The 120,071-nt window shown below is 40.1% G+C and overlaps 1 protein-coding gene across 1 annotated transcript; it reads left to right on the top strand.

The window, feature by feature from the left end:
• Window positions 1-43,885: 43,885 nt before the first annotated feature.
• SNAP91 (synaptosome associated protein 91) lies at window positions 43,886-115,463 on the top strand. The gene is made up of 30 exons (XM_072333841.1): window positions 43,886-44,229; window positions 44,632-44,791; window positions 63,352-63,494; window positions 64,618-64,693; window positions 66,688-66,790; window positions 68,588-68,681; window positions 69,474-69,585; window positions 70,293-70,399; window positions 71,704-71,745; window positions 75,737-75,807; window positions 76,226-76,231; window positions 77,177-77,204; window positions 79,934-80,043; window positions 81,265-81,365; window positions 85,345-85,359; window positions 85,501-85,671; window positions 89,699-89,806; window positions 90,341-90,598; window positions 90,796-90,873; window positions 90,979-91,050; window positions 91,521-91,604; window positions 92,512-92,595; window positions 98,628-98,765; window positions 100,053-100,202; window positions 101,340-101,370; window positions 102,620-102,731; window positions 106,627-106,710; window positions 106,781-106,885; window positions 109,544-109,644; window positions 110,860-115,463. Exons 2-29 carry the CDS (start codon window positions 44,662-44,664, stop codon window positions 109,634-109,636), a joined length of 2,706 nt encoding a protein of 901 aa, XP_072189942.1. The 5' UTR covers window positions 43,886-44,229; window positions 44,632-44,661; the 3' UTR covers window positions 109,637-109,644; window positions 110,860-115,463.
• Window positions 115,464-120,071: the final 4,608 nt, after the last annotated feature.

Below are 120,071 nucleotides of genomic sequence, written 5' to 3'. Positions count from 1 at the left end.
ATAAAAGTGAGTATCAACGTGTACAGAAAGATAAACTAAGAGCAAATATCTTTGGCCAATGGCCCTTAATTGTCACAGAATTCTCTTGAGTTATCTGCCCCAAATGAGAAAATATCCCATGGAGAAAGTGTGATTTACCCATTAAAAACAAACTGACACGGAGGTGTTGAGAGGATAAGGAGAAAATAATGGCTAACAGCTGTTGCTCCCTGCATGTTTTCACACTACGTGACTCCTTGGCCTTACAGGTTAGTAATGCAGTCCTGTTTATTGACAGAAATACAAACATTTATATTTTCAATAATAACTTACTATTGCCAACACCATGAAAAAAGAGAACATAAAGTTTTGTCAAATTCCAATTGACCTTGAAATATGGGCCTTGACATATATATAATATATAATAGCATCAGAAGGCATGGCTGTGAATTCAACATTCAGTCTGCTACAGGCAGTTCTGCCATGCATTCTTCTTCCAATTAAAACAGTGTTCTCATTCCTGTGTCTTACTTCTTACTTTATTGTATTTCAACATTTAAAAGAAGTACAAGTGCTGAACTGAAGGTGCTTCTTGATTATACATGTATAACTAAATTGACTGTGGTAAAGCAAACCTGGCAGTCGAGAAATGATATGTTGTGCTGTAAATATTATAGTGAAATTAAACAGGGAAAAAAATGATGTTGTATGAATTTGTTTGCTCTCATATACAGTAATAAAAACAGCCAGGCACCTCATCAGTTCTCAGCTTCTTGAAAATACCCCTCAAGATCATAGATATCTTTTAATTAATGCTTTCCAAGTAGGACAACTCGCAGGGTTCAAATGTGCTTAGCTGCAGTTTAATTATTACAGCTATTATGGTATAATTACAGCTGAACAGTTTCAAATGTGGTATAAAGAAGTCCTGCATGGTAATTCTGGATTCACAGCAGAACTCAATATATAGTTTCGCTTTCTCAGAATGTGTATGTTGTAGTTGGAATACCAAGGAGTGCATATCCAGAGCAAAAGTAATTATCTTGGCTTGCTTTAAATTGATTAAAAGTGCTTTGGTGGTTATCTGCATTACGACATCTTGAAATGTGATTTGCTGTTAATAGGATAGACGGAAGAGCAAACACAGAGGCCTGTGCAGGTTTGAGCGTGCTACTACAAACAAAGGAGGTGTTCACAAATGGCTTAGAGCTACATTTGACAAGACAGTGCTAATCACACTTGGACATGGGAATATCTGGACAGAGAACACTCATCTGGCTTTGTGTTAGCCTCTCTGAAGGCAGAGAGGGCTCTCACTTATTAGTAAATTGTGGATATGCGTTGCTTAAACTCATATATAGAGAAAATGGGCTTGATCTGCTTAGAAACTTGCTTAGTGAGAAAGGAGAGATCAAACCCCTGCTTACTGAGACTGGGCCGAGGGAGCTGTGATGAGACAGTGTTTGATCCTGAGTGTTCGATAACCTGGCTTCTTGATATTTCCCATTCTGGAAGAACTTCAGAACTGGATTTTGAAAACAAAATGTATGCTAATTGTTTACACACAGATACATACCATACATGTATATACCTTTTATTTACATTTGGTCTATTAACTGATACATTTTTTTGACTCTAACTTGAAAATAAAACATTAGTTTATAAAGAACAGAAGGTTTTACCAGCCTTTCTGTTCTCACCATTATTAGTTGGAGGCAATCAACACGAACTCCTGTTTCAAGGAGACAGCATCACTCAAGGAGACATCCATCCCTCTTCTTCCTGTCTCTATGGGTTTGGACTGAGATGCAATAGAATTAAGAGCCTTTATTTCATTTCATGGAGAAAATGGTTCTTCCCCTTCCTCTGTGCAGCTGGACTGAAAGGTTTGCCTGTGGGAGTGTGCACATGTGAGAATGCTGGGGTGGTCATTGGAATCTGCTGGGGAAAAAGAAACATGTTTGTGTTTGTAGCACACGTGCACCTACTGGAGGCCCCCCACACACATGTGGCAAGGTGTGACCCACACAGCATGTTGGTTTCCTCCTTTCCCTCCCACACTGCACTCCACTCCCATGCCCATGCTAGCAAATGGTAAAGGATAATGTATCCGTATGGGAAAGTGACACACTAAGGGGCTAAGAATGCCTAACGAGTTCAGCTATTGAGTGCAGGAATCTTTTTTAAAGGATGAGTATCATTTGCTGTTGAGTTCTGAGCACTTCACATTCCAAGAAGATAAGAAATGAAGGTCTCAGTGCTGAGAACCAGTCTTGCCATTTCTTTTAATATAATGTGAGTTAATGAGACACTGATGTGTTGCTAATGCTGTGGCTCTGCAGAAGTGTCTGGCACACTCAGCACAATGCAGCACAGTGCCACAGTGCTTGCTGCAGTTGGAGCTCTCCGTGCTACAGTGTGGCAGCAGCAGGACTGTCCTCTCACCTCTAAAGTGAAATGAGAAGCAGCCAAATGAAATGCAGTCACTCTAGCCCAACAGCTATCGACAGAAAAGAAGAAGAAATCAGATAGTAATTACATGTCCTGGTTTGACTCCTTTGGCTGGTAATACAGTCCCTAGCAGTGTCATCTCTCTTCTCTCAATGCACTGTTCAATTCAGTGTTTCTTCATATTTGTTGCCTCCCTGGCTATGAAGATATGGATATGGATATGGAAACTGAGAGATTGTTTTTCAATTTCCTCTGTAACTCTAAGGCATCAGCACAACATCAGCCCTCAAACAGGATTCATGCCACTAAATTCTAGATGGAGATAAGTCAGAGTTTAACCTCTGGCAGGGAGGAATGAATGAAACAGCCATGCCTTGGAGAAACAAGCACCTGAGATGGGCAACATAAGTCCTAAAGACAGAAGTGCCAGCCCTGAGGAGTACATGCAATGTGCTGTGCTACTCTGTGGGTGACAGAGTCTTCATGCAGGTGCTTGGAGATGATCCCTGATATAGACCCATGGCTCTTGCCCACCAGGATGGGTGGCTTCTTGCAAGTGGTGTCATGTGGCTGCAAATCCCATCATGGCAGAATTCTGTATTTCTTAATTGCTTGCTCACAGTCATAACTGAACACAGAGAATATAGAGCTCTCTGTGTGGGCTGGCAGTAGCCTGCCCATTCCAGTTAAGATGCACACAAACAGCAAAAGAACTGAAGAATAAATATTGATATCACTTTTAAGAATGTCTGTCAGATCCCTTAAAAATCACATTTTCCATTCCTTACAGCTTTTCAAGTCCTATTTGGACTATGCTTTTACACACTAGGTTTATTCAGGCTTAGTCTGAGGGAAAACTGCAATCAAAATAAGAGCTCAAACCGAATGAGGGAGAAATGGTAGAAGCATCTTCCAACATTGAAAACAACTACTGCCTTTTTTGGAGGTGTTAGTTAAACAGTTATTACTTCAGATTATGAAGGTTGCCATTGCATTCTGAAATCTGTCTGAAAATCCATGGAAATCTGGCCAGTTCCCAAGTCTATAAAATGATAGTTCTAGTTGCCCACTGCGAATACTTCAAATAATTTATTTAATAAGTTTGTTGAGGAATTACATCTAGCTGGGGCTCATCCCACCCAGAACTGACCAGGACTCTCCTTGCAGCCTCAGCTTTGTGTTACTTGAGACTGGGTGTGTTTTGGGGTGAGTTATCCAGATTCAGAGCTTCTTTCTTTTCTTTTGCTCTTTTCCTTTACATAACCCAAACACAGGCTGCTGAAAGATGAGGGTGGCAGGAAGGTTATGAGAGGGGAGAAGTGGGTGAGTTCTTTGGTGACTGACAGTAACTGAGAGGTGAGGATAAGACTGGAGTTTGTTGGTTATGTAGAACCAGCACTAGAAATGATATAAAGGGAAACAGCAGAGAATTTTAATTAACTCAGTGAAAGACTAAGGATGGGAAAAAAGAGAAAGGGGAATTGAGACAGGGTGCCAGGACCATGACTACACCAACAGGGTCTGCAGGCTCTCCTTTATCCATTCCTGTTGGCAAGAAAAAAGTTGTCTGTCTCTACTGGAGAGAGAAGCCTGGAGGCCATCACAGAGACTGGTCCCCAGCCATCACAGCCCCAGCTAGGGAGAAGCATGGGAGAAGCTGGAGGACTGATCACTGAGACAGACTGGTGGCCCAGAATGTGGGCAGATGTAGCTGAATACATTTCAGCCTGTGAATTCTGTGCTAACACCAAAGGCTTCATGTGCTCATCCCCTCTACAACTGCTATGGCAACTCACACCTGTGAGTTTTATGGCAGACCTGGCCCGCACAGAAGAACACAGCCATTCTTGTGATGATGGCCCTACTGACTGTCTGACTCTTCCTACAGTGTTTCTCATGTCACAGCCTTCCTCACGGTAGCACTACTGAATAGGAGAGCCAGTTCAGAGACAGGTTTTGGAAAGAGCTTCTGGCTTCACTCTAAGGCCATCTCACTTCTTCCCCTCAGTCCCACCTGCAGATTGACAGTCACATCCTGGTGCAATAGACTTGATAGACTCGAGTTCATGAGGGATATTGCAGTTGGCTGACCAAGCAGCTCAAGTCCTGGAAGGGCATCTTGGAGGAATCAGCTCCAGTATATGTTGAAAAGAGTAGCTTGAGGATAGGTTATTTTTGAGTGGGGAGACTTAAGCCAAGTCCCAGATGGGAACAAAAGGGGGGAAAAAAAAGGAGGGAAGGGGTAGGAGTGGTCCCTACCCTGGCAAAGCCTGTGAACCCTGTGTTCACCTTCTAGGGTGGCTGCAGGTCGGTACCACTAACAGTTACTAACATAACTACCCCCTGCTTTTTGCACCCAGTGTGCTCCAACATAGGTGCTTGCATAGCATTATCCAATGCAAAGTCAATTATTCAAAAATCCTGAAACTTTCAGTGAGAAAAAGTTATTAGCGGTTCACTTGTTAATCATGTCTCATGTAAGTTCAGTGTTCAAGGGCTGGTCACCTGAGCCTAAGGTGATGATTTATTTAGGCTGCCTTCAGTGTTAAATGTATTTCATCCTGAGAGGAGATGTCTAGGGTGCTTAGAATGTACAGGGCAGGCAAGCTGATGAGCTGTCTGGCACAGTTTCTGTCTATGATTAGTTCAGATTGGAAGTGACTAGATGAGCTTGAAAATATCTTTTAGATGCCTCAGACTAGGTAATATAAATCCTAATGATATATTTCTGTGTCTGAGTTGAGAGTCTGCAATGCTATTTGTAGAAATGTTTCAGTGCAGATCCCCCAGGGTTTGTAAGTGCAAATTCCTTCTTGTAATTTTTGTGTCCTAAATAGCTTGGACACAATGGGTGTGAGGCTCAAGACTGCTGCTGAACTGAATAAGAATCATGCCTGAAATGCAGTGCTATGCAAAGATGTGTAAAAATGAGATCATAGCTATCTCAGACTGGCCAGAGAGACTTAAAAGAGCCTTTCTAACACCACTGTGTGTCCTTAGTTGCTTATGTATAAAACGGGAATGCTAGAGATACACTGCACAGTCTTTGAAAGCTCTGGGAGGCCTGTTCATTATTTCATACAGCCAAGACAGTTACTGGCACGCAGAAAACTCATAGGAAAATTCATCAGGGCAGCATTCTGAAATCCTGTCTGTAAGCTTTTCCTGTGCAAGAAAAATGTCTGAGTGTGCAGACTGCACAGAGAGCAAACAGTATATGGAACAGTAATTCAACAAATTGTCATCACCTCCTCTGGGCACTGAGAGGAAGGGGACTTGTGAGGAACAGAATATGTTGATGTCATTGAGATTGCCATGATGCAATCATGCAATACACTACATGCAATACACTACACACATGAACTGAAATAAAAGTTGTGCAGGCACCCATGATTCTGGCACTTTTCTAACTTTCTGGTGCTTTTTGTCACAGTCTTAAAAAATGCTTTTTTGGCACATAATTGCTAGAAAGTGTGAACACGTGTCTGTGTTTCATCCCATCTGGAGATTTTGTGTAAGATCTCCTTTTCCTCTTAAAAGCTTCCAAACATGTTTATGTGACCCTGACATAATATTCAAGATATTAACATATTCAAGATAAAATATATCACAATATTCAATATACTTGATATCCAGTGGTAAACTGTGAGGTGCAGTGCCTCATTTGGTGTTGATAGGAACACATACATTCCCATTGCTGCAACATAGGTGATAGCAAATTTCTCTGGTAGGCATAAACTTGTCATCTTTAAAGAACCTGAAGATCATTATGGAAGAACTTTTAAAGCTGCATGCTCCATGTTTTTATCAGCTTCCTCTTCTCTCTGAAATGTAGTCACGGTCTGTTATCACACATTGCATTCTTGTACATTCCAGCATTCATAATACAAAATACAGATTTGCAAATCAGAGTGATATCTCATTATTGCACATTTTCTTGTCTCACCTTTTACATTTTCTCCTGTCAGACGTCTTTCATGAGTACTCAGTAAGAATTCTGCAGATCCCTCTTGCCAAGTTCCTGGGGTGGCTTTGCTCTGTGGAGCAGAAGACTCCCAACAATTATCATTCTGTTAGTCAGCCAAGTGTCTCTCTGGCCTCCAACCCTCACTGCAGCATAAGTAAAAGATGTCTGATTTTTTTCCTTTACTTCTACCTGCTGTCTTCTCAGCCTAGTACTTTACCCCAAATAACAGCTTATATCTCTATTTTTTTCTTGTTGAAATACTTCACATCTGTACTAGACTTTGTAAGGTCTCGCCAGTTACTTCTACTTAATTCAAACAGTACATATACACACATACCCATATATACATATATCTACAATATATTTTAAGGGCACTTCTACCTGAATAAATATGACCTAGTTAGAAACTGACTCATTAAAAATACAAACTTTGTCAGATATATCTGAGTACCTAAGTTTCTGACTAGCATATATGTAGATATTTTAAGTGATGCTCTTATTCAGAAGAAACAAAATAAAATAAAATAAAATAAAATGCAAAAGATATTTGAATATTTTCCATTCATTTTCCAATGAATCTCTTCATTGAAATGATTACCTTGGGCATTCATTATCTCAGCGTGGCAAAAAAATCACTCATATTGTATATGACATTGGCATCAGGCAAATACTCTGAAATAAAATCTGGTTTGAAATGCCTACCGATTAAACAGCTGTTTATCTGACATAGTTTAAATACATGTAAGCAAGTATATTTGACATTTGTTTTATATATTCACTGATTTCCTCAGAGAGGATTTAGATGACATGAATAGGAAGTGCTGGGCTAATTTGCGCAAATATTAAGTGGACTGGGTTAAAGCAACTCTTACATAAATGTTGTCAAGCTCACAATTGAAACAGTTGTTTTCTTTGATGTTTTAACCTGTATTAGCCACAACTGTGGCTATGTAATGACTGCAGTGTAGGTGGAGGCTTCACTTCCTTTTGCTTTTTCTGCTATTATCAGAAATAAAATCTCATGCTGATTGACACCATGCTGGCGATTTATAAGGGATTTTATGGTCTCAAAAGGAAATGCAGTATTAAAGCCTGCCTTGGCTCCCTCTGAAACCCTGCAGTGATTTTACTTTTGAGCTCCACAGGAATCATGTCAGCTTCCAGCTGCCGCCCCACCACCAATAAACGCATTCCCATGAGCAGGAGGGATAGAGCTCATGTTGGCACTGCCCAATCTGTGCAGAGAAGGCATCAGCTTCTGAGGTCACATCCTCACCCTGAACGTCTTCAGAGTGCTAAGGAGCTGAGATGCATTTCACAACAATATTTGTATCCATGGGGAGAGAAACCGAGAGGAGTCATGCCTGTTTTTCCCCACATTGAGGCCAAGAAATAATTTCTTTGAAGAAAACTCACTGAGCATTTTCTGAAGTGTTGGTTGTTATTTCTTTTTGCTTTCCTGCTGCTGTCTCTGTTCTCACTCACTGCTCTCTTCCCATGGTAGGAGAGCAGGTGCAAGGCAGACACTTTGGCAGATAACGATGTTCTAGCAGTATAATCGTAATCAACATTTATATGTGGAATACCCAGGGAGTTCTGGATGCACGTATAGGGAGTTTCACACAGTCTTTGATTCCTTGCTCTCACTCATGGCGTCATGCTTACTAACAGAACACTAACAGCTTTAATCATCTGGAGAATTCCGAATGTAATCCTGGGGACTATTTGCTTGACCAGCCTTCATTCTCCCTCTCATTCAAGGTGCCTGTGGTGCAGTGCAATGAGAACTCCAAGAACATTCTGCCAAAACAGCTGCTCTGATTTACCTCAGCACTAGCATGGAGAAGAGAAGGCTCCAGGGACACCTCACTGAGTTCTTATTACTTGAAGGGAGCTTTTAAGTAAGGAGGATGAACTTTTTACACAGTTATTAGACTGTGATAGGATAGGAGGGAATGGTTTTAAACCAAAAAAAGTGAAATTTAGGTTAGGTGTGAGAAAGAAATTCTTTACTCAGAGGGCAATGAGATGCTGGCATAGCTGCTCAGAGAGCTGTGGATGCCTCATCCCTGGAGGCACTCGAGGCCAGGCTGGGTAGGATGAGTGTGCTAGCACTTGAGGTTAAAAAAAGAACATAAGAGAGGTTTTAAAGGAAAGACTGAGGAAAAGATGACAGGTTCTGGAGAGCACGCAAGCTGGGGTGACTCATCATCTACAGGATAACAGTAGAAACACTCTACATATGATGATATATGTGAGAGAAAACAACGAAATCCAGATAGGAGTCAACAAATATCAGTGTGTACATTCCAAATAAAACTGGGCATATGAGAATGGATTCGAATCATAGAATGGCTTAGGTTGGAAGGGACCTTAAAGCCTACCCAGTTCCACACCCTGCCACTGGCAGGGCTGCCCCCAACCAGCTCCAGGCTGCCTGGAGCATCATTCAATCCTGCCTTTAGCTTCTCCTGGGATCAGGCATCTGTAAATGACTATTTCTTGGCTCAACCAGTCAGATTTACAGCAAGAGGCCAAGCCACTCCAGATGTAGTCCTGAGCAGTTTGCAGGAGCTCTTTCCACATATGACTCTGGAGGAAAAACTGCAGTGGAGAGCCTATGGTATTCACATCCAGCATGTCTGCAAAGATGGAAAAGACACCAACACACAACCACACTCAAACACTTGCAGAAAATAACTACAGCACATCTGAGTTCAAAAAGGAAGCTGCTTACAGATGACGAAGCCAAACAAAATCAAATTGCAGGAATCATAGAAGAATGAAGTAAAGGCAAATGATTTAGATTTGAGGAAGTATGCATGGCTTATACAGGTAGAAGGGACACTTTGTCAAAGTACTGGGCTTGTTTAAGGTGTCAACCACTTATTAAAGCACATAAATCAAAATTAAACAAAAGCCATCAACCTTGTGAGCGTATGGTGAAACTGTGTTGAGCATTGTATGGAAGATTGTTCCATTGTCATGAAAGTGGATGCAGTGTAATTAGAAAAGGCACAGGAAGGCACTGTTTATGCTAAGAGTATGGAAACAGCGTCTAGGTTCTATAATTCTACTAGGTATCTGCAAATTGTTAGCGATACAAAGAGAATAAACAACTATTTCTCATAATCTGATCTCTAGGAACATCATATATAATTGCCATGAGGCAGGTTTGAAATTAACAGAAGATGTTTTTCCATACAAGACATAATTAAACTGAGAAATTCACTGCCACAGGGTGCCACAGAGACCAAAAGCATAGAGACGTTTGAAAGGATCAGACAGAGATAAGGCAGATATGTCAGAGAGTATTAAAAAGGATCACGTGGGGATCCATCTGACTGAGGAAATCAGAGAGAGGAGTGGTGCTTTCTCTGCTCCCAGGAGCCCTTCTCTGAGCCCACAGATGGCTGGTCCGGTGCCTTGGCCTGCTTGGCTCTGCCCTCGTGTTCTGACCAAAGGCACCAAGGTGCTGAAAGGAAAACCAGAGGGCGATTTTCTGTAGCACTGCCTATCAGTTACTGACCTTTGATTATCAAGCTGGATTCCAAGTGTTAATTTCAGGATGAACAGTTCCAGCTAAGTTATCATATCCTAGGGCCATTGATTTGTAAGTGGAAGACATGAATAACAAGTGATTCTTAATTGCATGAAGAACAGCAGTTCTCTGTCTTTAACTCAGATGCAATGTATGCCTTTCAGTGTACAAGTCAATTATTTCCATTTTCATGTTCTTCTGATACAGTGAGAATTTGGTAAGAAAAACATTAGCAGCAAAAGTTGTTCAACAAATGCTTTCTCTTTTCACAGTCATTACTCAGAAAGTGTGGCTCTGCCTTCTTCCGGTGGGTGGCTCGGTGCATTCTGTGCCTTGTCCTGAGGCACCATAAGCCAGGAATGATAAACTTAATTAAGCTCCTTAAGCAACAGCATTCTGGCTCAGTAAACATTAACACTTCCCCTCACGCTTGAGCAAACATGAAGATCTGGTCTCAGGCTGGGAACCGTTCAGAGCGCTAACACAAACAACACAACCTAAGCTATTTCTGCAAATGGTCCTGAAAGGTTTTCTAACAAGTGTTAATCACACTTCTCACTTGGGAAGATAATTTTCCTCTGCTGTTCTCCATCCTACCAGTGGAGTCTTTTGCATGGATAAGTGAAGTGATTTATTTGGTATGAGGAAGGGAAGGAAACGTGCTGGGAAGCCTCTAAATCATCATGTTAAAATTCTTCCCCCTCCTAAAAGTAACTAGAAATTAAATGTGAGTGTTCTCCAGTGACATGGAATAGATCAGATTATGGTTTTAACAGCATCACCCTACACAGTCTGGAGGGGCACCTATATTTTATGCAGATAGCTGAAAGGCACATGTGCAGAGGCTTTGGTTACACATGGGCTTGTATGTGGATCAATAAGAGCCAACAGTAGCATTCTGGTGTTTCCCAGAAGTTTCAGCTGGCTGTAAGGGCACATCTCTGTACCAGGCAAATCCCTTGGTTACTTTCTCCCTATAGACCTTTCTACCTACCCATGGGGCCACATAACACTCTACTCAGAATTCATTTTCTACTTCTTGTTGTCATTGGATTGTTTGTTTTGTTTGTTTTTTTGTTGCTGGTTGATGTTTGATGTTGGCAGGTGGGAGCACAGAAGAACTATCACGAAGTGTCCATGACAGTGTAGAAGTGCTATATGATTATCTGCTTTTGGGGCAAGCAGTAGTTCTGTCATTTTAATCTCATTTCACTTTTGAGTTAAACCACTGTTAAACTTGGCAGGGAAAGAACATAATGAAATAAAAAAATGTTTTTATATATATGTATGTTTGGTTTATGACTATATTTACTTATATTTTATGACTACATATACTTTTGTTATGGTATAGAAAGAGAAAGCTGAAGGGGTTTCTAAATTTTTGGTAAAAGGAAACAAAAACGTCTTTATTCATTTGCACTGAAAAACATGAAGCCTAAACCTGGTTACTTGCCCTGATACTCTTTACTATTTCTATTTCATTTTAACTGTATGCAACAGGAACAAAGATAGGTCCAGTCATTGAGTTTTTATGCTTGTTGGTAGCTGTCCGAATGTCAGAAGTCATTTTTTGTGTTGCAAAATCTGAAAAGAGGGAAATGCTTGCACCCACGACTATTTGCCCTTTGAAATATAGCAAAGGGATATTGTTTAAATAAATCTTTGAAGTTTTATGTGTGTTCAAATATTGGCTGGCCCGATTAATGTTTCTTTTAGTCAAGTTCATTTAGTCCTTACCCTTTCACTGATTGTAGACTGCACCCTGTTTACAAATATGCCTATGTACACCAACAAGCCTCCTTGATCTATATGAACAGTACGCCATGTAGGTACTTCAGGAAGGCACTGCATGCTTTATAGGCTTGCCATTACTTCATTTCTTTGTTTGCAGCTATGTTTTGTTTCCTCTTACGGGACCTACTCTCATCCATCACTTTTCTTTTGTTCCCTTCTGTCATCAGGCTGTTGTCTCAGGGAACATGAGCTAAACACCAAGCATGCCTTTGTTACTTGGTTGTCCTTATCACTATAATCAGGTTCAGTTCCTTTCCCATTTGCATGCCCTACCAGCCTTCTTAAAAGTCAAAACTATACTACAGTCTGAAATGCTTCAGATGTAATATGCACAGAAACTTCCTATTCATGTTTGTGGAGTCGTGTGCATTGAGCTGAGCAAAAAACAAAGCACTTTGTTTGGAGGGCTAACTTTAGGGATTTTGTACAGTGGACTACATACTGCCATGGGACCTGTCCCTTTTATCTGCATTTCTTTTTGTCAGCTAGAAGGGGTTGCATGGAAAGCAGTTGGGAGTTCTCAGCTGAACCCTGGCTTAGGAGGTTTCTATCTGGCTTTTCTCTTGGGCTAGAAGAATAGAAACTTATTCCATCAGTCTCCCCAGAATATAGACTAATTGGGAAGCATCAGGCCACCCTACTGGGGAGGAGGAGGAGGAGGAAGGTCTCTAACCAAGAACATACCTTCTGCTGTCCAGGAAAGCATTTCAAGACTCACCATAAGATAGAGAAAAGCATCTTCCAGATTTGCAGAGGTAGACAAGAAGGTGGTGGGACTGCAGACCCCCTGAACAGCGTCAGCTACACCAGATGGGGAAAAAGTTGTAAGGAAAAGGACACACAGAAAAACCTGGTGAGGTGTGGCCAGAGAGGGAGTAGAGGTGAAGGGCTGGCAGGAGTGGACAGTCACAAGGCATCGACTGCCTGTCCACGCAGGACCACTGCCTTCTGTCCTCGTCAGGAGGTTGTTGTCAAATGTGTGAGTGTTAGTTACATTGACTAGTGTGACTGTCCTCAGGGGAGGAAAGGCATGCTGTTCTCAAGGTCTTCATCCACAAATGTGCTTAAAATATACTTTGTAGCTCGTATATGTTCCTCTTTTCTCTTTGTCTCGAAGGCTCTCTTCTACAGAAGCATTTCCAATGCTTTCTTTTTTCTTCCTTGAGAACTTCCCTTGCCGGCCCTGCCATGAGGTGACTCTCAGCACTGATTCTATCTGATTTTCCTGCTCCCTCACCTTCCATATATTCTATTTCTTCCTGCCCAATTTGTGATCTCCAATTTCAAGCTCTGACTGATGGTATTTATCTAATAACAAGATGACCTGCCTTTTCTCCAGGGATCAGAATGGAAAAGAAGCTGAGAGAATGCTGCCTACATCTTTCCCCCAGATATCTCTTGCTAACATTAAAACTTTCATTTTCTGTTCCTCGTTATAAACCTCTCAAAGGTTTTAATAACCTCTGCAATTCTCTGAGCAGAGCTGGCTGTACCTTCACCTGCACAGAAGTAAGCAAATTTTCAGGTGGTATTACTTGCTGGTACAGTGATTGCCAGCCTTTTTATTAAGCAGCATCTATGGGGAGCCCTAAGGTGAGGGTCTTATAGAGGATGAGCTTTGTGCTCTCTCATAGCACATGGAGATTTTGTATAGCATTATTCTTAGTCTGTGTATTTCCATAATGTAAAATAAAAATAGATTGAAAGTAAATCCCTTGTTCCAGGTGCATAAAAACATAGCAGGAAATCTGCAGATCACTTTGTTGCACCTGATGGCACCCTGTACATTTTTTTTTCCCCTTAAAACCTCTTCTTTATGATAGAGATGTTCTGTATCTGTAAGAAAAATTCAGTAGCTATATTACGATGTGGAATAAAGGTGACAGACCACAAAACCATGACACTTTCTTTCCAAGTTTTAATGGATCGAGATTAGATGCAAACATTCAGGAGCCAAACTTCACTGCCTTTACTAATACTGATCAGACAAAAGAGAATTAGAAGGAAACAGTGGTTGGGACTGAATATGATCAAGCATTCTTCATGATGAAGGGATATCAACACTAGGGTTTCACCCTGACATGAGAGCAGATTATATGAAGGCTACTTCTGGGCACCCACTGAGTTCCCAGGTTCCCTTGCAGTGCCATGAGCAATGCTGGGATGAGCTGTGCCAGGACAGCTCGCACTCCACCTTGGGCCATGTCTTTCCATAGGACAATGTACACAGGTTTTATGCAGGAAGCATCCCTGGATCAAATTTTGATTTGCAATCTTTGACTTTCCCTAAGTCTGGAGAGTCTTGCAGAAAACATTCAGACACCCTGAGCCCAGTGAATAAAGGGTTTTACAGTAAGCGATGGATGCTGACACTCTCTGAAACTCTCTGATAGAAGCAGACTGATTTAAGATTATATTTCTTATGTCCGGAACAGTGTTTTCTTTCTTTTCTGTATTTGAGAACTTAGTGTTTTACTCTCTCCCATTTGATATCTTAGGGTCAACTCTATATCATATAAACTGAGGAAAGAGATTACACAATGTGGTTGCCTGTGTTCCTATGTCAAAAAGAGCTTGGCCATCAGTGAGAACAGCATCATATCATAATTCCCACACAGTTTGTGATGACAAACAGGATTACGATCTGTGGCTTAGCAGGGGAAAGAAATAGTGGAAGGAAACAAAGTCTTAAGAAACAAAGACTGTTTTCTTTCAGCTAGATCTAACAGGACAAAATAAAGCAATACCCTGAGAAATTCAGTTTGGGGAGTCCCTGACAAGCATTTATCCCAAGGTGTTCAATCACCTTATTTTTTGTCACAGGCACTAAAGTATCAGTGTTCTTTTTTGCTGGCTGTACAACTGGATATGTTATGTATCTATATTATGATATGAAGTAGGGGACATGAGGAATCTGAAAAATCAAAACTCTCTAACTGACACTATGGCAAAAGAAAAGAATGTAGGTCTTAGAGCTGTGGTGAAATCTCCCTCATTTAACATTGGTGGGCACCATAACTCTCAGTGTCCATCAAAACAAGAGCTGTGGCTCTGTAATATCTCAAGTCAGAGGCATCCTTTTAGCTCCTCAGTCATGCAGAAAACCACCGAAATGCTTCCACAGCATGTTCTAGTGTAGATGGCACTTGATTAAAAAACTTTTACAGGAATAATATTTCAGTTTAGCATGCCCTGTGTTTTAATGCTTCTCTTTTCCTGCTTTACTACCTTAATACCTTAGAGATTCACTTCTTATTTTTTTGTTTTTAGCTACTACCACCAAACCATTCATTCAGAACCAACCATCAGTGAAGATGTAACTTCTGAATTATAGTCTCGTATCCTTTAAGTAAAAGCCCTCTCCTTTTAAATTAGCTGTACCACATTGGAGCTATAATTTCTACACTGTTATCCCCTGGGAAAAAAAAAAAAAAAAAAAAAAAAAAAAAAAACATTAAAAATATATCAGTTGTGCCATGTTCCCATCAGTCCAAAAGGAGGAAAGTGGTGGTTTCAAAAGCTAATTGCATTTAGATTGAGAGGTAATGACCTTACATTGCACCAGGGGAGATTCAGGTTGGATATTAAGAAATATTTATTTCAGGAGTGGTGAGGCAGTGGCACAGGCTGCCCAGGGAGGTGGTGGAGTCACTGTTCCTGGAGGTGTTCAAGAACTGTGTGGATGTGGCACTGAGGGATGTGGTTAGTGGGCATGATGGGGATGGGCTGACGGAGTAGATGATCCTGGAGGTCTTTTCCAACCTTAATTATTCGATGATTCTTAACAGAAGCTGGGAAAATACCCCTTCACTTCTCAGATGGCAAGGTATTTCATTTGGTATTTTCATTGTCTCCTCTCTGTCTCACATGAGGAGTGGATGAATTCCCACACAAAGCAAATACCTTCCCAGATTTACATTGTGTTTGTGGAACCGCTACTTGCTTAAGGAACCTGTAATTACCACGTATGAAAAGCAGAGTGAAACTCAGTTGTGCCATTTGCTTGTTTTGATGTTTTTCATCTTTGATACTCTGATATCAAAGTGATTCACAGCTAGAGGAGAAGCAGCAGGGAGAAGCAGGAGCTGCTCTTAGTTCTGGCAGTTCCTTGAAGAGCCAAGATAGTGCCTTAGGAAAAAGAATTCACCTATATTATGTGCTCATGATTATACTGTTCTTCATCTGCTATTATAAAAGTGGGAGGGGTTCATGTTTAGTATTTCCTATTAGTATTATCTAACTTCCTTCAGAATGTGAGATCACTTAACAGGATGGAAATATTACAAGTGAATACTGTAACACAGTAAAATATGAAGTAAACTCACACAAAAGCACATTAAGTTAAAAAGTAATTTAAATCCAAAATAATATAATGTAGTATCTAAATATCTGCAAGTGTATCACTTTCTTTTGGCTGGGCACAATTTTATTTTCCTGCTTAGATTCTGGGGTCAAATTGGTTAAAGCATCAGATGTGTTTTACAAAACCAGCTGACAGCAGAAAGCTCTTAGAATTTAATATTTCAGCTAAAGCAGCTGTTGCTTAGGTTCCTGCACATGGTACCTAAGAATGGACAGCAGGCTGTGACATTGCCTTCACCAAAGGTAACATCAACAGTGAGCAGTGCAGGGCAACACCCTGGCTATGTGGGCATGGGAAATTTCTCCCCCAAATCCACTCCAGCACTGGACTGAAGCTAGCTGTAAGAGGTCTGCTACATGCTGAAGGCAAATCATTTAAATAATCCTTTCTCATTTATGCAATTTAAGATTCAATACATTTAAAAAATGATTATTAGTATTTGGTTCAGTCTGTGAGCAGAATACTTCACCACAACAAAGAGGTAGTTTCCAACCACAGCCATTAATATCACTGATACCAATTAGGCTCTCTGGGGGATGGCCTGATGTAGGTATCATAAGTAATAGCTGTGGGAGAAAGCAAAGCCAGTAATGCAATTACTGCTCAGACACACAGTAAATATTCTGCAATCTTCTAAATTTTGTAGGGTTTAAATACACCCTGATGACCAGAATGAAGCACTGGGGAGCAGAATGATGCAGAAAAGAGAAGGAAGAAAGGCACAGCATGTTGTTAAACAGTGGCTACAGCATTAAAATAGCAGAGCTGCTTCCTTCCCAGCTCTTGGTGCTTAGAAAACCACCTGCATCTATTCAGGAGGCAGGTGAATCACATTGCATCTGATCAGGATGCAAAGCAAAAAGCTTAGGAAATATAGAAGCACAAGTTCCACAAGGTAAAATGGAAGACATGTAAAAACAAATGACAACAAATTTTCAGATGGCATAAAGCTTCGTTTTTCTTTTCCTTTTCTTTTAGTAGTATCTAATTAGACTGTGTCAAATATATGAGTCTGGAGGTTTCACAGTAAAGGGTAGAAATGAAATATGCCAAATGATCTTGTAATTACTTACATTACTACTTCAGTACATTAAAATAATCCGAATTAATGTTAAGAGGGGAATACATGCATACATACATATCTATATATAGAGAGATAGATATAATGTACATAGATTCTTGTGTAACTGGTGACAGAACAACAGGAAATGGTCTCAAGTTGCACCAGGGGAAGTTCAGGTTGAACATTAGTAAACATTATTTCTCTGAAAGAGTGGTCAGGCACTGGGATGGGCTGCCCAGGGAGGTGGTGGAGTCACTGACCCTGGAGGAGTTCAAGAAATGTTTAGACTTTGTGTTGAGGCATATGGTTTTTTGGGAAACAGTGGTAGTAGGTGGATGGTAGGACTGGATGATCCTTGGTGACTTTCAATGATATACATGAAAGGTAGCCCAATAGGCAAAACATTGGAATGGTTTCTATAAGACCATAACAGCAAAGAGGTAGAGGTTAAAAAATAGTTGATAAATGTCACAGTTCATAGAATATCCCATGTGGGGACCCACAAGGATCGAGTCCAAGCCCTGGCTAAAATAATGACTACCCGAAAACCAGACCCTCTATCTAAGAGTGTTGTCCAGACACTTCTTGAACTCTGGCAGCTTGGGACCATGCCCATTGCCCTGCAGAGCCTGTTCCATGCCCACTGCCCTTTGGCGAAGATTTTCTCAATCCTCAACCTGACCCTCCTCTTGACATTTTTCTGCACCATCGGTTCCATGCAAGTAAGGTCTTACCAGGTCTCATTTCACTGCCTTTGCCTCAGTGATGATTTGGGTAATGGACAAAATGCATCAATGAAATGTACTTGGGTTTCCACAGTGAATGTGTATTGTGCTATTGATATCTGAAGCAATTTACCTGATGAAATTAAGAAGGTGAATGGGAAATGCGGGCACTGACCAACAACTCTTGGAGTAGATAAGGACAGAAGTCTGCAATGGGGTGCTCGATTGGGTAGGCTTTCCCAGTTGGGCTGCTTCCGCTTCAGCACACTTTTCTAGTCGCAGGCTATTCACTGTTTATGTGGATGATTCACAGAATGATTCACAGAGCCCTTGCCAGAAAAATTTTGAATCTCAGAAGACTGCATCAATAAAACATGTGAGGAATTGGTATGCTCTGGGTCAGTTATGCACATGGTCACAGTGTTGGAACAAAGGAATGGTTCTACCATCTACAAATGAAACATTAAGTTACTGAGGAGGGAAAAGGGTTATTTCTGCACATTTTCAGAGTGATCAAAAATGCTGGAAAGGAAGAAAAGGAAATGAGAAAGGGAAGCAAGAGGAAGAAGATGATCCTTTACTCAGGAAAGGAGTAAAGGCTGTTCATGTGAGTTATGTCTCCATCTCACTATGGGAACAGCAGGGAAATCTCAGTGTGCATGCATATGTGCATGTGAATGTTTGAAATCTGGGGCCCACCCTACACATACATTGGAACCTCCTATACAGAAAAGGAAACTCACTGCTGTGTTCTTAATGCTCATAAATTATGCAGCTCTGCAATGGGACAATGATTATAATCAAATCTCATGCTTGAAGGCTTTAAGGTCAGGAAAAATGTAACACCCTTCATGCCACCAACAGCACATGCTCCAAATCCCTCCAGTACTGAATGGGTTCATCTTCCATGAGGCCAGGCAGCTGGGGACCTTGGGAATTTTCTACTTGGTTATGTATGCAGTCATATGAGCCCACCCCCAGGGATGCTGTTTTGGAAAACTGGTACAATTAGTGTTATCTAGAAAGTGTCAGATTAATATTAGATGTACTGAGATCTGCAGGAAGGCAGATGAATTTGTCTGTTCTATGCTTTGGGCTTAATTTCTCTGAAGGAAAAGGTAGAAAATAAATTCCAAGTATAAGCTTGTTCTGATCACGTAGTTCCAATTCCCCTGCTATAGGCAGGGGCACCTCCCTTTAGACCAGGATGCTCAAAGCCCCATCCAGCCTGATCTTGTATGCTTCCACCCTCACAATAAAGAATTTCTTCCTAATATCAGGTGGCTATTAAAAGGCTACTTAATTCCAACAAATGTAGGTAAGAGTAGAGGCCAGCCTATTTCACAGAATCACACAGAATCACAGAATGACCCGGGTTGGAAGGGACCTCAAGGATCATGTAGTTCCAACCCCCATTTATCATGCATCTCCTCTCTGTTTTCCTGTGGTTAGTTGAAAATAACCAACGGTAATGAAGAAATGTACCCTTGGGAAGAAAATAGTAGTATATAACTGCTGGCATTTGGACATATTGCCATAACCATTTTTAAAAGTAGCAAATGCACTCAAAGAGTGATGCCCAGACTTTTTACTTTGTGCTAAGTGAAAGAAGAAAAGGTGATATCTAACCTTATGACAGTGTTAGTCAGAAGGCCTGGGACTACATTTGTGTTGCCACAACTGCATAGTCAAAAGGAAACTGATGTCAAGGATCTGAAATGGCTAAGCACAAGAAGATATCAACAGTGGCCTATTTAACAAGACACAACTTTTCAAAGTGCATTTTACTATGGTGTCAAGACAATCTAACTGAAACAGGACATGAAGCAGAATGTAAAGTAACCACTTATGTTTCCCCTGTCCCTCTACTTTTTCATATGATGAAGATCCTTTATGAATTATTGGATTGAGCTGAATGAGCTGTTCTTATATTCTAATTCTGCATTTTCTGTGTTCAGTCTCTACTAAGGCAAAAGTCAATATATAATTAGTACCAATTTCATGGTTAAAGTTTGCTACAGAATACACAAGATAACATTCGATTCTGGGAGCTTATAACCTATGTTTAATGAGATACCTGTGATGAAGAAGATCTTAAGGGTTTAAATTTGTGTTTCCCAAATTAATTTGTTTATCCTGTTTCTATATCTGTGTGGTACTTTTTCTTAGCAGAGAAACAGTCACTCACTCAGTATCACTCAATATTCACTGAGGGAAATGAAATGGAAATGTCTTAAAAGGAGTCCTCTCAGATAAAATGCTGCATCTGAGAGATGGAAATTATGAAATCAGAAATATGCCAACTTGCCAACCCCATTCTTAACCCAAATAAAAACCAGCTTTCACTTCAATGTGTGCATTTAAGTGTACAAGAAGTGTAATAAAGTTGGACTGAACTTTAGAAGTTCTGTCTGGGAACAAATTGCCCAGCTCTGAGTAAGAACTGCAAATGAACCTACAGTGTGACCACAACAGGTTGTTATTTCATCTTACTTGATCTCAGTATCTGTTCCAGATTATATGACCTCTTTCAGATGGGAGAGGGGTCTGACTGGGCTTTTGCAAAGCACTTAATAAGTACTCCAAAAGGAACAAGTGTTTGCTAGGCTCTGCAAGGAATGGTGGTGGGGAGCTGATGTCTCCATTTGCATCCAGGCAGTGATGTTTCAGACCTGAGGGCATCTGGGCATAGTGTGGGGAGCCAAAGGGGGAACAGCTCTGGACAGGCTGAAAGAGCACACACTGTTCCTCAAAAGTCACATGGCTTAATGGGCCTGTTGAGAAGGAAATAATAGGCAGAAAGAGTGTTGGTATGGGAATGTATGTCTACAGCTGAGCCTAGGCTGGAAATTAAAACCTTTCTAAGCTTCGGGGAGGCAAATAAATAAAACACCATCCCAACAGCTGCTGTGGGAATAAAAAACACTAGTTAGAATTTAAGATGGAGCTTCATCGGTTTGCGAATGGCATGGCTTTACTTAATGGCTTGCAAAAGCAAAAATTAGGCTTCATGACTCTAATAATCAAAATCAGCCCTGTGCAACAGCCTATTTAGAGCACTAGGTCTTCAGAGCAGCAGCGATCCCTTCCTGTGCTCTTTCAAGGTATCAGCATAGTACATTTGTGACCACAGCAGGGCTTTTCTTTGTTCTTCTGTATGATTCTTATTTTCATAACTATATTATTATTAGTATTGCTAGCATTATCATTATGTTAGAAATAAAAAGTAATTATTGATTGCAAGGAGTTAAAAAATAGTTGTGAAGCTCAGAAAGACTGATTTTTGGGGGATATGCAGAATCATGTCTTGGGAGGGTCTGTAACATTTCTAGCACTTGATGGCAGGTTTGTTGGAGCTGCAAGTCAGCATCCTCAGGCAAACAGCTCCAGTAGCAGGAAGCTCTGCTCGTGGTTGTTTGGTGCCATCTATGGCCAGACACTGAAACTCATTCACACATCCTAGGATCATTTGAGGAAGGCAAACATGCAGTGTGTTTTAGGGGAATCAGCAACTAGAGTGATATTCAATATATTTATAAATATACCTGTGGTAATCACTTATCTCTATGTCTATGTCTATCTACCTATCCATAATTTCTGTATCTGTGGTAATCACCTATAACTATTCCAGCAGTTGGACACCGATAGTGAGCTCTGAGGGGCTAAGAGTATTTTCTGAAATTACTGAATATTTTTCAAATTTGCATTCATAACCAAAGCACAGTAAATTAATTTGGGGTAGGGAATCAGGGAACTTTAACAGAGAAAAGGAAATGTGATGCTGACATGTTAAAATACATCATTTGCTTTCTACATGAATGATATAGATGCTCATCTGCAAAAGGTGGCATGGGCAAACACACAAACTCATCTCTGCCTGGAGGACCTCTGGTCCTGAGGTAGAGCTCTGTGAGGTGGATCTCTATGTCTCTTCTTCCCCACTTTCCAACTTAGTCCCACCGTCAGACCCCGTCTCTGTGAACAGGTCTCACAAAATATTGCTGAAGAAACTTAGGGCAGGTCAGGTCTAGGATCAATTTAGGGTAAGCATACTAAGCCTTTTGAGATGAGAGTCTCCTAGATGACATATTGGGAAAGATGCAAACACCTGCATGTAGGTGTCTGCATGTCTAGGTCTGCATTTGAGCATCCACTGAGAGACAGCAGAAGCAGGATGCAGAGCCCACCAGTAGGCACTCTGTACTGTTAAGAGACATCCTCCTGTATCCAACACACCTTCACATGCAGGATTTGCAGGAGACCCAAATCTTTTTGCAGCAGGAGCTGGAGGCTTGGCAGGACATACAAAAAGTCACTGAAAATCATAGGAGCTGTAAGGACCTCTGGGGATCAATTAGTCCAACCCCCTACAAAAACAGGTTTTCAACATCAAGTTACACAGGTAGGCATCCATGTGGGTTTCAAAGATTTTCAAAGGAGACTCCACCCCCTCTCTGAGCATCCTGTTCCAATGCTCCTTCACCCTCACAGTAAAGAAGGTTTTCCTTGTGTTCAGAGGGAGCATCTTGTGTTCCAGTTTGTGCCCACTGCCCCTTGTTCTGTCATTGGACCACACTGGAAAGAACCTGTCTCTGTCCTCTTGACAGCTGCGCTTTAGATATTTGGATGTTATAGATGTTCAAAAGGCTTTATATGCCATCACATGGCCAGTGGTAGACTCCTGCACTCCCATGTGCTGATCTGGAACTGAATCCCACCGACTGCATTGTTATCTTTTCAAAGCTACTGACAACATGAGGCCATCTGGCATGATCTCTGTGTAAAACAGACTTCAGAATCTCCTCCAAGTAGTCATAGTCCTCTGCCAATAATTTCTGCTGACATTATTATCAGTTTCAATGCCAGTTAGTCAGTTTAAGTTGTGTTTTTTTAAGTTTAAAGGAATATTTTAAAGATATTCTCAGTGGACATCTGAACAGTCAAGTGACAATAAAAATGCCTAGAGATCTTTAGTCCCAGACATTCGATGTTTACTCATGTGAGATTTCTTAGAATCATAGAATCACCAAGGTTGGAAAAGACCTAAAAAATCATCCAGTCCAATCGTTCACCTATTACTAATAGCTCCCACTAAACCATGTCCCTCAACACAACATCCAGTCATTCCTTGAACACCACCAGGGTCGGTGACTCCACCACCTCCCTGGGCAGTCCATTCCAGTGCCTCACCACCCTTTCTGAGAAGTAATGCTTCCTAATGTCCAGCTTGAATCTCCCCTGCCGTAGCTTGAAACCATTCCCTCTAGTCCTATCACTAATGACACGAGAGAAAAGGCTGACCCCCAGCTCCCTACAACCTCCCTTCAGGAAGTTATAGGGAGCAAATGCTAGTGTTGTAGAATCTTGTGCAATACTAGAGTGATGAAGCTGTGCATAAGTGCATTCCCATAATTTGACTAGGATAAGCTGTCTCACATTGACAATAGCACTGCCACAGACTATACAAGAGTCAGAATTTTAATGATAGGAATTTGAAAACTCAGAATTAGGAACCATTTTATTATTTGTGATATTTACTTAAGTAGTTGGCCATAAATTACTTTGTTGAAGTCTAGAAAATAACAGTAACATCTAGAAAGATATACTGCTACCAAGAATTCCAGCATCTGTAGGAATCAAATGTAAGAGATCAATGCCAACTGTCTAAGCTATTTAGGGCACATAAATAATAGAAAGCAATGTATGAAGATGAGGAGTAACAAATAAAAAAAAAAAAAAGAAAAAGAAAAAGAAAAAGAAAAAGAAAAAGAAAAAGAAAAAGAAAAAGAAAAAGAAAAAGAAAAAGAAAAAGAAAAAGAAAAAGAAAAAGAAAAAGAAAAAGAAAAAGAAAAAGAAAAAGAAAAAGAAAAAGAAAAAGAAAAAGGAAAAAAAAAAGATGAGATTTGTATCCTTGGCATATAAATTTTGAAGGAATATTAAACAGGACATAAAGCTGACTGTGAATATATTAAAAACGAGAGCAAGATCACCAAAAAAGAGAGTTTAATGTGACTGAGGTGTCAAATGGCAAAAATATTGTGCTACTGGGACCTTTTCTTCTTGCGGTGAGTAGATGAAATGTTACAATCATTCGGAATTTTGGTATAGTTTGTAATACAGAAAGTACAGGGAACAAGGCTGAATATGACACTGTCAGGTCTGTCAGACTTTTGTCAGTGGAAGTGAAACTATCCCTATTACCTCAATAATAACAGCAATTTCTGAAGAGAGATTTTACTGAAGTATCCTCTTATTTTTCAGTCTAAGCTAGAGGCAGATGTAAAGGTAGGCTAGACAGACATTAGACATATCTCTCTATTATGCTCTTATTTTCCTCCTACCTGACAGAAAAGAAAAATAATAATAATTAAAAAAAAAAAAAAAAAAGAGGGAAGAGGGAAAAAAAAGAGCAAAAGACATCAGAAGTGCATGTATGTTTTTCCTAAAGAGTTTGTGTTGGTACGGTGTAACTGGCATGGTCTTTGGTTTTCTTATGATCTATAAAAAAAGTTAAATAGTGCCCCGGCTTTAGAAAATCAAGCTAATCAGTGATACTCAAAGAAGTAATGTTTGAAGCTTCACAACCACAATTACTTGAAAGGTAGTAAACATCACAGTCAACCTCATAAACTTGGATCCTGAAACGATGGGTTTTGTCTTCTCCAAATGGCAGGACTCTAATTGCATGCACTGAAAGGTACAGTTCTTTCAATGGGATGGAAAACTGTTTTCGTCCTAAATTAGGTTTTGAAGAGACATTGAGACTAAGTAAGTGAATCCTTTAGATCAGAATTCATGACAGAAACAGTCTAAAAGAGTTAAAAATGTGTCTATTTTGAATGAAGATGTCCAATTGGGATTTGTACCCCCAGTACAGACTCAGTAAGCTGTACAGTGGTATAACTTCAGCACTTTCATGGTATTGCTTTTAATTAAGCCTACACTTATTTTGACCTTTTTTCACATAAGAGAGTTACAATAGGAGGAAAGAAGGCTTTTCAAATGTCTGTCTTGTCTCCTTAAGCTCTCACTCTGCTCAGCTGCATTAGACAGACCCCTGAACAGAAGCCAAACTTAGATGATGTGGACCATCTCTTAAAGGCTTCTGTCTCCCTAAAAGACCATTGGAACAAATCTCTGTGTTAAGATAGAGGGGCATTCCTATTTGTTTTGGGATCCGGGTGTTAAAAACTCACTTTGGGGATGGAAGGGATTTAGATAAAAGGGATATAAGGGATCTAAGAATAGCATATGCCGCACAGAGCTGAGTAATCTGGACCCCATTCATGCATATATATGTTTTTATCTCCATGCTTATAGGAGGACTTGGTGTTTTCATACAATCAAAACATAAAATTGCTGTTATTATTCTAATGGCGTTATTGCACCTATTTGCTATCAAAAATATTTGATGTTGAAATACCACTGGAGAATGTTTTACTTCATGGATTTTCTGATCAGTTGTACATTTGTGGTTTTGCCTGTGGGTGCACACTGATTTCAGTTTGTTTTTTTGCACCACCTTTATGCCTTGGCTGGTCTGCTCACATTTCATGATCAGGTGCCTCATAACACAAATGTAAATGAAAACAGGAAAATTAGAAGTATTCTTTCTGTAACTGTAGTTTAATCAGAGGATTTACTGCACTTGACTTTTAAACCCAGAATATTCACTATCACAGCAAATGTTTTAGCTTTTTTTTACCATGGATGAGATAAATAACTGATCAGTCTTTTGTGTGCAGAGCATACCGTAGGAAAGGAACATTCGCAGATTTGTACATTTGAATATGTCTTTATTAAAAGAAACTAGCACACAGCCAGCAGCTTCACTTCTGGCAAGGCATCTAAATGCAGCTTTACAAACAAGCCAGTTTCTGAAGTTGAAGCAATAGACAACCCCGCTGAAGCAGAAGAATCTATCTTTTCACTTGGCTCATTGACAGAGATGCAGTCATCTCTGTAGCCCAGAATTATCCACTGCTGCTAATCGTGCTTCCCTACACTGGGAACACAGATGACCTTCAATTTGCCCCATCTCTGACAACTTCACCCACCTTCGGTTACCGCAGTTGCATCATTTATTTCAGCAAAACGTGGATCATCAGGATCTCCCCTCTCATCTGCTGCTTTCCAAAGCCTGTGGTGCATCCCTGGTTCATGCTGTACCCGGGGTTACATCCCAGAAGTGCTCTATTATTAGAACTGACCACGCAGATGTGCTTCAAGAGACTGTGCAGCTGAAATGCAGAGAGCACTCATATTAAAAAGAGAAATGTTTTCAATTTACTTCAGTGCTGCTTTCTGTTGGCAGCTTTACCTCATGGATTGCATATCACTCAGCCTCCATTCCTTCGAGCATAGGTAATTAATACCTTTTCCATTATTAAAGCCTTGGGAACAGAAAATAAAATCCTGCCTTCATTGAAATCAATGGCAGAACACCCCCGAACTTCAGTTCCTTGAGTATCAAGCCCACAGGGATCATTAGATCGTCCTGTGTATCGCTGACATTGATGTTATGTTAGACTACTGCCTCTCCTCCAGATGGCTGTGAATACAAAGGGACACAAAATCCACCAATATCCTTGGCAGCAATGTGTTCCCATGATCAGTTACCATCCCACTAAAAATAATTCCTATCTTTTGTCCTATTAATCTTGCCCAGTTTGAAATTCCAGGCTCTGATTTTAGTTACAATTCTTCCTTCCCGATACAATTCTTCCCTTCTCCCATACTAAAGAGACTTATCCCACCTACCATATTTCTCCAGGAAGACACTGATTCACTCCAATTAAATTTCTTTTAAAAAATCCAGTATCTTTAACTATCCCAAGAAACTACTACAATTTTTGTCCCTTTTCCATAAATTATCATTTCTGTCTTTAAAATGCTGCTTTATTTTTATTTTTTTCCCTTCTCCTATGTCATCTAGAACTCTTTACAAGGGTCTATGAGTGGTATTTCAATATCCATCTCATCAGGTTCGCCTTCAGCCTTCCCTCCCCACATTTGTTACAGCCCCATCCAAGCATACCACGCGTGGTTATGTTTCTCATGTTTATTTTCTGCAGTCCTTTTCTCCTCCTCCTGAACATACCTCCCTTGTTTAGACAGAGGACTGCATAATACTTCACACTTCCATACCACATTCTACCTGAGGTTCTGACGCCCTACCAAGTTCAATGAGTCAAGCTCTGCAAAGATGCCCTGAAGCAGATGTTGTACTAGTCCCAAACTCAAGATGATGAAAAGGAATGACAGAAAGGGTAGAGAGCGCCTGAGGTCACTAAGAAGGTCTATGGCAGAACCAATTCTAGAAAAGAAAAATATTCCTATTTCTTTGCCTTGGGCTCTCACCAGAACACTGTTCTTTTCTAGAACGCAACTTTGGAAAAAAAATTAAGATCACAGACTTCATTAAGAAATATTCAATATTGTGCATGGAGTTGTCCCCAGGGTCATAGTGCATCAATGCACTAGAGGGGGCTCAGGCAGCATGCAGTAGAAGACAGATTGAAGAAGATAGAAGGAAACGCTAGAATGAATGTTTCCATGTAATATGATATTTTTATGAAGACAACTCTTTTTGCACACCGAACAGGTGGAAATAACTAACTGTGGAAAAAATCATATGTGGTCATGTAATTGGAGTGTTTCAGTGTCATGCAGCCAGTGGAGCTATTGTCAGTGTGACTCCAGCTTCACTACAGAATTTACAGAATGTGCAGAGAATGAGGCATGGGACTGCAGGCAATTGAATGCTGCCCTGGAGAGGTTGAGTCTGTCCCTGCCTCTGTCATTTTTCATTTTCTTGTGGCCCAACGGGAGACATATGGGTCTAAATTAGAACAGGGTTGAGCATTCACAGCTGCTCTTAAAATTGCTAGCTGCCATTTGAACATATAAGAAAAAGATCAGTCTCTAAGCATCTAAAATTGGGCACCCTATTCAGGCAATACTTAATAATTCTCAGTTTAACATCTCTTCTTCAGTTCTGTCTATCTCAGGTCCCTGTGTATAAAATTGATGGAATACTAACCTCAAAAAAGAGCTGTAGGGATACATTAATTGATGTTGGTAAGCAGTGACAATATAGCAAAGAGATCATCACGGTAAATCTCACGAGGAGATTAATAATTCAAAAGAGGATTTGAATAACTGCACTAATAATGTGTAAGTAAGGCTTGAGAGTACTGAACGTGGAATATGTGATGAGCTTGCTGCAGGATGAGGCCTGCCCGTCCTCCAGGCAAAATGGGTAGGAGTGATGTAAAGATGTGGCTGTGCCATTGGGCATGGCATTACCAACTGCACTCCCAGCTGAGCTGCTTGCACATTACTCTGCTAATTCTGTCACTCCCTAACCTCTAAGACATTGAACTCCTTTCTAAAAGCATTAGCATTCTTTTGCTACTGACTTCTGCCTACTAAATCCTGAATTCTACTGTTTAGCTGACTGGAGGGCTCTCCCCATCACCAGGAGCAATTTCCCAGAAGTATAGGGATACAGAAACCCCATCCCACTCCCAGAGATGACAGCAGCTGGCAATGCCAATGTGGGAAGTGTATTACTAACATCTCCTTCACGCTGCTGCTGGGAAAGGAAGCAGAGCAGAGCTGAGGCTGTGACAGACCACAGGGCCACGTTTCAAAGCAATGGTGTGTCTTGATGGAGTGTTGTCTTTCCATTTGACCTTCTCTCTGGATGGTAAAGCAATGCGAGCTGCAGTCGATCCTTCTGACGCCGTCAGTTGGCTCTCTGTGATTGCTTCCACGTTCCCACAGCCTCGCTTCTCGCTTGGGGCCAGACTTTGCAGACTGGCTTCCACGTCACCAGGAATAGCTCCAGTACTTCTGCTGATTTAGCTGACAAGAACAGGATTTTTTGCTTTAAAAAATCAGCCTCTTATCCCTATGAGAAATTATACAATGATGAAAACTGGAACACTACAATCTATTCCAACTCCAAAGCAGGCACACACTATAGCTTAACTGTGATGTTGGCTTGGAGTGGAATAACGTGTTTTATAACATTTCTGATCTAACTTCATACAACAGATTTTAATATTTGTTGTTGTTGTTTTAAGTACGTGTTTTAATTTTGAGAGGAAGAACTTTTTTTCCCAGCTTGAGAGAACTTTGGAGGCAGGCATCCAATACAGAAGGTGTATTTGGAAACTTTCCCTTTGTTCAATTAAGACAGCTGGGAGCCATCCAGATTCAATGCAGTGCTTTCTTTTACCAGCTCTTCTCAAATTTATTGTTCTTTTATCTTTTTTTTTTTTAGCCTCACTTCAAGTAAAACCGATGAGAATATTAAGCTCTGAAAAAAACATTCCATCTGTCTCCATCTCTCTAACAGCAAGAGAGGCAAGGTCAAAACTGTCACTATTAGGAAACCTCTGTAATGTTAAAAAGGCATGAGAGCAAGCTAAAAATGTTATTTCAGTATTAACTCAATTTTCTGTGTGTGCGTGTTTGCAGATTTGTTACAGAACCAACTCCTACTGATGTTAGGTGACTAATCTCACTGCAATGTAATGGCTTGCATAAGTAAGGCAAATAGGACTTAGCCTTTACTGACTGCTAGCCCACTGAATTAAATTATGGTTATATACCCTTTTCTCGAAAACTGCACTGATTTATTAATATTTTCAGTCTTTGGTCCTACCAATGGCAGAATGGGTTGGATTTTAGAGGAACAAACCAGGAAGGACAACCATGTAAAACATACCAAGCAGCAGTGCTTGGTAAGCTCCGAGCATCACCATCACAACTGAGCCAGAAAAAAAACACACAAAATCAAAATCATGTGTAGTAAAAAAGGTGTATCAGAAGTTAGAATAATCATCGAACTTTACTTTACAGAAGTGAAAGCATTACTTTCATAAGTTAAAAATGTATCAGTCAACAATCAAATGCATCTTGAAGTCATAGAAGACACCAAGTCGTAGAGAGAAACATTGAATGAAATTAAGTCTGTCTTCAGTTCTGAAAGATTACTTATCAATTATCTGTTGCAAGATATTTGAGCAACAGGTGTTGCAATGATCTTTGTCTTCCACCTTTATGCAAGTTCAGAGACTGGGAAAAGGGATTCTAAGGACATTCAGAGGACTTGTGGTTCAAATCCTAAATCTTTACGTAAAAGAGCAGCTTGCTCCTTTGCTCCCATAGGCAGTGGGTCTCCTTCCACAATGAGGGACAGGACTTCACTGCAGACACAACAACACCTGCATCTTCCCTGGTGATTACATACAGGCAAATTAAATTTTATCATTCTTCAGAGAAGGGTTTTGTTGGTTTTGGATTCTTTTTGCAAATTTGTAGAAGCTTAACAAAAGCACTGAGGGCTACAGTGCAGGCACACCTTCATATAAATCCCATACTCCCACAATGTACCTCTCGTGTGGTGTTTGGACTGGTGAAAACCAGGGGGGCAGCCCTAGGTGGAGGGCTGTTTCACACACACACACACACACACACACACACACACACACACACACACACACACACACACACACACACACATACAGTCTGTCACTAGATTCTCTTCTGACATACTCAGAAGCTAAAAGGCACCAGAGCTGCCACTGGGGCTAAGCATCACTGAGCTGGGACACCAGCACAAAACTTCTTTAAATGTTACTGGCAGCTTTTTCTCCTTGGACAAAATAAACCTTCATAGTGTCATGGTGACTTACATTGGATGTAGAACTTAGTAGTATTGCAGACTCCTTCCTTAGAGAACACGATGGTTTTACAAACATGAAATCATTTCACTAGTCCTGTGCAGTCGTATGGGATGGGATTCTTGAGCAGAGAGAGGGGGCCTCCAAACATGTATGCAGACAGCTAAGTAAATCACTCTCCCTCTGCTCTGCTATTACTGGGTCATGCAAGTAACTGGAGATAAAAGGACATGGCACAAATAGGTCAGAAACCTATTCCTGATGATCTATTCCAGGGAAGTGGCCTCTACTGCAGCCCGCTGCAGGAGCAGATGTCCTGATCCTCATCCATCTGCCTCTGCAAAATGGAAAGTGCCCTTTCACTTCTCCTTCCCCTCTTCCCTACTCACTTTCAAGGGTGAATATTAAAGCCCATTTACTCAGGATTTGTGGAGAACTTTAATTCCTCTGTCACCCCTAAAATCTCTTTTCCTTTTAACAGAGGACTGTGAAGAGGATGGTCTGAAGTATTTTCAGCAGCTGAGCCATTGCCTTGCTCTGTGACTTCTGCCACAACCCGAGGCCTTTGTTATTGCTGAAGACCAGGTGTCCATCCTGCACTTCAGCAGCCTCTGAAACCATGAGCTATTAGGAACTGTTTACACTCCTGAAATCCCTCGTGAAGTGCACAGAGTTTTCCCATATGTTACGATCTTTTTAGAGCTGATAACACTAAAGTACCCCAAAAGCTCTTGTACAGGGCTGCACAGACCCTATCTCACCACCTCTGTGGGCATCACTCATTCCAAGCTAAAAGTGGTGTCAGTGGAGAGGTAAAAGACACAGAGTTTTAATTATGTTGGTGAATTATACCAAGACCAAGAGTCATCTTAGGTCACTTTAGACGTCCTCACCACAGATACCTGTGCAAGAGCTCAGTAACTGGCTTTCCTCCATTACCAAGAAAGAGGAATAAGTGGGATCACCTGATCTTTATGAAGATTTGTTTTACAGTAAGATGAACTGTACCTCAGAAGTGCCACTTCTTGGCTAATAAGCAGATAAGCAGCTCAAATAGATCTCTGAATTTCATTTATAGAGCTGTAAACTTTGAAGAAATTTATAGAACATAGAAACAGCCCAAGGCAAGGACATCACCCTTTTGATGATGGAATCTGCAGTGATCATATGTTTCCCTAGTTACAGGTCAAAACGTAACTACTTTTAATCTTTTACCCATATTCCCCCAATGATTATTCTTCTGAGAATATGTCACATTCTTTTCTAAAGAGATATTTACAAGTTAGACGCTGTTAAAAACAATACGAGAGTTTCCTTGTTGACGTAACCTCCTCTCAGGAAACTCTCTAAAGTATCCTTAACTAATTTCAAGCTGGGTATGAATCACTGTACCTTTTTGAGATCACTACATAATAAGTAGCTTTTTTATTTGTCCCTTGAGTGAGTGCTTGAAGCAGGTTTGGTGCAAGTCTTTATTGCTGTTTTATGAACACTGTTTGATTTTCTCTTTTTGTAATTTAGTACTGTCCTTCAGGGAGAAGAGCAATATAATGACCTAAGCCACTCAAAAATATTGTCTAATTATATTACCTGTTTTTTTACTTGCTGTAGGTGTTACATGGAGAAGAAATGCTCAGCTATATTTGCTTAAGAAAATAAAAGAAAATAAAAGAAGAGAAAATAAAAGAAGAGAAAATAAAAGAAGAGAAAAGGAAAGGAAAGAAAAGGAAAGGAAAGGAAAGGAAAGGAAAGGAAAGGAAAGGAAAGGAAAGGAAAGGAAAGGAAAGGAAAGGAAAGGAAAGGAAAGGAAAGGAAAGGAAAGAAAAGAAAAGAAAAGAAAAGAAAAGAAAAGAAAAGAAAAGAAAAGAAAAGAAAAGAAAAGAAAAGAAAAGAAAAGAAAAGAAAAGAAAAGAAAAGAAAAGAAAAGAAAAAAAGTCATGATTTGTATGCACTTGAATTGTTATCTCAGCTGTTCACCTTAAGATGCCAAAAGAAGTTCCTTGACGCCATGGACTGAACATGACCGAAGTATGTAAACAAGTGGTCATCAATGCTAAGGAATCCACCTCATGCAATTGCTCTAAATCAGCAAACTTCAGTGCAAAACTTAAGGGTAGTTCAGAGAATGCCAGAGAGAATTTTTATTTTGTCATAGTTTTAAGTTTGATAGCAAAAGGCTGCAATTAGTCCTGACTTCCAGACTTGTGAAGAAAGAAATTTCTCAGTGTTCAGAGAAACCTCAGCAGCAACATGAATGACATAACAAGAATAAAAACATCTTTGTATCTGGGTTCTTCGGATTCCTGCATTTTTATGGCATTTGGCATCATAAAGAGAATACGCTTGATTCTCATGAAGATTTCTGTCTTCCTTAACTCCACCCGGTCTCAGAAGGATCAAGGCATTTTTATGGCCTTTGTACTGGGTTTTAGACTTCCTGTCATTCAGACCCCTGATTATAAAGGAAGTTTGCATGATCAAGAGTCTTTTTTTAAACCTGCATCAAATACACACAGAAAATCTGCCAAATATTTTGTTTATTTTCCATGCTTTTATATATCCTTTCTTTCCACACTCTCTATGGAAACTTTGAGGGAATACTGGACCAAACATGGCTAAACCATAAGAAAAGGTGCTCAGACATTATCCCAGGTAACTACTGTAGAGAACTGTAAGTATGCAAATAGTACACAGATAAAGCCCCCTATGTCTGATTTATTTACATAAGTAGCCACTACCCCATAGTCTTGTGTTGCCAGTGCACAGTAGAAAGCTGTGCTTGAAGAGTTACAGTTTATATGCTATGCTAGTCTCCAACAGTTCGAATTAACTCTGCAGACTGCTTTGGCATTTTAAATAAAGGCTTACCACTTAATTTAGGCCTAGCTTCAGCAATATGGTTGAGCTGTGGGCTATATGATGCATTGCAATGACCACTGAATTATCTTTCATGCCTAATATAGATTAGAAAAACCATGATGAGGCACTGCAGTGTCCCCATTAGTGCTGTTCATGGTTGACATCAGCCATCATTCCTACCCAAAGGCCATCAAGAGGCAGTGTGTCAACCCTGTATTGCTTTTTGTGCCAATAGAAATAGCTGTGGGTTGATCTTGGTATGTTTCCAGATACTTTATATGACAGGAGTGGCATGAGAGGGTGCCAGCAGACAGGAAATCCAGCCCCACTGTTCTGCTTAGTTCTTTGTTTGCCAATGCAGATCATGAACAGCTACTTTTAATCTTCAAAAATGGGTGTTCTAAATTAATAATGATGTTGACAAGATGAAATCTAAATGAGTTATTCCACTTCATTACATCTATTCCAAAGTCATTATCAGAGATCAGAATAACTACCAAATATTCTGGATATCAAACTTTCATGATGGATTCAGTGATCTCCCCAATGTCAGTCCTGAGATATAAAGAGCACTTCACCCCTATAAAAAATTTAATTTATTTAATGATGATAACACTAGTAATATATTAAAAAATATATTAAAAAATGCATACAGTCCAGGTTTAAGAAAATGGTGTGTTATTGTTTACTGACAAGTGCATTTTTTTTCTTAGTAGAAAAGCTCAAAAGACTAAATTAATCAGGGTGGGTTTCTTTATCATTAGTGACACCATTAAGACCAACATTAATCAAGAATATTAAAGTATGTTTCTATTGCACAGGTAGAGTTGATCTCCCTTTGTAATGATAACAATCTCAGTGCACTTATTCCTGATACATATTCCTTTAGTTCACAGCAAGCAAGCAGCTAGTATTAACTTGCTCTGTTTTCTTTCCTTTTGTGTGCTGCATTCAACAAACCCAAGAAAGTCAGAGATGCCCTTTACAGAACATGCTGAGGCAAAGAATGGTCACTGGGAAGTAGTACGTGCACCTACTACCTTTTGTCCTTTTGATGAATATTAGGTAGGCTTAGAATCCCAGTGAAAAGCAGTGTAACCAAAAAGCAAAGTCTGCAGGTCTGCATGTTATATGGAAAGGGCTGTTTATTCCTATGAATACTTATTAAAGAGACATAAATGCATATCATTAATTATTTAAAGGACATATAAATATGAATTTGTTAGTATAATGCAGTGAGTTGCATTCCCTCTACAGCAGTCCCAGTGAAATTCAGCCAGATGAAACACCCACAAATACTGTGTGTTCTGCCCTGATCTGCCAAGTCTGACACTGTAAAGAGAAAAAAGATGCAAAAGGAGAAAATTCCACATTCTCTATTGTTATTTACAGCAGTAAGACTTATTAACTGCTATTTACACAACTCAAAACCACACTCAGGTGTTCTTATGCTTATTAACTGTGTTTGCACACCTCCCACAAAGCAAGCAAATGAACAAACAAACAAATAAAGGGGAGTATAATATTACGCACATTTTCTCTATGACATCCTTTCTATGTTTTTCACTTTAAATAAATAAATAAATATAAATAAAGATCTGCATTTTCCTTCCTGTTTTTAAGCTGGCAGAATTGTTTCATACTAAAAAAAGATAACTTTTTATTGCTTTTGCTCCTTGGATCTGCAGCTTTACAAACATCTTATTATGTGAGGTCTCTAATAGTGCCAGCAATGTGGTAAGCACTTCCTCAGCATAAAGAGAAGGCAGTCCCTGGGGCTAATAATGCTTACCTTCCATGCAGTGCAGTTGGGAGGCTAAATTAGCATTTGTAAAATACTCATAGTTCTTTGAATGGAGGACACCATGGAAATTAAGGAGAAAGCAAAGTACATTGTGAAGCAAAAGTAACAACAGTCAATTCTATTACATAATGGCCATAATTTTCCTATTAGCAACACATGAAAATGAGACTCAGGCTAGATCTGGATCAGTTATTATTTTAGACAGAAGTCTTCCACATAGGCACTTAATTAAGTATCTTCCCAGGGATACAAATAATTGGCCAGTAAGCATGGTCATTCAGGCAGTATGTGATCACACTTATGTCTTGATCCATCTTGATCCATCTCTAGAAGCTGCTGCTCTTCTCCAAGAAAATATTTCTAACAATTTTTACCCTCTTCCTCCTACAGGCCTACTATGACATCTTTCACAAGGCCTCACTCTGTGAGTATCTTATCCAAGACTTGTCCCTTACCACAGTTCCTCATGGAGATCATTTTTGCCATTCTACCAATTGGAAGCAGAATTCATAGATGAAACCACACATACTATTTCTAAATATACACATTTAAGAGCATCACATTTTCTTGTTCTTGTCTCAAATTTGTTGCTTCACTCCAAACTTTGCTCAAAGGCAATCTCTTGCATATATCATTTTCAACACTAGGCAACATCAGTAACTTGCTCCTGTCAACCTTTGGACCTTAAAAGTAAAAAAACAAAACAAAACCACACTTCTCAAGGATGCAAAATACTCAAGTACCATCACTTTCAAGAAGACAGTTGGCACTCAGTACTTCTAAAACACTGTCCATCTCATCAGACAGCTAAACAGAGATTGAAAAGTCTCAGTAAAGTTCGTTTCTTTCTTCTCATAGGTAGAACTCAACATGGCATCAGAAAGTGCTTGGCTCTTTTTTTCTGAACTTAAAGTAATTAACAGTTAATTGTTTTTATAGAATGACAGAATCATCATAGAACTTTTTGAGTTGGAAGGGACCCTTAAAGGAACACTTAAGGGCCACCTAAGTCCAACTGCCCTGCAAAAAAAACAGGGACACCTACATCTAGATCAGGGTGCTCAGGGCCCCGTCCAGCCTGAACTTGAATGTCTCCAGGGAAGGGATTTCCACAGCCACTCTGGATTATCTGTTTCAGTGTCTCATCATCCTTATTGTAAAAAGCTTCTTTATACTCAATCTAAATCTCCTGTGTTTTAGTTTGAAACCATTTCCCCTTGTCCTACCACAACAGACCATGCTAGAGAGTCTGTTCCCTTCTTTCTTACATCCCCCCTTTAGATACTGCTAGGCCACTCTCAGGTCACTCTGGAGCGTTCTGTTCTCCAGGCTGAACAACCCCATCTCTCTCAGCCAGTCATCTTAGAGGTGGTGTTCCATTCCTTGGATCATTTTTTAATGGCATTTTTGTAAGTGCTTCTAGAATACTCTACAGTAGCGGGACAAACACCTCTTTTCTTAGTTAAGGATGTAATTTAAGCACTCACTGATACATCATGTACATTTTTGTATATTTTGAGCTGTCAAAATTGTGCTTGCCCATCTAAGCTAAACTCAAGGAAAAATTAATTTTGATGTATTTTCTTTAAATAATATTTTTATTTTACTAACTATAACCAGAACTTGCATGTACTGTGGCAATTATGGTTTCTTGTGATAGCCTGACAGTATGGCCTATGAGGAAATACTCCTAGCATTAAGAATAAAAGGAATTCACCTGTCTATTCAGCATCAGATCCATAACTGTTTTTATAGTCCTGATTTTCAAGAGGTTAAGGACAGGTTTTCTGGATTTCTATTCAAGGACAAGCAGTTTTGATGAAACAAGAAAATCACTCCACAATCAGAAAAGAAATGGGGAATACCTTGAAAGCAAGCAAGTATAGCTCCATGGTGTGAGCTGCTGGAGGAAAAACATCAGAGCTACACTGGGCAACACTCATGCCCAGCAATTACCAGCACGATGTGTGTGCAGACAAGAGTGGTCTTTTCTCATTCTGCACAGGAATATAAAGTTTTTCCAAGTAAGATGTAGGGCTGGAGACTACAAAACCCTGAGGTAGGATACACAGTTGTTAGGAGTACACACATCTACAGTGGGGCAGAAAAGAATACCAGTAAATAACCCCTACCTTTAACAAATGCTCCTGACACACACACACACACACAAAAATAAAAAAAATTGGTTTGTTCTTTTCTACTTCCTCTTTTAACAAATGGCTTATATAATTTCAGTTTATGGAGAAGCTTGTAGCCCTGGTCCACATGACTATCATGAGGAGCCAGGTGAAAAGGACAGCAAGAGCCTCCTAACACTATTCTGTTTTATGAAACATAATTTCAAAGAACATGGAAATAAGAATTTAAGCAGTCTTGTATTACTGGTGTCATCCATGTCATACAAAGAGATGAAAATCAAACCCTGCTGCTGTTGGTGGATCTGATTATAAAGTCATACATCTCGCCAGGCCTATCCACATGGCATCATACTGGAAGTTCAAATATGTTACTTGCCTGCTATGACCTCTAATCCCCTTCAGAGTAAAAGCTTTCCAACAAGTAATCTTACAGGATTTGCTTCTAGATATATGCACTTGACTGTATTAAAGTGGTGGTAAAAATCCCAGTTTACTGTGCAATCCAAAATCAGAAGGGCTTAGTCTTTTATATGATTGTGATGCAGTCAATGCTGCACAAGATCATTAGATATACACTGCATGAAGTCCTGGAGAAGGAGCTGACTGATAGAATCCCACCACCAAAATGGCTCTTGGGTTGCCACCAGAGGCGAATGCAATCAAAAGTGCCCTCCTATGGTGGCTCCTATGGTGATAAGGCTAAAGAGCATCCTCAGGCTTGAAAGACCAGATGTGCTACCATATCAGAAGAGTAGATGAAGAGTTTGGTCTTACATTATCAGACTGAGCTTTAAATTATGTGTGCTGAAAACCATACATTAAAAGATTAAGTATTGTTAAAAAGGCACGAAAAATTGACTATAATGTATCTATTGTACATATGCATTTTATCATGCATTAAAGTGTCTATTTGCCTACCTCGCCTTTACTTTTTATTTTTATTTTCTGAGTGAACAGAGGTAGAGTTTGGTCAAAAAGTATTACAAATTTAATCTGTGTATGGTTTGTTTTTTTTTTCCTTAAAAATTTATTCTACCCTCTGGGTTGAAAATCTTACTTTTATTTGACAAGTCTGACATCTATTGAACCTCTGCTGAATTAATGTGTCACTGAAATTAAAACTTGAGAAATTTATCAGCAGGGTGACAATACTTCACTATTGTTGCACTTACAGCTGTGTGTATACAGAGCAGCAGCAGATGGGGTACACAGCATGTGGTCTAAAGCTTAGTCTTGAGGTTCAGATGTTACTACATGCCTAACATGTAACAAAAATGCATTTTGCTGAACCTCAGCAAACTCTTCTTGTGGTTCTTTGTACAGTACATCAGGTTCTTATTGGTTAAGGCTTGCTCCTATGGTGCATAAAAGCTCCCAAAGACACTGCACATTACCCAACAGACCTTGCTGTTACCTCTTCAGTAGTGGCATGTTGTCCTTGACTAAAGGACCACTTTCTGTCCATCAGCTGCTACATATACTAGACAACAAGTAAAATAAAAACATGCCATAAGTACACACAGCTTACAGAAAAGCATTTGGATACTACAGTTACTGTTGAACAGCATTGTCCCTTTTGTAGCTATGGACAGTTTGCCACTTTCATTTTCTGTCAGGAGCCAGGCAGTTGGTGAGAGATCAGACCCGGCTTCTAGGACCACAGCTATGCTTTACTGATATAGCACAGCAAAGAAATGAAATTACACTCTCTTGACAGCATATAGAAAAGATTTCTCCTTGCAAGTCTTTGCTAATTTGATCAAGAGGAATCATACACTGCAGCTTTGCTCATGTAAATCCGTTGGGGATTTATCTTATTATTTGGGGCAATACTGGCTTTGATGGTGTCTGTGAGAAAGGGTGCAAACAGGAAGAAGAGATGGAGAGAAATAAAAGGGTAGGAGACAAAAAAGGCATCATGTGTCTGAATGCCATCTCAGCTGCTTCTCAGCCAAACTTTCAGCCACTTGTGCCACTTCTGCTCCATGTAAGGTATAGTGGCTTAGAGCTGGCACTGGATGGGCAGATGGAAGCCAGGCAAGTGATAGTGAAGTGTATCCACAATGTGGGTGTGTTTCCCTAACAATGGCCATAGCTATAATACAACAATTCCACCAATACACAAGTATTACAGTTATAAATAAAATGGCAGAAAAATGGTGACATTTTGTTAGTCTGAATAACAAAATAATGCTCCTTTACCCAAAGAGCAGAGGTATTTTTTGCTTGAATATGAAAACTTACTGCTCCCATAGCCAAGGTAGTTCAAAAGTCTGTTCTCTGTCCCATGGATCACCACTTCTTGTTAAACATGGAATACACAGAAATGAAACTTGAACTTTATTTCAGGCAACATCCTCCCGTCCTTGAGGAAATGATGCAGCTTTGATCAATTTCTTCTGAGTTATTTTGCGTTCAGAGACAGGATTGTCAATTAGTCAATGAGTAATAAATTTTACAAGTCAATTAGTAGGAAATTATCTGTTTCCGTATACTGCTGCAAATCTGTCTCAAACTAATATCTGTGAAGCCTCGCATGATTTACCTAAATTATCTGACAGATGTTCCCCTTCCCGCTATCGACAGCTTCAATGGAATATTAAATATTTGTATTTAAGCTGACCTGCAGACTTCCTTATTCCTTAAACTATTTCTCACAGCTGTCTGATATAAATACAAAGCTATCATCTCTAATGAATATATTAAAATACGTGCTGCAAACTGAAGCAGAAACCTTCAGAGAATGTAAAATTATATGGGGGAAATAATAGTGAGGAGTTTTATGAACACTGACTTTCACGATTACTAGACTTTTCTGTCCCATTTCTGGTATATCTGTGTGTTTCTTCTACTTCTGATTCATTGAAGTGTGTGCTTTTACTAGGTCTGACCCAAAAGCCACTCCAACAGAAGAAACAGTCCTTGCAGTGTGGATGATGATGCCCATTAACTCGTCAGACCAGTAGAGACCTTTAAGATTAAACAAATTTTAAGGTTATCCTAGTGGAAACCAGCATACTGAATAAAACTGATATTCATGCACAGGAGAAATAATTCACATTTAATGAACTGTCTACTTTGGCTGCATGAACACAACCAGGCTGTCTCCTTCTTGGGCTGCTGTACTGACTGTAAAACTGGCAACTTGCTTTAATTTGTCTTTGGCATTTATTGCCATAGTTATAAAAAATATTACTGGGATAGCTGCCATGATGAGGGGAGATACAAAAGCTGAGTGAATTTTCACGGACAAATACTGCACAAGACCAGAAGATAAGCTTACACTGAGAAGCAAAGCATAGGAACTCCTGAATATTTCATGACTTTGGCATTTATTGGTCCCGGTGTTTTGCAACTTCTGCTGCAAGTAGCAGGACAAAAGGATGCACTTCCTTGGTAAAGTCCTTTTCTTCCAACCTAAAGCTCCTCTGGCACAACTTGAGGATGTTTCCTCCTGTTCTATCACTTGTCACGTGAGAAAAGAGACTGACATCTCCTTATTGCAACCTCCTTTCAAGTAGCTGTAAAGATCAATGAGATCTCCCCTCAGCCTCCTCTTCTCCAGACCAAGCAGCCTCAGTCCTCATCATCAGTCCTCATAACTTGTTTCACAGTCCTTTCACTAGCATAGTTGTTCTTCCCAGCAAACACTCAAACAGCTCAATATTCTTGTAGTGAGGGGACAAAACTGAACATAATATTTGAAGATATGTGTTAAGAAAACCATAACTTAAAATGTACTAGATACTGAGAGCCCAACATGCTTTGCATCACTTGAGACAAGGGCATCTCTGTTTTATAATCCAGTTTTCAAGTGAGATGCATCAGCCTCTAGACATGCATCCTTCTCTTCCTGTAGGAGCCTGAAGGTAAGATTAACACAGACCAACAATTTCTTTCTTATTTAAAGATCTATGAAGAATTGGTTTTGAGCATTTATCTCAGCTTTGTAGTCATTGATATATCTTCTCTGTCAGGGTCTTCAGTATGAGACTGAAAGTTCAGCTACAAGGAGTCACGAAATAGAACCATTCTGGGTTATTGTCAACAGCAAGAACACTTCCCCACTGCGTCCATGGCCCTCAGCCAGAACTCCCAGTGCACCCCATCAGCTACAGAACCAGCTCAACTTGGGACTTCAGAACTGTGCCTAGAACAGCCTCATCAAATGGTAGCTCCAATCCCAAACCTGTTCAGGCCTGGACAGCTCCATCCATTGTCTTTCCTTTTTCAGGGTGGTTCTTATTTCCTAAATGGTTTGCATCACAAACTAGAACTCTTTTTCCTCATTATTGGTGTGTTTTTATTGTTGTTGTTGCTGTTTTGAGGAGTGAGGGGCTGACTGACTGATTTGGTTTCCTTTTGTTAGAGGGCAGGTGCTTTAAAATCCAAAGGCAATGCAGCTCCAGTAGGTCACATCATTTTACTCTGAATTTTAGCAATACTGATTATCTCTTCGTGCCTCACTCTCTGGTTTGTATTCATGATACTGATTACTTGTTGCTGAATATGCACGTAATGGGAGATAAATTAATTTAACACTTACAAATAATGCTTCCGTACTGCTGCATTTAACAAGCCTTGCAAATTGCTCTTTTTGCATACTCCAATTATTGACCCAGAAAATTGTCAGCTTATCACACAAATTTTGGATGACCTCACCATTCCTTTCTTTTAAACTCAGTTTGCAAAACATACATTTAAGTCGGTTGTATAAAGTTACAGTATCTTTCACTTAAACATTTTAACAATGTGAAACTAAAAAAAGGGGTGAGTATAAACAGCCATGGTTTTGGTGACATTGCCAAGATTTCTCTGTGTCTGAAACTGCTGACGGTGATATGGATTGGTTCAGAAAGAGTCGTGGCTGTCACATTAAGCTTGGTTCAGGATTAGAAATTATAGAATCACAAGGTTGGGAAGGACCCACAAGATCATCTAGTCCAACCGTCCTCCCTTTACTATACCTACAGAAAACCCCTAAACCATATTTTCTAGCTCCCTATCCAGACACCTCTTGAACACTGCTAGGGGTGGTGAATCCATCACCTCCCTGGGCAGCCATTCCAGTGCTTGATCACTATCTGAGAGAAAAAGTTCCATCTTATGTCCAGTCTAAACCTCATCTGATACAACTTGTGGCCATTTGCTCAGGTCCTGTTTGTTGCCTGGCAGAACAGGACAAGCCCCCTCCTCATCACAGCCTCCCTTCAGAAAGCTGTAAAGTGCAATATACACACTGGTCACAAGTTACACCACTAATGAAATAACTTCCCAACTGCGAAGTTGGACACTATCTACAGACACCCACTATATGACTGTGACATTCTCACGTATGAGGGTCAAGTTCTCAAATATGAAAGCATTCGAAGTTTGCAGGTTCCTAATGCTGCTTTTTGGTGGTTAGTAACATACGTGACAGATCTTTTCAAATTAGATTTGAATACTGTGCACGAGGAAACATTTCAGTCTTGCAATTTGAAAGAATCTTTGCACCCTGCAAAAGGAAGGATGTGTGGCTCATACTGAGAGCTAGAGGGGTGGAGCAACTTTCTTCAGGGCGCACAAGCACCACCTGAAGTGGTTTGGGTTTTTTTTTATTCAGAAGACATTTCCCATAGAAACAGGAACTGGAACTTTGGAGCCCTGCTACAAGAAGCTTTCAGGCTACCTGCAACTTGAAAACCTCTGGGTAGTTATATTTAAAATGAGAGAGAGGAAGAGAAAAAGCAGTAGTGAAGAAGCTGCTGTTTCATACTGTCATGGAACACAGTTCCTACACAGCACTGTGCGCCTGGTGCAATGAATGGAAATGGTGCAGTGTGTCTGCATGCAACACGACCCAGCCATCGCCTCCTATGCATGGATCTTCAGTGCCGGCTGCACGCACTGCTGTGTTTGGGTAATTAGCAGCACACATCGTCTTCTTGAATTTGCTCTTACAGTAACTCAATGCAATTGCTACCAGCACCATTCCGCTTAGACCCCACCCACCGAAATCACTTTACTCCAGAACTAAGTTCAGACAATTTATGCTAATCCATGTGCGCCACATTTCCGAAAGCTCCGCACATCGCTCGGTTGGGTTCCAACCATACAACCCCCCCCCGCCCCTCCTCCCCGGAGCTGCTGCTGCTGTTGGCAATGCGCTCTGCCCAGCACAACAACCGCGGTCCTTAGGATATCTTCAATAACCAACAGAGAATTTTTCCGGGGCCATCGACGGCCTTAGGCAGTAATAAAAGCTCAGTTTGCACGCAGTTTGGGGATGTCTCAGTGAATCATTTCGAAGCTTAACCACGGGACCGTACCGCAGACAGAGGAAGAAGCATCGGCGGCTCCTGCCGCCTTCCCCATTTGCGCAAGGTGCTGCGCGTTCTTTATTCTTTCGGCTCTATTCTATTTAGTTACGATTTTATTATCATTATTATTTTCGCTGGAAACCCGCAGCCCCTCGGCGTCGCCTTTAAGGGGCGCGGCGGGGCGGGGGGCTCCCCGGGCGGCACCGAGCGGCCCGGCTCAGCTCAGCACGGCTCAGCACGGCCCGCCTCAGCGCCGTGTCACCTGACCGCGCCGGGCCACCGACCTGCGGCGGCGTGCGGGCCGGCTGCGTTCCGCCCTCTGCACCGGGCTGGGGGCGGCGCTGCTGCGGCAGTCGCGCGGGGATTAGGCTGCGGGAGGATTAGGCTGGAAATAGCAGCGGCGGCTCCCGGCCGTGCACGCCCAGCGCATCCCGGCGGCGGCGGCGGGAGGAGGGGGCAGCCCGCCCCGCACCTGGGGCTATCGGGGTCGGGGGGGGGGCCTGGGCGGCGGCGGCGGCCGGAGGACGGAGGGAAGGACGCTCTGACAGGTCGGTGCTGGCGCTGCCTGACAACCCCCCCCGGGCGCTGATGGCGTCCGTTTCTCGGGGCGGGGGGAGCGGGCGGGCCGGTGAGGCGGTGGTGGCGGGGCAGGTGATATGGGGGTAGCTTTCCTCCCCAGTTCTCCCCCCTCCCCCCCCAGGCCCTCATTCGCCGTTTGTGCCGTCTTCCTCTGTTCTCCTTATTTTTTTCCTATTCCCGCAGTGCCTGAAATCGCCCTTTTTTTTTGCCCCAGGCAGCCGCTCTGGAATTGTCTGGCGAGGCAAACGCTCGCGCAGAAGGGCGGGGGGGGCGAGTGGGGGGGGGCAGAGGAGCTCTGCGCGGTGGCCCCCGCTTCCCCACGGCCCGCAGCCCGCGAGCCCCTTCCCCTCGCGTGTTTTCTGCCTCTGCAGAGCAGGCAGCAGCACGAACGGCAGCCGAAGATGTCGGGTCAGACGCTGACAGATCGCATCGCAGCTGCTCAGTACAGCGTTACGGGATCGGCCGTAGCCAGAGCCGTCTGCAAAGCCACCACGCATGAAGTGATGGGGCCCAAGAAGAAGCACCTAGACTGTAAGCATCCCTTTTGTATCTGCAGTGAAGACCCGGGGCTGAGCTTGCGGCCCTCTGGGATGCGGCTTTGCGTGTTCTTGCTACTGTAATCCATCTCGTGAGTAGAATGGGCTGTGAGAAATCTCCAGGAGACGATGAGTTATTATTGCATTTCTTCTCGTATTGCATAATACCACTCTTTCAGCCATTTTTTTTCCTCTTGACCTCTTGCCTTTCATCTAGGAAGGCAGTGCAAATTGCGCCTTGTAGAGCAGAGCCCCAACCTGGGAAGGGGGTCGTGCACATGGCAGAATGGCATGTGCCTGCTGCTACCTCCCCCTGCCCCTGGATAAATGCTGTGACAGGAGCGTGGCCTTTCCATAGCAGTCTTCTGAAGAGCTTAGGTGATGGTGTGGTGGTCAGCATTATGCTGTGGATTGGAACGGCCTTTGGAGAGGAAAAGGGCAGGTGCTGAGGCCTTAGGCATCTAATGGCAGCTTTGTGGTCTGTCTGGTGCTTTCTGTCATGTTTTATTGAGGATCTCTATAGGCTTTGTTTCAGAGATATATTGTCTGTTCTGGACTTGCTGTAGCTGGTTAATGCATGAAACAATGTTGAAGTCAAAATGTTTCTTAAAAGGCAATGAGCTTGTAATGCTTTGTCTTGACAATTCCTTCTTTTCAACCCACTCAACTGTCAGGCCCTTCTTGGAGGCACCAAGGAGTTAGGATGGTGAAGGTACTTAATTGTATGATGATAATTGGCTTTGTTCACCATAGAAACTGTCCAGCTTTGGTTGCAAGATATCAACAGTGGATTTTAATGATGCCTAAAGTAAATGCTTTCCCCCCTCCCCCACCCCTCTTTTTTCTTCTTTGGAAATGCTGGGAACACATGGTGAAAAACACTCAGAAATAAAGATGAGTATTGTATCAAGAAGTCTCTTAGCTATTGTCCATTCTCAAGTAATGTTGGTGCAAGTGCATGTAAACACAGTTCTGATGGCACTGTATTTCTTCAAAGAAGGTAGTATTACTTCTGGAAAGTAATTACAGATTTTGGTGCTAATGATTTCATGGCCAGCCCTTCAAGTGGAACACAGCATGTCAGCCTTCAGCCATGTCCAGCACTCCTGTTTATATGGTAAAGAGATACTGAGTGTACTCAGCAAGTTTGTTAATGACACCAAGCTGAATGGTATAGTTGACCCAATAGAAGGAAGGGATGCCATACAGAGGGACCTGGACATGCTCAAAAAGTGGGCACATGGGAATCTAAAGAGGTTCTACAAGGCCAAGTACAAAGTGTTGCACTTAAGTTGAGGCAATCCCAGATATGCATATAGGTTGGGAGAATAATTCATTGAGAGCAGCCCTGGACTTGGAGATTCTGGCGGATGAGAAGCTGAACATGAGCTAGCAGTGTGCTCCTGCAGCCCAGAAGGCCAACTATATGCTGGGCTGTGTCAAAAGAGGGATGACCAGCAGGGAGAGGGATTGGGCCCTCATGAGGCCCCATCTCGAGTACTGAGTCCAGGCCTGGGGCCCCCAGTCCAAGAAGGACATGGAGCTGTTGAAGCTGGTCCAGAGGAGGGACACAAAGACGATCAGAGGGCTGGAGTACCCTTCCAATAAAGAAAGGTTGAGGGAGTTGGGCTTGTTCAGCTTGTGGAAGACGTTGGGGAAACCTCATTGTGGACTTCTATACTTGAAGACAGCTTATAAGCAGGATGGAAACTGACTATTTGCATGGTCTTGATAGTGATGGGACGAAAGGGAATGGCTTTAAAATGTATGAGGGGAGACTGAGATTAGATGTTAGGAATAAATTCTTTACTCAGAGGGTGGTGAGGTGCTGGCATAGCTGCCCAGATAAGCTGTGGGTGCCCCAACCCTGGAGGCATTCAAGGACAGATTGGGTGGGGCCTTGGGCTGCCTGATCTGATGGGGAGAAGCCCTGTACATGACAGGGACTTGGAACTAGATGAACTTTAAGGTCCCCTTCAACCTAAGCCATTTTGTGATTCTGGTTTAGCACCATTGACTGAATACTGACTTGAGTATAAACTGTTGTTAACATAGATCTGCTGTCTTAATGTCATGTAATCTCTCTGGTTTACTTGTATGTTAGTAAAAAAAAATCTTTTGATGAATGTAGATAATCCACCGACTTGAAATTTCTTGGTTATTGGTATTGCCTGTGTTGATGTTTGGTAGCTGTCGACACCTCTCAGTCTGTAGGCTGTGTATGGCCAGTCCTACTGTGTCTATTACTAGAAGCGTTAGCTTTAAAAGGGAAAGAAAACAAACAAACAAACAAAAAGCTTGGCTCTTGTAATTAAAACCATGATGTGTCTATGCAATATTAATGTGCATATATTCTATACACACATGTGCATGCACACAATTATAGAGAAGCAAAAGCGCTATCTGGAATAGGTAGGACTGAAGTGAGGAGTGAGGTAAAAATAATTTGCCAGTGTTGTAATGAGGTCTGGAAAAGAGCTGTGCTTGGATATTGATGCTAGTATTATTACTTCAGAAATAAGACTGGGGCAGACTGAATCCTGTAGTGTTCCTGTCCATTTCATGCCCACCTACATGTGGGATAGCCATGAGTAAGGGGAGGAATCACTTCCTGGGAAGATGTCCGTGTTCATTTTATCTTCTGTTTTCCAGACTGTGTGAATTAGTTGAGCATTCAACTATCTGGGATCATTAAAGACTGAGTCTTGTTGGTGGGAGATGCATACATTCAAAATTTTGGGCTATCAATGAAAATCAGGTTCATGTTTTAGAAGATAATGTATTCTCAGGTTCTTAAACCTGAGGCATCTCCTCAGCACTGTGAATTGTGAAACAGCTCCTTGAACTCTGGTGTCTATCTTGCGAGCAAGTGTTAGGATGGGCCTGGTGTTGTAATGAGAAGCAGATGCCCATCCCCTGTCTGCATGCAGGAAGCGCTGCAGGTGGGGGCTGTGCTCTGAGTTGCATGGCTGGCTGCATTGCTGATGGACAAGTAGCAGAGGTGAGCCAGGGGAAGGGAACAGAAGGTAAAACTTACCTTAAGTTCTGAGTTGAGGCATGAAGGATTTTGACAACGAAGGCTTTAGTTACTAGAGATAACATGTGAGGTGATAGGAACAATGTGTTATTAAAAGCTGTAATTCTGCTATCAGAGCAGCGGTTCTGCATCCTTATGGATCACTGTAATTGTGTTTAGTGTCTTGGGTTGTGTGACATGACACCTGGCTGCTACCTGCCAGCGTCCCGCTTAGCATCTGGGCTTTGTAAATGAAGTGGAAAGGTCAAGCATTGAACATGAGTCCTGTGAGGATGGGGCACGATGCCTGTCCTCATGTTTGCTACAGAAGGCATTAACTCTGGAGGTTACAGAAAGACAACGGGTGGGAAGGTGTGTGGGGAAGTTGTTTGGTTTTCTTTATAGTTTCTTGTAAATAGTGCTTAAGTAGTGGAAAGTTGCTCTCAGGGCTGAAAAAGCATGATTTGAGTGTGAGTCCATGTGCATGAGGAAGGGAGGAAAAAAGGATAATGAAGTGTTTTCTGTGGACAAAAGCTGAGCTGCTTCATGCTTACCTTGGCGTGGCTTTCTGTACTTGCACAGCTTACAAGTGCAGGCTTTGCTGTGGATGCTGCATTGTGGCTGTCCTTTGGCATGGACTCTGGGTGCTGCACAGACTTGTTATGTAAGGAAGAAGTACCAAGCGTGAATAGGCTGCTTATATACATTGGTGACATTTACCACTTTTTTGAATTATTCCAGCTCTGATAGCAGTGCAAACTACCACTGGAAGTTGTACATTGAACAAATCCCAATTGTCTGTGAGGGGAAAAGAAGCATAAATGTAGGATGCAGAGATGGTTTGGAGCCAGGCACTGCAGCTAGCACATTGGAACTCTGATCCTTTTGGACTTAAAAATTGGTATCACCCTTGCTGTAGTGCCTTCATTCCAACAGAGGCCTTAAAGTCTGCACAGTGATATGGATTCATCTCCCTCTGCTAATTGTGTTGTGTTAAATAAATTGCAGTTAGATACAGCAAGTGAGGAAAGCATTCGCATGGTGAGATGAGGATTAGCAGCGTGGTTTTATTTATGTATTTACTTTTGAAGTGGTGAAAAAGGCTATTGAGGAATTTGCGGATGTGATATATATGGGCTATGTTAAGGATACATGAGCTATGGTCATTCAGCTGTGAGGACAATACTTGTGCACAGCACAGAAGCTTCATTCTCAGCGTTGTTATGAAAGCTGTGCTAATGCTTTGCTGGGGGTTTGATAGTGGGGAGGCAAAGCAAGCATCCAGCCTTAAATGAGGGTGGCTCTGAGGGCATCAATAGGGATAAGTTTTCAGAGAAAGGACATGTCGTGACTTTCAAATGTTAAAACATGATAGATGCGAAAAAAAAAAAATAAAAAAAAATAAAAAAAAATCAATGGAGCTCTGCTCAGACCTACTTATAAGGATTTAGCTGAGAAACAGACCAGTGATCTGTCAGTTAGGGAAGTGAAGTGGAAAGCAACGAGGCTGTTACATCTGTGGTTGTTTGTAACAAGTTCCTGTTTCTGAAAAGGATCAGAATGGTTGGGATTTTCCTTATGTTGTCAGTGAATTATTTTGCAGCAGGAGGAAGCTCTGGAGTGTTCAATACTGTGTCTTACATGGCTTAGAAAGACCATGTAATGTCTTCTAACTTCCTCAAACCAGTTTTTGTAAGATCGAAGCCCTTCCAGGGGGCTGATCAAAAGCTGGGAGGTTTTCATGATATGCAGAAGCAAAGATGAGGATTGAGATGGAATTTTCTGTGACTCTGGAGATGACTTGTGTGCATATTGTAGAAATAGAAAGCATTTGCAACTCAAGTCTAATTTTGCCTCTTTGTATGTGGCTGAAAAAGGCTCTGAAAAGAGATACGGTTTAAATCATGTTGGTAACTGAAATGTGGGGCTGGTGTCGGTGTTTTGCTGATACGGATACTTGTCTCTGAAGGGTTTTTGCCTATATCCTGCAAACTGAATGGATGACCTAATGAGTTTGAATTACTGTGGTCTCTAATGCTGAAACAGAAATGGTGACTGACCAAAAGTAATGGGCTAAGCTTTCTTCCCAGGCTCAGTAAAGAAAAAGGTACAAGATATTATTGTGTATAATTACATAATTATATATCTCTAGCTGGATGGCTTTTGTGAAAAGTGGAGGCCAGCAGAGCTATCTTCAGTTACTTGCATCAGTGCCTGCTAGCATTAAATGAAGTGTGTATTTCAGAAGCTGTTTGCTGTTGAGGTGCTTTGTGCTACTGAAGGGAGCAGCACAGACATATGAGTGCTGCATTGCTCTGCAGTCCAGGTGATGCTTTGTCTGGTTGGCTGTGGAATTACTCTCAAAAAATTGCCAAGAATCTCTGCAAAAGCCAGGCTTTATCCTTCACACTCTACTAATGAAGCCACTACAGTATAAGATAGTGAGGTATAAAAAAATAATTTGTCATAGCTTCTATATATGAGAGAAGTGGTTTTCAATGAAGATCAGTTTTAGTACAGTGTCTTGTTTTTGCTGTCACAGCTAGGATTTATTCTGAATTGTGAATTTATTCTTGTCAACCCAATGAGTCTCTCTTTCTCATTGGAAAATAAACATTCCAAGCAAGCGATTCTTTACTTTAGTAGGCCATTCAGTAGTGGATAACAGATTAGCACCTTTTTCCCCTGAAAGCTGTCATCATCACTCTGTGGTGATTAGCACTCTGGTTTTGTGGACTTAGCTCGTGTCCTGTCTGCAAATGGTTTTGAAGACTTGCTTTACTTGGAGTTATGTAGATCTCTAAGTAGGACTACAAACAGCTGTAATGGGTAAGGGGAGCTAATAAGAAGTCTTAGCTAGTCTTGAGCATCCCTATGACATTACCTCTGTTCCCATGTTTGCCTCATTGAAATGCTGTTCTTGAGGCACGTGTACCAAGAGAAGGTTCCCCTCTTAATTAAGGTAAGGTTTGGCCAAGTAATAATTTGAAGGAATATGTTTGAACCTGGATAGAAGTTTGAGTTGGGATTCAGAGGCAGAAACTTGAACAAGATCACTTGATCTTGTGCATCAAAACTATTCTGTCTTCTTATGGTGCAGTGCCTAAGGAGAGGGAGGACAGGAAACAGAAGAGTGGGTAAATAGTGTAATATTAAACATCCTTTTATCCTAACAGTGTAACTTGATAAAGTCAGATTCATTAGTCCTACCCTTCCTCCCCTTGGCTTTTCAGCCACTGAAGACATATTCTCAGTCTGTTTTCAACAGTCAAAATCCTTCTGTTAGAGATGCTTTGCCAAGGTCACGAATGACCAATTTTGGGACAGGTTGGGTCTTTCTGCTGTAATGATTTCTGTCAGCAGACCTTTATAATGCAGCAGTCATGCCTTTTCTGCTTTCTTTGTGGTCCCTTGCTTGTGAAATGGTCAGTATGATATGGCTACTTTTCCATTATATAAATGAAGTCTAGCATTTTCTGATTCTGCACAGATGAAAAAAGTGTGTGATTTTTTTTTTTCTTTTCTTCTGGAAGAGCAGAGCAATAATACAGTGACCCATCCATAGTTTTCATCACTTCTATTTCATGGTTGACTATCTCATCACATTCTTGTAGTGTAGAAACGCTACATCCCTGGGCTGCAGTGACTGACAAAAACAATAATTAAAAAAAATATTTTTCTCTTTTATTTCCTGTTGTTTGACTTGATCTGTGTGTCTAATTTCCTGACCTGGCTCTTAAGTCAATCTCTATGCGCTCACCTGAGCCTGTCCCACTAGTGAAGACTTCTGTGTAGTTTCCTAGAAAGTACCCTGTTGGAGGGGTCCTGTGTCTGTGTTTCTTGAAAGATCCTCTGAAGTGCTTAAAAGTAGACTGCAGTCAGGATAACTCTGAAGGGCACACAGAATTTTGGATGCTATTCAGTGCTTATTGCTCGATGGAGAAAATGGCAGTGGTGAGTGATACTTCCCCACTTGGTGTTCTCTCTCTTGAAGTCAACTGACAGACTGAAGAGTTGCTAGTCTTGGAATTGAGAGGAGACTGTAACTGAAGAGAATGATTTGTTGTACTGTTAGTCTCTGCTTCTGAAGAAGTGATAATATAGCAGAGGTACACCTGCATCTGGTGTTTTTTTTGCTTGTTTTCAAGATACTTGAGACAACTGACACTCTTTGCACTTTACCTTTTCTCCAGTATTGAGTGTCCATGGCAAGGTGTTGGCAGCAGAGTGTCTGCACGGTGAGAAGAGCCTGTCCTGGGCCAGATACAGCCACCACAGACCCGTTGTAGGACATTGCTGAGCCCAGGGGCTGAGCTGGACACACCTCTGGGAAAACATATTTAAGAAGGAACAGGAAATGTTGGACAGGCAGTGAAAAAGTGAGAATCAGCAGAGGAAGCACCAAGTTCAGAGGTGGAGCATGAGGCTCATGGTGCTGCTGGAGCAGATGTTCCCTGCAGCCCATGAAAGAGACCACCCTTCTCACACAGGCCACCCCTGCAAGCTTCTCCATTACTAAAACTGTGCCACATATACCCCCTTGTCCTCAAGGAAAAAAAAAAAAAAACAAATGAAAGGTCTCCCACAGTCAGTTGCAGACATATGGTACTGCTGAAGGCATCCCTTAGTCTTTCTATAGTCTAAAGATGAGTCAATTGTACCAAACAGTATCATTAACTTAACATGTGCTGTTCCTTTTTGGAGCTTATTTTCCAGGCACAGATCAGAATGTTGATAAGGGTGGAAAAGGACAAGTTCTGGTGAGTGCATAGGGAAAATACCACAGACACAGAAGTAGTCACACCAGTGAGTGCCTGATGAAATCACCAAACTTAAATACGCAACATGCAGATTAGGAAGGATATTCTGCCCAGGTTTCAAATACCATGAAAACTGAACAGCAAGGACTAAAAGCAAACTGGGGAATCAGGGTCAGAGTCTCAGCACAAGGCTTCCAATGTACAGAAAAAAATGTGTTATATAGCACTAGTCTGAACCCTAAACTCATATGATATGAGAAGACTTCCTAGGAGCTTTGCAGGCACTGATTCTTAGCAAAGGGTTTGCAACAGTATTTTTGTTCCCTTTTGGTCAGCAGTATCAGCAAGATTGCAGTATAAAGCTGGTAAGTGGATGCTAGAGCATCCCACTCCATCAGACTCAGCATAGTTGCTTAGCTTCCCTACTGGTCAAAATTTTGCTTGGATTAGGGCTTGGTGGCTTAAATAAAACCTGAATAAAAGAGATGTTGTCAATTGCTAGAAGGCAATATTTGGCACAGGCTAGCTTGTCACTTTGTGGAGTATGGTTATGTCTGTTTTTTCTGGAGTCTCACAAACCACATGGTAGACTGTTAAAACTGTTTTTAATACTTCTAATCTTACTATTTTGATTGTATTTAATTCACTCACAAGACATTCTGAAAAACAGTATGAAGTATGTTTTGAAAAGGTAGGTTCATAGAATCACAAAAGTATGAGTTAGAAGGGATTGCTGGAGATCATCTAATCCAGCCTCTTGATAAAGCAGGTTCCCTGCAGGAGGTTGCAGGGGAAAGTGGATGGGTCTTGAATGTCTCTAGAGAAGGGGATTCCACGTGCTGTCTGGGCAGCCTGTTCCAACGTCCATCCTCTCAATAATGGTTTTCCTCATGCTTGTATGGGACTTCCTTTGTTGCAGTTTCTGCACATTGCCCCTTGTGCCATTGCTTGCTGAGCAGTGCTGAAAAGAGCCCGGCCCCACCCACTTGACTCCCACCCTTTAGATATTTACAAACATTGATAAGATCCGCTCTGTCTTTAATTCTCCAGGCCAAACAGTCCCAGGTCTCTTTCTCAGCCTTTTCCTTTGAGAGAGATGCTCTAGGCCCTCAGTCATCTTTGCAGCCCTCCTCTGGTCTCTCTCTAGAAACACTATCTTTCTTGAACTGGGAAGCTCAGAACTGGTCCCAGCATTCCAAATGTGGTCTCACCAGGGCAGAACAGAGGGTGAGGATCACCTCCCTAGCTCTGCTGGGCATGCCCTTTTTAATGCACCCTGAGGTACCATTGGCCTTCTTGGCCACAGGGCTACTACTGGCTCATGGCCAACATGTTGTCCACTGGAGCACCCAGGTCCTTCTCTACTCATTCTCAGTGGATCAGTTCCTAACCTGTACTGGTGCATATGGTTATTTGCCCTCAGCTGTAGAACTCTGCACTTGCTCTTGTTGAACCTCATAAGGTTGTTCTCCAGGTGACGCTGAGTGGTAGCACAGCCTTCCGGTGTGTCAGTTGCTCCTCCTGGCTTTGTAACTAGCAGTCAGTTCATGACTATAGTAGTCAGTGGGCTGCTTGCAATCATAAAAATTATCCTCTTCAGAATGTGAAACTTATTTTTGCTGCAGTACTTGGCAGTTTTAGTCTACCAGAGAAGCAATATACCATCAGCCTAACTAGTTCCACAGATGGTGTTGGATGTCAGCCTTCAAGACTTGACCATATCACTGTAAATATACATGGAATATGGTGTTTTCTGTGCTGCTGGCAAATGGTAAAATCCACAGGTCATCTGAGGCTTACAGCTTATTAATAGGCACAGTATAGCAAGAGGCAGCATACTTTATTACTACTGACGTCCAGGCTAACCAAGTTTAAATACCCTCCCGTTTCTCCTCCCTGACCAGGGTAATGTGATTTCATGCATTATTTCTTTTTTTTCTTTTTTTTTAGATTGTATCTATACCTCATTCTAGTCCAATGAAAGGAATTGTATGCTGAGAAGTCCTGATGTCATGCTAATGTTGTGTATTTTTGTAACATGTAATTTGGCCATTTGAGCTGACACATTGTGTCAGTTGATTGCCCTTGCTAGAGACTATTTTCTAGCTATTGATAAAAATCAAACGTGTGTGTGATATTTCTTGTGTCAGGGGGGGTGGGGTGGGGAGATCAGGAGGGAGGAGGATGGTGTGAGTACACAGGCACGGTCATGCTTGAAGGCCACCTTTTGGTGTTCTGTGCTTCTAATATATACTGAGAACTGCAAGTTGCTGCCAGGATGCATCTGTAGCTTGAGGCTAACTGGTTACAATCAACCCTTTTTTTCTGGTTGTAAGCCAATATGCAAAATTACCACAGGTAGACATCAGGTTGGCAGGAGCTCCCAATGCTGTATTTGGGCCACAGAGCTCTAGCAAAATGATTCAGCTGTGTTTTGCCAAGGTGGTTTTATATATGGGAATGAAAAAGAAGGCATGGGTTTGTTTGTTTGTTTTCTCTTCCTTAGCAATTTAGGAGATGAGGTTATAGCTGAAATGTGAAACACTAATAAGGGCAGATTCAGGAGGCTGGTGTCTGCTTGAGCTAGGATTGTTCTACTATTTCTTTAAAGGACCAGAGAAACATGTCCTTTCAAGAAAGTGTCTTAAACTTTGTGCTCTGTTAAAGAGGTGGGACAAACTGTGGCATGACTGCTGACAGTATACTTGATTGCTTCAAACTGGGTCTTGGCTTGGCGCGGCACGGGCATGGATGACACAATGGCAGTGGATGCTTCCATAGCAGATGGTCAGCTGTTAGCCTGCAGAGACTGGCAGGCTTTTAGTGCCTGTGGCATAATTTCTGTGTATCTCTTAAGTCTGGTAGTTTACAGAATGTTCTAAAATGGTACTCCGTAGAAATGAGAAGAAGACATGATTGTTCAAAACATGAATAAAACATAGTGACTTGTTGCCCACGCTCTTAAAATTTATTCAAGTCAACAAGTTTGTGGGGAGGTCCTCAACATAAGACAGTGATCTTGCCATGATGCAAGACTTCACTAGCTAGAGAATGCATCTTTACATGTAATTAGAAGTAACCATATAGATGCACTTAAGTGGGAGCTCGAACTGTTTTTAAAGGAACTCTTCCTTTCACTTCTCATTTTAGAGAGTGTAGGACTCGTATGAAAGGGGGAAGCCAGCTGGCCTGTTTCCTGGCTCTGAAAGCTGCTGTTTCTCATTATGTAGAGGTTGAATATAGACACTAACTTTAAGAAATCATTGCATCAGTTCTTTAGCAACCCTGGATTTTTAAAACCCAACCTTTTCAAATGGAGACTTGGGTTTGGATCTTACTGCATGGCTCTGGAATCCAAAATGCAGTCATAGTGCCTATAGCTCTTAATCCAAGTTTTATAGCTTCATTTAAATGCATTTACAGGGGAATGTACATTCTGCTAAGGGGCAGAAAGCCAGAGGAAGTCAGCGTATCTCATGTACCAGTATTTGAAAACAAGTACAATTTATCATGACTCAATGGTTCATTTCTAGCTTCTAAAACAGCACTGTTTTCATATGTGAACCCTGCCTGTGACTTCCTGATGTGTTTCTTCATTCTAAGCCTTGGCGAGTCTTTCTGGTTATGCTAAGCTTTATGCAAATATTCTTCCGTTATTGTGAATGGCAGCAATATTAGCAGGCAGAAGTTACAATATTTACCATAGGTGAGGGTAAAGAACTTCCTGTTGTTCACTCAGAAGCTGGAAAATGCTTAGGCAGTATTATGAAAAGTTACCTTCCAAAAACTTAACTCTACAGCGTGCTTAGGAGTTTAATTGACACTTCTTGGTATTTCAGTCTAGAGATCTGCCTCTGCATGAAGCTTTGTTGTCTGGATTTAAGCCTGCATGACAGATTCCAACTTCCCCACTGCTCAGTACTTGATAGGAGACTTTCACTGCCGGTGGCAAGTGCATCTTTCAGATACAGTGGTGGCTTTGGACTGTTAGATAGCAACTTACTGCTGTCAGCTTGTTTAAATGTTACTAGTCCTAACTGCATCCTCCACTTCTCAGGTGGATATTCCATTGAGATTAGCAATTATTTTATTTTATTTTATTTTATTTTATTTTATTTTATTTTATTTTATTTTATTTATTGTAGCATTGAGTGATATGCAGTATGTGAAAAGCTTCATGCTGAAGAATTAAGTCTACTGGTAGATTGTTTCTCAGCACTTCTGAAGCTTAAACTCATCTGGCTGGCTGGCAGAAGCAGAAGATTCTGTTAAACTGCTGTGATGCAAGGGAATGATCTTCAGGGATCTGGACATTTAGTTTCATCCTGTTGTATTTGTTCTTTTAGCACAGAGAGGGTGCTCCTTCAAACCCTAAAGGATATCAGTCAGCTTTTTAAAACCTCTTTTAAGGAGCAGTACTCATATGTGAGGCAGCCTCCTGCTTTTAGGAAGTCTTGCCATCTTTTTATTTATTGCTTTATAGATGTGAGACAAAATGGATTGAAATGATTCCACTGGTGTTAAAAATTACTTGCGGATGCAACAATGCTTCAGTGTGCCTTGAGGAGAGTTGCATGCTGTTGCACTGACTACATGGGCATTACACTTGGTATCCATATCCTGTAGGTATGTCCACATCTTCAACAAGGTTGTCCACATAGTTGTGAGCATTTCATTTGCAGTTCAGAATTTCATCCCATTTTCAGCTGCTGGTGGCTTGTCTGTTCAGTGGAGCGTGAGGACCCTGGTCTTACTTGTTGTATTTTCAGTCACTATACTAAAGATTATATCATCATGTGACACCCACTAATGAAGTAGCTGGACTCCAATAAGAATTCTACTGAAGCAGCTGAGTACATGAAGCCCCCTGTCTGGATACTGAAAGCTAGACCTGTCAGCCACTTGGTCTGACTATTCAGCTCACCCTTTTCTAATGTCGTTGCATGCAATAGCTAATAAACATAGCCCTGAAGTTGCTTGTATGTTGTCTAATCTCCACCCTAGTTTTTTTATTCTTTCAGTACATAGCAACTAAATAATGCAACTAAAACATCAGACTTCTTCCAATGTATTTCAAGGTTAATTCAGATTTGTACTGGATTACAAACTGCTTTTCTGGGTTAGTGTAAGTTACACTTCTACAGGCTAATTCAAAGGATATGCTTTTTCTGAGGAAGACAGATCATCTAAGGGTAGAGATCACTAAAGAGAATTTGTTCTTCTCAGCATAAAAACGACAGCAATGTAGCAACTCAAACAGCTTGTGCACCGTGCCTTTATTGATTACCACTTTCTGCCAGGTGTGATTGGATTTTAAGATCACCACGTATAAAGGCTAATTATAAAATGCTGGAGGGCAGAAATTACAGCAGATGACCCCATACTGATGTGGCAAACACACTGAAAAAGGAAGGATTGTGTTTTTGTGGTGTTCTGGCTGAAAGCTGCTGCTGGTGGTTATTGATAGTCCAGTAAACAACCATGTGATAGGAGTTACAAATTGTTATAACCAACGTTTAATGTTAGGCGTTGTTCACACTCATGGAAGGATAATCACAGGCCACAGCTGGAGTCCTGGTATTCAGTTACAGCAGCAACCTTACAACAGAAAATTTACTAGTTTTTATCCTTCTCAGAAATTATCTTGCAACGGTACATTCCCTCTAAATTTGTTTCTGTGTATCATGCAATATCTAGGACTCTGTATAGTGCAGTACAAAAACAAGCAACCAAAAGGTTGATGGCTTTACTGCTTGCATGGATGGGGAGAACAATGTTATACTTTGCAGGAAGTCAAATAAATGCTTTGAAGGCTTGGGAGAAGATTGGCTGATGCCAGTGGCTTTGTTTTCCTTCTCTAACTGAATGTGCATTTTGGTTAAGTCTTCCAGATTTGAACTGGTTAAGGAGCTGGCTTGTAGAACGAGGTATAAGGGTTGCCATGCATGACAAGAGTTATTGTTTATGCAAAAAGTTATTGGTCAAATGGTTAACAGAAAGCATTCGCCTTCTAATAGCAGTATTTTTTTTTCCAGTATGCCGTATTAAGATAGGCTGTGGAATGGCATTTCTCCAAGGCAACTGCTTTTGTGAGCTAACCTTATCACTTGATGTCCACCAAATGCAAGTGGCATTTTGTATATTTTAAACTATTAAAAGCTGCCTGAAAAATGTAGTACAAAGGCAATGTGTTGCTCAGTTGCTATTTGTGGTAAGTCATTAAAATGCTGAACTGATGTGTTCAGCTCCAGAATAACTTGATAACTTCTGAGAGAAGGAAAACTCTTCAGTATTTGTCCTTGAGTGGAAAAGTGTGTGCATCTATTGAACTGGCTGTGGACAGGGTTATGTGGAGGGAAGGGCTGAAACTGGCATTCTGGAAGAGAGGAAATGAGCATGGGGGCAGAGATTTTTCCTCTTTCCCTTTGCTTACTGTCCCAGTAACTTAGACAAATTCTTTAGCATTTGAATTAGAGTGAATTCTATGCAAATGAGGTTCAAGAGTGAGCTTCTTGCTTCTTTGAAGAAGATTCTGTTCTGAATCGTTATGGCTTTTCCTACTGTGAAGTCACTTGACCAATCTTTTGTGGCCGTGAGCTGGCCATGAATAGCATCTTTCTATTTTATTACTTTCATTGAGAGAATTCAAATGTAAACAGTGAAGGCAAAACGTTCTCCCACAGTCAGTGGTGCAACACATTTTGGGCACTTTTATTTTAAGTAGAAAATACACGTAGTTTATGGAACTTGAAGTTGCCTGTGACAAGTGTTCTTTTAAGACAGTATGTCACACCTCTTTTGCATTTTTAGTAGTTAGAAAAACTAAGCAAATTAGGGCTGCATCTTTTCCAATCTAGTAGAACGCTGCTTGGCAGTTGGTTTCTACATTCTCCTTTCCAAGCGAGCTTCACTTGAGCCTCTGAAAAGGACAAATATTAAATGCAACTTAATTAATATTGTTAATTATTGTTAATAGGGATTTTTAAATTTTTTTTGCATATAACTTAAAGCCTTGTTGTGGTGGAGAAGGAAGGGTACAGGCTGTATGAAAGTGCACTGGATAAGATACAGCTGTCATGGGATCAAAGAACTTGGGTTGGAAGGGACCTTAAAGTTCCAACCCCCTGCTGTGGGCAGGGTTGCTAGCCTGTAGACCAGACTGCCCAACGCATTATCCAACCTGAGTTTGGATGCCTCCAGGGATGGGACATCCTCAGCTTCTCTGGGCAGCTGTGGCAGTGCCTCACCACTCTCTGAGTAAAAATTTTATTCCTAAAATCTAACTGAAATCTGTTCTCTTTTAGTTTAAAGCCGTTCCCCTTTGTACTGTCACCATCAGACTGTGTAAAAAGATATCTCCCTCCTGCTTGTAAACTCCCTCCAAGTACTGGAAGGCCACAATGAGATCTCCCCAAAGCCTTCTCTTCTCCAGCTTCCTGAACCTTTCTTCTTAGGAGAGGTGCTCCAGCCCTTTGATCATCACTGTGACCTCCTCTGGACCCTCTTCATTAGCTCTGCATCCTTCCTGTACTGGGAGCCCCAGGTCTGGGCACAGTACAGTACACACATTCATGAGGGCAGAGCAGAAGAGGATAATTCCCTCACTTGCTCTGTTGGCCACCCTTCTGACCGTACACTAGCTTTGCTTCTCTTACCTGAAAAAACTGCAGATATCTCAAGACTGGGTCAAAAAGTGCTCTAGTCAAAGAGTTTAAAGGCTGGTGTTCAGATTTAAGTTTTGATGTAGAAGAATTGCTATCCTTTCTTATGATTTTCTTTTTTTCTTTTGTATATTAAATTTGCATTTGAAGACTTAACTGGAAAAGTATATTCAAATCCAAATGAAATGTATAATTCAAAAAAGGATCTCTAAACTGACTGAGTGTTAAAATATCAGCTAGCAAGATGTGAAGAGAAGAAATAGAAGTCATGTGCTGTGATTTGGCAGTTTTAATTTAGTCCTTTAATTTAGTCAAGTGAAGGATATAGGTCTTCACTCTTCAGTGATTCCACTTTCATGAGTGTCACTGAAAGAACTTCTGTGATTGCTGTAGAATTCCCATTTCCTTACTATGTAACTTGCATCTAAACTTAGTTTCTGGGAGTGGGGATCAGCTGTCAGTGTATTTGATATGTACGCTTGCAGTAGTAGAAAATTCACTGTGAAGGTACCTTTAATCCTCATTCATCCCACTTCTGTGTACAGCAGACACAATCAATGTTGCAGGACTGTTTAATATTGCTTCTGATGTGCTGTTCTACATCTAGTAGTTTTTATTATCTCTTTCATATTAACAAATCCGCCTGCGACTTGTGTCCTGCCAGTAAATATCTGGATCAGTTTTCCTCAAACCTGCTGGAAGCTTGCTGAAAGCAAATTAGTTTTGCTGATTCTTGTCTTGAAATTCCAATCAGCCACAAAACAAACTCAGTTCAATAAATTCAGTTGTGCTTGTCAGTGGTGCCAAATGCTGACAATTCCTAATTAAGAGGAGGCTTCCTTAACTCTCTTTATGATGGCTGAAAGGTAACCAGCCCTGGATGAATTAACTAGGTAACTCACCCATTTTTCCATTTGTTTTTTCTCCTGACTCAGATGACACACAGCATCTTCATGTGGTTTACTTCTTTTTTTGCTCACTGAAGGATTTACACTCAAATTTAATCATACCCCTCTTCTCAGTGCACTATAATTACTCATGTCCTAAAACATTTAGAGCTGCAGACGGTAATGCTGTACCCTCCAGCACTCTGGAGAGGATCAGAAGTGACTGAGTGGTTTAGAAGCAGTTCTGCAGCAGCACATATGGATCGTGCATTGCAGCCTGCCCTGATGGCAGTGCTGTGGGTGGAATCCCCCATGGTTTCATTACCTAACACCCACAGATGGAATACACAGCGTATACCACCTCTCCCCATGGTGAGCTACGTACTGAAACTTAAGACTTGCAAATGTGATGCATGTTTCCCTTGTGAGAAAGGCAAATGCTTGTCTGAAATAAAACCTCTGAATGGGGTGAACAGACAGCAAGCAGATTGCGACTTGCTTCTAGGCCCTTACTGACCAAAGTCTTCTGTAATGCACTTATCAGCATTACAGAATAAAGGATTATTAGCCCATTGTTACAGCAAGATCAACGAGAATTGTGAGCCTGGTCTGCTTTCATTCAGTAGTGTGTCTTTACTACTGTACTTCTTAGACTGTAGAAATGCTTCTTTCAAGGACAGGATTACTGAGGCTGCTGAAGTTCACTGCACATTTCAGGACGTGCTCCAAATACACAACGTATACACAGAAAAATGAGCAAACACTTCAAAGCCGAACTTTGCTTATCTGTAGCTGTAAACAGGTCACTCCACGGTCAGGAAACTGACAAACTGCAATTTCTATTTTCATTCAAAAAGACGGTTGCTAATACAACCACTACTGTGCTGTACTACTGAAGAGTACATCTCAACTGTGTGCATCTGTTGCAAACAAGGATCAGTCACAATAGCAGGTCTGCTTCTAAGGTAGAATATCTGTTGTCACTGAATGACTTGAATAGCAAGATGAGAATTTCTAGTTGGGGGCAGGGAGGGGAGAAATATGTGGGAGATCATTAACAATGGTTACTGCCATCTCAGGGAAAAAAGAAAAAATGAGCATTTTCATTAGTAACAGATACTGATTAGTCTAGGAGTTAAACTTTTTAATTTTTAACTTATTTTACTTAGGCATTCAGTGGTTAAGTCTCATCCTCACAATTAGTTCTGTGTTTTGAGCTGTTTTTGTTATGTGAAGTCTTCTCTTGCCAGGACTGTGGCTGGCTTTGCACAGGCTTTAGTCACGCAGTTGTGGTATGCAGTTTGCAATTGTGTTCCCAAAACTAGGTAATAGCTTGTAAATAATAATTGCCAGATACTCACCAAGCATCTGTAGATAACAAACATAGTAAATCCAAGATCCTAATAGTAGATGTGGGATAGATGTGGGATAGAGATGCTAGTGGAAAGCTGCTGCTCATCTGCTTGTGGTTAAGTATTTATCTTAATTTCAGGTACAGCCATGTGCAAGTGTGCACTTTCCTAATGTACAAGATCCAAAGCCATGGCTTCTTCTTGTTCTCTTTCTCTGAATACACTAGTATCTTATTTCTCCTGCATAATGACTAGTTGTATGTAGAGGACTCGTGCTTTAGTAGAAGCTCATATCTATCATTACTTTCTTTCCTGATGATGAAAAGGTCTTAATGCATATCTGAGTGCACTCTTTTGCTCTAGAGGTATGTAAACACTCTAGGAGGTGTGCTGTAGCGTGCTGATGAAAATCTAACCTCTGAGATGACTAGAGTATCTATTTCTGGTGATAAGTCTTCGGTGATATGGCTAGATTCAGTGTGCTTGACATACTACCTGTAAGCAAAGAATTTTGTAATACTAATCTAACCCAGAGACAATGAACTGCCACAACTACCTTGTAAACCCACAAGCAGTAGTCACATAGTGTTCTGTACCCCACAGTCATTTGGGATGAAGATGGGGAAGAGTTGGGGCATAGCACAGGTCACAATTGTTGGAAAGGAGAGCCAGAAGGCATCACGGTCTGCTTGTACTACTCTAGCCTCACAGATTTTCTTTCTTTTATTATTATTATTATTTTAATTTACAGCTTAAGCACTGAATCTGCAATTTGTCATTGCCATGGCCAGCAGCCTGGTGGTCTGAGAGCTTGGCCATGCTGCAAACTTACCTGTCTTATTTGTAGCACCTGACACCTTTCTTTTATCTCTCCTACAGACTTGATCCAAGCAACTAATGAAACAAATGTGAATATTCCTCAGATGGCTGATACACTGTTTGAGCGAGCAACAAATAGTAGCTGGGTGGTTGTATTCAAAGCCTTAGTTACCACGCATCATCTCATGGTTCATGGCAACGAGGTAAGCGGGAAGCTGAAAATGTTAGTTGTGGAAAGACATCTTTCAGAACCACTAAGGGCCTGAGAAAAAGGGGCAGGAATTGTTATTTATGACAAGCAAGCTTCCAAACTTACCTTTAGCATTACAGTTTAAGTAGGAGGCCTGCATTGTCACTTACATAACTATGGAGTTAGAGCAAGGAGCAGCCTGCCTCAATATAGTGACCGAATTTATATGCTCTCTGAACATAGAGCTATGCAGAATTAAATACTTCTTGGTGCTTCTGTCTACAGTGAACAAAATCTAAGGAGAAGCTCTGATGTTGGTTTTGCATTCTTGATGGCCCATATCATGTGTGTAATGACAGGTTCTGCTATTAATGGCCTTTTATGGCCTGAAAGACATTAGAGAATCAAAGCTGTTGTCTGAGCTTGTGTGTAGCACTGTCCAAACAGCCCTTTCAGCATGACTGTTAAACTCTTCCTAGACCTGTAAATTCAATTCAGTAGCTTTCTGGATTGCATTGTCTTTGCTGTTGCTTTTTATTGACCTGAATAGATTGATGTGTCTGTGCAAAACCAAAAGCATTAGTATGATACAGCTCCTTCCTGGCAGTGCATGAAGTATTTTCTTGCAATGAACTTATCTGGTGCTGCGCAGTAAACTTTTTCCTCCTGTCCTATGTTTATGTTACAACTTTGGGCCAACACTCTGATTTGTTTTCCACGATTGTTTCAGTCTGTTGGCCCTGGTTCTCAGTATGAGACCTACTTGTACTTAGGCCCTCAACTTTGCTGAAATTGGGGGCTGGTGGATCGAGAAGTTGGGACATGCTTTTTTGCAAGCAAATAAATCTTCTGCTTCCTCAGATCTCTTTGAGAATTAGCTATCGTTACTTCTCCCTCCTCTTGGTTGATGTTTAGTACGGAATCTATTTTTTTTGCATCCTCTGTATTAAGATATTCAGTAGAGATTCGGGCTAAATATAATTAATCTTGATGGAAAAGTTTTTGAGAAAAATATAGTAGGCTACCACAAAAATCTGCGTTTTCATGTGTCTATACTGGAACTAGGCTAGTAATCTTGCTAGGAGGTAGAAAGTCTGCAGATATAGGCTATGATAAGAAATAACTTTGTGTTGCAGAGATTCATTCAGTACCTGGCATCTAGAAACACATTGTTCAACCTGAGCAATTTTCTGGACAAAAGTGGATCTCATGGTAAGCCTATTCTTGTCTGTTACCTTAATAAGATCTTAAATAAGATACTATTGTTAATTTAGTTCTCCATTCATAAGAAGCAAATAATATTAAAAGGATTCAGTAGTACATTTTTAGAACTACTTAATACAGGAACTCAAGTGAAATGAGAGCTGCAAGATCATTTCAAAACAGTGTTTCTCAGTTCCTGCAAAATCTTCATTCAAATAGCGGAACTGTAAAATTACCTAAAAAGTGCTGGATGAAATCAGCTATCTGCTTAACTCTTATGTGAATAAAAGAAAAAATGAACAACTTATTATTTAGGGCTGGGTTTTTTTTGTATTTTACTCTGTCCTAAATGGTAATTAGTTTAGGGACATGGTGCTTTTTAACTTTTGTCCATAAATCTTTTGTTTGCAAATAAACAAACCAAAAAATTACACCAGAGGAATTATCTGGTTCTGTTTTGAATATCAAACTTAAAAGGCTGAAGGAAGAAATAAAGGACTTGCTTTCTCTAAAGTTTTTCTAGTCTGCTTTTCTAGTTTGGTTTTGAATTATTAGTGAATCTTCTTGATTGTTGGAAAAGCTTGTTTGATGGTCACTGTTATAGAGAGCAGAGAAAATGTAATTCTTCAGCTGTTATGGATGTTAGTAGAATGTATGTAGAATGCATGGATGCTAAATAGGCAAAATAAAGCAATACCAGGTTTGTCCATCTCTTATTGGAGGCGTGTGATACCAAGAACACTTGATCATCTTTTAGAAATGATAACATAGGGCAGGAACAAAGCCCCAGAATAGTAAACCTCTGTCAAACCAAAACAGTATTTGGACATTCAGTGGTAGTAGTATTTAGCAAATGTGAATTCTGTCCAGTGCATGCTATTGTGCACTTTGTTGCTCTTTAAACTTAAATTGGAGTTTCATGGTTAACGCGTCACTGTGTCATAGATGATGAGGATTGATTTTATGAGGAAAGGTTGAGGGAACTGGGCTTGTTTAGCTTAGAGAGGAGAAGGCTCTGGGGAGATCTCATTGTGGTCTTCCAGTATTTGAAGGGAGTGTTTAAACAGAAGGGGGAATGGCCTATTTATGAGGGTGGGTAGTGATGGGGCAAGGGGAAATGGTTTTAAACTAAGACAGGGGAGGTTTAGGTTAGAGATTAAGAGAAAGCTTTTCACATAGAGGGTGGTGGCAAACTGAAACAGGTTGCCCAGGGGGGTCGTGGATGCCCCATCACTGGAGACATTCAAGGCCAGGCTGGATGAGGCTCTGGTTAGCCTGGTGGTTGGCAGCCCTGCATATGGTGGGGGAGTTGAAACTAGTTGATCATTATGGTCCTTTTCAACTCAGGCCATTCTATGGTTCTATGAGGCATTACGAACTGCAGTAATAAACATGAGGTTGCAGAGATGCTTAGTGTTGAGAAAAATTAAGGAAAAATACATTTGATTGTGAAGTTGAGGAATGTGGATTTTAAGGAAGATAACAAAAAAGGATCAGTATGGAAGAGGATGATGGGTTACTGTATATACTCATTTCAGTAACGTAAAGAAGAAACTTCAAGAGAAAAAAACAAAAGAAGGATGGACTGTAATGCTGTTGAGAAATTTTGTAGATTGGAATGTCACTGCAGTTTGAGGCTTCTTGTACAATCACGTACCTTGAAGATCTCAGATGTAAAAACTTCATTAATAGGAATTTTGATTTGAGATCAATCTTTATCTTGGAAAATGTGTAGCTGTTTAGTATAAACTTTCTGTTAAGCTGGCATTTTTCATATTGACAGATAAGTAATTTCACCATTATTAGTGTCATCCCATAACTATGTTGGAGCCACTAGCAGGTTTCCACAGGAAACCACCCACTTGTGAATTGGGTGCATCACTTCATAGTAGGGAGTAGTAGTAGATTAATGTGGTTCTACGCTGCTGATTTCTTTCTTCAGAAGCCAGAAGATGTCATACAATGCAAAATGTAATGTAAAATATGTAATTTTTTTTGCACAGGTTATGACATGTCCGCCTTTATAAGGCGATATAGCAGATACTTGAATGAAAAAGCATTTTCCTACAGACAAATGGCATTCGACTTTGCAAGAGTGAAGAAAGGGTAAGCAAAATTTAGATACATAAACTGATTGGATTGCCCGACTCATAGAAATCTGCTTCCAGCATTATGCATAATTTTGTTTTCTTAATGACTTCACTCTTCAGTTCTTTGTTTAGTCATAATGAAATACCAAAATGGTTGGATTTCTTAGATATTTGTAATTGATTAAAATTACACAAGGTGAAGAGGAAAGACTGTGAGTACTAAGGCAAATACTGAAGACTGCAATAAGATGCCCTGTGGAACTGGGAGCTTTTAGTGCTAGGTATTCAATCAGGTTCTTATTAAATTGTGCTGCAGGGAAACTGCATTTAGGATTTGGAGAGGGAAATGCTCTGAATCTATATTTAGGATGTTTCGTTACTCTCCAGATAGTTTCCATATGAAAGATGACATATTACAAAGGAAAACTTAAGTGAACACATGAAATTCTTAGTAGGTGACACAGTGAACAGTTATAAACCAAATGAAACAAGGCTGTAAACTGCTGATTTTTCCTACAAAAGTTGCATAGTCAGAGTATTGTATTGGTATCTGTCAGAACATTTTTTTTTGGACTAACTGGGTGATCTACAGCTTCAGATTATCTTTTGAAGCATCAGCTACACTGCAGGTCTCTTAACACCCACTGCATGTGCAGTTTTGTTGGCTGCATGCTAAAGATATTTATTTTAATTTATTTATTTATTTTAATCATGAGTTACATACAGGATTGCTCCAGCAGTTTTACTGTATTCTTCACCTTTGGGCTACTAATGCAGACATCATTGCTAGGTTTTCCTCCCCTGCTGCTTTGAACTAGTAGACAGTCTAAAGCCTACTGTAGCTGTTTTTGATGTGTAACTTCATGCCATTCCAGTAAAAGGGATCAGAGTAATCTCTTGAACACATCTGGAATACAAATCATTAAGAACTTTGTGACATGAAGGATAGTAGATTGATATTACAGGTAGGCTTTGAACCAGCAGACCGCTTTGAACTAGCAGTCCTAAGTTTCCTTTTACATATGGTACTTTTAAATGCTTCAAGTTACATCAACATAAGTTCAGGTTGCTGGGCATCCAGCAACAATTCTGCATTGTTGTGTGTTTCTGGAGACCCTTTCTGTACATTTTATTTCTGGTTCTCAAGATGCCTGAGAGTGTAAAATTTAGTAAAATGAGTAAGAATGGTGACGTGCATTCCCAAAGAGGAGATACCATACCTATCAGTGATCAGAATGGATCAATACACGATGATTGTTGAGTGTGTTTGGGTATTTAGCAATAAAAATCAGCATATGTGAAGACTAAGACTGTGGGCTGCAAAGAAGAAATGCTACACATCCATGACTGCTAAGTGATCCAACTGGAGTAAAAGGCCAGCACCACTAAGACAGTTCAAAATCAGTAATATTGTTATGAAGGAGCAATAGAATTAATAAGAGGAAAGCATACTAATGTAAGAAGCTCTTAGCAATGATTGCCCAATTTGAGTTATTGATGTGCATATATTGTGGCATTTGATAGGGAAAAAAAAAAAAAAAAAAAAAAAAGAAGCAGCCCGTAGAGGTATTTTTTGTCTTCAGTAACTATAGATATATCATTAAAAAGTACTCTAGGCAATAAGTGTTCATTAGTTATTCATAACAAAGTTAATGCACAAGCACTGTCAATTCCCTGAGTACTTCCAGAGCATTTATTTCTTGTCAGGTTGTTCAAACTCTTAAGCAGCTTTAAGCTTAAGTGTAGGCAGCAGATAGGCTTGTGGGGAGGAAGAGGAAACACCACAGCTTCTAATCTGTATTCTCTCTTGCAGAGCTGATGGTGTAATGAGAACAATGGCTCCTGAAAAGTTGCTGAAGAGTATGCCAATACTACAGGCACAAATTGATGCACTACTTGAATTTGATGTATGTATTGAACCTGACCCAGCTTTAACACTAGGCAGTGATTTAAATGGCTGCAGTGTAATTAACACATTTCACATTGTACGTAATGCTTTACTTAATGTTCGCAGTATGTGAGCAAAAATATCTAATTTTCAGTGTCCCACTGAGGCAGACCGAAGTGGAATGTGGTACTTTCCTATATGCTTAGGAAATGAGGGCTGTAGGAATTTTGACTCAGAGTGTGGACTTTCATCTCTTGCATCAGTGAGGGGAAGAAATGGAGCAAAACAAGGAGACTGAAGTATCTTTTTTTCTTTCTTCTGCTAACCAGCTAATATTTGAGGGGAAAGAAAAGAACTAAGTTACCACATGTGCATTGTTTCACTCCTTAATACCTTCATGTGGTTTTCAGTTGTAAGTGAAATGATTAATTTTAATCTAGTCTATTCATTGAAATGTGCCTTCAGTACATTTATAGCATTGTTAATGTTGGTGGGGTTATTTATCTGCTTTAAGGATAAAACCAGGAGTCAGTTGTTGGAGGTACACTGTAATATTGGAAAGAGATCACTGAAGGAATCAGTCTTGAAGTTGTTCTGTTCTTAGTGAGTGGAAGGACACGTTCCCAGATGGAAGACAAGGCCCACTCCAGCTTTCAGATGAAACAGAAACAACCTCTGTTTAGTTTCTTTGTATGTAATCTTGTATTCAGTGCTTGATTCCGCCTGTAACAGCATCAGATGTCTGGTACTAGCTAAAACTGCTGCTTGCATTCAATAAACGTTTTGTAACTAACTGTCATTTTATTTGTAGGTTCATCCAAATGAACTGACAAATGGTGTCATAAATGCTGCATTCATGCTTCTGTTTAAAGATCTTATCAAACTTTTTGCGTGCTACAATGATGGGGTTATTAACTTACTAGGTAAGTAAGACAGCATCGGCATCCAAGAAGTTGCAAATACTATACTGGCAAAAAGAGATTCCTGAACTGTAACACTGAGATGCTGGTCTTGTATCCATATTGTAACATTTTCTGATGATAATTTATAAAAGTAAGTCCAGGGTATTTTGGCTGAAAGTGTAGGCATGGAAACTGATGAAGCAGATACAAGTGTGTGCTGAGCATAACAGTTGTGTTGAGATTTCACTGTCTACTGTTACCAAAAGTGTAAGTTCAGGTTAGAATATGTAGCAGATGTGCTTATTAATGGACACAGACCAACTTTAAGGAGTTACTTGAGTGGGAAGGTGTTCTTTGGAGTCCTTTGGAGTGAACACAACTTGGGAAAAGAAATATATTAATACACATCTAAGTATCCTTAAATGCTTTGATTAACAAAGGTTACTTTGTCTGGTTATTATTCATCTTTAAATGCTAGGTTTGCATCACACAGTGCTGTAGCTCCTTAGGGTGCGATTTACTAGTCTATATAGTTCTTAGGCATCTCAGCAGATTCTACTTCTGAATTCTACTAAGGACTAGGAATACTGCTAGCATAGTATCCAGGTAGAAAATGTTAATGGAGTGCAGTACTCTTGAAACATCACTTTCCTGAAAACTAGAATTGCTGATGAATGCAGACCTAATGTAAGATATCTTAACTGAAATTTGCCAAATTATTTCTCTAGAGAAATTTTTTGAAATGAAAAAGGGACAATGTAAAGATGCTCTTGAAATCTACAAACGATTTCTTACTCGAATGACCAGAGTATCAGAGTTTCTTAAAGTTGCAGAGGTAAGTGACTTCCAGTCTTCTGGAGTCTGGCACTTAAGTTATTTTGTGAACCTTTTTAGCACCAATATAAAATATTAATTGTGCTTGTTAAGCATCTGACTCACTATATATAACTGTGAGGCAGCACAGAAATTCTTGGATCTGCTTATTCAGCTCTTCTTGAACTAGTAAGCCCTGCTTAGGCTTTTTGTAAGTCTCTGCTGTGCAGCCAGCCTCAATTTCCTGGTAATATATGTTCAGTCATAGCGGTATTTCTTGGAGGTGCATAAGGCATGCTTCTAGGGCAGAGCTGAACATCAGAGAAAAATGTGGTGATCATGAATAAAAGCATAATGATTTCATAAGTCTCACTGCTAAGTCTTTGCAGCTAACTGCAAGTCAACTGCAATGTGAAAATTTCCTGATTTTGATCCTTCTTATCATCCTCTTCTGTGGATAATACAAGTATTACATGGTTAATTTACTCTTTTGCTGGGCCCTCGTTTGTGGTAGTTGGCTCCTTGGCACAAGATGCACATTTTCCATGTTTCATGCTTCATTATAAAGGGCAGCAGTAATGAGCTGAATAAAATGTTTCTTTGCTGGTTTATTTAACTATTTATGAAGTAGTCTGCTAGTCTCTTGAATGGCATGTAATGCCTTATGTGAACGTTGGACTTGAGGGAGTAGGAGCACGAAGACTTCAGACCTCTGAGCAATACTTCAGGCATCTATAGGTCAATTTCACAGAATAGAGGTTGTACTGACTACACTTCAAGATTACTAGATGGAGTAAAGCATGCTCTTCTGTAAAACCTAAACCAACAGGCACTTTGAAGAGCATAGGTAAGCAACAACTAACAGAAGCGTGTAGACTGATGTCTTGATTTGAAAAGCTAGGAAGAAATGTTGGAAAAACAAAGTGACTGGAGTGCAAACATTCTTTTCTAACTGTTGTCTTCTAGGATTTGCCCAGTGGGTGAATTTTAGAGAAAATTGTGTGAGGACAGTCAGGCATCTGGATAAGGTGTTTTTGATAGTTCATTGATGCTGCCCTCTGGGCAACAGTATGTGACCAGAAAGTTCCATCTGATTTGCAGTAGGGAGTATGAACTTTAAGGGTGGAAGAATGACTGATACGAATTGATGAAGGTGATGGAATTACTGCTGGAAAGATGGGAACATCTGCATGTGATAACACTGTAGTCTTTTTCTCAAGACAAAGTGCATTGGAGTTTGAAGTGTGTGCCACATGCCTGCTTCCATGGAATGATGTGCTTACTTTTTATTCCCCCCCCCCCCCCCTTTTTTATTTTAATCCACAGCAAGTTGGAATTGACAAAGGTGATATCCCTGATCTTACACAGGTAAGGCTCTCTTGTAATCTTTTTGGTCTGTGTAATAAACATTTAATAATTAATAGGTACACCAGGAATCCCAATACTTATAGGAAATCAATATTTTCAAGCACTTCAAATTTGCAAGTAAGAAAAGAACTGCCAAAAGCTGTTTATGAAGACTAATACAAGTAGATTAATGTCTTTCCTGATCTTTTCTAACCTGCAGCTGAAAGGTGAGCCGTGTTGCTCTTTCCTTGGTGAAGGACAGATTCTCACAGTTGTAGAACAGGTTTGTCTGTGACAACAAATTACACGGAGGTTGTGATCATGATTGCTTCATAGTCTCTTCACGACACCGTAGTGGTCCAGAGATGAAATTTGGAGCAGCAATAACATTACTGTCTCAGTCTAGGTACAGCAGACTTGCAGAAGTCACGATTTCATTGTGGAACTGTCAGCATATAACAAAATTTAAACAGCAAAATTCACCAGTGTTGCTTGAATTCTGTTGTGCTGGCACATTTTCAATAGGCTTTGTGTTTAATGTGAAAAGGATATTTACGTGGAGGAGAGGATACATACAAAAGAGTGTGGAATATTGGTAGTTTCAGTGCCAATAAAATAGGAACAGAAGGGCAGCTCAAACTGCATAAAAGTTGTAAATCTTAAGCATTCATAACCCATAAATGTTAAGTTTTTGTAGAGCCTCTAGAAAACCTGGTTTAAATTGATGTCTGAATAGTGGTTCACTTTGGTAAAAAAATAGAAAAGTCAGTTATTAAGTCTGAAACTCAGATGCCAGGTGAAGGTGAGGAATTTTAATCTTTATAGCCTTGTAGCATCCCATAATTTCAACCCACTCACTTTCGGATGCAGAAACTGAGCTGTAGTAGTGTTTGGAATGTGAAACTCAGTTCTGAAGTAGCTATAGGAGGATGTTCAGCCAAATCTGTAACTAATGGGCTCTTTTTTAAAAAAACAAGGTTAAATTAGTCATATGCCAAGTCCTTCAACCAGAAAAAGTAATCTTATGTTGGATTAACAAAATATGCTTTATCTGCTCCTGCTTTTGTTACATCAGTCTAGTGGGAAGGCTGCCTGCTAGAACTGCACAAGCCCTGCTCCACAGTATTCAGTTGCTACAGTTGCTCAGTTACTATTTAGTTTTAGTTACTGCTACCTGTTTCTGGGGTCTGTCAGTGGAGGCCTTTAGTTACTTCTCTGTCTGCTAATGAGATGTATTTCACCACAAGTATCAACATTTTGACGAAGAGTAGACATTTTTTTGGGCTAACTGGGAAAACTGATGTCTGACTAGAGTTGCCAGAATGTGCTTCTCTGACAGGAACAGGAATCTGATTACTAACCTAGCACACTAATTTGTTATGCAGGGAACTGCATAATAAATTATTCTGGGATTGATGACTGTCACACATGGCTATTTGATAGCAAACCTAAATATCAAACCATCCATCATAGCTGTGCTCTCCTAAAAGCTGCTTGGGACTTGCTTGCTGAAACTCATTTGCAACACTCTGTAGATTCTGCAGAGACCTAGGCAGTGCATTTCAATGAGAAGAAAGTAAAAGGTGGATAATAAAAATGAATTTCAATTAATAAGTTTTATATGTAATTACATATGATAATTTTAGCTAATGAAGTTGAAATGTCATTTGTATACTTGAATTCCTAAAAGAAGCAGTAGAATCACAGAATGGCTTGGGTTGGAAGGAACCTTCAAGTCCATCCAGTTCTCACCCCCTGCTGTGGGCAGAGCTGCCCCCCACCAGCTGAGGCTGCCCAGGACATCAGCCAACCTGACCTTGAATGCCTCCAGGGATGAGGTACCCACAGCTTCTCTGGGCAGCTGTGTCAGCACCTCACCACACTTTTGAAGACAAAATTTCCTCCTAGCATCTGATATAAATCTCCCTTCTTCTGGTTTTAAACCATTCACCTCTGCTTATCCTTATCAAACCAGTAGTCAGTATTATTCCACAAGAAACTGGTTATGTTGACATTTGATGTGCCTGTATATATTTTAAGCCAAGAAAGTATTTACAGTACTGAAATAGAAGTTGATAGCTGTCATCTTTGAACTTTCTGGTTTGGCTGCAAGGTTTTGGAAGCTGAGGAGGCATATTGGTAGTTTGGCTCATTTTCAGCTATAAGTAAATATTGAAATATGGCAGTTTTCCCCCAGATAGCTAGTGAGTAACCCATACCTATAGTTCCCTGGTGATGTTGACCAGCAGATTAATCTAACTGAAGCAATATCCAGGGGAAATTAAGTGATGTTCAGAGTCACAAATAGGATACTGGACAATATTTAATTTCTGAAGTAGGTAGAATTTTTTCTAAAGCTGCTTCTGTTAATTCTGCTTGCTAGATGAGATTCATGCTTTCTTGTCTCTTCTGAAATCTGTAAGCAATGTATTGAAAAGATAGTTAAATTGTGTACAGCTACAGTTCATAGGAGGAAAAAGTCGTGGAATTTTTTTGTTCTGTGTTGTTATTTGAAACATAGCTTTTTGCTTACGTGGCTTACAGGTGCAGTTTGTTTCTTGTGCTGTAACCTTATTGAATAAATAGAAGTCTGAGTCCCTTCATGAGTTAATGAAAGACTTAGTAACAAGTGTTTTTCAGCAGCAAGAAAGAGATAAACAAAGTCATTTGTTTTTAGCCAAATTCTTTATTGTGCCTACATTCTTAGAAAATGAATAGTCCTGCGTATGAAATAGCAGTAATGGTTAAGATAGTGCTGCACCATGTATATACAGGGGATGTATTTAAATTCAAGCCACCCATTAAGGATTTTTTGGGCACTTAGAATTTTTGCGTGTGTTAAGTTACCTTACTACTCATTGTAATGTCCAAATTAATATTAAACACCATGAATACACTTAGCTCTGCATAACTACTAGATACTACGCATCCTGAAGCATCCACTTTAGCCAGACAGCTGGTTTTCAGCATACTGTGTATATAAGCAGTGGAAAGTCTGTTTGCAAGCAGAGCAGATTGGCTTTTATTGATTTATTTTTTCTTTTAAATTCATGTGTATACCCTGGAATTAAAGACATTATTTGTGAAAAATACCATAGGTTTTGCTGTCAGGAGTTCTGGTTGATCTGAAAGACACTGATAAAGAGAATTCCCCTTTTAAAGACTGTACCAGTGATGAAACGGTAACCCTGAAGAAGTATTTCACTGTTCTTCTGTATCTCTCGAGGATTTCCTTCTTGTGTGTTGATCTTGTAGAACTCTACTTATCTGGACATTGTTTTTTGTATTGGAGTAGATAAGTGCCCTGTCATTTGTATTTATAACTACTTTTCTTAACTACCATTGTAACAGCAAGTGCTTGCCTGGTGATATTGCTAATGAAGAGGCTGATTAAAATAAAACCTAAGATAAGGGAGCCTTGAAAAATGCTTAGTTTTTGTCAATATCCAAAGAAGTAATCTTGCTGAATTTTGAGTTACCTGCTGGGCTCAGTAACCTGTGCCTAGTTTTGAGAAGACATAAGTGAAAGTTGGTATTGGGATGCTGGCAGTGTTAAATCAAAGGTAACTGATTTGGGGGGCATTGGAACAGACTTTTAGCTTGTTTTATTTAGATATACAAATGCTATGCAACCCTTTGGTGTTAAATGATGTGTTGGAGATCTCACTAAAACCAGAACTTGAGGGTGTTATTCTTATACTTGACCCTGTGGATGCCTGTGCTGTTGTCAATGTTTAAAACTGACTCAAAGCATGGTGAGGACATCCTGGATTCTGGCTGTAGGCTCTGTTTGGTAAAGTGAAATGCTTTCTCTCTGCAAATTTTGACACAGTATTGTCTTTCAAAATCTCTTTACCTGAATACCTATAGCATGAAAATCCACTACTTTCAGTGTTATAATAACAGCATGAGTGTGCACATGGTGAACTTCAGAGAAGTTGAGCTAGATTTCTAGTATCATCAGGTCAAAGTAATCTTGTTTTAATAGAGTGTCTTTTTCTTTGCTTTCAAGGCTCCTAGCAGTCTCATGGAGACTCTTGAGCAACATCTAAACTCACTGGAAGGAAAGAAACCTGGCAACAAGTAGGTGTATGTTTTGAGAACTTGCCTCAAAGCAGAATATTAACAATTTGAGGCTAGTTAATATTCAGGTTTGCCTCCCAATCTCCTTTAGCCACTTAGCTGGAAAATAAGATGTGGTAAGACTGGGCATTTCCTTTCCCTTACAAAGTTGTCTTAATGCCAGCTGTTTTTCTTACTGGGGTGGGGGGTGGGGGTCAGACAATGAACAGCTCAACACTTTTCATAATGAAGTAAAATTAACTGTGGAGCTGACCCGAAAGGAACTGTTTTCCCCTGCTGCCAAGGATTTTATTGTCAAAATTGATTTGTTTTCTAATGACTTTGCATCCTCTTACTAGATGCTTGTCATGGCTAACTCTAGGAAGGATTAAGCTAAAGTTTTGTTTTCTCTTTTGCTGTTGCTTCCCTTGCAATTTAGTGAAGGGTAAGTGCATATGTTTACATATTGCTTGCATGCAAACGTGGTTTTGGTGATTTTTTTTGTTTTGTTTTTAAGATGGCTTGAACAATTAGATACCTTCGATAAATTGTACCTTAAGTTGTTCTTAGTCATTTCTGTCTTAACTCTGGATCTTCTAACCCATTCTACAGCTCCTAGAATGTATCCAGTTCAATTAACCTATAGGATGGATGCTAACTCAGTACTGGCACAATTTTTAACTTCAGCTCCTCTTTCTTTTAGTTAGCACCATTGTAATTCTTCATTTCTTAGATCAAAGCAGCTGTAAAAATGCGTAGCAATATTTTCATACTAATAATGATGAAAGTAAACAAATGCACTGACACGTATTCTGAATTATGACTAAAGCTCTATGGATTAGGATTGCTGTGAGTATTCTTGCATGTGAGAGAATTTTCAGCTCATGACTTTTCTACTCTTTCCATAATTTTAAACATTATTGTAAAGTGACCCTGACTTTCTTTAAAGAACAGACTTCAGAAATTGGCTGATTCATTTTCAGAAGATTCATTTTTGATAACTGCTTCCACATTGGTCTTATTCTGCTACCCTTTCAGGATTTTATAATGAAGCTACATCTTGCCCCAGTAATTCTTTCCTACTGACTTTTGTAGGCCCTGAGGCAAGACATTTGAATGCATCTCTGCTTTTCTTCCATTAAGGAGAGCTTGTTTAAAAGGCAGAATAATCCAGTGATACCAATTAACTAAAAAGATTCATTGAAGCTTTGAAATTACAATTTGCATTTCTTGTCTAAATTGACACATGGAAGTCTGGGGAAGGCGTGCAGTTGTGAAAATCTTGTGACAGCTATGATGCTTAGTTTTTGGTCTTTTTGCATGTGTTTTAAGTGCAAGAAACAAGTTTGCAAAAGTGTACTTATCTCAACTCCCTTTTCCTTCCCCCTAGATCTGGGGCTCCTTCACCTCTGAGCAAGGTAAATAATGCCAATTGCTGTACTCCTTAATAATTGTTCATGTGATATGCTTTATAACATAAAGGCATAAAGAGTTGAGTTTTTCTCTCCTAATTTGTTTTTTAGGCTTGGTCACCTAGACCATACCCGAGTGACAAAGCTGTATCTTTAAATGGACTTGTAAATAACAGCTTCATAAAAGCACTTCGGTGATCTGCAGGGCGATGCTTCTTAGATCAGTGCAGGATGTTAAGCAGCTTTGCTAGGGGTTGATGGTCATGCTTTGTGAAAACCTAAGACATTCATACCTTTATCCCAAGTGGGTTTGTTTTTGTGTTTTTTGGTTGTGCTTTTTTTTTTTTTTTTTTTTAATCTTTATCAGTGAGATAGTTTCTCTGTTCTCTTTCTTCTCAAGATTCTTCTCTCCATTTTCAGCTTTTAATGAGAAAATGCTGACTCTTTTCCTTCCAATAAATAAATAAATAAATAAATAAATGGTTTTAAACCGTAATCTGATATACCCACATCAGGAATTCTTTATTAGTGCAACTGCTCACTGTGAAGCTAGAGTTGCCAGTGAAAACAGCTTGGTTAGAGTGTCAGATAAACTAATGAGCTTTACAGTGTTAGTAATACTAGTTCCTGCTGTACCTGAATGGCTACCATATGTCATAGCTCCATGCATAATAAAGAGAGTTGTACAGGAAGAACTGAATGCACATTTCTGAATCTGAAGGATTCTGTTCAATAGTTGATTCTACTGAAAGCTGTTAAATATATTTCAAAAAGCACTTAGGTTGCTTTTAAAAAGGGCTTTTTTATAATACTTTGGCTGTAGTTAAAATCCCACACAGAATTGGTGTGTTTCTTGTAGTGAGGAGCCCAAAACTGAACACAATAATAAAAAAGCAGCTCCATGAGAGTTGAGTACAGAGGAATGATCACTTCCCTGCTCCTGCTGGCAATGCTATTTCTGATACAAGCCAGGATGCCATTGGTCTTCTTGGCCACCTGGACACACTACTGGCTCATGTTCAACTGAGCACTGATGAACAGCCCCAGGTTCATTTCTTCCACACAGTCTTCCAGCCACTCTGCTCCAAGGTTGTAGCATTGCCTGGGGTTGTTGTGGCCAAAATGCGGGACCTGGCATGTGATCTTGTTAAATTTCATCCCATTGGCCTCAGCCCAGTGAGCCCTGTACAGATCCCTCTGATGGGTCTTCCTATCCCCAAGGAGATCAACACTTCCTGCCAATGTAGTGTCATCTGCAATCTTACTGAGGGTGTGTTCAATTCCCTCATCCAGGTTATCAGTAAAGATATTGAACTGGAGGAGCAACACTTGTGACCAGTTGCCAGCTGGATTTAACTCTGTTCACCACCAAATGATTCAGAAAGTGTTCTTACAACTTTAGTAAACCTTCTCTATTTATATGAAGACCAATCTAGTCTCAAATGTCTGAGAAGAGTTGAAAAATCATGTATCTATCTCTTGTTAGCACTGTGATGATGGGATGGCAGTATGGCAAATGGAAAAAAATTACTTCAAATCTGCCATACTTTTTTTCATGTTTGAAAGCTGCCAGAATGGTAAATAGTAATGAACAAGTGACTTGTTTTCCTTTTGTGAGGAAAAGTGTCTCTACTGAGCTGAGGGAACAAAGTTCATAGTATCTTTTAGAGTTAAATTGGCATGTCTCAAGGAAATGTGGTTTTTCAAGGGTACAGAAAAATTGCAGCATACTATGTTGAGTGTCAGTCCTTGCAACACTTAGGATATCCTTAAGCTCCAGAACTGGAGGAGCAATTAAAGCAAAATCATAGGCTGAGCTTTTTGTTATATCTCTCTGAGAATTTAACATTAGATAGTTCTTTTTTCTTAAACTCTCTTCAGTTCAAAGGTTTGTGTATACACTTTGAACTTGGGTTTTAAACAGTTTTCTCCCACAGTTTTCATCATTGGAATACTAAGGTGCTGTTGTGGACTAGCGGGTATTCGATTTTTTGGACAAAATGAGGGATCTGACATGTGCAGAAACAAACCCACAAACATAGTTGGTCCTCAGAATAGTCTTAAAACTGATAGGAGGGAATTTGTTGATGAGCAAACTGTTTTCTTGAAACTCGCTGAGAATACTTTGGCACATAGGCACTGTTGGTTATCCTGATTTGAAAATGCAGGTAATGTACCTCCAGCTCACAGATCTGAGTTAGCTGCTTAGATGCTACTGAACCCAGGGGACTAAAGCTGATGTGATGTTTGCTGCTGGAGCCTCCATGCACTCAGAGCACCTACAATAGGCATTTCCTCTTGAGTCAGTCATCACTAAGTGGAGTCATCATAGAGTTGCTTGTCTCAGTCACCATTTTGGGGAGATATTTCTTTGCTTGCCTTCGCACAAAGGAAGATTTCCCCTGTCAGGAGAGGGATGTCACAAGCATGTAGGCCTGCACACCTCTGTGTGGCTAGAAAGAGAGGCATGGGAAAGCTGTTTTGTGCTGGTATGGGCATTAGAATTATCCCATGACCATACGTCATACTTGTGACCTCTAGCAAGGAAACCAAATGTTCAGGTTTTGTGAATTTCTAGCCCTCTGAAAATGCAGCCCAATCTTCTTTAAATTCTCTCAAGGTGACAACAGTTCACAATAAGACTTGATGTTCAAATTGGACTTTATATGAATCTGTGCGGCAGTTGTTTGTGGATAAATGCTGGCGTACTGAACATGTTTCAAATATTTCTGCAGTCTTCTCCAGCCACAACTGTCACATCTCCCAATACTACTCCAGCAAAAAGCATTGATACGTCTCCTCCAGTGGATCTTTTTGCAACTGCATCTACAGCTGCTCCAGTCAGGTAAGCTTAGAAGTGTATTTGAGTTATTGTGCTTGATGTTATGAACTAGTCACACTTGTAATGGGAGATTAGCCTGCAAGATTTTGCTTACTTTGCATATACTATCCAACAGTACTGAATGTGGTATATAATTCTACCTATCTAGTTCACACAATAAACCCATCCAAACAAGAATGCAAACTTTTTCTCTACTCTGATTTGTTGTCAGTGTAGGACTGATTTTGTACATTTCTCACCATAGTAACATCAACTTATTATCAAATAGATTGAAGTAATATGCACATCCAAAATAGTCTCTGCTGACCTTCTGTACTGTTTCTAAAACTACTAAAATAAGATTCCTTTCTCTTGCTATTCAAATCAGTTAATGAAGCACAGAAAAATATAATGAATGTTGGGAAGAAATAAAAAATAAATGTTAAATTCCAAAGAGGAATTTTGAACGGCACTTTCAAGTTAAAACTAGGACAGACTACTGTTGTTCACCATAATGAGTAGAAATGAAAGAACTCTAAACATGTAAAAGCTCTGAGCTTGAACCAAAACTATAAAGACAAGGCTGATTAATTGTCAAATTAAACACTTCACTGAAGAAAGAGCTTCTACAGCTTATTATTTAAATGCTCTAAATGAAAAAAAAAAAAAACAAAACCCCACAACCTTGTTTCCTAAGCAAATATTCAGGTGGCTTTAGGCATCAAAGTTTTACCAACTCTGTTCTACCGAACACCTATTCATTACTTAGAAATGCAGGTTTCTGGCTTTCAGATACAGGATGAGGAATGGAGCTGTTTTCAGTTGCAGTGGTTATTTCCTCTGTTCTTAGGGGACACCCGGGTTTTTGAATTTGGGTTTGTTGTGGCTTTGTGGTGGTGGCTTATATCTTTTAAAAAACTTTTTAGGGATTGTCACAGTTTAGTGATGTCTCATACATCTATTAAAATGCCATTACCAAGTAATGTAAGCAAGTTAAGATCCTATCCTAGGATGTAGTAAGTTCCTTGGCACTCACTGCAGTTCCATTCCTGGTCATTGCTCTGATTCTAAGACCTGGAAAAATTCCCTCTATTAATAGTTCTATCAGTCACCCAGTCTAAGGATGGCCTTATCCAACCTAATTCCTACAATTCAACCATGACTTTTTTTTTTTTTTTTTTTTGGACGTGACCTAAGTAGAAAAATTACTCCAGTACTTAATAATTCTCTTCCTTTCCTTGGCAGCTCTTCCAAACCATCCAGTGATCTTCTGGATCTGCAGCCAGATTTTGCTGCTACTGGGCAAGCGGCTCCAGCAGCCCCTGCTGGAGCGACTTCTTGGGGAGGTATAGAAAACCCACTGTCAGCATTTCTTCTTGCTATCTCCCTCTTTTTGCTTGGCTGGCTGAACTGAAACCTCTCCCTTTTCATACTAGCACAGGATGTTCCCAGCTCACTTTCTGGATTCTGCTGACCTGACAGGCGTGCATTCCTTTGCAGTGCAAGACTACTCCTTTTTCTAGGGATATGCATAATTGTATAAGCTGATTATAAAGGCCTGGATGCAAAGCTGTGTTTGGGGGACAGGATTGTGTAGCTATTTGAGCATGAAGGGAATGGCTAAAGGTGAAGAGGTAGGGCAGATGTTTTAAAATAGCCGGGGAGGTAAAACTACAATTGTTCATTTGCTTCTTGGCAAGTTGTGTGAAGATATTAGCACTTCTGTCCAAGAAGCAAAACACATAGACCAGTGGGGGAAGGATCAAAAATATATTTTAAAACAGAAAGTGTCTAGAGCATTCTAATGATTGTAACTTAGTTCTGCTGTAAGAGTTCTACTTCTGACATTCCTTTACATAGTGTGCTGAAAAACTTGCTTTTCTGTTTTGAACTATAGTAAGAAAATAGAAGTAGAAGGCTAGCTGTCTTCAAATAGGAACCAGTTCTCTGGAATATGAGCTCTGTGGTGCAGCACAGGCTGAACCGAGCCTGTTCCAGACAGCCATAACAGTGGTGGTCTGAAGAGGACCACAATAAATATTAGGCAATGAGCAGTTCTCTCTCCTCCTGAGGACAAGGTTTTAGGCTACATAGTTGTAAACCTGTGGTGTAGGTGTAGAAATCTTCACTCATTAGTCTTCTTACAGCAGGAATGTTGTATTGAGTCACACTGACTCCACTGTGAATGCTAATGCTGGATACTAGTGACTTCTGCATTCCTTGTTACTGTTCTCATCTTCAGTTCATTAAAGATATTTGTCTTCCAACTGCCTCATTGTGAACATATAGCTATGTAGACCATGCTTTGCATATTTATATTAAATCTGTGGGTGTTTGTTTTTTTTTTCTTCAGAAGTGGTAGCTTTATTAACTGAAATATAATATTACACAGAAAACAAGACCAAAGACTCATCTCTCCTAGGATGTCTGGGGCTAATTATTTCACATTTTTAGAGTTTCCTACTTATTTTCTCTGTAGTTATGCCCTAGCAGTTGGTGGTTACCTTTGTTGTCCTCTTCTGTCATCCCCAGCAACTGGAACATGAGCTTTCCTGAGGTGTTCTGGTAGAGCTCAGCCCTCTTGGATAGCTTTTTTTTTCTTCAAGCAATTGTTCATTTGTGCAAAACAAACAGCTATTAAAGTATTGATTCACATCGCAATTGAAAGCTGATGATTTGGTGTTTGTTTTGTGGGTTTATTTATTTGTTTTGGATAAGGAATGAAAGGTTTGGGGCTTAGATGTTTTAGAAGAGGTCTTATGTGTGTATTCCTTTGAATTACTGAAAACTTTGTAAAACTGGTCAGTAATACATCTGGACCTTTTGCTCCATGGCGGAAGAGGGCAGCAAACTTTTTGTCCTTTGGCTGGGATTATCACCAATCTTATCAACTATACTTCAAGCTTGTCTTTCAGAATAGTATTTTGGTAACTCAGTAAGCCTCAAATTTGTTTGCTTTACTGACAGCAGGAGTTCAGGTGTGGAAGACCTGTTACCACACTGGAATCATACCTTTTTTCTAAAACTTTAAAATATAAAGTCACATCTGGAATACTGTATCCAGTTCTGGGCTCTTGTACTCAAGGTAGATGTTTGATAAACTGAAGAGAGTTTGCAGGCAGCTAACCAGGACTCCAGAGTTGGGAAAGAGGAGACTACAGGGGGCTCTTAGCATTGGCTTACAACTATTTGAAAGGGAACTTGCAAAGTGGAACCAACATTTTTGGGGGAATGATAACTGGTTGTAATGAGAAGTAACACAAAGCTGTTTCAAAAGTTTACTACATTAGTAAAAAAAATATTTCACATGGAGGATAGTGCAATACCAAGGCAGACCCTCTATGCATGTGCTAAAGGAATGTCCATTCTGGGAGATTTTTAAAGGCCTAACCAGGGAAAGTCATGATCTGCAGTAGGTCCGAGCTCAGGCTGAACTAGATGACCTTAAGTTCCCTTCCACCTTGTGAGGATGTGTAATAGTGCCTTTCTGCTACCTGAGCTGCTTGCTCATCTGCAAAACAGTTCCTGCTCACAGCAAGTTAATGTAGGAACTTGTGAGAAAGAACCAGTGAAGGGAGGAAGCTGGAAAATTGCTGTAGTTCAGAAAAGCTAGGAGAATGTAAGTACCACATACTTTAAGAGGAAGCATCAAACTGGTACCTTAAATGTCACATAAACCTCAGGAATTCAGGTGGTCACTAACAAAAAAAAATCCTTCTCAGTCTTAGGCTGAGATTCATATATTCATATTTAGTGGTGTAGATACAGTACTATTGTATGCTAGGTTTATTTCTGAGTACAACATGAGTTACCTAGCAAATGAACTGTAACTTGTGAAATCTACACTGCTGTGGTAACTGTAGAAGATTAAGGTAGGGTAATAAATTGCCTGCAGCATATTGTGAGGCAAGCATTTGGCAGGCAGGATAGGCTGTAGTGTAGCAGAAAATACAGTAGGTCAAATTCTGTATCTTTGCGAGATATAACTCAGATATAAAAGCAGATTGACTTGAACTTCTCTGAACTACCTTGCAGTGTGATTTAGAACATGGATTTGCCATAAGTATTCTTACTTCAACTATTCAGTAAAGCATTGTGTTTAATCCTTGCCATATTAAGAGTAAATACAGATTGCTGTGCTATTTCACTTTATTATATGTATAACATAACTGAATAACAAAAATGCATTGAAGAATAAACTAATAAGAGGTAGAGCTTTGCCAACAGTTGTTTATTTCAGGTCTAGCTGTGAAGCATCCACCTGGTGTGCAGTAATGAGATACCAGAGTACTGCATTTTTAATACGCTGCTACACTTTTCAGAATGGTGTTTTGACTTACCTTGGCTTGTGAAGTGAGTCTCAAGTACAGCTCTCCTAAGGAACCAATTACCAAAATACACACATCATTTTTTTTTTTTTTTTGATCCTTTTTAACAAGTGATGTAAAATGAAGGCTAACTTATTAAGCATAACCTCTAAATACTCAAAGCATTTTACTTCCTACATTTTCACTTTAACTGTAGTGAAACAGCCAGATGCTGTGCTGGTTCTTCTGTGTGTTGTGGCTAAATGAACTCATGACCCTGTTAAATGAACAATGAACCAAGAAGAAATACCAAACTACTGATTATTAAATAAGGCCAAACTACATATTTTTCTCAGATTTTTATACCTTTCAGTCTTTCTTTTGATGTTCTTTTTTGTGGTTTTGTGTGTTAGGTTTTGTGTTATTTTTCTTAATGTCTGTTTAGGGAAAGCTTCCTCTGTCTGCCTGTGTTCTGAGTCTGACTGGTCTTAGCACTCATTAAATTGTAGAAAAGTCTATTACTAAAGATATTCATTGGCTTCTGAAAAGTTGATTAAGGAACCCAACTTGAAACAAAGCCAGCCAGGAAGGGAGAACTTGTATGGTGTTGAACAGCACTCTAAAGTTTCTTGTCTCTGCTGTATAGTAGTGAAAGGTAGGAGACCCTCCTATGGGCTACTGCTAAATCCTTTCTGTTGTAGGGTAAAAAACAGAACACTAGCTGTATGAAACAGTGATACATGATACCTATATGTGAATAACCTGCTGATTAACTGTGAAAGAATGTAGCAAATAGAGTTTATGCATTTATGGTGACATGAATAAAGATATTTAATAGAATGAGCTTTGGCATGTCACCATAACATTGTGAATGTTAGAAAATCAAGTGCTGAAGTGACATTTAAACTATGTATATCACCTAGAGAACAAATGATCAGTAATGAACATCTTCAGTCTGGCAGTACTACTAATTGGTCTGTTTCTTTACACTGCTGTCATTTTAATGGACAATTGCTAGACCTCTTGGGAGAGGGTGAGTAATATTTTTCATTTCTGAGTCTTCTGAATGTTAAGAGTCCTTATTAGGAACTCTAACTTTTTGCAGTTGAGTGTGGTCTCTCTCCCTCTTCCCCTTACTTTTCCTGTTTGATCTTCGTTATGTGGTTGCTTATAGATAATCTGGCTGCACTTTCCGGTGTTACCCCTGAGCCACAGATTTCAGATCCATTTGCTCCAGAGCCTAGTGCAACTACTGCTGCAACTACTGATACTACAACTACTTCAGCTGCTGCTCCTACAACTACAACTATTACTGCTACCACTGCTGAAGTGGATCTCTTTGGAGGTTAGTTTGGTTGCTCTAGTACTCTGTGCCAACTCAAAAGGTAGATGAACCAATACAAGATCAGCTACTTGTAATGAGACCTCTAATTTAGCTCTACCAGAAGTGCATGTGTGTTGGATACTAGATGGAACAGGAAATGTAAACTACCCTTTTGTTTGCTGTGCTATTAGCTATAGACTCCTTTCCACATATTCAACTAAATGGAAATGGAAAACTGCATACACTTAAGACTAAGTTATATTATGTTAGACAGCTAAAAACATTAATTTTCAAGTCCACATTGGGTTAAGTAGGCGTTCTTTCCACATTACTCAGTAACTAGTTTCTGGAAAAATAATTATTGCACCGGAGAAGATGGACATGGCTGCTTTTTGCATCTACTACATGCAGCTTGAGCTATCGTTTAATTTGGACTTTTCCTGTAAATATAATACTGAGCTAGCTGAAATTACTTCATTTCAGTATTCTTGAATCTATGTTTTAATTTGCATAGCATGACAGTAAATTGAACTGGCAATGAACATGGTACTAAATGCCAGTGATAAAATTGATTTATAGGAAACATTTTCCTATAGTTTTGTTATGCTCTTTCAATCTCTAATCTTAGCTGCTAACCTTGAATAAGGATAAACCCCCTCCCCATTCAGTTTGTTGTCAGCTTACTTGTCTAATGAAGCAGAAGGCTTCTCAACAAGTCAGAAACTACTGTTTCTTTTCAACATGGTACCAACCCAGGTTTATGGAAAAATTTTCTGATCTACAAGCTACTAACAATCCCAACTATTCCATTTTTCTAGTTGTCTCTTCCTGTGAAGCATAATTTCTGTGGATCAGTGGATGTCAAGAATTACTTATAACTTACTTGGTGTAAAAACTGTATTCCAAACTTTAATGTGTGTTCACTGTTTGGGTGTGTTTGTCTATTGGTTCTAGTTCCAGGATTGATACAAAGGTCTTGTACAAAAACAGTTAGACTACAATGGCTTTTCTTAAAGACTGAAAGTTCCTAGAAAAGATGTATTCTATTTATTTATTTATTTATTTATTTATTTATTTTAAGACTGGCTTTAACAGACACCTTTCAGATAATAGCTCTAGTAAAGTTGCTGACAAACTGAGGAAGGAGTGAAGCTAGTTCACTGCTTCCTAATCCCACCTTTTAAAAGGATGCAAGAGAGTCTAGTGCTGCAGAATTAGACAGATGAGAAGCCATTTAACTTGGGCAGAAGTTCAGGACAACACTAGAATCTGACATTTGTTACTCTTGGAAGCTTTGAGCAGAGGCCAAGGCCTGATGAATTCATAGTTACATAGCGTGCAGTGCATGATTCTGATGTGTTGGCTTTGGAAGGTAAGTCTTCATCTAATGTAGCTGAGAAATGCAGGGTTGATCTACCATAGCTTTTTGAAGAATTCAGCCTGAATGGTGGGCGAGCTTTCACTTAAGTGGTCCCACTTATAAAATTTCCTGTCTAGAGGCTGAATCCAGAGTGCAGTTGGAGTCATTCCTGAGAGAGAAAAATGTAAAGGTAGGGGAAAAGAGGTATCCTGAAATGCTTTGTATCTCAGTAACAGAATTCAGACATTATTCAGAAATTATTGATGTGCTTTTAAATTAAATTTATTCCATTGTGTAAACAGTGCAGATAGCAAATAACAGCAGACACTGTGCAAATGCTGAGCATTCAGATGATGTGAATGGGCAGGAGAACTGTGGCTTTCCCTAGTGAATGTCTCTTTTATGCTGGAACATGCATTCACAGTGTATACCAAACTAGTGTTTATTTTAAAAACATGTATATTTATGAGATTCTTTCCTAACACTGAGCCTAGTGAAATATTTCCTGTTAACTTACCTGAGGTTCTCCATATCAAAAAATAATAGAGGAAAAAAATGAGTAAACAAAACATCCTTTTCACCTGCACACTTAGTTCTATGATCTTTCCTGTAATTTTGACTTTCATACAGTTGTTCCAGATGTTGCAAATTACATTAAATGAGTATCGATACCATCAGTGTGAAAAGCTTTTATCCTGTACTGATGCCATAGCATCAAATAAAAAAGCTTGAATTTTTGAAATTACACAAACCACTTTTCAGAAATATATATTTTGCTGTGGACAATACATACTGAAGCACTATTTGGGGATTTCAGAACTTAAGGGCCTCCTTCTTTGCACATCACTTCCACAAGAACTCTTCGTAGTTATGCGGTATGCAATACATATCTATGACTCCCAATTGATGTTCTTTGTAGTGTGAAGTTGCAAAGGCTTCTCTTGAAGTTACTAGGCTGTCTGTAAACTTGTGTGAGGATCAGGTATCACTTGACAGTAGAAGTCAAGCTATGTTTTCTCCAGAAGCAGAAGTTGTACAAATGTGAAGAATTAAGTAAATATGGTAGCTGCTTTTAAATAAGATGATATTTTGCAATGCTGGATATAAACATGCAGGTTTAGTACACCAGTGTGAAGGAACAGAATGGAAGGCTACCACACGAAGGCTATCAGGGTAGAACAAACAGCAGCACAAAAGACCTTGCACAGTGTATTCTGAAGTAGTGCAATTCAGAAGTCTTCAGTCCACTTCTGTCTTGAATTTCTTCTAAGGGGTACATGCCAGTGCCTGGTATGCATACAATAAGGTGACTTTTGACTAATTGTTATTTTTTACTTGGACAACTGCCATCCAGTTTTGTTATTGAACCTTGATACATGAAAAATAGAATTGTATTTGAAATGGCTTATTAGCAGGCCTTTATTTGCTAACAGTTCATTTTAATTCTATTGCAAGAGTAACTGGCTTTCATCTCTTCTGTTCAAGTTTCAGTGCATGTTCTTTTTAGGCTTTTTAGATTAACTTGGTTTTAAAATGTTGTTTTCATTTTAAAATTGATACTCAAGTTAAAGCATGTTAAGCTTTTTCCTGTGCTGATTTAACAGTGCAATTGCAGTATTCCTGAACAGTTTTTTGTTTTTTTTTTACCTCACTAACTTTGTACTAGTAGGTGAATGGCCTTTATGAGCATCTTAAACCATTTGATCTTAATTGTGCCATCTTTTTTTGTGGGGAAAAAAAAAAGCTTACTTATGAGGATAGTCCAAATGAAACTACCCATTAGGACTACTCCATTGAATTAAAGCTACAAATGGTGGTTTACGTCTAGGAATAATGCTGTAAAAGTTCAGAGCTTGAACTTTTAGCAAGTGGCAGATAAAACAATCAAACAAAACAAACAAACAAGTGAAAACCCAAATCAAGCAAAACTCAAAAGCAGGTAATTCCAAAACCCCAAAGCTACTTACGCTTTTCCCTTGCTTGACTGGGCTTGTTAGTCTTAGAGACAGTCCTGTGGAGATTAAGTTTGGCTGGTCAATAGTGAAGATGAACATTCTGGATCTGTTAGAAGTAAGCTGAGTAAATAACCTATGATTCAGTTTTTCTAGCTTCAGAAAGATCCTATTAAAATACTGTTAAAAAGAAGTAAATTAAGGTTTTCAGATGTTTCAGATGTTGTTTAGATGCTGACTAAAAAGCTAGAAATGATAGCTACAGATCTTTTCCAATATAATTGGATTGTTGTTCATAACAGTGCTGAAGTTTGCAGAGCCCTATGCAAGTAAATCCAAGTAAAGGATAATTACATATACTGTGGGCCTTCAACTTGGAAGTTGTTTTAACACTAGCATTAACACTGACATACTGCAATACCTCCGCTCTTCATTAGTTAATTGTGGGTAGACCATGACCATGCTGCTCTGAACCCTTATACAATGAGAATAAAGCCTTTTACACTTGCTGTACTTTGGGCAGCTGGAGAAATTCTTTCTTCAAGCCCTGTCTAGAACTACCTCATGTGGGTTGGGGGAGACAAAGCATATATGCTGCATGTCTTGTCTTGCTATCAGAACAACATTCATGTTGTATAAGGGGATCTACTTGTGCAATTTAACTTGTTTCTTTTACTATATTTTTCTTCTCTTTATCCTTTTTCCTTTTAATTTCTGTTTTAAATCTGCACCCAAGATGCCTTTGCAGCTTCTCCTGGGGAAGCCCCTGCAGCAACTGAAGGGGCAGCAGCACCAGCTACCCCAACCCCTGTAGCAGCAGCTCTTGATGCATGTTCAGGAAATGGTGGGTTTTATGTCATTAGATGGTCTCTTGTTTTGCTGTTTTTGGTTTTGTTTTCTTTCATTTAAACTACATGGCAGTGTGTTTTTCTGAAATTTTCTCAGTGCCTGCGATTGGTCAAAACAAACCTTAGACAGAAGAGCATGCTTAACAAATTGGCCTGTTTCTGAGTCCCAGTACTATTTTGCTTGTTCATTAGTGCTAATCGATGATTCTGGCAGTGCTGACTTTTGTGAGTAGTAACCTGTTAAACAGGATATTCTTTCATCATCTTTCTGTCCTTTCTGGACTTGATAAACAGCCTATGAAAGTTCTGCCCTTTAGTAACTGGACTACTCAGCCTTTCAGACAGTCTTTATTTTGGAAAAACATAAGTAGCATGTCTGGATAAGTAGGCTAGATGTAGAACAACCTCATCCATGTGTGTGTGAGTGTATTTGCAGTACGTGCATAGCCTCTAGTTGCTTTGTTCTTGACTTCCTCCCTCACTGATCCTAAGTAAGCATACACGTATATTTCCCCTCTCCTTTTTACAAGACCCCTTTGCCCCATCCGAAGGTAGTGCAGAGGCTGCTCCTGAGCTGGACCTCTTTGCTATGAAGCCAACAGAGACTGCTGTTCCTGTAGTTACCCCTACAACTAGTGCAGCCACTCCAGCTCCTGCAACAACTCCTTCTCCAGCTGCTGCTGTTGCTGCTGCCACTACCGCTACTACAGCTACTGCCACTACCACTACTGCCACCACTTCTGCTACCGCCACCACCTCCGCTCCTCCTGCTCTAGATATCTTTGGTGGTAATTTTGTTTTTAACTCTTTGGTGGATTGATCTGTCAGGAGTACTGAACTAAAAATTGTTGCATGCATGCTGTGTGCTGTGGCTTTCAAACCAGAGAGCCTATTAATTCCAAAGATGATGTGCAAAATTTGAAAGTTCACATTCAGTACTGTGTTTCAAAAATGAGTTAAAGACATGTTGTGTTCTTGGTCTTAGATTTATTTGAGTCTGTCCCTGAGGTACCCGCAGCACCTAAACCAGATGCTACTCCTAGCATAGATCTCTTTGGTACAGGTAAAGAGTGAAATCTTCAATTACTCTGCTGCTTTGATGCCTTGTGATAGTGTAAACTGAATGAACAGTACTCAACTTCTTGTTTTTTTCTTTCATTTTTGGAAGATGCTTTTTCATCTCCACCGCACGGAGCTTCTCCTGTGCCTGAGAGTTCTCTCACTGGTGATCTCTTATCTGGTAAGTGCTTGTTTTCACAGGCCATCCTATAGACGTATGGTTTTTATCTTGTGGATTCTTTTTTTCTCAAGTGAAACCCAAAACTTATTGCCAGTTTATATCTTTAAGCTGAAGTACTAAATTGTGGATTTGTTGATACTTTGATCACAAAATTAGCAGTTGCTGAAGATGCAGATCGTGAAGTGGCTAACACTGAAGTTAAGTAAGTGATGTGGTTGTTAAGAGACTGTATTCTCCTATAAGCATAAGAAAGTTATTAAGACGTATTTTGTTTTGTTTTTCTTTAAAGTACTCCAGTGTTCAGTTGCTGTGTGAGAAATGTAACACTTTCTGTTTGCAGTTCTGCAGACTGTTGCCCGGCTTTACATACCCCATGATTCTACCTAATGGAGCCTATGTTGCTTTGAAATATTTAGCTATCATTGTTGCCTTGCTGATACTAAATATTATTTATCCTATGCTTACTGCAGTGGATGCATTTGCAGCCCCCTCTCCTCTACCCACTGCCTCTCCAGCAAAGGTGGATTCTTCAGGTGTGATTGACCTATTTGGTGGTGGGTATTTTTCTTTCCTCACCACTTCAGAGCTGAATCACTTAATTTCAGTTAACTTCATGCTTTGCCAAAGCTGACTTTTTCCCTTCTTACAGCTTTTCTGTGTCATTACAGCTAAGAATAACATGTCCAATCCTTCATATTGCACAATAATGAACTGCAAATGAGCTGTTGTCATTCCTCTCCTTACATTTGCCATTCTGTCTTCAGTCAATGCATGTGTGATTCTTCTTCTCAGATGTCTAATGAAAGTATACTGTGTTCTTCCTTTTTTTTTTTTTTTTTTCTTTGCACCTCTTCACTTGCACATTAGTTTCTCTCTGTTCCATTTCTCAGAGCAAAGCAGCTGAATTTTTGAGGGTGACTTGCCTCAAACCAGGGAGCTGAATTACAGGATCTTTGTTAGATTTGACAAGTTGGAAATTAGGATGAACACAACCAGCTCTAGAAGTGTTGTAGAAGAGATGATCGTTACTTAGAAGGAGTGAATTTTCAAACATTAGTGAAATACACATCTAATGAGACTTGATGCAAGTCAGTAAATTATGTCTGAAATTACTCCAAACTGAATAAAACGGCTTAACCCTCTAGTCTAGAATGCTGCTGTTTGAGTTTTCTGATAAGTGGCCCAAATATAAGGATTTGCAAACCTCACTGACCTAATCTTATCTTCTCCAGTGCTATTCTTTGTTATAGAAAAATCTTTGAAATGCTGGTTTTGTTGCGTCTCCTTTTCTTCCATCTGAGCTTTGCATCCGTGGTCCTGCTCTGCAATAAAGATGGCTAAGCACTTTCATTTTTTTTTCTGATGGATGAAGTTGTTATCCTATTGTCATCACTTGTTTAAGATAAGTGATAAATTGATGCATTTAATATTGAAATCTTTGCTTCCTGGAATTCCCTTCAGATGCTTTTGGAAGTAGTGCTCCTGAACCTCAGCCCGCAACCCAGGCCACTTCTAGTTCCTCAGCTTCTGCAGACTTACTGGCTGGTAATAATTTTTTAACAAACTTACTGTCATGCAAAATCTTATGGATGGTCTTGTGAAATTTTGTGGAATATTTCATGGGTGGATATGGCTGTTTGCAGTGGGATAAAATAGTTTTTAGTAAGATTTATTGGTACTTTAAACTTCTTAAATTAAGACTACTTTGATTTGTAATGGAGGTGTTATCTCATAGAAAGGCTTGTGTTGGAAGGGACCTTAGTGATTGTCTTGTTCTAACCCCCCTGCTGTGGGCAGAGTTGTCACCTGACTAGACAGGAGGCTGCACTTTTTATTCCTCACTTTTAATTTATCTTTATTTCTTGATTGATTTAATGAAGTCAACTTACACACTTCAGATGTTAGAAAATTGAATCAGTGGTTTTACAACAGTCTTGTATTTAACCAGAAAGAGTGGGTTGATGAAAAGAAGCCTTCCTGAGTGCAAGGGCGCAGCAGTGCTAGAAATTCTCTCCTTTTACTGGCTTGTGCTAAATGTGGTAAAAGACTGCAATGCCTGAATAACTACACTTTTGGTCTGCATTCTAAAAGCTAAGCCACTTCAGCTGAATTCTGTTTCTCAAAAACACCTGTCACACTGTGTATTTTAGTGGATGTAAAAATTGTTCTAAACAAATCATGACTCTTCCCCATCCCAGTTTGAAGTTAACAATATGTTTTTTCAGGCTTAAAGAAAACTAATATGCTTCTGGCTTGAGGGAGCACTTGACTCATTTTTTCTTGTGTTTCTAAAAGGTGTATTTGTCAGTAGGTTATCCTTTGCAAATGTGGATGATTGTTAGCTTCATGTTGTGCTTCTGTGGCTTTAGTTCAGACCCGGAGTGGAAGTTTGCTCTTTATGCAATGATTAACCATTCTAGGCATGGTGAGACCTGATGTCATTGGCTGTCTGTGTGTCTGAAGTTCTTTCATGTCAACTTACACAACATCAGAAATCAAATCCTATGTATGTTTTTGTCTTCATATACTCATGAACAGTCCTCCATTATACGAGAAATGTATAAAGCAAGTGAGATATCACAGTATTTTTGGTAGTACCTGCTCTCTGTGTGGGCATCTCCTAGTTGGGCTTCACTAAAATAGAAGTGTTCTAGAGAACAGCATGCATGTCTGTTCCAGTTCTGCCAATCTGACTACTCAGTAGGACATACACTGTGAGGACATACTATGTACAAGCAGTTTCCAGACTTTAGGTTGGAAGACTTCCTTTTGTTTTAATCCTGTTGTTCTTTGTATTGGTTAAACAGCCTATGAATACCTTTTAAACTGTAGATGAGACTTTACCAAGTAGATTATGGTAATTTTATAAGGAGAAAAGTTTACAGAAAGAAAAGCTGCTGCCCTTTGCAGTTATGTGCATTATCTGGGGACTGGGTGCAATGATGCTGTGAGGAAAAAGCTTATCCTGTTTATGCAAACATTAGAATAAAAAATGCGTTCAGTCTTTATCTGTATCCAAACTTAAATTACAGTAAGAGTTATGCTCCAGATAGCTTAAACTTCTGCAGTGTACTTTCTGAATCTGATGAGTCGTATTAAATTAATACCTGAATTATAAAATGATTGTCATAAGTCTGAGCACTCAAGCAGACCTGAAGCTGTTTGAGTGAATAGATTCTTTTACTTACATGCATCCAAAATGACAACGAGTTAGAGGTGAATCTCAATTTGGCATATACAGAGGGTTGGGAAACATCACAGCATATTGCTAAACATTTGTTCACCCTAGATAATGGCAGATGTATAGCCTGCAGTGCAATCCAGTTTTAAATTTAAGATTGTCTAGATTTTGCTGAAGGCGTGTCCTTCATGGTTTATGATTAGTTGTACCAAGTGTTTATATGCACAGTTATGAATATACTTACCATGCCTCATTGTCTCAAGTGTTCTGCTTTCAGGTAAGTGGCTAGATTCTCTTAGAAAGAGTGGTAAATTTTTTTTCATCTTTTCTAAGCTTCTCAGCAGACAAAAATAGAGTTGTGCCAGTATATGAAATAGTGTAGCGTTTTCCCCTTCTAAATCTTTCTGTTCAATTAAATGAATACATGTGTATCCCAGCATCTAGTAGTATGTTCTCATAAGAAATCTTAGCGGATGTGATAGTAAAAACTGTTTCAAAATCAGGCAGTTGGAGATGTCCAGGCAACGTATCTCAGCTGCTGCTGTTTCTGCAGATGACTAAGAACTATACCTGTTAAAGCAGATTTGTAACTGTGCCACAGTTTCATGGCTGAAAGCTATGAAACTAAGACAACTTACTGGGGAGGACTCTGTTCTGTAGCCAGAGAAATATGCATTTTGTGGGGATTTGCAAAAACATATGTAACTTTCTAAACAGAATTTTATAAATTGTTATGCCAGGCACTGCTGCAAAGCTCCTTCTCACTTAGGAAATAGAATGGATCTAACTGAGCAGAGGATCTTTAGGTGGTTTTGGTACCGCAGAGGTTGTTGGAGTCAGATGCCTTTGTCCATCAACCACATGCCTTATTACCCTGCTTCTGATGTGATTCTTGTTGAGTATATTTTCTGCATGTAGTTGAATGCCTAAAGCTTGGCCTTGAGACTGATGTTGAATCAGGAGAAGTTTGTATGTAAGAATCAGAGGATGGGCCAGCACTGGTAATTTTGTAGTAGATACCTGCTGTAGACCATTTGATCAAAATGAAGCAGTAGAAAAAGCCTCCCTTTAGGCAGCTAGAGAAAGCTTTGCTGTCACAGACCTTGGCACTCATGAGCAGCTTTAACCATCATAGTATGTGCTGGAAGGGCAGTATGACTGGGCACAGGTGATCCAGGGGACTTCTGAAATGTATTAAAAACGATCTCCTGAAGTAGATGACCAAGTCATACCAGTGTGAGATTATTCAGAGGAGGGCCACCAAGATGGTGACCAGTGAATGTGACATATGAGCAGAAGTCAGGAGCTGGATCCATTCACTCTTGAGAAGACAAAAGCTACACATTAAAGCTGTATAAATCTACCTCCTTGGAGGGATACAGGAATCAGCCACGTTCCTTACGGAGGTGTGCAGTAAGAGGAAAAAGACAGTGTGAAAATTCCAGAAACTTTTAAAAATTAATTTATTACCATAAGAATAATCAGATACTGGAATTATCTGTCCACAGAGATAGTGAAATCCCTCATCATGGAAGTGCTCAAAGCAACTGTGTCTGAGCCACCTGATTTGATGAGACCTGCTTTTAGCAGGGGCTGGGACTGGATAATCAGATCAGATATCACCTTCTAAACTATCTAGTGATAAACCTGCCTCACAAACAGACCCTGGGGAGCTGGGGCAGTTCTCTGATTCAGTATGTTTGTCTGGATCCTCATTTAGCAACTTCAAGCATGTAGCTTGCTACAGAGTAGAGTTTGGGTATTAAAGATTTCTTGGTGCCAGAACCCTGAGGTGGGTCTAATAAGCCCAGGGGAGCTCATGCAGGCATTTGAAATGCTCTTTGCTTCAGGCTATTGAAAACAGGTTGTTCTCTGTTCTTCTCTTGCTTCCCTGCCTCCATCCAGTCCAATCAGTCAGTCATCTAAAGGGACTAGTTTAAGTTATGATGTAAGCGTCAGTGCCTGCAATCTGGAAAACTTAAGCCTCTGAAGGGTGTACTTGGAGGTCTTCCTAATCAAGTTGTGTTCTCCTGGACCTGTAGTGCCACTTTTTTCTTATTCTTTTCACACTTCTTAAGTTTGGTGTTTAGTTTTATTTCATTCTGAGAAACCGTCACTTTTGGGGGTAGATCATCTGAGATCTCACAGTAACGTTTGATATAGTTGATGATCACAGTTTGAGCACAAATAGTTTACATTCAGCACTGGTTTGTCTTGTAGTTAAGTGCCTGGGGAGGACTTGTTTTCAAAGCTGAGAAATATGCTATTGTCACCATTTGGGAGATGTCTGTTTAATGTTCTGTAATTAGAATCATAGAATCATAGAATTACTCAGGTTGGAAAAGACCTTGAAGATCATCAAGTCCAACCGCAGCCTAACCGGTAGCCTATCTCTTAAAAAACAACCATGAAACAATACCACAACAACAAACCTCTGCTAAATCATATCCCTGAGTACCACATCCAAATGGCTCTTAAACACATCCAGGGATGGCGATTCAACCACCTCCTTGGGGAGCCTATTCCAGTACCTAACCACCCTTTCTGTAAAGAAGTTCTTTCTAATATCCAACCTAAACTTGCCCTGGCGCAACTTGAGGCCATTTCCCCTCGTCCTGTCACATGTCACTAGTGAGAAGAGACCTGCCCCACTCTCACTGTAAGAACCTTTCAGGTACTGGAAGACGGCAATAAGGTCTTCCCTCAGCCTCCTCTTCCTCAGACTAAACAGCCCCAGCTTCCTTAGCCTCTCCTCCTAGGGCTGATTCTCCAAGCCCTTAACGAGCCTCGTTGCCCTTCTCTGGACCTGCTCCAGTACCTCCATGTCCTTCTTGTGCTGAGGTGCCCAAAACTGGACACAGTACTGGAGGTGAGGCCTCACCAATGCTGAGTACAGGGGCAGGATACACCTTTGATACATGGGTGCATTGATACACCCTGTCACCATGGAAAGCAGTTTTGGTTAAAAACTAATAAGGGGTTATAAAGTTTTCAGAGCTTTCTTCCCCAGTGAACTGGTAACTAAAGAAAAGTTGTAGCAAGATGAAAAAGAAAGGAATTAGCTGAGTGCTTATGGAGTGGTACGGACTATCTAGTTAGAAGTCGCGGCAGTGATGAAAGTTTCATGCCTTCTAAATTGATGCATTTATTTCAACAGTGTGGCAGTTGGAGTAGCATCCTTAATTTTTCTGATTTCACATGCAAGAAGAAAGCTGTATTTGTAGATCAGACCGCTGAGTGGTCTCTGCATGTTAGAGAAGGTAGTTCGAGGAAGAGATTTCAAGTGGGTAAACATGCAAGTTTCTGGTCTAGGAAAGTAATGATTAACTGAAGAAATGACAGTAGATTGCTAAGGCGGGAAAGTCCCTAAAAAGAAGCTTAAGGCAGTGGTGGACCACTGACACATCACCGTCTTATGTTCGGAGAATATAATATGCTTCCCACTCTGATGGCAAGGGGAAAATTACAGCATACATGATGTACAGAGTTGTCTTCCTGTAATATTTGCGGTTGCAGTTGGAGTGATGAGCTCAGAGCTTCCTAATACAAGGGCAGCTGGGAAAAGCCAAGGCCAAGACTGAAGGAGTATAGAGATCTCAGGCATCACGACCAAGAAGAGACTGAATAAGAAGACAGGCTTGTAGACTAGTGAGAACTGAGGAGGTGTCATATGTCTGTTCTCTTTTTGGCAGTCTTTGCATATTTAAACAGTTTCTAGAGCCTGCAGATAATACAAATAAGCTTAAATTGCAAGGGAGATCAAATTATATAGTGGGCAGGGGAGGGATTTTAAGAATAGTTAAGTGTGGGAATAAATTGCTTTAAGGCTGGAGAATCTCTGTGATTAGGGTTTGTTTATATTTGTGGATTTTGTTGATGCTGCTCTGAAAGGAGGAAGGGATGGTGGGCAGCAGCTTGAAGACATCTTGACAAGACAGACCAGGATGTTTTAAGATGATGAGAAACAAACTGGATGAGTAAAACACTGCCTTCTGAGTTGGAATTCAGAGTAGCTGGGTCCATTAAACTGTGATCATATGCTCTTCTCAAGCTAGTATTCTGTTTTACTATTTTTCTGAATTCATCCATTTTTGTTGCCTCCTGCCTGTGAGTTTACTTAACTAGCATGTAGTGCTAGAAGAATCATGTATTCTGTTAGTGTACCCCTGGAGATATCTAAATAGTGAACATTAAGGTTTTTACCAGCAACTCTTCAAAAGGTTAAATTTCTTGGATCATATTTGGCATAAGGATGTTTGTGTATTACTGAACTTTTAGCAGTAGTCTAGTAAGCATCATCTCTGTCATTCTGCCTTTCATAGATTGAACTTTTGTTAAACACAGCCCATCAAGACTGACTCTAATGTTCACACCTCTCTTATGTGACTTCTTCAAGGCTTTGGAGGTTCTTTTATTTCTCCTTCTCCATCACCGTCCCCAGTCACTCCAGCTCAAACAAGCTTACTACAGCCTAACTTTGATGCAGCTTTTGGAACAACAGCTCCAACGACTGGCAGTTCATTTGATGCATCAGGTGAGTCAAAAGGTTTCTTCCTATGAACTTTCTAATGTGTTTTATGTGTTAGATAGAGTTAGTGGCATCATATTAGGCTCTGAGTGCAAGCAATAGAAGTCATTTCCCTTTCATCTCAACTGGAAGAAGTCAGTGTTATATTTAGGGAAATATCTGCCCAAGAGCTTTCTGTGACCATTTTTTATTCTACCATGTCAGGGGAAACTGAGCTAATGTGAGCATCATTCTTGCACGTGCCTTATAGCATGAATCAGGAATTACTCAGTGAAAATACTCTTTTGTAAATTAAGTACGTACCCAAGTCATCTTGCCGTTGCTGCTGAAGCTGTTTTTAAGCTTGCATGGCACCTGAAGATTCACAAAACTGAGACAAAGGTCATGTTCTTTGCCTGACTATAAGCTTAAACTTTTCATCACTGCTATCATTTTGTTTGTATCTCTTCCATCCTGTACTTTCCATGCTGGGTCCTTGCTACAAACTTAAAATTGGTGAGTTCTGCAACTGTACAAGAAAAAAAAGGTCAAAGTAGTACTGCTGCTTGGTTATTTGGTTGCTTGCCAGTGCACATGCTACCCCTTCCTGTTGACTTAACATTAGCATGTACCTCAAATACAGATCAGAAGACAGTGTTGGCATGGGATGTACCAAACATTTTGACCTCAAGGGATCTAAAAAAATGAGCTTCTGAGAGATGGCTGGACTAAGGAAACTAGTTCTGACAGTGTGGATGGTTCTCATTCCTTCTGATCTTGTGAGATATTAGTAGGTTTTCCCAACTCCCTGCTGCTTGCAAATGAATAGTAACAATCCTGAAACTGTTTCAATCCTGTTACTGTGTCAAGGTATAAGACTATCTTTGCCACCATAATTCTGAGTGGTGTTTGCTGCAAGATGTTCATTTTAAAAGCCTTTAAATGAATATCTCCAGACAAATGTGCGTGCATCTGATGTCTTCTAAGGATGACTGTAAGAAGAGTAGTGTCGTGTGGAAGTAGTACTAACTCTGTAAATTCAGCTCTTCAATTGAAGTGCTTTTAGGCATGTCCTGTCATTTTATTTTTCATTGGTATAACTCTTCCAGGGTTACTACTGGATGTTCAGTCTCTCATAAAATGATATGCATGCCCTTGTTGGCATTACTTTTAATGTCAAACTGTGTTTGGTAAGTCTTGTGACGTTATTGTCTGTGCTATATTTGTTGGACCAACATCAAAGTGGCTGGTTGTGTTTTTCTTACCTCTATTTCTTTCTTTGCTGTTATTAAACCATTCTCCTTTCCCTTCTAGTGTTTGATGGGTTAGGTGATCTTCTTATGCCAACTATGGTTCCTGCTGGTCAATCTGTAACACCTGCAGCCACAACAACAGTTCCTGCTTCAGCAGCAAGCAAAGGTCTTGGAAGCGATCTTGATTCATCTCTCGCAAACTTAGTAGGCAGTAAGTGACAGTTGCTTGTTTTAAGTGATGTGGCACACAACAATACTGTTTGTTTGTGGATCCAAACACATGTCCATTTTACGTTTCTTGTTTCAGTGTCTTCCTGTTTCCTTGTGAAGATCAGGTTAGCTATAGGCAAGAGTAGAGCCTGATTCAGGTAGCTGGTGTTCTAGGATCATAGCTTGTCACTCATTCCATCTGAACAAGAGAAAGAACTTGTCTTTGAGGGTGACAGAGCACTGGAAAATGTTTGCCCAGGGAGGTTATAGAGTCTCCTCCCAAGATATTCAAAACCCACCCAGATGTTTTCCTGTGCAATCTACTGTAGGGAGCCTGCTTGAGCAGGGGACATGATCTCCAGGGGTCCTTTCCAACCCCCAGAATTATGTGATTCTGTGATTGTGTTTAGGATCTGAGACAAATAATAGGATCTATTTGTTAACTGTGATTTGTAACATTTGACCATCCTAGCTACATTCAGGGACATAATCAGACTCCTAACAGATGGGCACTCGAGTATTAACAGATGGAATGGTGAAAATCATCCAAAGTATCTGGTAGTACCATAGAATTTAAGCAGAAAAAGTTCAAGGAGGTGATGACTGACTTGTTGCTACTCTCCTTGTGAAAACAGAGTAGCGGTTGTGTAAAGAACAGACCTTATCTCAGATAGTGAACTTCCCTAAACACGTTCTTGAAGCACTAAACAAAAAATATTCTTTCCTGTAGTGAGGTGGTCTCTGTAACTAAAGATAGTAGCACCAGCCCCTGTACAAATCTAACACAGACCCACCTTAAGTAAGGTACAATATAGAAGTTTTACTTGAAGGACTGTATACATAGAATATACCATTCCTGTATGTAAATACAGCAAAGATATAACTGACCTTAAGGTGTGTACTCTTTAGTTAGGTGTGGACAGAAATGACCATATTTAGAAGTCAGTAGAAGTTTTAATTGCTTAAAACAGATTTAGGTGTGGCTAGCACTCTGATTCTGATCAGATAAACGAAGACAGACAAAACTTCATTATTCATTATAAGCCCATGTGCAGTGAAACATGAGCTGTTACTTTGATGCACTTCAATTTATTAGATGTGTGACTTTTTCTCCCTCTTTTTTTCTTACAACTTTCAGATCTTGGAATTTCTGGTACCACTTCAAAAAAGTAAGTTCAACTTTTAATTTTAAAAAAGAAAGAAAGAAAAAGTTTTCAATCCTGTTTTATAATCTTATATTGATTTTAGTGATTAGTAGGAAACTATGAACTGATCACATCCCAGTACCTCCCTCTTTTCATATTCTCTCAAACAAAAAGTAGCAATTCATAAAGATTTTGAGAAAAAATGCTCTATTCTATGAAGGTTCACTGGATAATTAATGTTAATTGTTTCTGATGTAGCTTTTAAATTTACTGGCTTAAATATGAGCCTCTAAAATATACATATTGTATATAATATATACATATTGTATATAATATACATATTGTATATAATATACATATACATGTATATATCTTTGTATTGGATAGCTGGTTTACAAATGAATTTATCCAGGTGATAAATTGCATTAGCTCCCATCAGTTATTTAGGCTAATATATAAGAGTTTTGTTATCTTTTTACAGACACTGAATGGGCTTATCACGTAGGTGTGTAAAGCTTCTTTTTGCAAGAAGAGATATTTAAAATAGTACACTTGGTTTTGAATGTCTTCAAAAAACTGATTGCTTACTTCTGTATGGAGTCTACCTCTATATCCAAGACTAGTTTTAATGCCCATTCTTTAAGATATGTTGTGCATCTATGGAGATGATAGGAGAGAAATGAGTAAATGCATTGTATACTCCATCCTCCGTTATATAGATTCTCTCAGTCTACTTGATTCAAGGAGTTCAGCCTATTCTGGGTAAAGCAGCTTCTAAAAACATCTAGTTTTGAAACAGCCCTTTTATTCTGTGATTGATTTGTTTCTCTTGTATCTATCAACTTTTTTCAGAACTGAATGCTTTCCTCCTTCATCTGTCTGGGCAAGATTTCTAGCAAAGAAATGACCTTTCAAAGACTTCTAACAGGCAGCTCTATTCCTGGCCCCAGTAGAATAGGCAATAGCAGTCCCTCTTCCTACTTTTCAAGGGTATATGCAATAATATGTTGCCTTCAATCAATACTAATTAAAACATCTCTTTAATTCTCACCACAAAGGCTATAATCACATAACTGAGTGTAGAGTGTAGTGGTGTCTGCTACTAACAGACCTTGGAACTGCATGGTACTAAAAGTCTATCTCTCTGTTAATAGCTTAAACTGTATGTACTATAAACAAATGTGGCTGCAAGCTTTATTTTAATGTATACTGCAATTGGTTTTTATTTTGTGAGTATCTAAAGAACAGCTCTGTCTCTCTCCCTCTCTATTAGGGGAGACCTTCAGTGGAATGCTGGAGAGAAGAAGCTAACAGGAGGAGCCAACTGGCAGCCAAAAGTAGCACCTGCAACATGGTCAACTGGTGGTGTACCAAGTGGCCCATTGGTAGGTGCTTCATCCATCAATACCACTGATACTGAAACCTCAGTATTTTGAGACTGTCCAAGCGTACGTAAATGTACTGCTTCTTTATGTTTCATCTAAAGAATTTGCATGTGTATAAATGATACCATTGTTACAAGTCACATTTTGAAGACCATATTTACAGCCAGCATCACTGAACTCAAGTCAGTGAAGATGCAGTAGCCTACAATTGAAGACTTTATATATGTATTTAATGATTGAAGACATTTCCAAGAAAAGTGTGTGATTAGTCATTTAAGATTTGACCAGCACCAGGTCCAGATAAATTGTTCAAAGAACAGTGATATTCATCCAAAACTGATATAATGACAGAAGAAAATTTAAGCTTGTTCCCAGTTCAAGTTCTCCTGAATGAAGTATCAAAAAGACTGTGCATCATTCAGACTAAGTAGATGACTGATATTAGAGTAGGAGATAGCTTGTTTAGCCCAGTGAAGTACTCTATTGGAAATGGTAAAATTGACATGTGAAATACATTAGAAAGCACTATTTTGAGGAGAAGGGAGTTGAGCTTAGAATCTAAACTTGGATCAAGAGCAATTTGATCGTTAGTAAACTACAAGAGTAATCTAAAGAAAGGTCATATTTCATCAGAGCCACACAGAGCATAAAGCAGCTTCTGTTGGAAAAAGTGGGATGGAGAGAGCTCGCAAGGGCTTGCGTGATCAGTTCATTTCCCTGCTGCAGCAATCAAATATTAATACAGCTCTAAGTGTATTATAGGTTGTTCCTTAACCTTATGGGACTTTATTGAGTATATTAATTGTAATGCTAATTTTTTTTCTTAATAGAGAGGCTGGACAATACTGTACAGTGTAAGTGAATTATTTCCGAGGGGGATCTCATTACACTTACTAAACATGAAGATACTAACAGCAGCTCACCTGCACTGCAGTTACTAAGGCTGGCTTAAAACTACCTTGAAGCTACCTAACATGGCTCTTTCTGGGTTGTCTGTGCAGCAGAAAATCCTCAAGCAACAACTGTTATTTTCAAACAATCTTTGCTATATGTGGATGTGACCCATCTGTCGACATACGCTACCTGAGCTTTCTAGCTTCTGTAATACCAGTCTGATCTGGTAATGGTTTTGCTATCTGATAATTAACTGTCCTTTCTTGGAAAGCTGGGTGGTTTTGATAGCATTTTGTGAAACATGGGTGTTACACACATTTCTTCCAAATCTGTATACCAAAGTATTTTTGAAAACCAAAGCCACAGGGAAAAATAAATGTGAAGACCAAAATGAAGCATTCCTTCACATCACTGTTGAAGCTTGAATTTGAGCCACTGAAGTTTTGGTCACTTTTTCCCTCACTTCCAGATTAAAATCAGCAGCATTACACAAAAATCTGTTCCTTTCAGTGACCCTTACTCTTTCAGGCAAATGCAGATTCAGTTTGTATGGTTATGTTCTTGGCTACTGATGAACTGAATTCTGAACTAAGTTGTGTTCCTTTGTCTGCAATCAGATAGCTTTAGGGTGCTCTTCTGATGTCATTAGTGTATATCTTTATATGCCTTGCTTATCCAATATCCAAGATACTGTTCTTAGCTTGAGGACAGATATGCTGCTAGTGTGATAATGATGTTAGTTGAAATGCTCCCAATAAAAAATTCAGACTGGAAAAGAAGATTTTTAATAATCATTAAGAAAGAGTAGGGTGCTTTTTGTTTAATAAATCTGGAATGAGTTATACTGACTAATCCCAGGTTCCTTAAGAAACTGGTGTATTTCTACCTGGAAGCAAGGATCAGGCAAGGGCATTAAATGTAGCTTTCATAGAAGTGGGCTGCGTGGTAATTGCATATCTCCGGAGCTGCTGACTGATGTCAACTGAGAGCATATAAACACAGTGGATCGGTGCTGGGACCAGTACTTTTTTGTATTTTCATCAATGACATTGACAGTGAGTTTGAGTGCACCCTCAGCAAGTTTACTGATGGCACCAAGCTGTGGGCTGCAGTTGACACACCAGAGGGATGGGATGCCATCCCAAGGGACCTAGACAGGTTTGAGCAGTGGACCTTGGAGAACTTTATGAGGTTCATCAAAGCCAAACTGCATCTGGGTCGAAGCAACCTTTAATACCAATGCAAGCTGTGGGATGAAAGGATTGAGCACAGCCCTGCTGAAAAAGACATGGGGGCACTGGTGGATGGCAAACTAGACGTGAGCCAGCAATGTGGCCTCACAGCCCAGAAAGCCAACACTATCTTGGGCTGCATCAAATGAAGTGTAGCCTGCAGGTCAAGAGAGCTGAACCTGTCCCTCTACTCTGCATTGGTGAGACCTCACCTGGAGTACTGCCTCCAGACCTAGAGTCCTCAGTACGGGAGAGACATAAACCTGTTGAAGCACATCCAGAGGAGGGCCACAAAAATGATTCAAGGGATGGAACATCTCTCCTATGAGGACAGGCTGAGAGAGCTGGGGCTCTCAGCATCTCAGCATGGAGATGAGAAGGCTCTGAGATGACCTGATAGCAGCATTTCAGTGGCTAAAGGGGAGCTACAGGAAGGAAAGGGAAAGACTCTTTGGCACAGTCTGTTGTGATAGAACAAAGGGAAATGGTCTCAAGATTAAATAAATATTTAGTTTGGATATAAAGAAAAAGTATTTTACAGTGAGGGTGATGAGGCACCGGAACAGGTTGCCCAGAAAGGTGTTCGATGCCCCGTCCTTGCAGACTTTCAAAGAGAGGCTGGATCAGTCTCTGGGCAACCTGATCTAGCTGTGTATGTCTCTGTTCATTGCAGGGGACTTGGACTAGGTGACCTTTAAAGGTCCCTTCCAACTCTAAGGATTCCATAGTTCTGTGTTTCTATTTCTGACTCAAGGTAGGTAGTCAGGATTTAGAGGCTCATGCATGACCTCACAATTTCTGTAAAAGCTTGAGAAATTGTGCCAATAGACTTAGTTAGGTTCCAAGGTAGCAGTAATGATGTTCCTAAAAATCCTACCACCATCTTTAATCCCTTTCTTGAATGCTTCCTGCATCTCTTTGAAGTTCTTATTAAGAGTTTAAACAGTGTATGGATTAAATATACTTCTGTGAAAAGTAAAGACTTGCATGCTTTTCAGGCCATAAAGAGACTGTACACAGGAAATTAGAGGCAAGGGAACTTAAAGGAATGGTGCATAGGTTCTGCTGGATACCTGAGTTGGCTACTTCAAGGATACTGTTTTAGTTGGGCTGTTTATACAGTCAGACTTCTAAACTAATATTTGTCTCATCCTGAATCCTAGTGGAAGGTCTCTTTTCTTTGCTTATATGTTATTTGAATGAAAATAAATTGTATGACAAGTTAAAGTTTCCTTTGAAAAGTATGTAACAGATCTGATTGTGGTTTAAGTAAGTGTGTGAACTTAGTTTTTAAGTTAATATCACTGCATAGTGATACTACTTTTTATTGGAAATTAATTACTATAGCAGCTCCTTCCTTTAACTTTACATTCTGCTTAAGCGAGGCATAAATCTATAGCTTTTACTAAAACTAAGTGCTACAGCATGTGCAATGGTGTGTTGGCTATCAGTTACAAAACTGGTGTGCTTTCTTACCCTTTGTTGAAAGAGGAGTAAAGTATGAATTTCCTTGGGCCCACTTTGGCTTTATTCAGAAAATGAACTCCATTTGCAAAGAGAATTAAGTTTGTCATCCTAGCTATCTTATGACAAAGTCCTTATTGTAAGGACTAATTCAATTCTCTCATTCTTCAGAAGGGGGTTAGGTATAACCTACTACATAACAGTCTGACTTGATAGAACAATTTTGAGAATGCAGTTTCCAGATAATTGGTATTACAGAAATTCATGTTTCTCTTTTCTTTTTAAAATTTTCTTCTATTTTCCAGGCAGGAGCCGTGCCTCCAGCAGGTGGAGTTCCTCCCACAGGAGGTACCCCACCTGTTGCACAGCCAGGAGCCACATTTGGGATGGTGAGTCTCTTTCACTATACAGCTTTCCCTTTTTTATCCAGAAACCTACTCATGCTGCCCTGATTTACAGCCCCCAGCAGGACCAGGTGTACCCATGATGCCCCAGCAGCCAGTTATGTATGGGCAGCCCATGATGAGGCCACCATTTGGAGCTGCCGCAGGCCCTGGTGTACAGGTGAGTCAGTGCTCACAGAAAGAGTCTTCTGTGTCTAACTATATCCAAGATGTGTTTTGGGGGGGATCTGGGTTTAGTTTGAAGTAGAACTGTTTGGTGTTTCTATTCTGTTTGGAGCTTGCCCACATTTACTAAAACTATGCTCTGCATCTTCCCTCTCATTCCACTAAGAGGATTCTTCAGGAAACTGACCTTCTGCTTATGGACAAGCTGAGGTCTCAAGTTCTTTAATGACAGCTGTTTCTTAGTAAATGCAAGCTTAATGTTTTTAGGCTGGTGGCATGCTGCAAAATTACTGCATTTGAGTATAAATTCCTGTAGTGTATATAACTCTAAGAGTTCAAGAAGTGTTTTTCACTGCAATGTGCAAATTTAAGTATTGAGGAGTGGAGTTTTTCTTCTAACCTACACTGGTGTGGAAGAATGCAAATGTAAAGTCTTGAGCTTCAGTCACTCTGTGTGTTTTTTAAGCTGGGAGGTACATGGCACTACTTCATTTTTCATGTATTTAAAGTGTATTTACCTAGTCTGACTTTGTGACAATCACCTTTAGACCCAAAAGGACACATACAACTTGGTCACACACAGCTAAAGCAAACATGTTCTTTAAGAACTAGCATAGCAATTAAAGTCTGGATTGGGTGTCTAAATTGTGAGACAGATGTAGAATCTTCAGCATAAATTTCTGCGCATACAAATTCTCTGGTAGTTGCTGCATATAGGAAACTTTTTAGTCATTAAATGAGGAGATAGTTGCTTAGCAGCAACTCTGGGTGAATCACGGAATGATTGAAGCTTGAAGAAACATCTGGAAGTCTTCTCATCCAACCTCTCCTCAAGCAAGATGCCCAGGACCATGTCCAGATGGCTTCTGAAATTCTTTAAGGAGGAGATTCCATAACCTCTGAGGCACCAGCGCTCAGTCACCCACACAGTGTTCAGGAGGAGCCTCCTGTGCTCCAGTTTGGGCCCACTGCCTTTTGTCCTGACACCTCTCTTTATGCTTGACCAATATACCTAGACATTACTTCTGGATATTGTCCTGCAGGTTCCTATGTAGTGACGCTTCAAAGCAGAACAAATTAGTCTGAGAAGACGGTAGTCATTCAGGAGGCAGAAAATAGTAAAGAACTGCAAAGTGGTCTCTAGCCCCCAAAACAAAGTAGTGCACTGCTGTAGTACTCGCACATTACTTATGTCACTCAGACAACCATCTGTCCTACAGTCTGTTCCTCGTCATGCAGCTGCCTACCTACCAGCTGCCACCTGAAAGTCCAATCTTAGCAGACTTCAGTGTCTGAGCACTTGTGCCTCAAATGCTTCACTTGGCAAGAATTGTGCACTAGCAGATTAAAGGCAGTTGCTCTAAATGGATCTAGAGAAAAAGTCAATCTTTTGGATCAGATTGTGGTAACTGATCACCCTACTCATAATGCAAGGCTAAGTATCAGTTGCTTCTTACAGTACCCAAGTATTCCTTTTAACTTGAAGCTAATAAGAATTGGAAGAGCAGCAGTCTGTATCTACTCTGATACAGAGCTTTTAGTTGACTGATAACCACTAGCTGACGCAACATAAGCCACAATAGCTGCTCCAGCCTATTTTTCCATAAGAGTTTAGTTTATAGTAATTATGTAAGGACCCTTTCCAGAGGAGAGATGGGGTACAACTTTCCTGAAGTACTTTTCATCTTATCTTTGAAATTAATTGCAAATGTGCAGGAGTGCAAACTGCACTCCTTAAGTTAGAAACTACGTTCTTGTTTAAAGTAACTCTTAGTTTTCCCTGCAGAAATGAGAAGAACTTCAAACTGCTCTAAGAATTTAGACTGTAGCCATTGGAGCTCTGAATTCCACATATACCTATTCAGTCTTCCCATCTTAAACTGTCTCCTGACACAGATTATCAAGAATGATATTATGGAAGGGGGTTGGACTTGATGATCTCTGGAGGTCCCTTCCAACCCCAACAATTCTGTGAAGACACAAACACATTTTTCTTAGAGTAGGGTAGTCATAAATTTGCCAGGGGTATATATTAAACACCCACAGTGCCCTCAGGTAAGGTAGTGACAGTGGAGATTAAGGATGAGCAAATCATTTAGCTCATTAGGGAAAAGGGCTGCATGGAACTTGAAAAATGGATACTTTCTACTGAATAGTTCATTTTATGCCTAACAAAAATCAAGAAGAATTTAGGTGTAATACAGTCACATCTGCAGTACATTAATGGGCTTTCATTTTTGTTACCAGTCCAGAACAACTTGTATTTAAATGTCAGTTGCTAGATTTTCAGATGTTCTGTGCAGCACACACTCAGCTAATTCTGTACCTTGGTGTTTAAAATCTAACAATTGCTTAACTTCTGTCTGGTTTGACAATCCTAACACTGTTCTGTCTTACAGGGTGCAACTGATTAGCTATGCTAACAAGAATAGGCAGTGTCTGTGCCCATTTCATCAGCCAAGCATTGTTAACTCTGTAGTAAGGACAGAATTTAAACAATGCTTGAGCAAAATGGCAGCACAGTGAAGTTAACAGCAATGTAGAGCTTTCATATGCTTGCAGTGTGCTTGTGTGAGATCCAGCTATACTTACCTAATGCGTGTGTATCCATGTTGCTTTGTTTTTTCCTGCCTTCCTGGCTGACGTCTGTTAGCTTTCTCCAAGCCCAACTCCTGCTACTCAGAGTCCCAAGAAACCTCCAACAAAGGACCCATTAGCGGATCTTAACATCAAGGATTTCTTGTAAACGATAAGGTATTTTGTGACTGCCTGCATGTTATGCCGCAGTACAGATCTGGCAAACAGATGGTGATGATTAGTCCTGCAGATTAAACACGATGAGCTGAATTGTACCTGTGGAGATCTGTAGGAACATGCACTGATAATGTGGTGGCTAAAATAGAAAACTGAATTCTGTCTACATTTTGTAATTCCAGCCTGAAAGCCTGATGTTTGACTACCTTTTGCCAAAAGTGACTGACAAGAAAATTATCTTCAATCTATTGCTTCCATTTTGTCTCGCTTCCACTCAGTCCAAGGGTTCACATTTTTGTTCTTCATGAAATTGTTACTGAAACAAATAGAAACATAATAAGAGTACATATACTGGAGCAAAACCGTGCCAAAGAGGCTTGTTCCACATTGTTACAAGGAGCTTGCATTGTTTATGGGATCTGCTGGTAAATTGTGATTGATCTTGCATCCCATCTTATGTGTGTGGGAACAGATATTGTAGCGCAGGTATGGAGAGATGAAAAGAAGGAAAATAAATAGGGGTGGAAAGAAATGTCAAATTGGATTTAGCACTTCTGCATGTTACTTTTTAAATGGCTGCAGTAAGGTAAGCATTTGTAAGTCCAGGATAATTTGCCATGTGAGGAGAAGACTTTATTTGTGTATCTCTGAAGCCTTTGCAAGTCCCTTTTCTTTCTACCCATGGCTTAATTTTAAGGCTTGTTCTGTGCTTCCTCAGTGCTGGAATTAGCAGCAGGGGATGGGATTGAGCTTATTTTAGCAGGTGCCATGTGGCTCTTTTTCTCCACATTTCTCTGTTCCAGCTTTGAAGGTACCTAGGAATTTCTGGAGACTTCTAAGAGTGGAGATGCATTCTTTTATTGCTGGGTTCACAGCTTTCAGCTTTTATTTGTAGTAGACAGGTTCATAAGTGGAGTTGCTGTCCCTGACATTGTTCAAGAGGCATCTGGATGAGGAGCTATGAGATACGGTTTAGTGGCTTGCTTGCGGTAGCAATGGTTATGGGAGGATGGTTGGATCTTGTAGATCCTTTCCAACCTTGTGGTTCTATGATTCTATAGCTGTCCGTGGGAAGGCAGCCACTTTGTTGAATGCTGGTAACAGCTCTGAGATGCAATAAAGAGTATATTTGGTACTTTCCCCTTAATTTTTCTAGAATGCGTTATGTTTCATTCATTATTTCTGCTTTCATGTAACACTATTCTGTTTCCACAGCTGCGGTTTTTCTGACAAGATGATAAAAACATGAGTTTGGAGTCTACAATTGGATGCTCAGAGTTTCAAAGTGAGCCACCAGTACCAAACCCAGCGCTTACTCAGACTTTCTCTTACTCCTGAAACGTGTAGCACAGCTGTGAAAGTGAACATTAGGAATGTGTACTACCTTAGCTGTTATCCCTACTCTCTCTAAATTTGTGTACTTGGGTTATTTGTGTTTTACAATTTAAACAATGGATGTATGTTTCTGATGCCTTCTAGTGCTTTTCTGAACCTATCCCACAGGGGCAGATTATGCAGCTGTTGTTTGGTGAGCCATTTGGAGCGATGTCTGTGTTTTTTGAAGGTTTCAATGTATATAACTTTTTGAGGACACCTACAATTTCCCTAAGACTCAGTTTCTCCTTTATCTGTTACAAAATATAGTGTGATAATACCAGATAGTAAGGAAAATACTTATGGAATTGTGTGGAATACATTTTTTTTCCAGTCACAGGAATCTCAATTGTCGTGAAAAAATGTTTTATTTTTGTGGCACTGTATATGTTAAGATAATTTAAAGTAATATAAAGGTAAACTTCCATAACAAGTACTTTTCCAATAATTTTCCAAGACTGAAAAGTCATATCTGAAAGATTACCATATTTATTGCTGATTTGATTTTAAAATGTATTTTAATTATTTAAGGGGTTTTTTTTTGTTTTGTTTTTGTTTTTTTCATTTAAAATTGGCATATTTATCTATCAGTTCTTGCTGAATGCACTGAAAATAAGTAAAGGGTCAGTCTCTCTCCACGTAGTTGAAAAAAGCAACCATAGTTGTCTGGCATTAAGGAATTTTAAATCTGAGAGCACTCATTGGTGTATCTGTAGTCAGAACATTACAAGTGATGTTATTCACCTCTGTTTAGTTCTTACGTACATCTCTTGATTTAGTGCTTACCTGTGTATGCCTTAGGCTAGTGTTTTCTCCATTTCCCCAACTGCGCTGTGAGTAGCTTTTGTACAGTTGGTGATTAGATTTAATTCTGATCCAGAGATCAATGCCCTTTACTGTACATAATGTGTTTCTTTAATTTTTATTTGTTCTCATACTGTTTCTGCTGATGGCTTGGCTTAAGATCTTGACTCTTCAATGAGGTCACTGTTGATCAGTGTTACAAGTGGCTTGGCAGTTCTCTGTAAAAGCATATTGGGTTGGAAAGATTCACCCAAAGTCTTTCAAATTAACTATTTAATCAATGTATGGTACCATTAAGAGTGGATGTATCACAGAATTTGCTGTGGGGATAACATACACCGTAATGGGAAAGTTCTATAAAAAGTTAATTTCAAAATGACTCTTCTTTGTATTTCGGTTTAAAAAAGAAAAAAGAAAATAGCAAAAAACAGAAAAACAGAAAATCCCAGTGCATGTGTGCCCTCTGAGATGCAATAAACACCTTGATCAAACTAAATACCTTGTTGCTATTTTCCTGATCATTCAGATGCTGAGCACAACACTATGCTTTGAAAGGGGAATATGTATTGTGAGAAGGTAGTTGTGAGAGGGAGAAGAGAATTCTGTAGTTTGACACATAATACCTCAGAAGTTTTCATTAGAGATGTGATCTCCTAAACTAGATTGTTATTGAAGTAGTTGCACCTGTGAGAACTTATGGTACTGGTCCCAATCTTTTCTATGAGGTTCTATTCAACAGCTTGTTGAGAGCTAGTGCAGCTATGGTACTACAAGAATTACTTGTGCCAAGGTTCATCTTGTGGTGGGATGAAAGGAAGGGAAAATGTTTAGTCACACTGAAGACTTTCTGGTGATACACAACTAACAAGAGACCTTTTGATGAAATGATGAAGTGGTAAAAGATGAAGTGATAAAGTGGTACTGAAAGCTGTTTTGTTACGAACAACAAAACACTGAAACAACTTGGCAAGGTCTGAATTAAGAACTGGATTGCAAAGAAGTTTCCACCAGCAGGGTGGTGTAATTGCTTAAGAGATTATTTCATTTTTCAGTTTTATTTTTATTCCATTTTCTTTAATTTTCTGCTATTAATTTATCTTGGTTGGCCATTTAAAGGGCTTTTAATACACGTAACCCGTGGAGTCAGACTGCCCTGTAAATGCACTATTTAAGCACTAAGACCCAAACAAGCTTGTCCAGAAAGTCTCATAGGTCTCCCAGGCTCTGATCATTTGTGTTTTTTGCTCTTCCTTGCTATGTGCTCTGTGTTGCCTGGGGGTCTGACACACGGCACTGTGAAGCTTTCTTGAATGAAGCATTGTTAGAGTTAGGGTGGTTTGGTTAGGTTGTGGTTGGACTTGACGATCTTTAAGGTCTTTTCCAAACTGAGCAATTCTGTGGTTCTATGATTCTGTACCTTTTTTTTTGTTTTCCAAGGACCATCATAACCAAGCCCTGCATGTGAGGAGATGTGTTCAGACTACTTCACTGGGTGTTGTTCTAATTAATGATGCAAAGTTAGTTGCATGTACTTTGTTGCCAATAAATGTTTGCTGTAACAAAATCTAGTGATTTCTGTAGGACACAGATGCTTCAAAGGGTAAAACCTCAGTTTGGGGGCCAGGTACACTCTATCACTATGTGGTAAATATCTTTCTGTAGCAGCTTCTACAGTGCCTCCAGTTCTTGTTCTTCATTCCTGTTAACCTTATGTAGATCTCATGCCAATGAGCTCTGTGAGAGTGTGGTGCTTTCCTTTGAAGATGAAACCTCTAGTGATGTGAGAAATGCACAGCTCCTCCCCAAGCCTGGGTGCCTGTGAACTCAGTTTGCTGTAGAGTTTGAATGACAGTGGTAGCAAATCTCAACCTGGCTCATTATCTGAATGCTTGGGGTTAGCAGCCTCTCACACAACTTCCCCATTCATCGTTCATTACAATTAACTATTTTTGTGATTATTTTTTAGCTATATATTTCAATGTGCTGTAACTTGATCTGTGGACTTTCCCTGGAATGATGCTGGTGTTCTCCAAGACAACAGATGAAAATCTGGAAGTTGAGGACTGAATCGTTATCTTCTAAGATTGTATTTCAGACTGGTTGCTAAATCGTGCTGCTACCAAAACTGTTCCTAAGAACGGAACATTTCTAAGTAGAAGAACTGAAAAAGCTAGAGACTTGCCTTAAAAAGGTCAATCAGATGGAAATTACTTTGCAAATGCAGTTGATGCTTTGGTTATATGGGATATTACTGGCGGATGACAGATCTAGTGCATGATATAGCCACTAGCTGTAGCTGACATAGTTCTGTTTTTCTGGTATGGCTCTTTGCTCCTGATCCTCCTTTCCCATGTTGTGTATTGCTAGTGCTGTGAGCAGTGTGGGTAGTGGCAGACACTGAAGGACTGAAAGAACTAAACAAGAATTTCAGAGATGGAATTACAGAAGGTGAGTGTGGGCTATATGTGTTTTAAAGCAGCCAGCACTGGTATTTTTTTCTGTTTCAGATCTTGGCTGCTAAAGCTTCAACTCCTCTTCTCTTCCTCTTAATTAAACTCTGAGAACCATGTGGGTAGCAAAAGCCTGATGCTTGTTCTTTTGTACAGACATCTTCTAATGCAGTTATAGATATAAGGGCCAAATGTGAGTCACCAAAGGTGGTAGTGCAGAAGGAGAAACTCAGCACACAAAAAGTGGAGAAGTGCAGAGGGGTGTGGATAAGCATCCACTACAAAGACTGAGGATAGCACACCTCTCATTTGGTTACATAAGTGAACCTGTGAAAGGTTGATAAATCTACCCTGCTATGACAGAGTAAAGCCACTCCATCCTTATGTTCATGGTTGAGTGTCACCCATCTTTTGAAAATATGGCTGTCTTCTGATTTAGTGTGATGTAAGCTCTTTGTCAGGCTACCTTACTGTTGTAGATGCCCACAGTAGCCATCTTTTTCAGAGGCCTTACTAAAGCAGTAGCCTACTCCAATGGAAACAAAAAGTTCATAATGCTAAGTGACAGCAGGTCCAGGGGAAGCAGAAGATACTCCGTCAGAGTTGAATTGTCAGTTGGAGACAATTGAGTTGCCCACCACAACTGCAGGGACTGGTAGACTCTCTGTCACATGTATAAACGTACTGGGTTTTGTGAAATGCCACTTTAACACAGGAGTAGGAAAAAACCAATAATTTCTATGGTTGGTTGTATGATTTAAGCTTCATGTATCTATAATATGTCTATAATTGTACCCAATCATTCTGTGCAAGAGGATTCAATGATTCTTCCTTATTGGAATAATACTGTGCTACCTCCAGCTGGCTTAAAATACAGTTTCAAAACCCCCAGATTTGGCTTTATTAAAAATAATAATAATAATAATCTAAGAGTAGAATAGTTTACTTTCAACAGGAGCTGAAAACAAGTTTAACAGACTAGCAAAGCTGCTAAATCTTGGTTAAAAATGGGGAGGAGTTAATAATATTGAGACCATGCCATGTAATTAAAATTGTCACATTATATAAATACTAGTTCAGGCACTGGAGAATCTTTGAACCTACTGATCCCCTCTGAACCTTGGTACAGACCAGCTGCTATTGCTCATGTCACCTCAGACTCACTGAGGTTTCCATATTTCATAAACTTATGTGAAATGACGTTGAGATGGTGATTTGGCTAATCCTGCATTCAACTGGCTTTTAAAATTATTATTATTTCTCTCAAATTTCCTTTTATATGTTAAGCTCCAACATATGCAGATGAAATCATAATCTTATTACCGTGGTGCTCCATAAAGATTTGAGCAAGGGTTGCTTTAAATTTCTGAACAAAGATACCATTCAAAAAATATGGTTCTTTCCAAATATAAATAAATTACATAATGATGGCAAGAGCTTCACTTTTTATTTCAATGTTTAAAATTATAAGTAGCAATTATAATGCATGTGCACTTCTGGTATATATCTTACACCTATGCCATTAGTGTAGTGAAATCTGCTCTAGAGAACTGCTGCGCTGCTCTGTCTATGCACAACATGGTATTTTGCATCCAGGTTTTCTGTAGGGTTTCAAGATCCTGGCAAAAAATTTTTCTTACAAAGCAGTTTATGTATCTGCTGAAATATTTTGCTTCTTTAGACGTTCATTATTGACCATCAGGATTGATTCTAATCCTACTCTATTATTTAGTCTGGTTTGGGTATTTTTCGGAGAGCTTACTTTCTTAACCAACAACCATTAAGGGCTGGATGTGGGTTGTTTGGGCTTTTAGCAGCTTTTTTAAAAACCTCAAAGAATTTGCTAACGTATCACAACCTTTAGATAAGTATATACTGAAGAAGGGTTTACTAGAAGAGGGAATATACTGGGGGGATGAGGGGGGAAAGGAGGAGGGCTATAAGAAGGGAACAGGCTGTTTAGTAGGGTCTGTTGTGTTAAGACAAGGGGAAATCCTTTTGAACTAAAAGAGGGGAGATTTAGACTGAATATAAGGAAGAATTTTTTTTACAAGGAGGGTAGTGGAACAGATTGCCCAGAGAGGTGATGGATGCCCTGTCCATGGAGACATCCAAGGTCGGACTGAATGGGGCTCTGAGCAGCCTGATCTAGCTGTAGGTGTCCCTGTTCACTGCAGGGCAGTTGGACCAGATGACTTTTAAGGGTCCCATCCAACTTAAACAATTCTCTGGTTCTATGAAATGGTCTGTATGTCTCTCAAATGTAAATTGCTGAGGCACAGAGAGCTGCGAGCCTTGGGAGCTGCAGTGATGGTTTCTGCTAGCAAGGAAAATCCTCCATCTGAAACCTGCAGTACTGTCTTTGCTCCTTTAGAGATCCACCCTTAGGTATTAAAGAAAGCGCCTTACACCAACACCGGATTGCAGGTGGTTGGTCCAGAAATCCTGGAATGAAGCAGCCAGGCTTCATCCCAGCTGTTTTGAGTCCAATTTAGTCTGTGTGAAGGGCCCATGGTGGACATGCTGCTTTGCTGCTGCAAGCTGAGCTGTATAAATGGATGGCAGTTACCCTGTAGGCCACTGTACATACTCCTGAAACAGGAGAGCTTTATCCCTTCAATAGAGCTGGGGTTGTTTTGCAAATGAAACACAGGGAAAAACTGCAGATAAAACATAGCTACACCACCTACAGGTGGGATTTCCTGGTTTAATCCCAGATTATCACTGGCAAGCTGCTCAGCTGCATGGGGATGTGTGTTGCTGTGATGGCACCAGTCTGGAACAGCAGCTGGGAGAGGCCTCACCCACACGAGCTGCCAGTGGTGGGTGTTCAGATGTGCGGTCAGTGGCAGAGTGTGGAGACCAGCAAGCAACAGCCCCAGGCACCCCACTAGGACCTGTACCTCCCCACTGCATGTCCTGCAGCTGTGCAAGCAATTTGCTGCCCAGTTAGGATAATCATACTAAGAGCATCAAATTGTTCTGATTTTTTCTGTCAAAGAAATGAGGGAAATTCGGTGAAGCTTCACTGGGGACCCGGAGGAAGAGGATGTGTCAGGTGATTGAACTCAGCTCTTGCTGCTTGGGTCCAGCTGGTGCCCTGCTTTGTGAGTGCTTTAACATGCTGCACACTGCATTGGGACAGTCAGGAGCTGATTATATGTAAGTTTCTAGGAGTGCAAAAGAAAAGAGAGAAAAGCTGCTTTGTTAGTCTCTGTGGGAATGGGTAGAGCATGGGAAGTTGCTGTCATTAAATGTAAGAGATAAAAGGGTGCACTCCTGTGCTGGGAAGGAACATGCAGCTCTGGGTGGCAACTGTCTTATACTAATGCAGTCCCTGAGGTTCCTCCAAGCTGAAGAGGATGAGGTTGGAGCTGACCCCTGTGTGTGTGTCTGTGTAGCACGCTGGGTTTGTACAGCACACCAACCATGCTAAAACTGCTTTCAAATGCAGGACCCTGTAAGGACAGCTCTATCCCCTTAAAGAAGTATTATGCTATTAGTGGCAGCTGTTCTTTGGGGTGTTTTTTAAGGCTGCAGACAGAGCACTTACCCTCATATTGATTAAGGCACAGAGGTCAGATTTTATTTAGTCCCAGCTGATAAGGAGAAAGTCAATCAGGAAAATGCAAAGGATGGAACCCTTCAGTCACATCAGCTGCAGTACTAAATCACAGATCACAGAAGGTAAATTTGCAAGCAGTGAAGTGTGAGATCTAAATTGGACACTAAAAAAACACTTTTTGATGAGTATTGATTTTCTTTTCACTTTTTTGAAATGAACAGACCTTCCTACAGATCACAAATGCCTGTCGTGCATTACTCAGTAACACATAAATATGTATAATGTGCAGCGGGTCAAATTTCCCTCTAAGATTCACCACTGTAAGTGCTGCAATGTTTATTTGGTTACTGGAGCTTACTAAAACAGGAGTTCAGTTTCAGCCCACCGTTATTAAAAATGACTTCACACATCCTCCCTGGATACATATAGTGAACTGTTTTTAGAGACACTAATATACTAGAAGGATGAGAAAACTGGGGAGGAACTTAAGAAGACAAAAGAAGAAAAGATAAAGAACAGAGCAGAATGGCTGAGGTGGAAAGGGACCTCTGGGACTGTCTGGTCGAACCCCCACTCCAACAGGGACACCCAGAGCAGGGTGACCAGGTCCACGTCCAACTGGCTTTTGAAGTTCTTCAAGGAAGAAACTCCACAGCCTCTGGAAAGCTTGTGCCAGTACTCAGCCACCTGCACAGCACAGAAGTGCTTCAGGGAATCTCTTGTGCTCCAGTATGTTCCCATTTCCCTTGTTCTAGAAATAGGCACCACTGGAAAGAGCCTGGCTTCTTCTCTTGGCACCACACCCTCCCGTCAGGTATTGTTGATGAGATCTGCCTGAGCTTCTTCTTCTCCAAGCACAGAGGAGACAAAAACTCCAGTGTTCATGCTCAGATGCCCCTGCTTATGCTGCCATTCAAGCAAACCATGCCTGAGCCCAAACTCTCGTGGTGAGCAGCAAGAGTCAAATAGCACAATGGATCCCTGCCTGGTGGGGATGGGCTGGGATGGAGAAATGTTTGGTATGTTCTAACTAAAGTAAATACAGTTCTTTTCTTAGAGATTACTCTTAAAATATATATGTGTTTTTTTGTTTTTGTTTTTGTTTTCCATTGTATTACTCATAAATCCCATCGGGCTAACTCTACATTCTCTCTATCTTTTTTTTATTAGATTTGTCAGTAGCTTTCTTCTCTGTTAGCACTAGTTAGCCAATGAGTTAATCATTCAAAAGAAGGCAAAGGAATGGAAAAAAACAAGGGTTGTCTTTTACTGTAAGAAAGACAAAGGTCCTATTTTCTCCAATTCCAGAAGGTATTGCGGGTTTTTGCTGCTGATTACAACCTTCTCCTTTCCCTTCTCCTTTCCATGTCTGCAGCCACAAAGGTGCCACCAGGGCAGGCCCTCCAGCTGGTATTAAGTGGAGTTGACACCAGAAATTCATCCAGAGTTGGAAATTAATGGGAGGGGAAGGGCTGGAGATTGCTGTAACTGTAGCTAAAGGGCAGCTGAGTAATTCCGCTGAAAAACTGCCCAATTTGGTTTCATCCAATGTTTTCCAGCATTTTCACATGGAAATGCAGAGCCATAGCAACCACAATTAATATGGTGTGTGCATAACTGCCAACAAGCACAATCTTTATCAAATGTGGGTTTAGCTTTTGCAGTGCATCTGACCCTCCTTCTTAGCTGCAGCCTTGTTAAGGTTCAAAGATGTGCTCCAAGTGAGAGGAATGGGAAGCTTGTCAGGGTGCTATTTGTAACCCACCTAAGACATAGTTTCCTCAGCGACTTCGGGGTTTCAGTGGCTGATGTTGTTTGCTCAGGTCATTCTAAACTCTTGATAAAGATGCCGTGCATTGGAACTGTGTCAGGAAAATACTCTCATGAGGAACTGGGCTGTGTCGGAACATTTTAAGGATGAGTTGGTATTGGGTAGGATGCCACTGGTCCCTTGGAAATGTGAAACCCATACTATGTCCTGAAATGTGCCCTCCATAGGAGCAACAAAACCCCTGACAAGGACCTGCAGAGGACACAGACTTCACCCGTGGGTAGGGGCAGGGAAACATCTCTCAAGCACGAAGCCACTCTCTGGGGTAGTGGCAGATGGTACAGCCTCATGGACCTTGGTCCAAGTGAAAAACCCATTGGTCCTATCTATTCTCATGTGGCCCTTTCTCCTCTCCTGTACATGGATTCCAAGAGTTGCGTGGGAGCCCCTGTCAGACCCTGTT

This window comes from Excalfactoria chinensis, chromosome 3, assembly GCF_039878825.1.
Source record: "Excalfactoria chinensis isolate bCotChi1 chromosome 3, bCotChi1.hap2, whole genome shotgun sequence".
Lineage (NCBI taxonomy): Eukaryota > Metazoa > Chordata > Aves > Galliformes > Phasianidae > Excalfactoria > Excalfactoria chinensis.
The sequence above is the reverse complement of the archived record's forward strand: the minus strand, read 5'-3'. Positions and strand labels throughout refer to the sequence as shown.

Coding starts and splice junctions, on each gene's coding strand:
- SNAP91 (XM_072333841.1), top strand. CDS start 44,662: ATGTCGGGTCAGACGCTGACAGATCGCATCGCAGCTGCTCAGTACAGC. Junction 89,807..90,340: donor TGATGCATGTTCAGGAAATG/GTGGGTTTTATG, acceptor CCTTTTTACAAG/ACCCCTTTGCCCCATCCGAA. Junction 91,605..92,511: donor TGTGATTGACCTATTTGGTG/GTGGGTATTTTT, acceptor AATTCCCTTCAG/ATGCTTTTGGAAGTAGTGCT.